The sequence below is a fragment of the Cricetulus griseus genome, chromosome 6, assembly GCF_003668045.3.
Source record: "Cricetulus griseus strain 17A/GY chromosome 6, alternate assembly CriGri-PICRH-1.0, whole genome shotgun sequence".
NCBI lineage: Eukaryota > Metazoa > Chordata > Mammalia > Rodentia > Cricetidae > Cricetulus > Cricetulus griseus.
The window spans coordinates 20,701,709-20,805,871 of NC_048599.1; the positions used below are offsets into that span (position 1 = coordinate 20,701,709).

Here is a 104,163-nt window from a genome sequence, read left to right on the forward strand (position 1 = left end):
ATTGTGTGTGTGTGTGTGTGTGTGTGTGTGTGTGTGTGTGTGTGTGTGTGTGTAGGGGAACATTTATGCAGTTGTGTACAGATGCACATATGTGTGGAAGCCAGAAAACCACTTTAACTGCTATCCCTTAGAAGCCATCCACTTTTTGTTGTTTTTTTTTTTTTTTTTTTTTTTTAGACAGACTCACTGAGATTTATCAAGTAGGCTAGGCTGGCTGGCCAGTAAGCCTCAGGACCCACCTGTCTCTGCCTCCCTGACACTGGGAATTCATGAGCCCACCATGACATTCTTGTGGGTTCTGGGGGTTGAAATCAGGTCTTAATGGTTGCAAAGCAGGCACTTTACCAAGCTGTAGCTTGTGTTTATATGGTGTATGTACATGTTCATGTGTGTACTGCTCATTATTTTGATTTTTTTTATATTTTTGGTTTGTGCACACATATGCCACAGCACCTGTGTAGAAATCAGACACATTGCAATTGTCAATTGTCTCCTCCCACCACAGGGGTCCCAGCGGTCAAACTTGGCAGCAAGTGCTTTGACCTGCTGAGCCTTCTTGACAGTTCCATTCACCTTATTTTAGACTAGAGCAGCCATTAAATCTGACTAGGGTTAGACCAGCTGGTTAGCAAGCCCCAGGCATCTTCCTCCTGATTCCACCTCCCCAGCACTGGGATTACAGGTGCATGCTGCCATGCCTGGCTTTTTTTACACAAGCCTTCATGCTTATACAGCACTTTACCACATAAGCCATCTCCAAGCCTAGAATGTCTTAGGTGAAGGTCTATTAATAGAACATGGACTTAAAAATTCAATGGAATTTAAATCCATGATCACGATCAGAGCTTTGTGCCTACGTTTCTTCATGTGGCTGTTTCTGCATTAACTCCCACTACACGAGCAACAGGCTCCAAGGCTTTATACTTCAGAGAAGAGTCACACAACGGAGGATCTGGAGGCCTGTCTTTAAGTTCTTATGTCATCCTATACCAGCTATATGATCTTGAGTAGGCTACTTAATTTCAGCCTGCTTTTACATCTGAAAATAGGATGCCAGCTGTCTAACCTTAGTCACTAGATACCATGAGGATTTAAGGAAGCATATAAAGTGATCTAAGTCTACAAAATGTAGACTCAAGGATTAGCCCAGAGGGTTCACAGCTAGGCATGCCCACTGTCCTAACATGCTTGACAGCCACAGACTACAGCACTAACCCAGCAGATAACCTTGTCACCAGAGTCCTGGAACACTCTTGAAAATCTGCAGCCATCAGCATTCTCCTTGAAAACAACACCCTACTTATTGTAGACTTCTGGGCTAGCAAGCTAGGAGGAAGCCACGGTTTAACTCTTTCCTTTTGTCTGTTTTTATGAATAAGACTGACAAAACCAGGATTCCACAGCCATACCAATCCTGATTAGCAGGATGTAGGAACCAGTTACATTGCCTGATACTGGACCAGGAATCTGGGATTGCTAAATCATTGACAATACACCCATCTGATGAAATTGGACCCATTGAGGCCACTAGAGTGAATGTGACCCCAGGAATGCATACCCAGGACTCCTTTGGCAGATAGCCAAGGTCCAAACTGAAGTAGCTTAGGCCTTTTCTTTGAAAATACGAAAACAGACACACAAAAGCTTGAATGCTGGCAAGATTCCTCAGGTGCACAGTAATGTCAGATGTCAGTTTTCACATGCCAAGGATGGTTTGACCCCAACACTAACTCAAAGTCTTTTAACTTTTTTGTTTTGTTTTCTGGAAAGGGTCTTCCTAAATAGACTTCAAACTCAGACCCTTCTATCTTGGCTTAAATGCTGGGATCAGAGACATGTGCCACCGCACTAAGATTTCTTCCCTCTCTTTTACCTCCCCCCCACCCACCCACAAGGTTTCTCTGTGTAGCCCTGGTTGTCCTAGAACTCTGTAGACTGGGCTGGCCTTGAACACAGAGCTCTACCTGCCTCTGCCTCCAGAGTGCTGGGATTAAAGGCATAAGCCACCACGGCCTGTCTTCTTCTAATTCTTCAGTGAATTTATTGACCCCTTTACTATCTGAATATTTACTTCTTTATACAAGACTGTTTAAAAAAAAAAAAAAAGAGGAGTTGGCGAGATGGCTCAGCAGTTGAGAGCACGTACTGCCCTTCCAAAGGACCCTTGTTCAATTCCCAGCACCACATGGCAGCTCACAACTGTCTATAACTCCAGTTCCAAGGAATCTGGCATCTTCACACAGACATACATGCAGGCAAAACCTCAATGTATATATATAAAAAGATAAATCTTAAAAAAAAATCACACAAATACTTTTATGGTGCATTTATTTATGATGTACTTTTAAAGATAAAAAAGTTGCCAGAAAGAAAAAAACAACCCCAGGCAAACAAGAAGTTGTCTATACTTATTTAATGCTAAGAACACAGATATTCAAGATAAAGTCAGTTAAGAAACAATGCTGTTTAACTTTTAAATATGATTCTGATCCTAAAAAGTGCTGATTGAAAGCACTAAGACAAGACACACACACACACATACACAGCAGTATTTTATCTCTCAAGCCAACCTTAAAACACCTATGTAGTCTTAAGATATATTAAAATAGTGCAAAAGGGGAAAAAAGTACCCATAGTGTTTAAACGAACAGGTGGTTTCTACAGAACAAAAATAAAAATATCAGACAATGTCTAGACTCAAATTCAAAGGTGACTCAGTGTCAGATGTAAGAGGGCGGCTGGGGACATGTGGTACTTGGTAGAGCAGGAGGCTCTGCTGGCCGCAAGGGGGTTGACTGGACACAGCAGTCACTGATAGGGAGGATAAAGTGCTATGTCCCTGACAGAAACCAGGTTCATAGAGGCTCTAGTGAAGCTTCCGGGACTGTAGCTGAGGTAGTGTTCTGAGAAGAGTGTTCTCCTTGACAGCACGGTCAGCATCTGGTTAAGCCGGGACCTGATGCCAGTGAAGTGGACCTGCCGCTCTTTACTCAAATTTCTGAATGAGTCCCTTAGGCACAGATCCAGGTGGGGGGTGCCCAGACCCAGATACTTGGGGTATCCGGGAGTGTGGAGGTCAGGGCCTGTTAGGGAAACATGGGAACTGACAGAGCTTGCCAGTGAGCCCTGGGAAGACATAGAAGAGGATGACCTCAGACTAGAAGATCTCGACACTGACATCTTGGATGCAGGTGACCCTTCTTTAGACTGGGCACCCTGAAGAAGGAAGCTCTCATCAGCCTCAGTCTGTGTGGCAGTGGACTTAGCCCACACTGTAGCCTGGGAGCTTGCTGCCCTTGTGACAACTGTTGTTTGGATCCCAACACATGCCACGCTGGAACTGGTTTGTGTTCCCACCTCACTCAGGCTTACTGCAGCCATCTCTTCTCCTGGCTCTGTTTGGGTAGAGGCATCCACTACCTTACTATCCTCTAGTTGGTCCTTGTGGCTATTAAAATAGTCTTCATCACTGATGGTAGAAGCCTCAGAGTCATGGCGCTTGGCTTTGGCTCTGTCTTCTGGTGGCACTTCTGGGCTCAGGTTGGTCTTCTTGGGAGTACTTGAGAGCCTGGCCAGCCGGATGCGTAGCAGATTGCCCAATGTGGGCTCCTTTGACTGCGGCTTTTGGTTAGCCAGATGGTCAAACTTGCCACTGATCTGGAAGTTGGACAGGAGTTCGGAGCTGATGGGCTTCGACTGGGCATACAGGATCCGGAACTCCAGATCAAAATGTTCAACCACTTGGCCAGACAGAATTACCAAGTTACTGCTATTTAATTTGCCATCCGTCCATGTAAAACTGAAGGATTAAAAACACACAAACTGGTTATAAAGGATCTCAGTTTACCTATTCTCAGTAACTGCCATGTTAGAGTGACAACTTTGATGTTAACATGCTGTCTATGAAATAACAAATACACATGTCAAAAACAAAGGAGGCTAATGCTTTAACTGACACACACACACACACACAATCCTCAGGCTGTTTTATACTAGCAGGAAGGTATATAATATTTAGGTCAGCAATCTTTGGCTGGAGATGCCAAAAGTGGGAAGCTAGTGACACTTATTCCAGTTTCTGCAGTGGAGATAGCTACTCCACCAAGATGCCAGTGCTCAGCACATTTTATACCTGATTAGCCCGGTGTTCTTGCCTGTCCAGCAACCCTTCCTCTTCCTCTGGAAACAGAACCTATACTTTTGTCTCTACCCACAAAACCTATCATGCACACATTCTCTCTAGTCTCAATGTGGTGGGCATATGGTCCGGGACAGCCAGTGTCAGGTCCCTGGGCTTCATCCAAAGTGCATCTGTGACCCCACAAGGGCCAGATGAGTTTTCAAAGATGTGTGTCCCTGCTTCAGGAGACAGCTTTGAGAAACAGCTGTGGAGGGTGGGTCAGTAAGCAAGGGCCTTTGCCTTCAAAGGAAGAGACTAAGAATAAAGAGCAAGGCAGAAGTAGGGGACAGTGTTGTAATAAACACCCCGCAAGGCCCAGGGGAGCTACAGTCAGCTGCACCTTCGCACTCTGTGAGCTGCTGCCTCACTTGCACTCTGAGTTAGCCTCCTTACACTGAGCTTAGGGCCAGAAGCAAGCAGCATTAATGGGAGACCCTGAAACTCAGTTTCAACTATTTCTTGCAACTAAGAACCGTGACTAATACATGTTGCTTGAAAACTGCTTCAGAGCCCAAGAGTCTTTGGAATATACACAATGGGGTAACAGAAACAAAGGAGCTACCTGACCCCAGAACTGTAGCGTGTCCTAACACACAGGAGTATCACTGTCATTGGTGTTAGGACAGTGCATTTGTAGAGGGTAGTTTTTATACTTATAGATTTTCAAACAGCCAAAAAACTATTCAAAACCAAGTTACATCAGTATAAATAAATCCACCCTGGGAGACAGTGTAAGTCCCCTTGGTATTTATGAGTCCTCATAGAAGGAAGTCTCAAGAGCAAGCTGTGCTCAGTCTACACAATGGTGCTACTATGAGAAAAGGAAGGTACCTAGAGCTACTTATCTCACTATCTCGCCTGGCACAAAACTGCTAAGGGACACACACTCTACAAAATTGAGGGTTTGTTTTTCCTTTTTCAAACTCTATACCTTGCATGTACCATTGGATAATGTAATAGAGAGCCAAGCACACAGCATGACACAGTGTGAGTAAGAATGGTACAATCTCCTGGGATTAGTGTTACCAGCTGTTACCACAACCCTTCATTCATCTTTCTGCTCTCCACCCAAAGATACTATTGGCAGAGTGGGACTTCCAAGGTGGGCCTGGAATATGCCCAGTGCTTTCTAGACTAAAGTACTCAATTACAAGGCATAACAACCTAACAGTTAAGTATAAGTGAGCAGCTTCAGTCTGCCTACAACATCTGCAAATGTCCTTACCTTCAAGTAAGCAGGGGAGGTGGGGTCCAAGTCCCCATGAAACCAGGATTTGAGACCAGTTTTTCCCCAAAGGCCTAGGCCAAGACTTGAATGCAGGACTTTAACTATGAACTCTCAAGTTAGTTTCAATTTTTACTTTAGTTTTGTGGACCACAGGGAAAAGAAAGTGACTCTTGTCCCATCTACATCCAACAAAAGATAGCTTTGATGAACCAACTCACGCACACACACAGGTGTGCAAATGGAGGGGGGGAACTCTGTCAAAAGGACTCTTATTAGCAGGAGCAAGTATTCACTCCTCTAAAGGGCTTGGACTAACTGGTGAGGCACCTGTTCAAAACATACCTGTAAGAGCCTGTGGCCACCCGAATGCCGTCAATCAGTGTGAACTTTTCATGAACCTTCCCAACAACCTTTGTTCCTGACCTTGCATAGTAGATGTTTCCTGTAATAGTCCGCACTGTCATCAGCTGTAGGGCAGGGAGTAGGAGGAAAAAAAAAGTCAATGACCAACTCAGTGACACTATCCAGTGGACTGAAATTAACTATTCCCAAATACACCTGTTTGCAGTGGCTTAGCGTAGGGCCACCATTTAGTGTCAGCACACATGATACACTAGTCAGACACTGCTCAAGCAATGTTACTTCTGCACCTAGTCCATCTTTTCATACATAGAGAAGAGGTGTGTCTTATTTTATCATCCACACTGGCCTTGGACATGCAATCCTTTACCCCAGCCTTCCAAGTACTGGGATCACAGGCTTGCACCACCACAACTGGCTTATATTTAGAGACCTTTAGCTCATGTGTGTATGTGCTATAAAGAACATTTGCTTTTTGGAAGAAACCAATAGAATCCAAGAAATGATTTTGAAACAAAGAATGGGAGATCCAATAATCAAAGAAAATATGTTAGCAATGAATAATATTTGGCAAGGGTTGAAAAACTACACTGGCATGTCTACTATTTGTTTCACGGCATCCATAAGGAAATCATAGCCCACTTCACTTACTTCCACATTGAAAGGGGTTTGAAGCTGTAATCAGAGGGCATGCCTCTAACATACCATATGCGGATTAATCGGTCAGTTCATATCTCCTACAGGTACATAATAACCAAAAAGGCACACTATACATGCACGGATGCACAATTACTCCCATAAAGATGACACACACAAATACACACATAATGGCTATAAAATATGAAGACAATCTAAAGCAGAATAGAAGCTACAAATCATTATAAATCTTAAAGCGCTTGCTATGTAACCCTAACAGGCTAAGTTCAATCCCTGGAACCCACATAAAGATAGAAGGGGAGACCTGATACACAAAGTTGTCCTCTGACCTCATGTGAATGCGCGCGTGCACACACACACACACACACACACACACATACACACACACACACACACACACACACCAACAACAACAATAATAAATTTTACATTTTAAGTAAACATTTAAGATCAATTGAATCTTATTGATTCTATAAAAACAGAGAGCCTCTCCCACACACCACACTAAACGGCAGAAGTACAAGGTGTTGCCCTCTTGTACTGAAAAAAGTAACTGACAGCTGAAATCCGAAGCAAGACACCACATGAAGCAGAGGAGGGAGACCCATGTCTGCAGAGTTTCAGCATGAACAGCAACTCTATTCCTAATAGTTAGAGCCTAGAAACTAGTTAGATTATGACATAACCATACCCTGTGACACTCAACAATAAAACAAACACATTAAAAAGGAACAAGCTTTTGAAACATGTAACTTACATGGTCCCCAAAAACAAAGTTGAGTGATAAAAGCCAATCTCAAAAGGACACATGCTGTAGGATGTGACAGAATAATGCAGACAGGAGTGACATGACTACTGAGATGAAATATGAGGGCAAATATGTGGTGACAGAAAAATTCCTTTCCTTCTCCTTCTTTCTTTCCTTCCTTCCTTCCTTCCTTCCTTCCTTCCTTCCTTCCCTTTCCTTCCTTCCTTCCTTTCTTTTCTTCCCGGGAAAAGGTCTCTCTATGTAGCCCTGGCTGTCCTCAAATTCACAGATCCACCTGTCCCTGCCTCCGAGTGCTGTGACTAAAGGTTCTATCTTCCTGTGTATAGGCAACAAAAGGGCACAAGTACACCAACATCTACTTCCAGGCTCTGGCTCTGGACTATCCTAGAGTGCAACAAACACAACTACTGGAAAGCCGGGCAAATGACACTCGGACCTCCCCTGTGCTGTCTGCAGCTCTGAGCTTCTGCCATTATTGCAAAATAAGACATTAAAATTAAAACCCAACATCTGGACACATGGCCATATCTTTGGTATTCTTATCAAAATGCACAGGAACTGCACCACAGAGAGTATCGGATAAATACAGGTTTAAAGAACAATGGTTAGTGTTCTCCAAAAGTGTCAGATGCCAAATCACATAGATGGAGGTCAAGAACCAGGGAGACTTCATTAGTGAGTGCAAGGTGCCCTGCTGGATTGGATTAGAGAAGGGGTGGTTATGAAACAAAGCTGAGATTTAGACAGTGAGAAACCAGTGGACTTAAGACAGGGTTTCTCTGTGTAGTCCTGGCCATCCTGGAACTCACTCTGTAGACCAGACTGGACTGAACTCACAGAAATCCACCTGCCTCTGCCTCCCCAAGGCTGGGATTAAAGGTGGCAGCCACTGCTGTCACCACCAACACCACCTGGCTCCAACTTGATTTTGTTATGTGTACTGAGGACAGTGAGATATTAACATTTGAAGAATTTGGACACAGAACATTCAGGAATTCATTATATTCCTGCCGCAACTTCTTTTTACATCTTTAAAAGTGATTTTTAAAATACTTTAAATTATGAGTATCTGTGTATGGGTATGTGCACATGAGTATGTCAGATACCCTGAAGCTAAAATTACACATGCTTATGAGACACACATATTGGGAACCAAATTCAGGTATCCATCTCTATAACCCTTCATAAATTTTAATTTAAAGGTGAGGTTTTTCGTTAAGAACCTGGAATATTTTACAATCAGCACACACAGTGAGCATAAAAACAGCCTACCTATAGGTATAGGGATGGCTGTCTTCCCTTTTAACACATCGATATATCATGGAAGCCTGTAACTGTGGACACAGCACTTCTGCGCGCCTGCCCCTGAATATGCAGTCAGATTCTTATAGACAGGGTAACTCACAATTCTGAACCAATCAGAGCCCAGAGCAGGGGGTGCCTCTGAAGGGCATAGACCCACAACACACACAAGCCTAGGAGGGAAGCTGGTGCCTAGCTAGGAAGGAGATAACCCACTCTAAAGACAAACTGTCTTTAAACTTCCTACAGAGGCTCTGGACCACCATGAAGGCAGCCGCCAACAAACTCAGCAATCACTCTGGATTTCTGCCTTGTCTACAGCAGAGTGAATGGCTTTGTCACAGCTGGGACAGTTCTGTCATTGTTCTGCTGCTGAGACTTGGCCTAATTACCTAAGAGCACCTTCAAATTATACCCTGGCCCCTTCCATACTTCTACAAGAGCATCTGTGGCCTAAATACCTGGCTAGATGGCAGTGCTCTTTACCATGCCCAACTGGCATTTTCCTTGAGTCCTCCTGGACTCATATTCAAGTTGACTGCTAGGGCACATGGCTGTCCCATTTCATGTGGCACAAATGACAAAGTACTGATCATATTCAGCCCAATCCTTGGCTTGCTCATTAGGAAAAGCAGCAGCAGGAACTCTGAAGGAACGCTAAAGAGGTGAAATTCTGTAAACCTACCTGCCTGTTTACAAGGCTCTAAGTCAGGGCCTCTCACAGAGGCCTGGAGGAGCAGAGGCTGACGTCTCTGCTGAATGCTGCGTTCCTCATGCCAACAAGTGCCCGGCAGTGGGATGATCAATTAGGTTCTGACCTTCACAAGTTGCTCCACTCTTTAAAACATGAATTCTGTAACAAATGTCTCTCTTACCTCACTCCCAAAGAGACTAAGCCAATGCTGTGGCCTTATATCGAGATACTGAATTATTTTCACGCCCAGAGAAAAGGACATAAAATCTGCTTCTGTCGTGAGAAGCAAGCAGCAGTGGCTGATAGCAACTGCACACGTGGGGGAGAGAGGGAAACTGAGTCAAAGCCTGAGCCATGTTACAGCTATGGACTCCTGGGCTCTTCAATTTCACCACTTCCTTAACTGAAGTATCAGGGTCACTAATCTGACATGAGAGTTAGCGAAGTCACATCTGTCAGAGCAGTGAGCAGTGCCAGGGACAGGGCAAGAGCTCCAAAATGGACACTGTGGCTAAAAGTGGAAACACCTGGAGCCACGGTGGCAGACGGCATCAGCCTCCAAGCACCGGCTTGGCTACTGCTGGGAAACCTGACAGCCATTTTGTCTTTTCTGTTCATTGGCTTAATGGAGGGGTAATTCATACACCACAAAATTCACCTGCTTGGTGTGGATATACAGAACATTTCCACAGTTGTAGAACTTTCTTATTACCAAAAACAAAAAACAAAACAAACAAAAAGCCTATACCTCTTTAGCTACAAACTTACCTTTATCACATGTCCCTGAATCCAATGCTAATCTACCTCCTGTCTCTACAGACGGACCCTGTTCTGGTTTTCATATACATGGGATCACATTGCTTATGATCATTTCTGTACGGCTTCCTACACTTATTATAATGCTTCCAGGTTCACCCATGTGGTAGCATGTGTCAGGACTTCAAACATTTTGAAGGGTGAATAATATTCTATTGTTCTGAAGAGGCAGCGTATTGTTTATCCACTTATTAGCTGATGAAACTTCCAGCAGCTATAAACAGACACGTTGTTGTGTGGACATGTCTTTCATTCCTCTTGGGTAGTTACCTAGGAATGGAACTGCAAGGTCACGGGTTATGTTCACTTTCTGTGAGATTTCAGCTTCCTCACTTGTCAGTGGGGAGCCTACCATCACTACCACCACCACACAGTACATCATGGGTAATTGCTGACAGAGGGGAAACTGGAAATGGTGTCCCACAAACCTTTTCCTGCTCAGGATGAACTTTCAGATCCATGCACATGTCCAAAAAGTGGGAGAGCAGAGCCTGGTCCAGAAGGATGTACACAGCCACCCCCCGTTTCCTACAGATCTCCTGTAGGTCTCGGAAGATGTCAATGTCAGAGAAAACGTCCATTACCACAGCAATCACCTATGAGATAAGGCAGAAGGAAAAGTAAGGAACTCTAAATACCATCCTCATAGACACTCCCTTCTTCAGCACTACAAATCTCCCCCTCACTATTGGCTCTTTTGCACCCTAAAGACATCCAGGCACCCACATCTTACATGTCTTAGCTTAGCCCAGCTAACTAGTGCTCCCCAATGTCCCTCAGCCAACCTATTCCACACTGGCAAACTTCTCATTTAGCTTCTGCACCATCACTAAACCCCACCTCCAGGTTCACTTTGGACTAGCAAGCTGTCTAGGCCAACACATTGGAATTCAAATCACACTGCTTTCCCAGTCAGACTTCAGTTTTCTATGTCTGTATGGCTGATAAATCTTGGGGCTGGCAAGATGGTTCAGCTAGCAAAGACACTGCTACCAAGCTAGATGACCTGTATTCAATTCCCAGAACTTACATGTGGAAGGAGAAAACCAACTCCTGCAACCTGTCCTCTGATCTCCATATGTACGCCATACCAGTAACATGTGTAACCACGCACAAGTAAGTGCAAAGAAAAAAAACACCTCAGATTCTCTATGAAGCTCTTTTTTGCTATTAGTATTCAAGTCAACAGTTTTTTGCCTATTGTCTGATTTTGGATCATAGTCTCTGAGCATTTTTAATCTTGTTTTAGAAAGATTGTATCCATTACCAATTCACTGTTCCCGATTCCACAAACCCCCATCAGTCAGGATAAGAACTGAAATACTTCCTGAAGATTCTGACCTTTGGTTCAGCTCTGCTCTTTCTTCTCCCCAGCCATGTGTACCCCTTGATAAGAACTGATTTTCCACACCCAGGCCAGACCACAGCTAAGAGCCAATGCTCACCCATGTGTCCATGGACAGAGTATCACTGTTTAGAATGTCTGCTAGGCTACAAAACAGGCCTGCTGTAAAACCCAAACTGCACAAGTGCAGGGTCCAAAAGACCCTTGGTGTCTGCTCAACCACCCATGTTACCAGTATGGGCTGCAGCTACCTGGGCAGCCCCTCACAAGGAAGATACAGGTGGCCCCTAGTCTCCCTTCCTCATTTACAGAGGCTGTTACAGCTAGCTACAGAGTCTCACATCACCTACTTCACCGGCCTGCAGAAACTGCTGGCAGAGAGGCAGGGCTGTAAAAACACCCAGGCTTAAACAAGTCCCTACAAAGCGAGTCAGGAAGCCAGCATTTGGGAGCTGTTTTGCAATTGGGAGTGGTCAGGGCTTCTCCATCTCTCAGCTTCAACAGTAAAAATCCCTGTCTCCGAATCGCATTAACCCCTTGGCTGAGCATTCCCATTACTTTTCAGCCTCACTATTCCTTCCTTGTACTGCAGCAGAGGCCTCAAATGGGATGCATTTATCTTCATGGTAGAAATCGCAGGACAGTAAGTAACTAGCCAGCTTTGCTCCTTAAGCATTTGTACGGTTAAAAAGAAACACAGAAGCCAGGAATGGGGGGTGCAAGCTTATAATCCCAGCACTCAGGATGCTGAGATCAGCCTGGATAGAGTGAAAGTCTATCTTAAGAAAAAAAAAAACTAAGAGAAAGAAATGAAGAGGCAAAGGGTCAATGTTGCCACCTTTCTAACTCTAGGGTTCCATCTGCTCAGATGAGTGGCCTTGAAATGCCAGCTCCCAGAAGCAAGAGCCACCTGGGATGATCAGTGTCTCTCTGGCTGGCCCTATACCACTCCCTGCCTGACCTTCATAAAACCTCCTCAACAATGAATAAAACAAAACAAGAAGCATTTTAGAATCAGTGGCATCTTCAGAAGCTTATTGGCTCTGATGGCTTTCACATGTTTTAGAGTGTGTTCACCCCGTCCACTTGGGATCTGTAACAGGGTTTAAGGCAAAAGCCAGGACACAGAGCTCAGCATGGCCCCTTGGCGCTTAATCTCTCTCAACCTTAGTTTCCTTCCCCTTGGAAAGGTTTGGATAACAGCACAGCGTGGCAGGACTGCAGTGATGGTTAAGGGAGGGAAGTGTGGAATGAACGGGCTTATCAGTTCCGAGTCTACCCGGTACAGAGATGGCTACAGAGCTGACAGAACGTGAGGTGAGGAAAGCAAAATGATGTCTACACATTCTGTAGGGAGCAGCATGTCAGCTTCCTTGTGAAGACAGGCACCTATAGACACACAGAAGAGGGAGGCTTCCTGGGAGAAGTGACATCGGAGCTGAACCACAGACAAGAATAAGGTTAGGATAAGCCTGACCTGGCTGCACAGATCTGTAATCTCAGCTCCTTGGGAAGTTGAAGCAGGAAGATCCCAAGTTCAAGGCCAGCTTGGGTTACACACTGAATTCAAGGCCCAACTGGGACAAGAGGCTACTGGAGAAATGAAGGGCTCTCTGCCAGGAAACCATGTGATGACAGAAGAGGCTAGGAAGGATGTGTGCATACCAGTGTGGCTGGAACGTACAGTATGCAGGAAAGGGAGCCACGGGATGTGACTAGCAAAGAGGGATGTATAAGGTAGTAGAAGGCTATGGAATCCATGTCAGTAGCCTGCATAGGAAGAGTATATAGAGCGATGAATCCAGATGCTGGGAAAGATGCTGCTGCAGATGAGAGACCTGAACCTACTTCCTCTAACTCAGGACCAGGAACCCAGTGAGGGATGGGGAATCTTTGGGGCTAACAAGTTTCTGCAGCTATTTGGAGGACTAAGGACTGAAAGAAGAAAAGTCCCAGCCAGAAGCTATGAGGCTACGGGGGACAGGAAGAAGCCATGGGAGAGCCCAGCAATGGGCACGGGGTCACAGAAATACATACAAGCTGAGAGAACTTCGAACCTGACTCAGAGATAGCAGCAAAACTTTCAGAATGTGCTTGAATCCAAGGTGCAAGAATTGGAACAGAACTCCTGGAGAAAACTATGAAGACCTGCTAGCCTCTCTGATGGTCAGTGGAGCCCCTGTGAGCTATATACAGCTAGGTGATGGATTAGTCCCCATGCTGAGAAACAGTCAAATGGGAAAAGAGAACCCAGATGATGCAGAGTGATGGTAATGAAAATGCCCTAGAGGCTACTGAAACAGGCACTAGGAACCCAGCCCAGTTGGCAGGGCTGGAGAGGGCCACCAGAGGCAGAATGGGAGCAGAGCCCAGAGCACAAAGGCCTGCCAAACAGTTCTGATTGCCCAATTAATAAAACAGGTGTATAAGCAACACTTTTGTTAGCTGATGAGTGGTTAATTTGCAGTTTGGTTCATCTCTGGTTTTAAAGCCTTAGCCTTTCCCACAGGCTAAATATGAAGGCCTATCTCACTCAGGGTATCTGAGGGCAAGGGGATGTTTTCCTTTCCTGACCCTTATGCTTAGCCACTCCAGCCCTGTCTTCAGACACCCAAGTCCTTCACAGCTGGAGCAAGCCGGCCACTCCAGCCCTGCCTTCAGACACCCAAGTCCTACACAGCTGGAGCAAGCCGGCAGCTCCGCACCGCTCAGAAGAGAGTCCTTTACAGACCTGGTTGACCTAGCTTCCGTTTCACCAGTCCAGTCTTGCTCTCCAGGTGGACACATCCACAGACCCCTACCACTGAACCCACTCTCCCTTTAGGGGGGTGCCTAGCCCACCCCTATAAAGTGCCCACATCCAGCCTAGGCACCATCTTCTCTAAGCCTGCATTGCATGGAGCCAGCCCCTTCTCTCAGGGTTAGAAGTGTGGTAATTTCCAAGAGTCATTACAGGGTCATGCCTATCAGCCAGACACCCATGAAGGAAGCACCCAGCTGGCCAGAAGCTGGGGAAGAGGGGTGTTGATACCACACTACCTGTGTTTCCTCAAGCCACATCTGGAGGGGTCACCCATGTGTCCAGTGCCCCGTCTTCAGCTTGAGTGAAAAACCACAAGTCTATCTGTCAGTTCCTTAGAAGAAACCCCTTTCATTTTCACCAATAGACCAACACCCACATGTCAGAAGAACTGAGATCACAGGTTTCTGTCTTCAGAAAAAGTGTAGAGCCCACTAACACTACTCATTAGGCAGACCTGGGATCTCTGCCTCTGCCACTTAGCCCAAAACCTCAAAAAGATCTCTAGAGACTTCAAAGCCCTATTCTCCATCATCCCCAGCTTACAAACTTGGAGAGGCTAGAAATGGGTTCAAGGGACAATTGGTTCAGCGCAAGGGCTGAAATGCCAACTGGGTCTGTGTGCCTCCAAAGCCCACCATGAGAAACCACTGTTGCTCCAGATAAGTCTAATGAGGAGGATCTCATATTACTAAGAACTTGCAGTAACCCTGAGGGGATCAGTAGAGTATCCCACAAAGCACATAGGCACAAGTCCCCCACAAAAGACAACTTATCACAACATGATGATTGTCAAGGAAGTTCGAAGCTCCCCAGCATGCCAAGCACCCTCTCTTCTGCAGTTCTGCTGAGAAGGCCAGAGCTAGACTGACTGGGGACCATGTGAAGCTCAGCTGCCATGTAAATATGCTGCAGAACCACTTGGGTCCAGGCTCCTCCACTCTGTAGAACCAGGCATGTTGTACATATTAGGTTGTACTGGCTTCTAGAATATTTGAATACCTTTGCATAAAATCTCCTACCTTTTGGAGATTCAGCCAATGAGAGAACCCACTACAGTTTCTGGCACACAGAAAACCTCAGTGGCAGCTACTCATAGTCTTGGTCCTGATTCTGCCACTATGCCTGGACAAGACATTTTACCTGGGGTTCAGGGTCCTTGAAACAAGGCCTATCTACTGTCATGCACCCTTGATACAGGATACTCAGGGCTCTGACCAGGCACATGCACAGCCTGAAGGGACCACGCATGGCCAGTCATTCCTGTTCCCATTCTAGCAGGAAGCACATGTCAATCACCCCCTTCCTGCGTGCCTCAATTTCCCTCCCTTCCCACCCAGAGTCATAAAGGCAGATCAGGTGTACAGAATGCTTGGAATTCAGCCAAAGCCTCGTATACATTCAGCAATGTGTCAGCCTGGAAGCCTGGCCACTGAATCCTTATGCTGAGCAAATCACCAACAATCACCTACAGACATTCTTGCTAAAAAAAACCAAACATATGGTTTCCCCCAGCATATTTCATGTTTTGTTTTGAGATAGGTCTTGGTATTAGCGCAGGCTAGTCACAAATTGAATTTACTTCTGCTTCAGCTAATTACAGGCAGGAGCCGCCACTTATTACATGTTTTAATGGGACTGAAACTGCTCATTGAGATTAAAAAAAAAAAAATTATTTTGAAGCATAGCAGTGGTGGAGCACACCTTTAATCCCAGCACTCGGGAGGCAGAGGCAGGCAGATGTCTGTGCATTAAAGGCCGGCCTAGTCTACAGGAGCTCCAGTACAGCCAGGCTAAATGGAAAAACCCTGTCTCAAGAAAAGAAAATGGAAAAACACACACACACACACACACACACACACACATATATTCTTTGAAACAACTGCTTTGATATAATCTTCTGGGTTTAAAAAACAAGAGAATGCCATTTCCACAGCAAAAGTTAAACTGATTAGTATGTACTGTTTTCCAAGGATTTATAGGCTGGTGTCAGATTGCCATGTGGAGGGTTCAGGTTTGCAGAGAATGGTAGTCGGGACACAGCTCCTATCTTGCCAGTCAGTGTGGCAGGAACCAATTTTTCGCTCAACTCCCATTGGCTGGACTTACTCACTATTGTTCCAGCACGAGAAACAGTGGGAAAATTTTTTCTTTCTTTTTCTCTCTTTGTCTGGGGGGGGGGGGTGAAGGGCTGGGGTGTGGTGGTGGGGTTGTTTCTGAGTTTTAAGTTTTTAACTATGTAAAGCATTTTCCTGTTCCAAAATGAAATCTATAAAACAAGGTATGTTCCCTCCTAGTTTTCCTCTCCTTTTCTCTCCATTAAGGTAATAATTCCAATGATTTGTTTTTGGGTTATTCTTCCATTTTTCATATAAACAAGTATATGTAAGAATATATAGCATTGTGTGTTCACATCCATCCACAGATTAAAAGCTGTACAAAGATACATGCTGCTCTGAACAGTATTGTCCATGAGAACATGAGATGACAAAGGAACCAAGTTTTTAATTTAGCTTCAATGTATACAAACTTAAATGACCACGTGTAGTTAATGGCACTCAAATTGGTAAAGGCAGCTCTGGGCACTTTGAATCAGAGTATAGAGCTTGCCCTCATTTGTCTTGAGAGCCACAGGGTCCTCCATGGTGCACATATACTAATTTCTTTCCCAGTGCTCTCTCTACTGTGATAGGCTGGGCCTTTGGTATGACCAGAGCTACAACAATCAGTATACCTGTACTCCTGTTTTAGCAAGTGCTTCTGTGGAACACAAATGTGGAACAATTAGGTCAATGGAAAATACAATAGAAACTGTCCCTCTAGAGGCTAATATAATTTAATTTACATCAGGACCTCTTTTGCTTGTTTTCTTCAAGACAAGATCCTACTGTATACTCAGGCTCACCTGCAATTCTGGATCCTCCTGTCTCAGCCCTCAAGATCTAGGAAAACATGCATGTACGATTATTCCCAGCACATCAAAGCTGTTTAAAGTCAGCATACCCACTACATTCTATTTGTATGGTCTGCTTTTTCTGAAAGAAATGAACCCACATATATAAATGACTCAGTAAATAACCCTGCAGCTTTCTTACTGACTGATGGATGCTTAGCAAAAAGAATAAAGAAAGCCAGGCATGGTGGCACTCAGGAGGCAGAGGCAAATGGATTTCTGTGAACCCAAGACCAGCCTGGTCTACATGACATCTAAGCCAGTCATGGCTACATAGGAAGACCCTGTCTCAAATACCCCTCCCCAAATTAGGATAAATAAACAAATGAAATGGCAGACAGAAAAATAGTGGGGGGATTATAAGATTACTATTTAAAGGTGCCACTCAACATTTTTTTTTTTCCAGCAGGGTGGAAATTCTGACTAGTAAGCCCTCACTCCCTGATGTCCCTTCTTCAGACAAGTTTTAAAGGTCATGACTGCTTGGAGGAGAGAGATGCTACTAGTAAGTGGGGACAGAGATGCTCAGTGAACAGGACAATGCCCCTGTGATAAAGAACCATCCGCTCCAAATGACAACAGCGGCAGGGTTGAGAAAGCCTTTCAGGTTGATCCGGGCATCTAGAACAGGTACTAATCCCACAGCACAGGTTCTATTGTAACACAGGAGAGAGTTGAGCAAGCTCAGGAGAGTTCAGTCCTTCAGGACATCCTCATACGTGCCGGGGGCCTCCAGCAGATTCCTCGGCTACTATTCCTCCTGGCTGGACAATGCAAAGAGTGCCACCATTAACGCTCTGGTCATCAAAGGGATTCCCAAAGGTGTGGTCACCAAAAAAGTGGCCTCTTTGGAACAAAAGCATATAAGGAAAGGCAGCTGGTAAGAACGACAAGTATGAGTGTGAAATTTGGGAGGATGAACTTGGCCTATGAACTCCCATCCAGAATCTGGAAGATCTGGGCACCAGAGTATTATTGCATGGGAGGCTGAAGCAAGAGGATCTCGAGTTCAAGGCCAGATTGGGCTACACATCAAAACCATCTAAAGAGGAGGGAATGGGGAGAGAAAAGGCAGAAGGTGGGAAGAAGAACAAGCTGGACAAGCACATCAGAACACCTGACTGGGAACACTTCCAGCCCATAGCCATAGCTCTGTCAAGCACTAGTTGGCAGAAAGAATTATCTAAACCACTTAGTTTACTTTCCTACCTCTCCATTCCCCCTCCCCTAAAAAGCACAAGGCTAAAAAAGATAAAAATTACTGAGCACCTACTATGTGTTAGATACCCAGGGTGTTTCTATGTGGTCAGAGAACTATCCTAGAGGCTGATCATAGAACCTAGTATCTAGTCTTCTAGACCCACCACAGAGAATGCAGGCTGGTGCTCAGATCTCCTCACTGAGGGCAAAAAATGCTGCAGAGAGCAAGCAAAGAGACTGTAACAGGAATAATTAAAGATCTAGTGACTGATATTGGAGTTTAGACTTCAAGCTGATTATCAGAAAAGCAAAGCAGCTGGCCACTATCTTCTTACCTCTACCTCAGGCTGAATGGGCTGATCCTGTCTCCATGAGCTCTCACCAATCCTCAGACTGTAGGCTCTCCTCAGCGTGGCTGGAGAATTAATGCCTCTTACTGAATCCTTGCTCCTATCTTTTATACCCCTCTAGTGCTGGAATTAAAGGTGTGGGCTCTAATTCTCTTTTAGACTGATTCAATCTTGTGTAGATCTGGGTGGCCTTAGACTAACAGAAATTCGTCTATATCTTAATCCTGAGTCCTAGGACTAAAGATGCATACCACCACCACCTCTTAGCTTCTGGCTGCAGGGATTAAAGGTGTATATCTGGCTTCTATGGCTTATGGCTGACTTTGCTTTCTGAATTCTCAGGCAGGCTCAAATAAATCATAAATAATATATCACTATAAGAAACCTGACCCCAGTCAGATACAGCGTGGTCCCCACCTCTCAGCTCACTACATGGGATCCTCCATGTGGAATTCAAACTCCTTCCTTCATTCACCCACCAGATTTCCATATTTGTTTCAGATACTAGAAATACTTGCTGGGGTCTACCCTGCCCAAGACAGGAAAAATGCATAGTAAATTATAAGATCTAAATACCAGGGATCTATAGTTTCTTGAGGTCATGAACCACCTTCCCCACTCGGTCTCTGCTACTTTGATTCTTCTTCCTCTTAAAAGAGGCCGCCCTAGTCTTCTTTTTTGCAATTAAAACAAACATTTGTTTGTTTGTTTGTTTATGTCACTGTTCACAGTTTCACTGCTCACAAGTGGATGTCAGGCTGTCTGGCCTGGAGATAAGCCCCTCTACCTGCTGAAGCGTCTCCTTGGCTATCTTCTAAAATAGGCAGCTCTTGTTACTGTCAGTTTTTTCCTGTTTGTAAGATATACAAAGTAAAATCTTTGATGGGAACTCAAAGTAAAATCTTCAGAAAACTATTTAAAACCTTCAGCCTGCTGGGAAGCAGGGAGGCTGTGGAGAGGTTGAATGTGGGTCCTGTATGTGGCATGGAGGCACACCCAAGCCCTCAAGAAGCTGAGGGAAGAGGATGATGAGTTTAATGCTAACTTCATCTTAACATGGACCCTGTCTCAAAAATGAAAAACCAACCAAGGGAGCACAGTGAGCCCTGGAGCCAGGCAGACTTGGCCCTGAACCCAGCTCTACCTCACAATGGTCTCCGACAAGCTACCTGACCTAGATGTGCCTGCACTGTACTTAAGTGTAACCTCCTCTGGCCACTGGGAGGAGTTGGAGGTAATCTGCTAAAGGACTCAATTAGAGCCTCAAATGTTTGCCATCATCACATGGCATACAGATCAAGCACCCAAAAACACCTGACATGCCCCATCACAGTCCTCCCTGTCACGGGTAATGCACTTCAAAGGACATGGCCAAAGTGACACAGCCACTCCTAGGTACCCATGCACGTCTTTACAGGTGGCAGTATTTATTGGACAGCTAGCAAATTAGCCCTCTAATCCCTCTCAGTACCCACAGTCTTCTTCTACCTGGGGACAAGACACCTTCTCCCCACAGGGCACAGTAGTTAGTAGGGGTTAGTTTGCCTTGGACAGAGTCTTGGCTTCATCATTCTCTACAGGTGACCTGGCCTCTCCATCTTCTATAAAGTGGACAGAATAATCACAACTATTTCAAGGTTACTAGAAATACTGTCTGGCAAAGAGGAAGCAATTTATTTTTTTTTTTTGGTTTATTTGTTTTTAGACAAAGCCTCAATATGTAGCTTTGGTTGGCCTGGAACTTGCAATGTAGGACCAAGCTGCCCCCAAACTCAGAGATCTCCCTGCCTCTGCATGCTGGGATTAAAGGGGTATACCACCACAGCAGGGGAGAAAACAATTTTTATTTATTGGGGGGAGGCAGGCAGTGTTTCCCTGTGTAACAGCCCTGGCTGTCCTGAAACTCCCTTTATAGACCATGCTGGCCTTAAACTCACAGAGATCTGCCTGCATCTGCCTCCTGCATCTGCCTGCATCTGCCTGCATCTGCCTGCTGGGATTAAAGGCATGCCCCCAACACCACCCAGCCAACTGATTTTTTTTTTAAGAGATGGTCTCCAAACTTCATATTCTTCATGCCTCGAATTAAACCTAACTCATATCCACAATGCTCCGTCTCCACCCCATTTTCCTTCCTGTATTCCAATGTAGTAGCATCACTGCCTGCCAAAACTAATAGAGGTCTCAGCCCCAGCAAGCTTGGTGGCACAATCTGTCAATCCCAGCAGGCTGATCTCTGAGGACTGGGAGGCAGAGGTATCAGCCTCCTCCACGTGTGTTTTTACCCTTTGCCCCCTCTGTGTGTACCCAGGACCTCAAGCAGAGCTGGGCTACACCTCCTGCCTCCATCCAGTCTTCCTCACTGTTCAGATACCTCCCTCTCTTGCCTTTCCATTCCAGTTCATCCTATCTGAACCCAGCTCTACCTCACAATGGTCTCCGACAAGTTTGTGTTTTCAAACACAAACAACTCTGCCTAAAACTCTCTTCCTGCCCACCCTGCCTTAATGCAGACTCTTCACTTGTTTTTTGATTGTTTGCTTGTTTTGTTTTTCGAGACAGGTTTCTCTGTATTGCTTTGGAGCCTGTCCTGGATCTCGCTCTGTAGACCAGGCTGGCTTCGAATTCACAGAGATCGGCCTGCCTCTGCCTCCCGAGTGCTGGGATTAAAGGGGTGCACCACCAACGCCCAGCGCAGACTCTTCTCTTACAAAGACATCTCTGGCCTCCTTGCAACCTCCGCCCTTGCCCTCTTAAACCTACAGTACTTTATGTCAGACTTACTGCTAGGGACACCAATCTGATCATCATTTTCCACTTTTGGTCTAGTCCCTATCTTCTCCATCGGCTAGTTCCACCCTTCCTTCTGGGGCCAACTAAGCCACCTCCATTCCAGATTTTCTTCTAGCCCCTTACTCATTACCTGTAGCAATCTCCCCATCCCCGGTAAACTAAGAACAAGTGACTGATCACACCTCTTCCCCTATGGCCTCAGCCCTGGCAGTGTAACAATCCTGAGGTTCTGTGTAAGCATGCAATTTGGCAGATATACTAAAAAATGCTCAGTGGATTTAAAGTAACATACCACCTTTCTCGGTAGCCCCGCCCAGCTTCCAAATACAGAATTTCGGAGAGGGTGTAAAGGAACTATGTACAGAGGAAAGCAGAAGGCCCTACCCAGGAACGTTTTCCAGATTGCATGAAAGATAGGGATGTCTCAGAGGCAGCCAGATCCCTTTTAAGGCAAGTTTCTCTTCTGACCTCTAACTCCAGTGCCCCTTCACCCAAGCTGAGCCTAAGGTTACAGCAACCCATTTCTCTGCCCTTCCTGGAGACCTGCTCTGTCCTTTCCCAGGTGTCCCAAGTGCTCAACTTCTCCTAGAGGAGAGCTTTGGGCATGCACACATAGTCCACAAATATGCCTCTTCCAAAAGCTTCATAAGCTTTGTACTGAACCCACAAGTAAAACCTTTTCAGCCTCAAACGGATCCTCGGCCCACCCAAAGCTCCACAAGCCCGACACTAATCTAGCCGGAGCCATACCGCTCCCCAAACTGCAAAGCACTAGGTCACCTACCCTCCCTCTATCACTGCAGCCCTGTCAGTCTGGAAAAAACAAACAAACAAAACATAAGTAGAACACTGACTTCGGCGCTAGTTAAGCGGAGGCAGGAGGATTGCCTGGAATTGAGGCCAGGTAAGCCTGGTCTAGAGACCTTGTCTTGAAAAGAATAAAACAACAGAACACAGGCTTGCTCCTAGACTTGGCAATTTCAACCTGATCTTCACGCTGACATACAGCGGTACCAGGCCTACCAAGTCTTCACATGGTCTGGGGCTTTGCCTGCTGTGTTCCTGGCACAGCCATAAAGGCCGTGAATTGAGCAGAGTTCACCAACATGCAAACTTGCAGCCACACCCTCCCAAGTGCCATCTTTTTCCTCCCTGATCCCATTGCTGTGGTTTTAGTATGGCAGGCCAGACTTTTACCCCCCACCTCTGCCACACCAGGCCACTCAGGCAGTCCGACACTAGCTAAGATAAAAACCCACTGTAAACAGAGGCTTATCTAATGCAGAAGTATTTGCATTTTGGGTTAAAGCAACCTGGAACAGCGTGTATCTCCCACTAGACTCACTCACAGAAGGGTCAGGAGTCAACGTCCTGGGCTCGAATGTGTATCCGCTTACAACCTTAAGACGCGTGGGAGTAAGTGGCAGTAACTGATTCCCAATATTCTCTGAGTACGATCTTTTGGATAAAGCGACTCCTTAGTAAGACACGTCTTAAGCTCCAGAAAGTGAAATCCAGAGTCCGCTAACGTCGCGGGAATTCTGCAATCCACTTTGGTCTGAACTAACAGTCGGAACTGGGCCTTGTTCCAGGGGTACCAATATCAAGACTTAGATCTAAAACACGACTCCAACTTCTGAAGGCCGAAGTTCCTACCCTACTCCCCTCAAGGGTGGCTGGGGGTCCGGTGTTGAGTTGCAAAGTAGGCGAGTGAGGGACCCCGGGGAAGGGGGGCGCTCACCTCTCGGGCGGAGCGCAGCTGCTGGCGCAGCGCGTCCTTGCAGCCGTACGGGCCGCCCGCGCCGGTGCCGCGGGGCTGGAAATGCGCCTCGACGCGCGTGGCACCGCGGTAAGCGCCCCGGTAGAAGGCGGGCCAGCCGAGCTCCAAGGCCGGCGGCTCCAGATCCGACTGCTCGGGAAAGTAGGTGCCCGAAGAGCAGTCGTGAGAGGAGCCAAACGAGTCCTCGGCCACGGCCGCGCCGTCCTCGACCGGCCGCTCAGCGGCGCCCAGAACCGCGCGCACCTCATCGGCGTTGAGGAAGCGGCCCAGCCGCTCCCGCCGTAGAAAGGAGGCCCAGGCGTCGGGACCACCGGCCAGCAGCTGCTCGAGAGCCAGGCGCCGCGCCTCGCTGAACAGCTCGGTGGGGTTGGGCGGCCCGCACGGCGACAGGCAGGCCGCGGGAAGCTCGTCCAACAGTTCACAATGAGCAGCCATAGCGGCGCTCAGCCAGGGTCCACTGAAGTGAGACGGTCGCCTGAGATTTTTATAGGCACCTTTGAATCAAACCAGCCCGCGCTATTGGCTCGCCGCCCATCCCCGGATCTCCCATTGGCTGTTTAGCTTCCAGGTACGCCCCCCAATTGTCATTGGTTGTTCTCCGTAGACTGACCCGCCCACTCACTGCTGGATGGCTGACGGAAATTTAAATCTGAGTTTACCTCGCCCTAGCGGCCCTGGAACAGTTCCAACAGGAGACAGAGCTCCGCACTGTCCCAGCGCGCCTCCTGCCGGCTGCCCCACAAAGTGCGCTCCGACACCTGGGACTAGAGGCTGGGACTTGCTCCTTCATGGACATGCTTCAGTGTGGTCAACTATATTGCCGTTCCACCCTGCATCTAATCATTCATTTATTCATTAAAAAAATGGTCCAGCAGTCAAGAGCACCTCCAGAGGAACTGGGTTTGGCTCTCACCTTTCTTGTGGCTCATAACCGCTTTTAATGGTTCCAGCAAATCCGATGCCCTTTCTATTATCCACAGATATTGTATGCATGCGTGGTGCACAAACATACTCGTTAAATAAATAAAAATAAGTAATTTTTTTCCAATGGTGCAAAGCCAGGAGTGGTGGCACACTTCTAGCACGTGGCAGGTTGGGGCAGGAGGACCTGGAGTTCAAAGCCATCTTGTGCTAATGCCATATTCAAGCTCATCCTAAGCTACATAAGACCTTGTGAACATACACATATATATCTATACATACACATACACGTCTATCTATATATTAATTCACTGTGCGACCCACTCCTTCACTGATGGACTCCCCCCACGCCCCACGTCATAGTATTTTGCCCAGCAACACCTCAATACTATTTAAATTCCACTTTCCACTTGCACCCGGACAACCATAGAGAGAAGGGGGGTAGGACCATGCTTGTTGACTGGTAATACTTCACATTCATGATCTGCAGTGTGTCTTTAAAATTAGCTGCTAATGTAGTCAGACTACAATACTATATATGTATAAAGAACGTCAAAATAAACCCATTATTTTATATGCTAACTAAAAATAACAAAAAAAGAAGAAATGCCTGTTGGCCTTCATTTCTGTCCTTCATGATACCTTTTCCTGTGTCTTTTCTCCCCTATGTCACTGAGAAAATACATTTACAGGACACAAACAGTCATAAAAGAACATCCACAGGTGATCGCCGCGTCTGTGTTCCGTTTGCATGGGTAGGTGGTACCAGTTCCTGACCAACCTTTCTGCCCAGGCAAAACTTTCAGCCCTTCTACACTGCCCTGTAGATCTCCACCAGGGATTCCTTCCCCCTCCCACGCCATCAGTCTTCCTGCTAAAATACTGCTTATTTTGAAACAAGGTCTCACTTTGTTGCCCAGGCAGACCTTGAATTCTTGATCTTCCTTCCTCAGCCTCTCAAGGACTGGGATTACAGAGGTGTCCCACCATGCTCTCCTCAACATTGTTCAACTTTTTAGAAAATATATTTGTAAGTATATATGGGGGGCAGGGAGGTATGCCCATGTGAGTACAGGTGCCCCTGGAGGTCAGGGGTGTCAAATCCCCCCAGAGCTGGAGTTTCAAGTGCTTGCAAGCCACACAACATGGATGCCGGTGGGAACGCAACTTGGATCCTCGGCAAAAGCAATTCATACTCTTAACCACTGAGCCATCTATCCAGTCCCTCATCTTAAAATAACCATTTCTTGGCTGTAGATTCTCTCACCTCTGCAGGCTAGAGCCTCAAGTAAGTGGCCTATCCTTGACATCTTCAGTTTTCTCTAGGTTTTTTTTTTTTCCCCCTCAACCCTAAGCAAGTTTGTGCCACAACTGCTGTACCAAAACCTCTGACTGGGGTCACCACGAGTTTCACTGTGCCAAATCCAGCAAACAACTTTGTGCAAGTAAGAAAGCATTAGCGCCACTACAAAGCACTGGAAAATGTGATCTTTGTCTTTTGAGACAAGGTTTCATGTAGCCTAGACTGGCCTCAAACTCGTCTTGTAGCCTTTGCAATCCACTCCCTTCACCTCAGTAAATTTAAAAGAGATGAACGCTGCTGTTAGGATACTTGTCTCCATCCTTTCCCAGCCCCAACCTACTCAGGGAAGTCATTTAAACCCAAGGGTGGGGCCTTCAGTGTATCCCCACTCTGGCATCCTGTATCCAGAAGGCTATAAGATAGCAACCTTCAAGACATCAGCTCTTGCATGTAATAAGGACAGGGGTCATGGCCTGGGGCCATAGAACCACACACTGTGTCTGTGCCTCTGTTTCCTGGCTTAAAAGTGAGAAGAAGCAGAGCTTTGTCTATGGTCCTGTTGAATGAGGTAGAGCATTATTCTTCACTATAATCTAAATGAGAAAGCCCAGGATGGAGCATGGGAAAGCCCTGGACAAGTCAGTGTGTGTCCCTTGTAGGGAGCAGAGGAGGGAGCACTCTGGTGTCACCAATCAAACTGTAAAGTACATGCTGCTGCAGGGCATCATGTCATTTCAAAGGGAATGTTTGACAAAATGAAGCCCAACACTAACCACCTGGAATTCATAAGTTTTCACCATCTACCAACCGAGAAACCCCTTCAGGTCCACCTGTGAATCCCCAAAGTTCTTCCTGTTCTGGGTACTTCCTGGGAAAGTCTTCTGTGTGCAGACAGGTCTGGGAGGTCCCTACCCCCTCCCCCACCCCCAGTCACTGTCTCTTGTAGAACTCTACGCAGGTGAGCGCACAGCAATAACCACAGTCAGACCAACAGGTGTTATTAAAAGGAATTTAATAGTCTTAATTAAAAATCCATAACAGCGAATTCTGTCACAGGCCTTGGCAGCTGGAAGTAACTCCAGGGCACAGGCCCCTTGGGGATATGGTCAGACCCCATCTTGGAGGCATGGAGCTACTTCAATACAATATCAAAGATCCATGAGAATTTTTTTTTAAAAAAGTTTTAAATATATTAGACTCTTTTGATTGCCATTTTTACACAAAGCTGCTGATACAGTATACAGAGTTTTAACTTTTTCACATAAAATACATTTTTTTTCCATAAGTGTTCTCTGTACATCAGTGGCTTCTGGTCTGGTGAGTTATTGCGGAGGGCTGGGGGTCTGCAGACTTTTCCTGGGTGTGCAGAGCCAGGCCCCCCACAGTGGCACTTCAAAGTGCCCACACAAGAAGCAGGCCCTTTGGCCACCAAGGGACTCCTGTGGAGGAGAAGCCTAAGGGCTTTCTAGGAATGTGGTGGGTCACTTTGGTGGAGTTGTCCCCTGGCCATGTGACCCTTGGCTTTTCTGTGCCCAGGGAAGAGGAAGCTATCACCAAGTACGAATAGTGAGCTTTTAGACAGTCCTGGTATCATGTAAGGATGGCCCCTCTGGAAAGCATCCTGGTACCCTGCTTTGGGAGAGCAGGTAGGAGAGAAAGCTCAGGACCAAAGAGTATCAGATACTAAGAACCAAGAGTCTCACCTGTTGCAAAGTTAAACTGTGGTAGGCCAACTGGAGGACCATATTTTATTTTTATTTATTTGGTTTTTTTGAGACAGGGTTTCTCTGTATAGCCCTGACTGGCCTGGAACTCACTGTACAGACCAGGCTGGCCTTGAACCCAGAAATACACTGCCTGCCTCTGCCTCCCTAGTGCTAGGATTAAAGGTGTGTGCCACTATGTCCATCTGGGTGCCACACTCTGGCAACCTTTCCAAGCATCTAAAAGTTCATCAAACAATGCAGAGAAGCTTCATTAATACTGAATATTTTAATTATATCCCCAAAGTCTTCAGTGGACCTGCACTTAAGATTCATTCTAATTCCCTGAGCTACTGGCCAGAAAGTCACAATCTGGTGATAGCTACCAATTTCTAATTGTTTACAGAGCAAAAGGTGGGTGCAAGGAGCACCGCTCACAGGGAATCACAGGGCACCTGGTTTGGAAATAGATATCTTCAGTTTGCCAAGAATGGCTACCAAGACACAGGTTCCTGGTAGAAGTGGGACATTTGGTCAACCTTCCCAAGCTTCCACTAGCCCCTGGATCCACACCTTCCAGGGAGAGAGGCTGACATACAAAGAAAGGTTTGCTATGAAGATGAGTAGTTGTTCTCACTTCCAATATCCATTGGCGGGGTAGGAGAGAAGACTGTATGATTCATGAGCAAAAATGAATGAGAGATGACTGTAAATGCTAGGGATGCATTTGACAGCAAATTGCAGACTTCTAATTCTTCCAGACACTGACCTCAGCCTGCTGTTATATTGTTCTCCAGGGATGCGGATGCTGACCTGAAGGCTACCTCTGAAGACTCTAGAAGAACTAGAAGAACTGGTGTGGGACCAGATCTAGCATCTGCACTTAGTGGCAAATGTTATCTCAGTGTGGTCATCAAGCTGCACCAGCTAAAAGGTTCGCACTAAGAACTGCAGGAGCTGCAAAGCACAGGGGCACTGTGGGATGCAGGAACTCTGATCAGAATAATGGATGAGTCTGGGGATGCCTACAGTCCTGAAGGGGTCAAAGTCCTTGTTACCTGGCTGGTCCATTATCTGCAGACACTACCACCATGTCTGGTGTGTCTCAGCACCTCAATAGGTTACATGAGTGAATGAGTAGGTGGCCATGGCTCATACACTGGAGCATATTCCTCAATGTGGCTCTCAATATTCCAAAGAATCTCAGGGAAAGTGCCCTGGGAACTTGGAGCCCAAACTGGGAACATTTGTTTATCCCTGGTGGAAAACATGAACAAAAGTCCACACTGTTTGAGGCTAGCTCCCATGGAAGAGGCAGCTAAGTTTCCCATCCCTCAGGTAGACAGGAATGGCCTAGGTGGCAGAAAGAAGTGCTGGGGGCGGAGGAGGATTGGCCTGAATGGCTCAGAGAGGGCAATAAATGCCTTCACTCTCTGGCCCCTGAGCAAAGACCTGGGAAACCCTGGGCAGCTGACTCCTAAGAGTATGTGACTGGCTGCCTGGGCACCTTGTGGCTAAAGTCAGCTCCAGAGGCATTTCAGTGTCCGTTAGAGCCAAATATTGGTTTAAGCCACAGGTGTGTGTTTTGCCCATCCCCTTTTTGGCCATGGACTGCAGAACCTATCTAAGGCCCCAGGGATTCAAGAAACTGACTTTGGTCTCCTGTGCTGCCCCACCATGCCAAATTGCATTTGTCCTGGAGTTGAGGAGGGGGTGAGCTAGTATTGTGCACCTTCTTCTGCATCCAGCAGCCTCCAGGGCACTCTCTGGTCCACACTCCTGTTCCTGACAAAGCAATGCCCCAGCCTAGTCAGGCCCTGATTAAAATCTAGTCTATTGAAGTCCCAAGGCCACAGGGGAGAAAGAGACCAACTAATGGCAAGCCTCACTACTAAGGTTGTGGCACAAGGGACCATCACAATATGGGTATCTGTCCCTTACATCCAAATCTAGACGTAGGGACCCTCTTGGGGCTCTAAGGAGGTAGTTTAAGGACAAATAAAAGGAGCACAGAGCAAGGAACAAACTTGCAGCTTGCTAGTTACACCAGAAGATTTTGGTGGAGCCAGTGTTTCAGACCCAAGGTATGTTGCACAATTTCAATGGGTTTGTGGGAGAGCGTGATGGTGAAGTGGTATGAGCTTCCTTCCCCGGTGTCAGGAAGACCAGGGCAGCAAAGTTGTACAGCTGGGATGAGAGCCAACTCAATCCATGCCACCCCTCTCCTGAATGCAGCACAGGACAGTGCTCATGGGCATCTCAGTCTGTAGCTTTGGGTGTTACCACTCCAATGAAAGCAGGCTGGGAGCTTTGAGACCTCCTGGCAGAAGCCAATAAGTGACCCTTGGCAAAAACGTCTTATATAGCTTTATAGAAAAGGGAAAGCTTGGAGGGGCGTGGGCGTGAGCATTCACTCTGCACACTCGACTGAGTAAGGTGGGTGGGTGGTGTGCAGGCCAGTTTCAACTGCTCGCTGTTGAAGGGCTGGCTGAGATGGGCTAGACCAAAACAGCCTGGAAACCACAAAAGCTAGGGTGTTGTGTTATATCAGTGTTAACTAGGGTGTCTTCAGCAAGCAATGCACTCACCCTTTCCCTGGGAGACCCCCACAGAAGCTCCTAGTGAAATTCATTTTTCAAACACCAGACAATAAATCCCAATCATGGTGCTATCTTGGGTGACAGAAAATTCAGTTACCTCCCACCTGGAATTTTACAGACTCAAAGAATGCTTTACCCAAATGCAGTTTGGAAAATAACAATGTGCTATGCACTCTACCCAACTCCTGTGCTCCCACAGAAGACCAACACAAGATTTGGATTCGTCTAAGAGTGGATGGCCTGGTTTTCAAGCTCAGTCCTTGAACAGTCACACAGCTGCCTGTTGACGTGTATGAGACTGGCTCTCAGCAAGGCAGTTGGGAACAGGTCTGGACTCACTGATCTGATCCATATTGATTCCTGGCTCCCATGAACACAGAGGACTTCCTGTCCCTGCTAGGTATGGATGGTGTCCCAGTCTGGTATGACTTTAAGCGAAATTGTGGGTCTCAGCTGAGCAGGTCTGTCCCCCATGGAAGCCAATTGGCATACCAAGACTGCCTTGGACTCATTCTTCCAGGAATAATCTATAGATTCTCAGTCCCACCAAGAACTCAGTTATAACATTCCCACACACTGAAGTGTGTGTGTGTGTGTGTGTGTGTGTGTAGGGGAGTGGGTGTTAGTCCTGGTCCCGAGAAGCCTTTACAAAGTACAGAACTGACATCCCCAAGCCCACCCTCCCTGAATCAGATTGCAGAGTGAGTTGGGGCTGCTATGCTTCAGATGCAGGCTTTGAGGCAAGAAAGCAGCACGAGGGGAGTAGGGATGCTATGGGCAGTTGGGCATGAGGTAAGTTTCAGCATTCCTCTGCAAAGCAGCTCCCACCTCTCCCTGGATGCCCTCTGACACCTCCCCAGCCAGGGCTGGCTTGGATTCCAGGGCCCCTATCCGAGGCAGCTCTCTCCTCCAGCTCACAGACACTAGGAGATCCGGCAGCAGCCATGGACTTTCTCCTCCATCTCCTCCATGGGGGCCTTGAACTTCAAGAGCGGGGGGTCTCCGCTGGTGACTGTGTAATACACCGAGGTCCCGTTGCTGCTGTAGGGGGAAGTTCTGCCTCCGATCAAGGGGGCCTTGCCTTCGCTGCTGCTCTCCCCTGACCTGGCCACGCTGCTGCCCAGGTGGGTGCTTAAGAAAGGATGGCTGAGCAGCTTGGCTGCAGCCCGCTGCCTCTTCAGCTCCAGGAGCGTTTGGGGGCTCTGCTCCTTGAAGCCGCTCCAGGGTGGGGGGACCTCAGCCACACTGGGGTTGCCATAGGCCATGCTGTAGTCAGGCATCTCGTGCATCTTCCATATGTCCCCATTGGCCAGTGCATACTGGTAGGTGCTGACAGGAGCCCGGAGGCCATTCTCCACAGGCCCATCCAGTTCTCCCCGAGAGATCTTGGTAGAGAATTCTGAGAGCAACACTGGCTTCTCCAGCCTGGGGTTCTGGAGTGAGGGAGAACAGCATCAGTACCACCCCCAGCTAGAGCATCTGCACCAACCAGTCACCTGCACCTCTGCTAAGGGACCCATCCTCCATCCATTTCTCCACCTTCATGTAGCTTTGGGGCATCTAGGCCTGTGTTCTGGTAGGGCAGACCAAAGCCCATCCCGACCCCAGGGCTGAAGCTAATGGACATATTTTATTGCCAATGTCCTAGAATGAGTTAATAGAAATGGAATCAGTGAAACTCAACTTTGAGACTTTTTCTAGAACAACCAGAAAGATGTTTCTGTAAGAACTGCCATTGGTAAAGATGCTGTAAGCTGGGGGCTGCAGAAGCACAGGGTCAAAGATCTTTTCTCTGCTTGTAAGAGAAGCTGACATCAAGGAACACTGATCACAGGGAGACTGACCTATGGTGTATTCTGAGCCCCTAGTTCCTGCTGGGCCAAGATCTTTCCAGCTAGGAGAGCCAATAAATTCCCGTTTTGTGTAAGTCAATTTTAGTTAGATCCCACCACCACCACCTTAGTCACTTGTAACACTTGCCCTTTATTTCCAGCAAATCTCCACTTCACATAATAGAGTCTCACTTGAGGATCCTATATACTTCGACAGTCCTCGGATAGTAAGAGCTTGGAAGATAGCTAATGTCCAGAAACTATAAAGAAACAGCTGATAACAGCAAAGATTCAACCCACTGTAAAGTCATCATAAACAAAGTCATGAGTCACATATTTAAAAAAAAACTGGAAAATCATTTGTGACATATATGACAAGAAAAAGAATAATTTCAAATTGAAAAGAATCAGTTGATTTATGGGGTTGGAGAGATAGCTCAGGCATGGTGGCACGGACCTGAAATCCCAGCACTTAGAAGGCTGAGGCAGGAGGATCATGGGATCAAGGCTTGTGCTACAGAGCAAAGCCCTGTCTTAACACACACAGACACACAGACACACACAGACACACAGACACACACAGACACACACAGACACACACAGACACACACACACACACACACACACACACACACACACACACACACACACACACACACACACCATGTGAGAGAGACATAATATTTCACATGCAAAACTGTCTCAATGAATAGACTTTTCTTCCTTCTCAGCCTTTATATGGCACCAGGTATTAGAAGTCCTCCGTTAGAAGCAATAGGAGGAGGTGCATAGATTATCCTATCTCATTTTACACAGTGATTGGAATATCTGCAGGTTTTGGCATCTGAGGGAAGCCAGGTGCTGAAACTAACACTGCCCCCCCACCCCATAAGCACCAATACAACTGCGGAGTATTCCCACTTTAAGACTATATATTAGACAAGTACAACTACACGACTGTGGTGGTTTGAAAGAAAAATGGCCCCTTTGGCTCAGCAGTTAAGAGCACTGGCTGCTCTTCTAGAGCTCCCTGGTTCAATTCCCAGCACCCACATGGCAGCTCACAATTGTCTGTAACTCCAGTTTCAGGGGATCCGACACCCATGCCAAAACATTAATGCCCATAAAATAAAAATTTAACAAAAAAAGGAGTTGCCGTGGTCATGGTGTCTCTTTGCTCTAACTAGGGACTGGGGTATTACTGTGATAGGCCTGACCATCCTGTGATAGGTTTGGAGGAATTTGGACTTTGATACTTTGGATTCAGAAAGCAGTGGAATGCTTTAAGCACTGTGTAATAGGCCATACTAGTAGGGGCATGGAAGACAGTGGTGCTGAGAATGATTTGAACTGTTGGGAGCTGGCTTCAGAGGACAAGAATTTGTCACTGCCCTTTGCCCTTGTCTGAAAAGTCTGCCTGAGGCTAAAGTGAAAAGTTTTGGATTAATTCTATTAGCAGAGGATTAATTCTATTAGCAGAGGCTAATATAGACTCTGGTGTGTGGCTAGTGGTAACTCTGATGAAGATTTATGATGAAAAGGAGTAAGATGAGCAAGGTAAACTACAAAACATAAAATGTGAGGAGAAAAGACACACTAGGAAGTGGAATGGAGCTAAATCCTGTGTTCAAACAGATACACAGATTAAGAAATAGAATAAAGGGAGTGGGAACCTCAGGGCTAGATCCCACCCAGCTAAGTTTCCAACTTGTAAAAGGGAATTAAAGAAAAGCTTAGATCCAGGTGTGGTGGTACACACCTTTAATCCCAGCATGGGGATGTCAGAGGCTGGCAGATCTCTGAGTTTGAAGCCAGACTGGTATACAGACCAAGTTCCAGAACAGTCAAACTTAGGCAGTGAAGGAATCCATCAAAAACAGAAAGTTGGTGAAGATGTAATTGAATGAGGGGGCCATGTTCCAGCCCCAGTAAGCAGCAGAACTTGGCAGCTTCAGCCATATGGTTTTGGAGTTAAGGATAGAAGAAAGGGGCTATCGAATTTGCCTCTGAAGCCAAGTGTATCAGGGGTGTTCCTGAAAAGAGACCTAGAGAGCCATTTCATGAAGCTGTGAAGGTGAAGCCTGGATTGCCTTGGAGACCCCAAAATGTTTGAGATGCCAGAGCAGATGCAGAGGAGAGCTGGTAATAGGAAGTGGAGCCAGCCCAAGAGAAAGAAGTGTGTTGTAGTCAACAGAGCTAAAGGAGTTGGAGATCTGAAAAGCATTTCAACCTTAGACACAGAGATGCAGAGTTTGCCCAGCAGGTTTTCAGTCTTTCTTTGGTCCAGTATTTTATCACTATGCTTCATTTCTTCCATTTGGAATGGTAATGTATATCCCGTGCCATTATATGCTGGAAATGTGTGATCTGTTTTTTGATTTTGACTTTGCAGGGGATTACAGTTCAGAGATTGCATGAATCTCAGAAGACACTTAGAACTTTAGACTTTTAAATAAGTCTGAGACTGTTGTAGACTATGGGGACTTTTGAAGCAGGACTGAATGTATTTTTTGCATTATGATACGGCCACAAGCCTTTGGAGGCCAGGGAATGGAATGTGGTGGTTTGAAAGAAAATGTCCCCCAAAGGGAGTGATGGGGAATGTACTGTGTATGTTTATCTTATTGATTGTTGAATAAAATACTGTTTGGCCAATGAGACAGCAAGTTAGACGGGACTGGAAGTCAGGGAGGATTCTGGGAAATGTAGTAGAGAAGTGATGATCTCGGCAGGAAGTGACATAGCAAGGAGACTCATATTTAAGCGAAGGAGAAACAGAATGGTGTCAGAAGTGGGATCACCCCCTGCCCCAAGGTTCCCAGACAAAGAGGTAAACCTGCCGCCACAGCCTGCCCTGTCAGGCCGCTAAGAGGCATCGGAGCAGCTTCCATATGCTCGAGCCGTTCAGGCGCTTCTAGAGTTTAAACTCTTTGGCGGAAAGATTCATCGTAACAGGGAGTGCCACTATTAGGAGGTGTGGCCTTCTTAGAGTGTGTGTGTCACTATGGAGGTGGCTTTGAGGTCTCATATATTCTCAATCCACACCCAGTGTCTTAGTTCACTTCCTGTTGCCTGTAAGATGTAGAACTCTCAGCTCCTTATCCAGCACTATGTCTGCCTGCACACTGCCATGTTCAGATAATAGACCTCTGAAACTGCAAGCCATCCAATTAAATGTTTTCCTTTGTAAGAGTTGCCATGGTCATGGTGTCTCTTCCCAGCACTATAAACCCTAAGTAAGACAATGACTTTCTGAAAAAGGCAAAATTCTGGAAATATAAGATCATTAACAACACCCACACATGTGCACATGCGCTCGCGCGCGCGCGCACACACACACACACACACACACACACACACACACACACACACACACACACACACAAAATTAAATAGGTAGAAAGTTGTCCTCAGGTTCAATTTCATTACCATTTTGTATTTGTGTGCTGTCACAATGTGCTCAGGTGGGACACTGGGGGGTCTTCTGAGACAGTGAAAGTATGTTGCATGATACTGTAATGGTGAAGACCACAGATGGTGTAACACAGAGTCACATCTGGTGTGATATGCTTCAGTATGGCCTCATCAGTGACAGCACACACAGTACACAAGTATAAAATGGTAATGAAATAGAACCTGAGGACAGTTTTCTACCTATTTAATTTCGTGTGTGTGTGTGTGTGTGTGTGTGTGTGTGTGTGTGTGTGTGTGTGTATGTGTTTGGTATGATTGAGATCAGAGGTCTCTTCCTGAACCTGGAGCTCACCAATTCAGCTAGATTGGCTGACCGGAAAGCCCCAAGGGTCTTCCTGTCTCCATCTCCCAGGCAACAGGATTATAGAGGTGTGTATATCCAGTCCAACATTTTTTTTTTTAAGACAGGGTCTCACCATGTAGCTCTGGCTATCCTGTAACTATATAAACCTATATAAACCATGCTAGCCTTGAACTCACAGAAATCTCTCTTTCTGCCCTGCCTCTGCTTCTGCCCCTGCCCTTGCCTTTGCCTCCTGAGTGCTGGGATCAAAGGCATGCACCACCATGCCTGGTCAGCTTTTTGTATTATGTGTGTGTGCTGCAGATCCTCACTCACGTCCTCGTGTTTGCATGGCAAACACTTTACTGGCCGAGCCATCTCCTCAACCACTCCACTCGTTTTTCTATAAACGTAAAACTGCTTCAAATCTCAAGGTCTATTATTGAGAGAGAGAAAAGGTACATATTCAACGTGTGAGTCCAGTGATTCTCTTTGTAACTACTGTTAAATTAAGATAAGGGCTCTTTCCCTGCTACGGCTGGGGAAGCAGATGCTTTTGAATTCAAGAGTCAGTTTCACCTCTAACCCCATCACCAGGGCCAGGGAAGATGTTCCTGGTTGGAAGTATAATAGATGTCAATACTTAGGATGCTCAAGACCGCTTTCATCCACATGGCTCAACCTGTAAAATTCAAGAAGTTGCCAAAGCCTTGGACAAGTGCCCAGTCTATCTTAGCATGCTTACACCCATCTGTGATGAACTTACATATGTAAGCACGGAGAAGTCCTAGTGCTGAGCACCAAATCAACTTAATTAGGGGTAGTGACAAGAAGAAAGTAGAAGAATGGGCAAGCCTGTACAAAACTGATCCAGATGGGAAGCCCTGTCATGTGGTTGGCTGTAGCTACATAGTTATGTTGTGGTTAGAGAGTATAGAATAGCATCAGAACAAAGAGGTCACCGAAGAGGGCTTCAAAGGCAAGCAATGAACAAATAAAATTATTTGGCTCAAAAATAACTATGAGATTATATTAGGTTTGGATGGGCCCTCATCTGATGACTAGGGCCCTTATAAGAAAACAGAGGGGCCAGGAAAATGGCTTGGTTGGCAAAGTGCCTGCCACATAAGTGGTAAGACCTGAGTATGGACTCCCAGCATCCACTCAAAAAGCTGAGTGTGGTCATTCATGTCTGCAACCCTAATACAGAGTCAGAAGAGACATGTGGACCTCTGGAGCTCACTGACCAGCCAGGCTAGCTAACTGGTGAGCATTGGGTTCAGTAAGAGAACCTCTCTCAAGAGAAATGGTGGCAAGTGACTGGTGAATATACCAGACATTGGCCTCTGGCCTGCACATGTAATGTGCATTCACATGTATGTGTCCATGTGTATACTATATACACAAAAATATGTTTTAAATAAAAAGAATCAGAGGTGTACACATACACAGGAAGGTGGCTTGTGAAAACAGAGGCAGAGATCAAAGTCATACTAAAGGTGAAGGGACACCCAAACCACCAGAAGCTGGGAGGAGGCCTTGGCACAGACCTTCAGAAGCACCAAGAGGAACCAACCCTGTCAACATATTCATCTTAGACTTCTGGACTTCAGACCCCTGAGTGTCCACCATTTTAAGCCCCCATTGTGACCTCTGACACCACAGCTGAGGAAGCCCACACACCATCTTCTGAGAGTGCCGAGAACCCGGAGCCTGCTGCAGGAGCCCTTCTCACAGCCTGTCCCAGAGCCCTAGCACATTTTTCAGAATACCCCCTTCAACCATGGCATCTTGAGAAATACCACTCAATCTGTGTCCCTATAAAAGAAGGTGTTGGCCCTTATCTCCTAGGGTGACTGTCATGCTGAGCCTCTCTTCTGGGGGATTCAGGACCAAATCTATTGGGGGAAAAGCAAACTTATGACATTCACTATGTCCCTGCCAATTAGGAGCCCCTTTCTGACGAATACACCCAAGGGTCACCTCCTTAACAGCAGTAACTACCACTGTCATACAGGAGCCAGCTGTTAAAGGGTGCCACTCAGCTATTTCCCTTCTGGTGGTTCTCAGATGAAGAGGTAGGTAGGACCAGGCTGGGCCTTATCCTCTTCACAAGGTAGTGGCCAACACTGAAGCAAGGCAGGAGGTCCCTCACCGGGTCCTTGTTCTCCTGGTCAGTCCTGGTCTCCCTGATGTCTCCGTTGTAGGTGGAGGTACGCTGGTCCTCTGCTGCACTCCGTTGTTGCCACAAGATGGCCTCTCCCTCATACTCTTTCCGGTACAGGTTCGTTCTGTCTGACAGGCTGGCTCGACGCACCACCTTCCTGAGAAGGACAGAGGGGGTGCTGGGAAGCTGTGCCCAGGAGCCACAGGCAGGCATGTGCAAGGGCCCCTGGTTGCCCTTACCACTCACCCACGGCTGCCTGCACTGGATGTCCTCCGGCTCAGGGATGACTTGTGCCTCAGCTGGGACTTCATGATCACGTCATGCTTGTGTTTAAGCTCTAACAGCAGGACCTTGAACTCCTCCTCCTCACACAAGTCTGAAGGAGTACAAGAGTCAGTTGCAGAAGGCAAAGTGTGAACACACTGGAAGCTCTAAGAACCTTTTGGGGCCCAGAGGGAGGGGAGAATCAACCCCTGCTTATTTCCTTAGAGGAATATGGGGATGGGAGACCTGAGTCTCTGAACTCCTGAAGTTCCTAGCTAAGACTGAGGAACTCATACCATGCTGGTAGGCTTTGTCGGCTTGACACAAACTTAGGCATGTCTGGGAAGAGAGAATCTCAATTGAGGGATTGCCTCCATCAGACTGTTCTGTGAGCAAGACTATGGGGCATTTTCTTGACTGATGATTAACCTAGGAGGGCTAGACCACTGTGGGTCATGCCACCCCTGGCCAGGTGAGCCTGGGTTGTATAACAAAGCAGGGGGAGCAAGCCACAGGAGCAAGCCAGTAAGCAGGATTCCTCCATGGCCTCTCCTCAGTTCCTGCTTTGAGTTTCCTCAATGATGGACTATGATGTAGAAGTGTAAGCCAAATTAAACCCAGTCCTTCCAACATTGCTTTTGGTCAGTGTTTTATCACAGCAACAGAAAAGCAGACTAGGACACATACCCTTGATAGTCTCTGGGAGAGTCATAAAGTCTCCCTGATGTGAGCATTGAGAGAAACAAGCAGATCCCCCAAGCAAGAAATGAGGCAGTGATGCTGAGAAATCCCTTTAACCTCACCAGCCAATCTGCTGAGTCTCTCTATCAACCTGTCCATCTACTGGATAACCTGGTCATCTTTCCATAGGTTCATCCTCAGCCCATTTATTTATCTATCCATCCATCATTACATCCAACATCACATTATCTGTTTACCCACTCATCCACCCACCTATTCATCCTTTATCCATCTATCTATCTATCCATCCATCCATCCATCCATCCATCTATCTATCTATCTATCTATCTCATCTACCTACCTTCAGTATGCAGCCATATATTCAACCATACATCTATTCACCATCAAAAAACCTGCTAAGTATGTACATACAAAGTATTAAGCTGTCTTACCTATTGGCATCTCATCCATGGATGTCCTGGCACTGAGACTAGCTCCATGGGACACTAACAGCTCTGCCATTGGCATCTGCAACACAGGAAGAAGTTCATGTTCCCTATACCCACGACGCAAGAAGCCTAGGAGCCGGGGAGAGTACCCAAGATCTCCTAGAATGTGACCCAGTAAACAGTGGAGGAAAGTTGATTCCCATGCTGAAGCCATGAGAGCGCCCTGTCAAATGTGATAGGCTTGCCCTGTCAAATGTGATAGGCTTAGCACCTCCTCCCAGCATGCCTAGGTAAGTAATTACAAGGAGAAGCAGGAGGAGGAGGAACCAGTTGTGACTCCAAGTTGTCGGGTGTCTATGGGTGGCTGCACAGGCTGCAATCACGTTTAGAAAAATACAATCTAGAGAACCCACACAATGCAGTAATCAAGGGAATTTTCTACAGGAGAAATTTGAGTTTCATCCTGCTAGGATATTTAGGCCAATGTGTTTTCGACCTCCCTGAGCCTTCCCATGTCACACACTCACTGTAGCCAGTGCCTTAGGTAGGTCTTGTTCTCTTGTACCAATTGCCAGCCCAAAGGACTTGGAATCATCAGTTTTACCTTGTGCCTGACTACCCTACGGGAGGTAGGAAGTACCTGTCCCCAGAAGGCTGCTGCATGCAGAGGCTCCCAGCCATCCCAGTCCTTCACATCCACACGCACTCCATGGTCCAGGAGGAGCTCAGCTGCCCGCAGGTATCCATTGGCTCCAGCTATGTGTAGCTGCAGGAGAGGAAAGAAGTGAGCATCCCTAAGGGAGGCAGGGTGACCTTTCTCACCCCAAACCTCAGAGCATCCTTGAGGTCAGGGAATGGAACAGATGAGGTGGCGATACCAGCCGGAAAGGTCGCAGGGGGTAACTAAGTGTGAAATAGGAAAATCCAACGGAGGGCAGGCAGAGAGATGAGCTCTTCACCTGAGCCCCGGGAAGGGGTCTCAGAGGTTCAGTATAGTAATCTGAAAAAATACCTGCCTATTCTTTGACATACCTTCTTTTAAAATGCAGAATCTGATTGCTCTGCCTTTGAATGGAGACCACATTGCGTGGTTCACGTCTAACCACGAGGATATTACAAAGTGGCAGTGTATGATTAATGAGGCTGGGGCATGAGAGGCATTGCTGCTTTTACCTCATGCTCTCTTGGATTCATCTGGAAGGAGGTAGCCAACTCATGGAGCCCTGAAGAGGAGTTGTAAGAAGGCAAGAGACTGAGGCCTTCTACTAACTGCCAACATGATCACGAGCCTTGTGGGGGAACCACATGAAGGAGACCAACTTCAGATGTGACTGTAGCCACTGTCAACCTCATGGGGAATGCCAAGTCAGAGTCTCCCAGCCAAGCAACTCCTAATTCCCTGCTGCATAGAAACATCGAGTTTACTATGTAGATGCTGCCTGTAGAGTCGATTGTTACACAGCAATGGTAATTGATACCCGTAATGGCAAGACTCACGCTGTGCATGCTGAGGTCCCAGCTAGTTTGTTTGTTTGTTTGTTTATCTAGTTAATGAGAAAAGGTCTCATTCTATAGCCCAAGATAGCCTCAACTTGTGTTTTTTTATTTTTTTATTTAAATTAGAAACAAGATTGTTTTACATGTCAATCCCCATTCACTCTCCCTCCCCTCCTCCCCTGTCCCCACTAACACCCTTCCTATCCCATACCCTTTCTGCTCCCCAGGGAGAGTGAAGCCTTCCATGGAGGGGGTCTTCAGAGTCTGTCATATCCTTTGGGATAGGGCCTAGGCCCTCCCCCGTGTGTCTAGGCTGAGGGAGTATCTCTCCATGTGAAATGGGCTCCCAAAGTCCATTCCTATGCTAGGGATAAGTACTCATCTGCTACAAGGGGCCCCATAGATTTCCTGCCTCAGCTTCACAAGTACTGGGATTATGGGCCTGAGCCACCACTGAGGCTGAGACCCTAACTCTTCTACTCAGCACCACTCAAGGCTGCCTCTCATGGCTGTCCCCAAGTAGACCTCAGTTGCTCCCCTTGTCCAGTCACCCAGAAAAGAAAGAGCTTAGCACTGGGTGGAGAGCATGATGGCAAGGTATGTGATGAGAACGAGTGAAGGGGAGAAGGAAGTGAGACGAGGAGAAACTGCTGTTCAGCCACAGAGGGGACAGAAGTGGCAGTGTCTAGAGCAGGCTGAAGACTGACTGGGAATGATGCTGAGGATAGAAAGGGTTTGGGATCTGTGATGGAAGTCACTGGGACAGAGAAGTCACGGTTCAGATTGGATGAGATTGCTCTGAGGCTCTGATAAGGGCAGGTTTTCTTTTCTCTTTTATTTTTTTCAGGATAAATCTAGGGTAAGATGTGATTAAGTAGCACATGCAGATCAGTATAATTATCTGATTTATAAATCTGGCGCTTGCTGGTTGTGGAGAATGAAACCTTGCTGGCCATCCAGACACCTCAAAGCACAGAGTCACAGTAGGTACTTTCCCAGGGAATAAAAAACATGATTCATATAGGGAGACTGCTAATGAGGAGGAGGGCTGTCAGAGCCAGCATGGTGGCACTTGCCTGGAGTCCCATCACTTAGGAGGTAGAGGCAAGAGGACCTTGGGCTCAGTGTCAGCTTGAGCTATATATATATAGCAAGAGCCTATCTCAAAAATAAATAAGGCCTGGGGATAGATCTCAGAAGCATGCATTTGACTAGCGTATATGAAGAGACAGGACTGTGCTCGACAGCTGCTGAGTATCATTCAGTTCTCCCAGCTGCCCTGGGAGAAGACACCATTACCTCTAGTTTACTAGAGAGACTCTGTACATGCCTGGCCCAGGTGGCCGGGGTTACCATAAAGCCATCAGCACTCAGTATCACTACCTGACCCCATTCTTCAGTGTTGAGCTGAGCAGGAGATCTGAGCAAGGACTTGTCTAACTGTAATGGACATGAAGCAGAGGTCAGAATTCAGAGCTCAAGAGTAAATGAAAGAAGCCCATCAACAAATCTGAGGCCCAAAGTCAGCTCTAAGAGCAATGAGGTGAGCCTAATAGTGCTGAGCCCTGTCTGCTGGACAGCCCCTGGGTCCCTGGATGCCCATGACCTGCAAGGAGCCTAAACCTAGTAGGTCAAGGTCAAGTGCCCAGACCTCGAAGTGGGGACTTCAATAGCCATGTTTCAGTTTTCAGCTTAGAAACTGCAGAAGCAGAATTTCCCCCTAGTACTGAGCTTCTACTATTGAGGGCCTAGAGGGGCCGAGGTGTCCTCTCAAGCTGCTGACAGTGGCAGCTGAGTTACAAGGATCAAGAAGGCTCTGTCATTTTCTCTCTCCAAGGACAAGTAGAGCATGTAGCACAGAGGTGACACTTGTAACTATGTGCTACCTGGATAGACGGATGGATGGATGGATGGATGGATGGATGGATGGATGGATGGATGGGGCAGAGAGATGGACAGATGGATGGATGACAGATGGATAGATTGATGGAGTGATAGATAAAATATGTTACAGTGACCCTCGGGGAAAGCTAAATGAGAAGGGCCGTGGTTTTCAAGGGCACAGTAAGCAAGGCTTGGATGACACAAAGCAAGATTGTGCAAATGACAGACCTTGAGGAGAATGTAGGTAGTGCCATGGAGACAAAGCAGAAGGACATCAGAGCCCAACCCTGGAACTCCTGACTCCCAGCCCAGCTGAGAATGGCCAGAGTCAGAAAGAGGCTGGACCCCAGCCTTAATTGTTTATATTCCAGGAGCAGCAGGGGCTCTAGAGAAGGCCCAAGGCCACAAGCGTATAGGTTTTCACCCTACCAGGAACCAGACCCAACTCATCCCTACTTGGTCTTGGTTCTGTACTTGCCCCTAATCCACACAGCCTGACCCAACTCCTCACCAGTGTGGCTCCTTGGGCATCTATCCAGTCAAGATCCTGGCCTGCTGCAATCATGCAGTGGATGTCCGATATCATCTTCTGCTCAGGGGCTGCCCGCATCTCATTGATTTTCTCCTGGGTGATGCCTGCAGGGAGGTGAGAGGTTACTCAATACTATCAGGTCTGGGTACCAAGCAGACAGGAAAGGCATGGATCCTCCTCCCAAAGTCTGCCAATCACCCAGTGCACAGATATGCCAAAGATCATTGTCCCCAGGCCTGCTGAACACAAACACCATGGGTTACCTCACAGGACAAGGGCCATTCCTTCCTGGCACATAGTAGGCTTCTTATGAACATCACTCACTTCCAGCACATTGTTCCACCTGCTAGGTTGGAGCACCTGCCCGCTCTCCTCCAGTTGCCCCAATTGCTACTCTGCCTCATTCTTTCAGTGCTGACCTAATCACATCCCCAGCTAGTGCCCACTGGCCCCTCTTGTTGGTTTCCTTTCTCTCATATGCCACTGTGTTTTCAGTACCATATGCAATAGTTTAGACATTTTTCGTTGTAAGAATGGATAAATCAGTGAATATATTATTTTCAAATGGACAGTTAAGCAAGAGATGGAAGGGCCCAGAAAGACTTTCGCTTTTTGTTTTCTGAGACAGGGTCTCACTCTAGTGCAGGCTGGCCTCAGATGAGTGACAATTCTCCTGCCTCAGCCTCCTATTTGCTAAGATGACAAGCACGAGCCATTCCAGTTCCAGAGAGATATAGCCCAAACCTCTGGCTAACAAAAGTGTGCCTGTCCCTGGTGGCTACTGACTTAAGGAGAGAAACAATGTCCCATTAAAAAAAACAAAAAACAAAAAACATGTGGTCAAGGTTCCTTGGGTAGAATTCAGAGCAATCTGGAAACCCAAAAGGAGAAAAAAAGGTTACATGCTTATTCTGACTAGTGTTCACATAAGTGTGTATTTCCTACCATCAGAAAAATTAGCAGTACCTGTGAGCCTATGGCAAACAGAAACTAGGGGTAATTTCATACCACAGCATCCAATCATTGAAAGAATTATGTAGCACATTTTAAAATATTGTGGTAGCTATGTTGAAAAATGATCCAGCTGGCTTCCTTCATACTCCAGCAGCTTCATAAGTCCACTGGGAGTCTGTAGTTTCACTGGGTTGGCACAAAAGTTATTTTAAAACTTTCTACAGGATTTAGTGGGGAAAATGCAGGTACCAGGGAGGACAGAAGCCAAATCAACAGCGGCCACAGAGATCTGGGGAGAGGTGAGGTGAGGGTCTGGCAAGACCTTGGGCCACAGCTACAGGTCTGGGTTTAAGACCATTTTTACTAGAGACTGCTTTGCAGGCATGCATTTGGGAGCTGGGACGGGCAGGTGTCTCCTGCTGTTACACGTGCTTGTCTCCGAAGCTCACTGCGAGCCGAGAACAGCACACATCTTGTTTATCTGGGCCCCTGGCAGCCAGTTTGGTGCCTGGCACCAAGCAGCACCCGCAAATGTTCTTGACTTTTTACCATGTTCCCAAACGGGGACACATCTTTATGGTGAGTGTTGACTGAACTGAATTGTCACAGCTGACAAATAGGAGGCCAGCTGAGGCCGCCTGTGTGTGTGGGTGACAGGGAGAACAATAGCTCCCTCTACATGGCACATGTTCCAAGGCCCTTTCATGTCCCTATCTTTTAATCATACAGATGACAATAATAACAAGGACCTGTCCCAGTTATTGGGAGCTAAGCACGAGGCTGGCAGGTACATAGCCAGCTAATGCTGTTCCCATCCATTGAAACCATGCTCACTGCAGTACCTCACTGTGCCCATGGTATAACATACAGCTCCCCCTTGCCTTGGTATGCCATGCAGGTCTCAATGACATCCAGGGTGGGCTCATCCTCGCAGAGGTCATATGGCATGTTCCCATCGGAGTTGACAGCAAGCAAGTCAGCCCCACTGCAGAGAAAGGGTCAGAGTGAGAGCAAAGCAGGTGTGTCTGGGTTGGCCTGGTGGTCTCCATCATCTAGCTTCCCACCCACAGACTCCCTGCACTTTCCAGCAGCCATGACCCCACCTAGGTGTCTCCCAGCTAAGTGATGTCCTTCCCTTCCCACCACATATCCTGGAATGCAGTGTTTCCGAATCTCAGGGTCCCAGCAGGAAGGGACCAAGGTCTCAGATGTGCTCCATCAGCAGATGGGCGCTTCCAGACAGAGGCCAAAGCCCTCTCAGATAACAACAATAATATGGTGTAAACAGGAGCAGGACCTGTCCCCTGCTACCTGCTTGGAACCAGACTAAAAGTAAGTCCTTTGCACATATTACCTTAAGGAGTCTCCCCCACTCCCCTGAGGGGTGCTGCTGTGGGCCTCACCTCACTCAAGAGGAGACAATGACTCAGAAAGGCACAATGATGTGTCTCAGGCCACACAGCTTGGATACGATAGGGTCAAGATCCAAACTCAGGTCTCTCACGGGTCAGCCCTTTTTACTCCATGGCTCACTATGCCAACCTTCACCAGTATGCGTGTGTGTCCTCTTTCAATCCCTCACCCAAAGAGCTGACCAGAGCGTGGGCACAACAGAGCCCTGGGGCCCCATGGAAGAACTCACCCTCTAGGTCAAAGCACCTGTGATGAGTAATTCTAATGGGACATGACTGAGAACTGCTTGGGAAGGATCTCAGTGAAGCCTTGGCTAGATCACATTGGTCCATAATCATGTCTATGAGGGACTCTCTTGACTGTTTTCATTATGTGGAAAGGCCCAGCCCAAAAGTGAGCAGCATCATTTCTGGGTTTGGGGCCCCAGACTGTGTAGGGGCAGAGAAAGCTAAGTGCTAAACAATCTGTACAGTCATTTCTCTCTGCCCTTGACTGCAGGATTAGCTGCTTCAAGTTATTCAAGTTCATTTCCCCACAATGAAGGACTGAAACCCAGAGCTGTAAGCCACTGAATAAATCCTTTCTCCCCTATGTTGTGTTCTGTTGGTATTTATCACAGCAGCAGAGACTAGAGCAGGATCCATGTGTGGCTGTGGGCACTATATGGCAAAAATACCTGGGGAACCACTGAAATGAAATGCAGCTCCATGGATTCTTTCCACTGCCCCCAAGGAACCCAGGAGGCCTGGGAACATGTATTTTGCTTCAGGTGATTCCAATACAGACAGCAGAAAAGAACTACTTCCCCTAACCTCTGGGCCCTCCTGGGAGGCACCTAATGGGTCTCTGATGCTCTGCCAAGACCTGTGTGAGTGGTCCCTTGCTCTCCATCTCCCCTCCTGACTCCCTGCACTAAGATGCTGTCAGTCTCTAGGACCCCACCCACTGGTCTTGCTTTCCTGCCCCATGTGTCCAGGGCCAGGCACAGGACACAGGTCAACATGTAAAATGGAAGGATAGCTGGAAAAGCAGCAGATAAATCCCTTTAAAATTAAAAATGGCTATCATATAACCCAGCAATTCCACATCTGGGTATATTTTCAAATCAATGGGAAGCCAGGTCCTGAAGAGAGATCTGTGCACACATGCTAGGGTGAAAGGGTAGCAGCGCCCAGCACCCATCAATGAACAAGAGGATAAACAGTCTTGTCTCTGAGCCCATTACAACATGGATGAACCTTGAGGACATTATGGCAAGTGAAATAACCCAGTCACGAAAAGATAAACATGTTTCCACTAAATGAGCAGCTGCAGCCGAGAGTCAGAGAGAGCGATAGTCACGGTAGGGGAGACGTAGATGGGGCTGGGAGGAGTCGTGGTCAAATAGCTGTGACCTGTGCAAGGTGAAGCAAGCTGGAGATGGGTGGTGGTGAGTAGCCGACAAGGTGGATGCATGAAACAGCATGGACTGTACACTTAAAAATGGCAAAATGTGTGAATTATATGAGATTGGCATTTTGACACAAAAACTATAAATCGAGTAAAAACTGTAAAAGAAAGAAACAGTAGAAAAGATGGAGAAATCAGGAGTGATGGCAAGAAAGAGACATGGCAAAAATACCTGGGGAACCACTGAAATGAAATGCAGCTCCATGGATTCTTTCCACTGCCCCCAAGGAACTGGGGGCAAGTAAACACACACACACAGAGAAAGGGAATTTAGGGAAGGAAGAGAGAGAGAAGGAAATTGATGGCGGGGATGGAGAAGGGGACTCGAAGAGCAGGAAGAACGGAAGACTAACTATTGCACATGGAAAAGGCCAACCACAGAGGGGAGGGCAGGCTGCCCTGGGGAGGGAGGGGCACGTACTACTGCACGAGGATCTTCACCAGGTTGATGTGGCCGCAGGTGGCTGCAGCGTGCAGGGGTGTCCACAGCTCATTGTCCTTGGCGTTCACGTTTGCACCATGGGAAAGCAACAGTTTCACGATTTCTTCAAAGTTGTCAATGCAGCACTGGGAGGGACACAGAGGTGGCAGAGTGAGGCCAGGCATGGCCCAGCACCCTGGTAGGGACACACTACACTCACAACAAGGACGGTGGAGACAGCCCGAGTTCGAATCCAGCTCTGTAACTTTGGGCAAGGCATCTTACTCTTAGAGTCAGTCTCCTTATTGTGTAAAACAGACGTTGATAACGAGCAAGATAAAAATAGCCTCAGCAAACAGCCCCAGTCAGCTATATTATAAAGTGTTAGTGGAGCTGCATTCAATTTGAATGGGCTTTAAAAATCCCAGACGGCTTTCTGCAGCAGGCAACATCCTAAGAGGAAGTCTTAAATCACCTCCAACTCAAGCAAGATTGCTCAGGTGTGTTTGGGGTCCCGGCCCACACCCTCCTTTGGGGTATTGACCTCTAAAGTATCACCCTGCACTGCTGTTTGAAACTTTTAAGAGTTTCTGATCTGGCAATGCAAATATTGCAGAGGTTCCCAAGTGACTAAGATTCCTCTCAGCAGGTTCTGGGGACCCTGGCACAGTCGCTTGAAGGAGATAGCCTGTCTGTGCTTGAGTGAGCACAAGCAAGGGGGAAGGCCCGATTCTGCAGCTCCCCCAAGAGAACACAGGTCCCAGGGACAGGGAGTGAAAGACTCCCCAAGGAACACAGCCTCACCCAGGGACAATAGAGGTGGGGGCAGAAGATGACATCAGTGGTCACTCTGCGGTGATTCAGGGGACATAAGATAACCCTTCCTGTCCAAATAAGCCAGATTTGGTCTTCAGAGCAACAGGAGATGGGGAACTGTCCTTATATAAGTAGCACAACCTGACTTGTTTATTAAAAACAAAAACAAAGAACATTTCACTCTGCTAGTTCCATGTGAAGAACAGTGTGTGTGTGTGTGTGTGTGTGTGTGTGTGTGTGTGTGTGTGTGTCTGTCTGTCTGTCTGTGTGTCTGTGTGTGTGTGTGTCTGTCTGTGTTTCCATGACTATGTGCGCGCGCGCGCACACACACACACAGACAGACAGACAGACACACGCACGCGGACAGAGAGAAGCTATGTTGAAGTCACCTAGTTTGGAGATGGTGGTGGCCTGACCAATGTAAGTAACTACACATATATAGGAAGGCGAACATGGAAGCCTGCAGAAGGATTGGAGGCACCTATGTGAGCCCATGACACCAGATGGTTGTGGTGTGGGACACCACCACAGCTCCCAGCATATCTCCAGCCAGCCAGGACCAGAAGAACACGCAGGAAAGGAGCAGCCATGTGCACAGATGGTGCCAGAGAGCCAGTTCTTTCTGCCAGCTGGTCCAGTATGGCTGGGTCTCAAGGTACCGTTCTGGACAGACACAGAAAGAAAGATACAGCCCATTGGGAAGGCCGGAGAACCATGCAGTGTCTTAAGACAGCCAGTAGAGGGAGACACAGGCACTGAAGCCAGGCATAGGTAGACAGCAAGAAAGACATGTGGGGGCAGCGTCCAGTTGTAAGGAGACAGGAGTACCAGGGGACTGACTGCACACCCAGAGCTGTGGAGTTTTATGAGAGTGGTCCCAGGACTGCAAAAGGGATGCACATGCCGTGTGGTGTGGGGGGGGGAGGGGGAGCAAGCCCTGTAATCACTGTGGAACCTCGGAGAGAAATGGCCCCTGCAGCAGGCTGACTCCTCCTGCCTCTTCTCTTCTAATACAGAGCCAGCTGAGTGCTTGTCTCTCAAGTGTCTGTCTCCATCCCTGCTGCCCAGGGGGCACTGCATCAGCTCTACCTCCAGATGCTCTCTGCTGTACTGTGACATCTGCAAACCTCAGAAGGTTCCTCATGACCCAGAGAAGCAGACCTGCACTCCTTGGTGAGCCTCGGGAGGCGCTGCAGGTGCCCCAGTCTCCCATGTTGTATGCAACAATACCCAGCTGGGCGATCCCAGCATGTCACTTCATTATCAGTAGTAATAGCTGTTGCTTCCGGAAGACCTACAAGGCCTGTCACTAGAATTCGCTTTAGCCTCTCACTGTAGCATTTAACCCTCAAAATGGAGCAGTGGTTCTCTCCTTCCTTCTGGAACAGAGAAGCACAAAGCCACACACATAATAAGAAATAGATTCACTCAAGGTTACAACCCAGCAGCATCCAACTACCTCAGTACTAGGGAGGTAAGGCAGAAGGATCATTAGTTCAAGACTAGCCTCGGCTGCATAGTAAGAGCCTACAAAAATTAAACAAAACATAAGGTACCCACACAATGGCACAATCAATATCGACAGTGTTGGATTAAAAGTGAAACAGTCCATCTCCAAAGGTCCTGTTCTCAAGCTGGCCCCTCCTGCCTCCCACTCTGCCTTCTAAGTACTCCTTCCAGCTCACACTCGAAAGGCTGGGTTACTTCCTCATGCCTCTGGAGCTGTTCCCTCTGCTCTAATGCTGTTCCTTTTCTTTCTGGAAAACTCTTTCTCACACTCACACAAACACTTTCTTCAAGTCCCAGCGCAGGTGTCCTTCCTCTTCGGAGCCTGTCTCAGTTCTCCTTTGAGGCAAGTCACCAGCTCCCAGCTGCGAGCTGTCCAGAGACCTCTGCTCCCACACCACCTCAGCTCAGCTGCTTATTTCTATGCCTGTGGTCACATCACACCACACAGTCTGGGAAGAACAGACACTTCCTAACTCCCTGTCCCTAGCAGAGCATCTGACACAAGAGCAGGTGAGCAAAAAGGGATTGAGAATGAGAGTCTGTGGGCCAGTGGGGGCAGATGCCTCCTAAGGACCATCCCAAGATAGAGCCCAAGGCAGGTGTGGGGCTGGTAGTAGAGTCAGGGGTGAGTTCTACACAGTTAGGCTCAGACCCTGCAGAGTTTTTCCCTCCTTATGCTTCAGAGGCCCAGTGCCCCAAAGGAGAAACTAGACCTGAGGAAGTCATGTGATCAACAGGAAGACAAGGAGGTGGAGTGGTGAGAAATGGAAGGAACCCTAGCCCAGGAGAGAGTCCCCACAAAAGAAGTTCACAAAGGCAAGAATAGCACCCTAGAGAGAGCTCCTGGGACTCTGCTAAACACTGTACCCAGACAGTCGAGGCTACTGATGTTAACTCTAGCTCAGCCATGGTTCACCGTTTGACTTAGATCCCAGAGATTTCACATCTAACATAGTCAATCTGTATTTCAACTCACTAAAATTAAATAAGAGTTAGAATCCAGTTCTTGTCTCACCAGCCACACAACTCTATGGCTACTTTATTGGTCCACATAGACACATAGAACAGTTATTCCCACCTTTGTGGACAATTCTACAGAATAGAGCTGCCCTGAGGTTCTGTTTCTTGAGATGTAAAATGGGAATAACAACGTTTTAGAGGGTCACTATGAGGATCAAAATGAGATATACCACTGAAGTGCTTTTGAAGTAGTCACATGATAAACTGTAATCAAAACTCAAATCTTTTAGATTATTTGAAATCTTTCATTACGTGTATACGTGTATATGTAGGTATGTGCATGTGTGCATGCATGTGCTCATGAAAACCAGCAGAGGGCATCAGAGCCCCTGGAGCTGTTGCTCAGTCTGACACAGGAGCTAGGAACTGAACACTGGTCCTCTCTGCAAGAGCAGTATGTGCTCTTAGCCACAGAGCCTTCTCTCTGATGTAAATGGAGATTTTCCTGTCTAGTTTGCATCCCACTGGACCTGCCACCTATGAGGTCCCACAGCTGCTTAATGAAATAACCACTCAGAGACTTAATATATATTTATAATTGTTTAGCCAATGGCTTAGACTTCTTACTGGCTAGCTGTCTCTTAATTATTAACCCATAGCTATTAATCTGTGTATCTCCACCGGGCCTTATCTTACCTGAGAATGCACCCTACCCTCCTGTGGCTACATGGCATCTGTCCTTTGTCTTTCTTTTCCTTGCCCTTTGTTTGGAATTCCCATCTAGTTAAATCCCGCCTGTCCATTGGCCAAAACAGCTTTATTCATCAACCACTAAAAGCAACACATATTTGCAGCATACAGAAGGACCTCCCACATCACTCCAGCCTGATTACTGCATATTCTGTGGTGAGCATTGCTCGAAAAGCTTTTCACAGGTGGTCATTTAATCATCTCTACAACCCAAGGAGATGAACACTGTTTCCCTTTCACAGGTGAGGAAACTAAGGCACAGAGAGCTTAAGGAATTTGTTCAAGGCCACATGCACGTGAGTGACGGTTCCAGGACTCAATCTGACTCTATCCTGATGGCCATTCTGTCACTGTTCCCCTGGTTAATACTGCCTATCCTCAGAGGTTGCCTTCTAGGTCCCAAATCCATACTGGACAGGGGATCTTGCCTCAGGAGCATCCTCAGAACTCCAGAGTGAATGGAGCTGGAGTTTGGGTGATTTCCCAAGAGCAAGATCCATGAGATTACTGAGATGGTGGCCAAAGTGTGGGTGCCTGAAGCCCTGGAGTAAGGGTGAAGAGTACATGCAGACAGCCCTCAGGCTCAAAGCTGAAGGCTGTGGACAAGGCCTTGTCCCAGCATCTATGGGCAGAGAATGTGTGGCTTGTCTCCGTCCATGGGGTTTTAGTTGCCTTGTTTCTCCCCATCAGGCTGCACTCAAGCCCATCCACTAAATACTCCAGTGATGGCACAGAGAAGCTTCAGTGAGGCCACTCACCAATGCAACGTGCACATGCTGAATACCTACCATATGTAACATGGGGAAAGATGCTACAATGGAATGGATAGATGGAACACAATGGATAAGAAGACAGGCTGGGCTGTGGTGAGGCTCAGGGTCTGAGATAAGGCAACCTCAGAGTGGCACCCTAGTGCTAAATGATTAGAGAGGAGGGGTCACTTGTTATAGCCCAGATCTCAAGCTCTTCCTGGGGACAGGAGGTGAGAACACAGGGCAATGTAAAACAAGCAGTGGGGAAGAGACCACTGTGCAGGACCTGAAAGGCAGTGACCTAGCCTGGGAACTGGGGGAGGGACAGAGACTGGGCAGGACAGACCTTAAGGGTCTTGTGCAGAATAGCCAAGGTTTGTCCTCTACCCTCAGCATTAGGAAGAAGATACTAGAGAGTTCTGAACTTGAGTAAACTTTCAGGTTTGAGAGAAAAGAATTAACAGCAAGACTCAACTGAACATGAAGGCCATGGAAGGTAAAGCTTCCATGTGGGTGGCGACAGCCAAGGCTGTCCCCAGACAGGGAGGGCTGTCACCACACTCCCTTTGTTGGACAGCACGTGCTTCATGACCATAGTTCTTGGCTATGTGACCTTAGACAACCAAGTCAAGCAACTTTGTCCTCAGGGTGAGTGGATGGCCTGGTGGCTGTGACTGCACTCTGTCAATTCTCAACCTCTATACCAATTTTCTCACAGGCTGTGAGCACACAGTGAACAAAGGACCCCTGTCCTCAGAGCCTGTCACTGTGTATGTGTGTTTGTGCACCAGGGGCTCTAAGAACTTGTTTGTGACAGACACACACATCTCCAAAGGACAAAAGCCTTTCAGCTGGACTCTCTGTGCCCTTCTCTCATCATCTCCACTTCTCTGAGGATTTGGGGTATCTGTTATCAAGGAACAGGGAGGCCAGGGGAGCCCAGAGAGGCCTGCTTACCTGGTGCAAGGCTGTGAGTCCATCCTCATTACACAAATCAGGGCTGACCTTGTTCTTCAGGAAGTAGCGTACTGCAAGAGGAAGGGACAGGAGTGAGGTTACTGTCACACACTTGTAGGAACCCAAGAAGACACCCTCCCCCATGCCCCAACACAAATGGTCTTGCTTACTCCCAGCAGAAGGATAATGGGATGCTAACACCATCCCCATTTCACAGATGAGGAAAATGAGGCACAGAACCTAGGTCTTTGGTCTAGGATTTCCAAGCAGTACCTGTCTTATCCTGGGTCACATATACAAGGGCTGACAACTGTCCTGCCTTCCTCTGGGCCAGTCACTGATCTGAGCAGTTGGGGGGGGGGTTGTTCTTGGCAGTGCTGGGGATGAGGCCTTGTGCATGCTAACCAAGTACTCTACCACTGAGCTAGGTGTACCACTGGCCTTTTTTGTTTTGAGAGAAAGCCTTGCTTAGTAGTCCCGGCTAGTCTGAAACTTGCTATGTAACTCAAGGAGGTCTCAAATTTCAATTCTCCTGCCTCAGCTTCCCTCCTCTCTGGACCCAGCTTCCCTAAGCAGAGCAGTGAGTAGGCAAGTGGAATTCTGGGCCAGAGGACTAGTCAAGGGGCAGCTGCCTGAGGACATGCAGATGAAGGGGAAGTTTAGGCCTCACCCCAGCAAGAAAATGTCTCCATCAGCCTTGCTCAAGATGCACGGCACAGGTGGGCTCTCCAGCTGCACTGTCCCCTATGGAGCCACAGGCCACATCAAGCTATTGTGGTCATTTACACTGGGATTAATATTCATGTAAAACACAGTGTCCACCTCTCTGCTCAGCAGAGTGGTACAAAGTGGAAAGAATAGAAATCAAGGGTGCCAATCTTCATAGAAAGTTCTAGGGGACACTGCTGCTTTCAGGCATTGCAAATGGAAATCAGCTTCATATGTTCTAACCATTCTCTGCCCCGCCCCACTGCTCTGAGAATAGCATCTTCTACCCCTGCCTTGGATGTAAAGTCTTGCACGTTGACACGATCCCCGCTTCAGGTCACTGCCTTGCCCGATTCCATGGGGCACCGTTCATATTGTGGTTTGGAGACTAACTCCCTCTGAAGCTGTGCAGTGAAAGGCTTGTGAGTTAATCCTGTCCACCTGCCCCTCCACCTTCATTTCTTGAACTCCTAACATTTTCTGCAACAGTAGTTTGTGTCGGCTAAATAATCACACATCCTCTGACCTCTGAGCTTTATGCATAGCCTATTCTGGTTGCCTGGAAGACTCAATTATCTCTCCATCCATGCATATATCCACAAATCCAGGCACCCTCTCTAACATGCATCTGAGCATGTGTGCAATGTTATACATACACACATGCATATGTACACATATCTGCCTCATTCCTCATCCTTTAGGTCTCAGTCAAACTCTCTGGTCCCTCCCTGCTATATATCTTCACGGACAACCATATTACAGCCACACTGTATGACTGAGTAATTACAGGTTTTGTATCTGCCTGCCTGCTGAGCACTAGGCCCAAGAAAGCAGAATGTAGCCTGGTGTTCACGACTCTGTTCCTAAGGCCTGACACACAATGAATCCTCAGAAACTCCTCCGGGACCTTGACATCCTTGGCAGTTCCCTAGCCCATCTCAAAGACACAGGCTCAGGGCTGGAGAGATGACTCAGTGATAAAAAGCATTGGTAGCTCTTGCAGAGAGAGTATTCAGGTTCAGTTCCTTGCACCCACTTGGCAGCTTATAACCATCTGCAATTCCAGTTCCAGGGGATCCAATACCCTCTTCTAACATTCTGTCACCAGACATGCATGTGGTACAGATGCTCACATAATGTATAAATAAATAAATAAATATTAAGAAAATACATACAGGCTCTCCACCTTAGACTACCACAGACCATCTTGAGGGCTAACTTCAAGGGACAGACAACTGCTATAACAGGAAGTTCTGCCCACATGCAGGTGCTTCCTACAGAGCTTGGTAGAACCACTCAGTAGGTGGCTCTAGCCCAGGGCTACTTGAGGAGATGATGGCAAAGCCACCAAGACAGCTATCTCCATTGTTGACTGGAGTTGGAATCACCATGTCTTTGAGGATTTTTCCAGAGATGTTCACCTGAAGTGAGAAGTCCCATTCTGAACGTGGACAGCACTATCTCATAGGCCATCCTGGACTGAATAAAACAAAAAGAGCTGAGGACCAAGGTTCATTACTCTCTGCTTCCTGGCTGTGGGTACAAAGTGACCAGTCACCTTTCTCTCCTTCCACCATGCCTTCCCTTCCACGAGGGACTGTACCCTGGGACTGTAAGCCAAACCCTCCCTCCCCTAAGTGGCTTTGTCAGATGTTTTTGTCACAGTGATAAGAAATGACTAACACAGGCACTGACCACCCCAGGCCCAGCTTGTATCTGGGCTGCCAATGGTGCCCTGCACCTAACAGGTGGTTCTAGGGGAGAGAAGTGGACATTAGGACCCTGTCAGGGAACTGTTTCTAGAAGGTTCTTCTCACATGAGCAGATTCTAGTTGTCTAGATGGATGATGGCTCAGGCTTCCTTTCCAGAAGACTCTGAGGCAGGAAATAGCATCAGCCGCCAACAGCAGCATTTGCACAGTAATTATCGGGGGGCTCTCTGCACTGTGTGGGAGCCCAAGCCATGTAATTACCCTGAAGTCGGGCAGTTATTTTCATCCCAAGAAGTGGGACAAATCATCTCCAGCTCGAAGAAACCCTTAATACCCACAAGCCAAGGCTGCCTCAGCAGCTCTCACTAGGAGGCCAGAGCCTGGCTCTGAGCCCGGCTCCCTGGAGCAAAGCCCCACTACCCAGCACACAGCCAGCTCCCTTTCTCTGTGTTCAGCAAGAAGGCGGACTCTGTGCTTGTCTGCTCAGTGGTTTTTCTGTTGTTTTGTTTTGTTTTTAGAGGTACTGGGATTAGAAGCCGAGGATCTACTACTCAGTTCCATAAACCAAGCTGAGGGGGGCTGTAGACAGGAGGGGATGCTTCTGAGACCAGCTGAACAGCAGATGACCTTCGCCCCTGCTCCCCACCACAGACAGAAGGGCTCCCACAAGCAGGACAGAAGAAACTCAGCCTGGTGATGGGTCACTTGCACTGTGTTCATCCCAGAGAGGCAGAGCTGAGTGTCAAGATAGACCGCAGCACCCATTGCCATGGTAGATCCTGTGTGGTAAGGTCTGCAGAGGCTTGGTTTTCAAGGACCTACAGAGTGTGGCCCCACCTAGGGCTCCCATCTCAACCAACTCAGAGGCCAGATTATTGTCATCAGTCTGTGTGAATGGCACACTTGGAAGTTGCACTTGGCCTGCACATGGCTATGCTGAGATCTTCCATTTACCCTTCTGGATTCATGACTTACTCCATGAGCATCCTGAACAATGTAGGGAGGCAGACTGGGGTCTAAGGATTGACAGGGGCTCAGGAAGCACAAAGCCAAAAGGGTCACACTTTCTTCTCTAGCCAGGAGTGCCAGCTTCTCTCCTGGTTGCTGCTCTTGGGGCTGCTTCCTGCCCACCAGACCCCAGCTTCCAGGCTTGGTCATCAGTTTATCAGAGTGAACCATCTGTTCTCCAGTATGTGTTTAGCTGTGGCTTCAGCCTTCAGGTCCTTAGCTATAAAGTGGGGATCAAATGAGGACTTCTTTTTTAAGGTGCTGTGAGGATTTAGTAAGAGAAGGTCTAAGTGCTACTATTATCAGCTGAGAGAATAAACACTGAAACTAACTGGTGAGCTACACCTAGGTCCTACCTGGGTTGGGCACTGGGTACTGGGTACTGGGGATGTTCCCATGGGCATTGAAAATCACCCACAAGCTTTCAAGCCAGGCCTCACAGACGGAAGCAGTCTCTCTTCATGGAACTTTAACAAATGCAAGTAAGACCAGAAAGAGGCCTTGGAGGACATCCCTGTTCCCCAGTGGACAGAACACCCCGTGGGCCTGCCCCAGAACAAAAACACCTCTTGATGGCAAGCGGTGGCTCCTGGTCCCCTCCCCCACATATCCCGGTGCCCCCCTGCACTCCACCCACACCTCCCAGGCAATCTGGCTGGAATCTGGGCCAGCAAGGCCATCTGCTCTTTTGCTCTCCAGCTGCAGCGCAGGGCTGCATGGGGTCTTCCCTGGAGGAAGCTGGTGGCAGCTGCCTTCACAGGCAAAAGTCACCACTGACAAGACTGTGCTTTCCTTTGCCATCTGACCCACCTTGTCCCCTAGAGCTCACCGCTTGACCATGAGCTGGTGAGTGACTTGCGAGCTCAGGGATGGGCCCTGCTCCTGCACCTGAGGACTGATGCAAGATGACAGCAGGGTCTTCCTACAGCAGATGGACCTTGAGCAAGATGCAGCTCCCCAGGGTGCCCCAGGCCCACCTGCTGCCATCTAACCAGATGACTTGAGAGGCATGCTCATGATCACCATCTTTTCTTCCCAGTCACGTCTTTTCTACTGCATCAAGTTCCTGCATGAACCAGTCCCCACTTCTCCCTCCAAATCCTCCCTGCTCCCTCCCTGACTGCCGATTCTGCTGCACTGGCTTCTGTCATTTTCCAAACCAACCAAAGCTGGACTCCTGGGCCCCAGCCTCGACATCACAGAACCTGCATCTGAAGTCTTCTTTCTTTCCACCCTGGGCCAGCAAACAAATTCTTCTTTGTCCTTCAGATTGCAGTCAACCTCTCTGTGGTGCCCTGCCCTTCCTTACTGCAGGAGCCTTTTCTTCACGCCTCATGCAGGCGCTTGCCCCTGAGCCCTGAGGGTTATTCCTCATGTTGTCTTGCAGACACAAGACTCCTCAGGGAGGGACTCAATGACCCAAAGAGCAACAATTAGGGGTTAACAGAAGGCAGGGACAAGTGCCCCTCCACTAGCACCCTTTATCCAAGTGAGGGGATCTGGAGGATAGCCCTACTTATCAGCCCGACTTCACATGATCTCTACTCCGGACTGGAAACAGGTCACATCATTTCTCCTCCCTGACACAATACTCCTTTCTCTCTCTCATCCCAGGCCCTATGCACTCACTCCATCTGTAACCCAGTATTGTAATGGTTATCCAAATTGTTCTATTATTAATTTAAAAGAATGCAGGAGTCAGATAGTAGGGTATGAACCTGGTAGATCCAAAAAGTGAAGAAGAAAGCCCAGATGACCCTCCCCTCTGCTTCTCCAAGATCCAAAAGGACCTTCAAAACTCCTAAGCCTCTTCTCCTCCCTCCCTGTGTCTGTCTGTCTGTCTCTCTCTCTCTCTCTCTCTCTCTCTCTCTCTCTCTCTCTCTCTCTCTGAGTCTGCCAAAAAAACTCTTATAATTCATTCTGGTCACCTGAGCGTGGATTCCATCCTCTGAATCAAGGTTCAGTTTACTGACAGTTTCAGGGGGACAGAGCAAAGAAATCTCTCTCAACACAATGCTAAATGTGAAGAGCCTTGTGCTCACAGAGCTTTCCAGGCATCACATGAACCAGTCCTCACAATCCAGTCGGGAGGACATGTGACCCATGGCAACTGTACCTTTTATAGATGGGAAACTAAGACTAGGATTTGGGCATGTGAGATGATTTGCCCAAGTACAGTAAGGAGAAGTGGAAGGCTTGATGCTGAAAAGATTTTTCTTTATTGAAAAGATCATTTTCTTCATTGTTATTATTAGTGGTGTGTGTGTGTGTGTGTGTGTGTGTGTGTGTGTGTGTGTGTGTGTGTGTGTGTGTGATAGATAGGAGGGGGCATGAATGCACTACAGTATGCACCTGGAGGTCAAAGGACAACTCTATGAGTTGGTTCTCTCCTTCTGCCTTTACACGGGTCCCAGGGGTCAGACTCAGGCTGGCAGGCTTGTATAGCAAGCACCTCTACCCCCTGAGCAATCTTGCCATCCCAAGGCTTGGGATTTGAACCAAGGCTTGTTTGGATCCAAAGCCTGCATACCGAACCACTCTGCCAAAACACTGCCAAATTAAAACCACAGAATAGATGGCAAAAAGTGCAAGGAAAGGTCAAAGCTGCTGCCAACAGAGCTTAGTGTTCTAGAACATCACGTGGGAAAGAAGACAGTGATGATGACAGCAGTCACTGCCATAGCCTTGTTATTACCGTTTGCAAATGAGGTCCCCAGGTACAGAGGCTGACATTTAGCCTGAGGTCACGTGGCAAAGGAGAGGCAGCTTTGCAATGATTTCCAACACACAGTGCATCTTCCTGCTGCCTCTCCATCCTGGGCAGACCCCATGCCACCCCTAATTCCAAGCACCTTGGTGTTCTTCCTCCTCCTGTCACATGCTACCCATGGGGACTACACCTCCTCTGTGGAAAAAACTACCCACAGTGATCCTGTTTCCCTTCCTCAAGATGCTGACAGGATTGCCTGGGTCCAACCCTCAGTTCCGGACACTCAGAAAGCACAGTATCCTAGTCTTCATTTCCCTGCACTTCCAAAATCACTCCACTGAGCAATGTCAACTTTCCACCCACCATTGCTCATCCCTGGAGCAGAAATAGCCAGAAATAGTTGCTTCCAGGGAAGCATGGCTTCCTCGGGCTGGGGGGCAGAGGCTCAGTCAAGTGTAATGGTTGTTTCTCAGTAACAGATTCAGTACAGCCTCTTCCGGAAGTTTCCCAGGGTCCTGGGTGGTGGATGAGTCAGCCACGGTGAAGAGTAGCCCAGTGTCTTAGTAAGGGTTCCAATTGCTGTGAAGAGACACCATGACCACAGCAATTCTTATAAAGGAAAACATTTAATTGGGTAGCTTACAATTCAGAGGTTCAGTTCATTATCATCATGGTGGGACATGGTGGCGTGCAGGCAGACATGGTGCTGGAGAAGCTGAGAATTCTATATCTTGATCCAAGGGAACAGGAAGTAGTCTGAGACACTGGGTGCGGCTTAAGCATATATGAGACCTCAAAGCCCACCCCCACAGTGACAGACTTCCTCCAACAAGGCCATACTTATTCCAACAAAGCCATATCTCCTAATAGTGCTACTCCCTATAGCTTATGGGGAGCAATTATATTCAAACTACCATACTCCGGAAGATGCCAGTTTCCCTCAGAGTCACATCCTGAGGGCCCTCTTCTCCCTCAGACACTGACCAGAAATAAAAGAGCAAGTATCAGTCATCATATGGGATGACTACAACTCTCTCCCACTGCTGGTGGGATTGAAAGGGCGTGGCTTCTTTGGAATAAATATCAAATGACCATGTGACCACATGACCCAAAGACTCCACTTAGTGGGCTGAGCCTATGTGTCCACAAAGGATTCAGGAGGATCATGCTTTCCAGGCCAGCCAGGACTACACACTAAAACCCTATCTCAAATATTCCAAACAAAACAAACTTACACATCTTTACAGCAACACTGTTCATGGCAATCTCAAAGTATGAATAACCTGTGTGTCCATCAACTGATGAATGGATACATGGAATCCCAGGCAATGGAATATTATTCTGCACCAAAAGAATTCTGAAAGCATCATGGTAGGTCACAAAAGCTAGATAAAAAAGACCTCTTGTTGCAATATGACCCTATATATCTGTCAGGTGTCTGAAGCAGACAGGTGCACAGGGGTGTGGTAAGACAGGGCGGGGGGGGGTAAGGCAGGCAGAATGAAGTAACTGCTGTGGGTCAGAGTCTCCTCCCTTGGAGATGATGCACGTGTAGCAGAATTAGACAGTAATGGCAGCTGTGGAGGGCCTTGTTCCAAAAACCACAGGAGCACACACTTCAAAAAGTCTGCATCCAATGGTATATGAGCCATGCATCAGCTTGAAGAGAAGAGGAGGGGGCTCCAAATCAGGCCTAGGAATTCCATGAGATCTCAGTAGCATCTGTTCCCCTCATTACTGTACCCAGACAGCCAAGACAAGCCCAGTACACAATGTACTTGGTCCCCATGAGCCTCCACCATCTGGCTTCTACCTGCATCTCCAGCATCATCCCTCCAACCACCATGGGCCCCTTTCAGGACCATCCAGGCCCCACCATCTTTGTGTACCTCTGGGCCTTCTCAGGTCCTATTCCTTCAACCTGCCTTTCTTAACTTCCCTTAACTTTGTTAGTTATTGCTTAGCCTCCAGGTCCCATCTTAAATGTCACTCTGTGAGGACTCAGATACTCCCGCTTCCCACCCCCTGGCTCCTGGGCTAGTGGGTACCTTTACAATGCACTGTCTGTCTAGTCGTAAAAGCACAATGTTAGAATGTGCTGTGTATGGGTCCTTGTCTTTGCTAGGCTGTCTACTCCGGATGTGGGCAGAGTGGAGCAGCTCTGAAGGCAGGCAGGGTAAGAGAGTCACCTTTTGTTACTGTAATGCAGTTCAGGCTCCCAGTCCATAACTGAGCTTGTAAGAAAAAAGGCCCACATGGCCCCTGCCCAACTGACCGGAATCTGTCTTTGGGCTACTCTGTCTTCCTCATGGACAAAAGTGCCCCCAGACAAGGACCCAGACTCATCCATCTCAGAGAGAATCTTCATCACCTGACTTGTCCCAAGAGGCCTGTTTCTCTCTTAGCATCTCTGATACCCTCAATATAATCAAGACAAGACAGCCAGGGCCACCCCGGGCATGTATGTAGCTACAATCTGCTTTCCAGAGCTGGCATGTCCAGGTTATGTGGCTATGTTGGACAAAGGGGGTTGGCAGACATTAATACTGGCTACCAGATGCCTCTGCCCATGTGGAACTTACACCTAGTGTCAAGGGTGTGCAAGAAAGCCCCTTTAAGGAGTAATCTTGTCTATCTTGAGTGATTGATTAAAACAGATTCTTACACTGTATCCCAGACTGGTTTTGAACTCATTTTGTAGCCCAAGTTGGCTTTGAACTACTCCTCTTCCTCCTCCCAAGTGCTCAGATAACATGTGTGCACAATGCTTGCTGCCTAGCTTTCTTGTCTGGAGAACCAGCTTGTGGGGCTAAGGGCTCAGAAACACTTGTTGAGTTGAGCAAATAAACAAAATTCCATTTCTCTCTCTTGTAATAAAAGCACAGGTGAAGATATACAGTGAGTGGGAGTGCAAAGTTTACAGTTCATTTTTGGGGGGCATATACATTCTCTCTGAAACACAGGGCAGGGCAGAAGGGAATTGCTAATGCGTGAGAGCCTGCACCAGATCTCCTTAAGTGGGAGAACCGCATCCAGAAGAGTCATGGAGAACAGAGCTTCAAAGATGGCCTATGGTCCCCTCCTCTCCCTTCCCTCCCTCTCCCGGACCTTCTATCCATCAACTCCCCCTTAGGTATTTTGATCCCTACAGCACTTAATCTCCAAGACTCTGGCGAGGGAACCATGTGTCTTCCAACACAAGTCTGAAGCTTTCCCCAGTTCCTTTGGGAACACAGCCAACCTCAGCATCACCAGCTCCAATTCCTCACGGATTCCAGCACGCCCAGCAGCTGCTCAGAAATCTTTCTGCCCTAAGCCTGGACTGCAGAACCTCTAGCCAGCAGCCAGGGAACACTCCAAGGTTCTGCACTTGCTCAGCTCCCCTCTCTCCCCAGATGCCACATGGTCAATCCTCTTTCCTTGCGCCCTTTACCCTCCCAGTCCCATCTCTCTTAGCACATGTCCCTTTCCATCTCTCCTGGATTTTTTAAATGGTCCGATTATCTCATATCTCCAGGCAAGGACTAGATAAAAATATTCCCACCCTTCCAGGTATGAGATACACACATATAGACTCCACTATGACTTCATGGCCATCATAACAACATCTAACACAGGTCGATTACTTTCCAAGCATAAGACACCATGCTAAGATGCTATGGTCCCAGTCATTCTCCCAAAACACCCATGACATGGGCACTGCAATCAGCCCATTCAACAGAGAACGGACATGATGTGCCCCTGCTTGTTTTGCTAGGAAGTGCTGAGACTCGTTTTTTTTTTAATCTGGCTGATTCTATTGGAACTGGTGCCAATCTCCAAAACCCCAGTGGAAAAGCCAGCCACTGGGGCTGTAGAGATGGTTCAGCGATTCAGAGCACTTGGTATTCTTCTCCCTGATCCTGTCAGTGTTTCAGTACAGGAAGCCACTGGCTTCTGAAGGGAGCAGATTCTCCAGCTCCTACTTGTCCACATGGAGTCTTGGCTCTGGCCCCATCCCACTGTCCTCTCGACAGCTAGCCAGGCCTTCTTTGCCTATCTTTCTGGATGTCAACTGTGTTTACTTCCAAAGGAACTATGCCTTGCATCTCTGCAACAGCACGGTGTTACACAAGCCACAAGCAGATCCCGCCCAGGCTTCCACCTGTCTGGCTGAGGAAATTAAATATGATTTCTAAAGCATTTAAAGGTAACCACATGGAGAATTGCAATCAAGAGTTGTATCTTCCTTGTTACATACAGAAAAGGTGAAAGCATCCAGTTAAGTGACCCTGCTCAGAAACATCTGATGCCAGGGGCCTGCTCACCGGATCTGAACTCGGCAGCGGGATCCAGCACACCCAGACACTGCCAAGGCCCCGGTAATAGTGCCACCTCCATCCACGACAAGAGACAGACATCAGAGTATTGGAACTGTTTGCATCTACCCGAAGGGAACCTTGGTCCCATACCCACCAGGAGAGGAAGAGACTCCTGCTACACCCACCAGAAGAAAGGATGAGAAGAGGACAATGTAAAAGCACATTCAACAACAGAAAACCCAATATGACACCACCAGAGATTAGGAACCATACACCAGCAAGACCTGAACATCACAATGAAGATGAAGCAGAAGAGAATGACCTTAAAAACATCTTCATGAAAATGATAGAGGACCTCAAAGAGGACATGAGAAAATCCCTTAAAGAAATGGAAGAAAAAATAAACCAAAAAATACAAGATATCCACAAATCTCTCAAGGAAACAGTTCAAGACCTAAAAACTGAAATAGAGACAATAAAGAAAGCACAATCTGAATGAATGCTGGAAATAGAAAAGCTGGGTAAATGATCAGGAACTACAGATGCAAGCATAACCAACAGAATACAGGAGATGGAAGGGAGAATTTCAGGAGTTGAAGATACACTAGGAGAAATAGACTTATCAACCAAAGAAAATCTTAAGTCCAACAAATCTTTAACACAAAATATCCAGGAAATATAGGATATCATGAAAAGACCAAACCTAAGAATAATAGGTATAGAAGAAGGTGAAGAAAACCAACTCAAAGGTGCAGAAAATATATTTAACAAAATCACAGAAGAAAACTTTCCCAACCTAAAGAAAGACATGCCAATGAAAATACAAGAAGTCTACAGAACACCAAATAGACTGAACCAAAAAAAAGGACTCCTTGCCACAATAATCAAAACACCAAACATACAGAATAAAGAGAAAATATTAAGAGCAGCAAAGGAAAAAGGTCAAGTAACATATAAAGGCAAACCTATCAGAATTACCCCTGACTTTTCCATGGAAACTCTGAAAGCCAGAAGGTCCTGGATAGACAGAGATCTGCCTGCCTCTGCCTCCTGAGTGCTGGGATTAAAGACGTGCGCCACCAACACCGGGCCTGGATAGATATTCTATCTACAGATAGAATGCCTATCTAGATGCCAGTCCAGACTACTATACCCAGCAAAGCTTTCAATCAATATAGATGGAGAAAACAAGATATTCCATGACAAAAACAGATTCAAACAATACATATCCACCAAATCCAGCCCTATAGAAAGTTCTGGAAGGAAAACTGCAACCCAAAGAAGTTAACTAGAACCAGAAAAATATAGGCAATAGATAATCCCACAGCCAAAAGGAAAAAGGGATAGAATCCCACATATAATTTCACCACCATCACCAAATCAAAAACAAAAAAGAATGAACAATCAATTGTCATTAATATACCTCAACATTAATGGTCTTAATTCGACTGTAAGAAGACAGATTAGCAGAATGGATAAGAAGACAGAATCCATCCTTCTGCTACATACAAGAAACACACCTCAACTTCAAAGACAGACAGTACCTAAGAATTAAAGGTTGGGAAAAGATTTTCCAATCAAATAAACCCAAGGAACAAGAGGGGGTAGCAATCCTAATATCCAACAAATTGGACTTTAAACTAAAATCAATCAAAAGAGATGAAGGAGGTCACTTCCTATTCATCACAGGAGAAATCCATCAGGATGAAGTCTCAATTATGAATATTTGTGTCCCAAATATAAAGGCATCCACGTTTGTAAAAGAAACATTACTAAAACTCAAATCACATATAAAACCACACACACTTATAGTGGGGGACTTCAACACCCCACTCTCACCACTGGACAGGAACACCAAACAGAAACTTAACAAAGAAACAAAGGAACTAATAGAAGTTATGGCGCAATTGGACTTAACAGATATCTATAGAACATTCCATCCAAATACAAAACAATTTACCTTCTTCTCAGCACCACATGTAACTTTCTCTAAAAGTACTTGGCATACTTGGCAACATAGCAAACCTCAACAGGTACAAAAAAATTGAAATAACCCCCTGTATCTTATCAGACCACCATGCTTTAAAATTAGAATTCAACAACAACACGAATTACAGAAAATCTATAAACTCATGGAAATTAAGTAAGACCCAATTGCACAATTCATGGGTTGAGGAAGAAATAAAAAAAGAAATTAAAGATTTCCTAGAATTCAATGAGAATGCAGACACAACATACCCAAACCTATGGGACACTTTGAAAGCAGTGCTAAGAGGAAAGTTCATAGCGCTAAATGCCCACATGAAAAAAAGGAGAATAATCATACTAGAGAATTAACAGCACAACTGAAAGCTTTAGAACACAAAGAAGCCAATACATCCCAGAGGAGCAGATGCCAGGAAATAATCAAATTGAGGGCTGAAATCAATAAAATAGAAACTAGGAGAACAATACAAAGAATCAATCTAACAAAGAGTTGGTTCTTTGAGAAAATCAACAAGACAGACAAACTTTTATCCAAACTTACCAAACAGCAGAGAGTGAAAATGCAAAATAATAAAATCAGGAATGAAAAGGGGGACATAACAACAGACACAGAGGAAATCCAGAGAATCATCAGGTCATACTTAGAAAACCTATATTCCTCAAAATTCGAAAATCTAAAGGAAATGGACAATTTTCTGGACAGATTTCACTTACCAAAATTAAATCAAGAACAGATAAGCAACTTAAATAGACCTATTACCCCTAATGAAATTGAAGCAGTCATCAGAAGTCTTCCAACCAAAAAAGCCCAGGACCAGATAGCTTAAGTGAAGAATTCTACCAGAAATTCAAGGAACAGCTAATACCAATTCTCCTCAAAGTATTCCACACAATAGAAGCAAAAGGGTCATTGCCAAACTCTTTTTATGAGGCTTCAATAACCTTGATAACCAAGCCACACAAAGACACAACTACGAAAGAGAACTACAGACCAATATCTCTCATGAACATTGATGCAAAAATTCTCAATAAAATACTGGCAAATCAAATCCAAGAACACATCAGAGAAATCATCCACCATGATCAAGTAGGCTTCATCCCAGGGATGCAAGGATGGTTCAACATATGAAAATCCATCAATGTAATCCACCATATAAACAGACTGAGGGAAAAAAAAAAACCACATGATCACCTCAGTAGATGCCAAAAAAGCCTTTGACAACATCCAACACCCCTTCATGATAAAGGTCTTGGAGAAATCAGGGATAACAGGAACATACCTCAAGATAATAAAAGCAATATACAGCAAGCCGACAGCCAACATCAAATTAAACAGAGAAAAACTCAATGCAATTCCTCTAAAATCGGGGACAAGACAAGGCTGTCCACTCTCTCCATACCTCTCCAATATTGTCCTTGAAGTTCTAGCTAGAGCAATAAGACAACAAAAGGAGATCAAGGAAATACAAATCAGAAAGAAAGAAGTCAAACTCTCACTATTTGCAGATGATATGATAGTCTACATAAGTGACCCGAAAAACTCTACCAGGGAATTCCTACAGCTGATAAACACCTTCAGCAAAGTGGCAGAATACAAGATTGACTCAAAAAAATCCCTAGCCCTACTATATACCGATGACACATTGGTGGAGAAAGAAATCAGAGAAATATCACCCTTTACAATTGCCACAAACAACATAAAATACCTTGGGGTAACACTAACCAAAAAAGTGAAAGACCTGTATACCTTAAGAATTTTGAGTCTGTAAAGAAATAAATTAAAGAAAATACCAGAAAATGGAAAGATCTCCCATGCTCTTGGATAGGTCGGATCAGCATAGTAAAAATGGCGATCTTGCCAAAAGCAATCTACAGAGTCAATGAAATCCCCATCAAAACCCAACACAATTCTTCACAGACCTTGAAATAATAATTCTCAACTTTAATGGAGAAACAAAAGACCCAGGATAGCCAAAACAACCCTTACAATAAAGGAACTTCTGGAGGCATCACCATCCCTGATTTCAAGCTCTATTACAGAGCTATAGTCCTGAAAATAGCTTGGTATTGGCACAAAAATAGACAGGTAGACCAATGGAATAAAGTTGAAAACCCTGATATTAACCCACATACCTATGAGCACCTGATTTTTGACAAACAATCCAAATCTATACGATGGAACAAAGAGAACATCTTCAACAAATGGTGCTGGCATAACTGGATGTGGACATGTAGAAGACTGCAGATAGGCCCAAGCCTATCACCATGCACAAAACTTAAGTCATAATGGATCAAAGACCATAATGGATCAAAAACATAAATCCAGCCACACTGAACCTATTAGAAGATAAAGTGGGAAATACCCTTGAATTACTTGGTCTAGGAGAACGCTTCCTGAACATAACACCAGTAGCACAGACACTGAGATCAACAATTGATAAATGGGACCTCCTGAAACTGAGAAGCTTATGTAAGGCAAAGGACACAGTTAGTCACCAAGACAAATGGCAGCCCACAGACTGGGAAAAGATATTCACCAAACCCACCTCTGACAGAGAGCTGATCTCCAAAATATACAAAGAACTCAAGAAGCTAGTCTCCAAAACACCAAACAATCCTATTAAAAAGTGGGGTACAGAACTAAATATACAGTTCTCAATAGAGGAATCTAAAATGGCTGAAAGACACATAAGAAAGTGTTCAACATCCTTAGCCATCAGGGAAATGCAAATCAAAACAACTCTGAGATACCATTTTACTCCTGTCAGAATGGCCAAAATCAAAAACAACAATGACAGTTTATGCTGGAGAGGATGTGGAGAAAGGGGAACACTCCTCCACTGCTGGTGGGAGTGCCAACTTGTACAGCCACTTTGGAAATCAGTATGGTGACTCCTCAAGAAAATGGGAATCAGTCTACCACAAGATCCAGCAATTCCACTCTTAGCATATACCCAAAAGAAGCACATTCATACAACAAGGACATCTGTTCAACAATGTTCATAGCAGCACTATTTGTAATAGCCAGAAACTGGAATCAGCCTAGATGCCCCTCAAACAAAGAATGGATAGAGAAAATGTGGTAATTTACACAATGGAGTACTACTCAGCAGAAAAAAAAAAAAAGAAAAAAAACCAATGGAATCCTGAAATTTGCAAGAAAATGGATGGAACTAGAAGAAACCATTCTGAGTGAGGTAACCCAATCACAAAAAGACAAACATGGTATGTACTCACTCATATGTGGATTTTAGACATAGAGTAAAGGATTACCAGCCTACAATCCATACTGCCAGAGAAGTTAGTAAACAAGGAGGACCCTAAGAGGGACACAGATGGTCCCCTGGAGAAGAGGAGTCAAGATCCCCTGAGCAAATTGTGAGCATGGGAAGAGGGGGGAGGGAGCTAGGAGAATGAGAAGGGGAGAAGAGGAGGGATGCAGAGGACATGAGGGAGCAGAAAGGTTGAGTCAGGCGAAGAATATAAGATAACATAATAGAGGGAGACATTTTAGGTTTACAGAGAAATCAGGCACTAGGGAAATGTCTGGAGATCTACAAAGATGACACCAGCTAACAATCTAAGCAACAGAGGAGAGGCTACCTTAAATGCCCTCCCCTAATAATGAGATTGATGACTGACACCCAATAGCCCTCATCCAGCAGCTGGTGGACGTAGAAGCAGACACCCACAAATAATCACTGAACTGAACTGGAATCCAGATGCAGAGAAGGACGAGTGAAGAGCAAAGGGGTCCAGACCAGGCTGGTGAAACCCACAGAAACAGCTGACCTGAACATCGGGGAACTCTTGCTCCCCAGACTGATAGCTGGGATACCAGCATGGGACTGATCCAGACCCCAGGAACATGGGTTTCAGTGAGGAAACCTCGGAAATCTATGGGACCTCTAGTAGTTCAGTACTTATCCCTAGCATAGGTGTGGACTTTGGGAGCCCATTCCAAATAGAGGAATACTCCCTGAGCCAAGACACACAGGGGTGGGCCTAGGCCCTATCGCAAAGGATACGATAGACTCTGATGACACCCTATGGAAGACACCCAGGGGGAGCAGAAAGGATATGTGATAGGTAGGGTTTTAGTTGGGGGGGGTGGTAGGGGAGGATGGGAGGGAGAAGGGAACTGGGATTGTCATGTTAAACAATCTTGTTTCTAATTCAAATAAAAAATTCTGCAAAGACAAAAAAAAAAAAAAAAGAAAAGAAAAGGTGAAAGCAAAGAGCACAAAATATAGTGAAAGAGGTGTCTCAGCCAGAGGGTACAGGCATGAGGACCTGAGTTCATTCTCTAAAACTAAGTACAAAAGCCAGGCATTGGGGCTGCAGGGATGCTCCAGCAATCAAAAGTACTTGCTACTCTTCTAGGGAGCTCAAGTTTTGTTCCCTGTACCCATGTAGGGCAGCTCACAACTACAACTACCCGTAACTCTAGCTCTAGGGTACCTGAAGCCCTCTTTTGGCTTTTGAAGGAACAAACATATGGCACATGCGGATGTGAGTGCGAGGAGGGATTTTAATTTTTGAAAATCCAAGCACAGTGGCATACACTTGTAATCTCAAAACTGGAGAACAAACAAGTAGATCTCTGGTACATACTAGCCAGTCAGCCCAGTCAAATTGGTGAGCCCCAAATCAATGAGGGACCTTGTCTCAAAAACAAGGTGTATGGGGCTGGATAGATGGCTCAGCAGTTAAGGGCACTCATTCTTTTAGAGGAATGGGTTCAATTCCCAGGACCACATGGTCACAGTGGTCATGAATCTGACATCTTCTAGTTTCTGTGGGCACCAGACATGCACATGGTACTCCTATATACATGTAGGCAAAACATTGGTACACATAATATATAAATATAAAACAAATAAGCAAAAACCATGGTGGCCAACTCCCGAAGAACAAAGCCTGAGGACACACACACACACACACACACACACACACACACACACATACTCACACACGTGCATGCACACACACACATACACACAAACACACACACTTCACTGAAGTCACAAAAAGAAACCACTAACGATGAAACCCAAACACATCTAAGCATGGAACATAATGACTCTAAGTCAAATGTTCACATTAGCATAAATGCAACAATCTTCCCTCCCCTCTGTTCTAAAGACAGTAAAGATTCGCTTGCTAAGAAGGAAAAATGTTCAGTGTGTGCTGGGAACAAAGAGCCACGGCATAAACACAACAACAGAGAGGCTAAAAATATAGTAATGTTCCAGTATAAAACAGGCGGACACAAACACAGAGGAAGAGGGGGTGGCAATATTACTATGATGCAGAATGGAATTCTGGGAAAGTAAGGAGACAATGAACTTGAGGTTGATCAAAACAGTCGCCACAGATGACAGTCTCCCCTTGTGCTCCATGGAGGCAAAGTTAAGTACGAACTAGAAAGCAGATCAATGGCTGCCTGAGGCCATGGGTGAGGAGAGTTAGTCCTATCAGGAGATTCTGTGACCTGCACAGTCAGTTCAACAAAACACGGGAAGACAAAAACTGCTAGTAGCCAAAAGCATGGTTATATTGACACACACCCTGAAGACAAGATTAGAAAATGGGACTAGAGAGATGGCCTGGCCCATAAATGCAGAGGACCCAAGTTCAGTTTCAAGCAGGCTCATCAGATAGCTCCCAGGCACCTATAATTCCACCTCTAGAGGATCTGATGCCCTCTTCTGGGCTCTGCAAGCATCTGCACATGTACACATACCTATACACCAACACATACAAATACACATAATTAAAAATAAAAATAAGATCTTTAAAATAACTAAGTAACAAGGTAAGAGAACAGCTGGATATGGGTTAGTAAGATGACTCAGTGGATAAGCGAGCTTGCCACCAAGCCTGGTGACATGCTTGATCCTGAGATCCACACGGTGGAAGAAGAAAACTGATTCAAGAATGTTGTGCTCTACAAGGGGGTGGGCCTAGGTCCTATCCCAAAGGATATGACAGACTCTGAAGATCCCCTATGGAAGGCCTCACTCTCCCTGGGGAGCAGAAAGGGTATGGGATAGATAGATAGGGTATTAGTTGGGGGAGGGGAGCAAGGGTGAAGGGGAGGCAGAGGGAACTGGGATTGACATGTAAAATAATCTTGTTCCTAATTTAAATAAAAAATGGAGAGAAAAATAACAGTAACAAAAATCTTTACAGACAAATGTTGTGTTGGGAGTTGAAAAAAAAAATGTTATGCTCTGACCTTCACATGCCCATGGCATATTTACACACACACCACACATAATAAATAAATACATAAATGTAATATATATAGGGAGAATATGTATAAAGATTTATATATTATTTCATACACACACACACACACACACACATATATATAGAAAGAAAGAAAGAAAGAAAGAAAGAAAGAAAGAAAGAAAGAAAGAAGAGATGGACAGACACAGCTACTCACAGCAGTGCTGTTTGCCCACATTGTTTATGATCAAGGCATCTTGGGAGCAACATACATATCTAAACAATTGGACACTGATGCCACAGTGTTTGGAATATCATGCATTGGGATAGTCTGAGCTGGTATCTGAGAGGTTTTTAATGGCCTAGGAAAATGTGGACACATAACAGAATGGGAAAACGGGGATCCAAACCACACACACACAGCACGGTCTCAGCTAGAGAAGCAGAGTGTGGTTCACATATCCACATACCCGTCGCTGGAAAAAATGAAGACACAAAATCATCCATGACGTGTATGCTACGGTTGCCAGTGTTTTCTGAGCATTTTGAGATCTGTCTGGATTGCCCTTTAGAGTCAGAAATTTTCATTTTCAATAAATGATGAAAACCCTCCACAGGATAGGCAAGAGCTAAGGACTATTGCTGTTACACATCGCTAGAGTAGAAATGACATTTCATGCTGACTGATCCCTCAAAGGAGGAGACAGAGCTGAGACTTCTGTAATGGGCAGGAAACTCAACAGCAGTGATAACAACAACAACAACAAAACCCTAATATGTTTGTACAGTGCAGGGGTCAACAAACTGCTATTGCAAACTCAAATCAGGTCTGTGAACTTATGCTTGTACCAAGAATGAAGACCCCAGAGGTTTAGTAGACTACCCTAGAAACTAGGGAAGCAGATTAGGAGTTGGAGGCCAACCTGGGCTATGCAGTGACTTCAAGACCAATGAACCTACACAGGAAACCCTGTCTGAAATAAAACAGGAAGAACGAAGGATGATTTCCATTTGTGCTGTGTTTTGTCTGTGCATATATGCTAGTCAGAGGACAACCTCAACTGTCACTCCTCGGGAGTCATCCCTTTTGTTTTACTGAAAAGGGTCTCTTACTGGCCTGGGACTCTCCCGTTAAGCTAAGCTGTCTGTCCAGAGAGTACCAGGGATCTGTCTGTGTCTGTCAATTCCAAGCTTATGAGTGCGTGCATTTTTTAAGGGGGGGGTGCTCTGGTGATAAAATTCAGATCTTCCTGTTGGCAAGGCAAATTCTTTACTGACTGTGCTAGCTCTCCTGTTTCAAGTTGCTACTTTTGAAGTGGTTGACAACATCAGACAGAGTGCTGTGTGATGTATGAATAGTCTGTGGAAGTCACAGTGGTGAGTTAGCCTAGGTTCTCACTGCCTTCTGTGGCTTTTCTGCTCCAGCAGCAGGCCTCAGGTGTAGAGACTGCATGGTATATACAGCCTAAAAGATTTCTTATCTGGTCCATTAGAAGAACTTTGTTCATTCCAAGGGTAATGCTTTGCCATGTTCTAAGCTCTCAAAGGCAACAATGGTCATCTCTAGGATGCAAATAGCGGGAGAGAAATTGGTTATCTGTCCCAGATGAACCCAAGATGGAGGCCAGGCAGGCACAGATGGACCAGCCTTGTTTCTTCACCTGCTAAAGAGTACCAGGTTCAAGGGCCCCTGCTATCATTTGCCATTGTCAACCACCTCTCTACCACAGGCCCCTCAGTCATCTCTCCTGTCTGCAGCAGCCCCATTTCCTGTCAAGAACAGGGTTCTCTGAAAGCTAAATGGCTCAGCTGCAGCTGCCGAGGATGGTATTTTTATCCGGCCTCTGCTTCCTGTTTGCCGGCTGGGGGGTTTGTTTGCTGGGGTTAGGTTTTGCCATTTCTGATAAAGACTGGGCTTTCTTGTCTCGTCAGAACGGAGAAGTCGGCCTCCTAATAGAATCTGCTGCCAGCTCTCCAGGTCCCTGGCCCACGCATCTCCCCTCCTGCCACACAACCTCCTGTGGCTCCAAGACAGCCATCTCAGCCTGTACAGGAGTAGAAACCAGGGCAGCTGGTGGGCAGAGGGGAAACCGGGGCATCTCTGCTGCAGGAAGTGGAAAAATCCACTCCTATCAGACAGGAACAGCTAAAGAGACACAGCAGCCTGGGGGAGCTGCTGCAGCCTGGGGGTGCAGCCTGTGGTTTCCTGAGCTTCTGAATCCCACTGTCCTCAGTCTACTCTGGCTTAGAGACAACAGGGACCAAAATGCAGGAACAGTCAAGCACAGATCTTGGATGGGGTCTGAGAATGCCCTGAGCTCTGGGACCTAGAGGATCATTTGGATGCTCCTAACAACAGACAAAGATGGCAGAGTCCTTAGCCTTCATGCCCTCACAGCACAGGAAACAGAGATATCCTTGACTAACAAGAACCCACATTTATTGAGCACTTGCTGCATGTCCAGCCCCATGGCCAGCACATGTAGAAATGGTCTCATGCAGTCCCTTCATCAGCCTCAGGCAGGAGTGAGGCAGGCTTAAGATGCATCCTTATTTCTAAGCAGGGAAACTGAGGCACTGGGAATTTAATTCACTTATTCTGATTTACTATCCAGCAGCAAACTCCAGCACCTCCCACAGGGCTTAGAGCCACAGACACCCCAGTCCCGGACTTTCTCCTTGTCCACAGTTGCCCAACAGGCCCCTGGCTGGGGAAATCTCTGACAGCTCCAGCTGACTCAGGGTTTGATTCTACCCACAAGTCTGAGATGTCCATACGTGTCACTTTGCACCTGCGCCTTTCTGGTTCCAGCAGGACGGCTCAGGTTTTCCTGCCATCTAAGGATAGAACCCTCCTGAGCTTGGGGTCACTCCGGCCTAGCAGGAAAGAAGCTGTCAGCAGCTTGTATGAATTTCTGAAATCGCTAACCTGGCACATTTCTATCCTGTCCAAACCCCTCCCATAGTGTATGTGGAGTGAGATGTGTTGGGGTAACGGCACTTGACGCCAAGCCTGACACCCTGGGTTGGGCCCCCAGAATCCACATGGTGGAAGAAGAGAACTGACTTCTAAAAGTTGTCCGGACCCCCCTCACGCCATAGTATATGTATGTATGCATATGTATGCAGGCACACACACACACACTCACACTAATAAATACTAAAGAAAAAAAGCCCTCAGCTGCCTTTCCCTGTCCTGGGATAGCTTTGGTCTTTGATGTGTGTGTGTGTGGGGGGGGGGTTGCCTGCATATATGTATACTACATGTGTGCCTGGTGCCTGAGGAGGCCAGAACATGGTGCTGGATCTCTAGAACTGGGGTTACAGACAGCCCTAATGTGGGTGCTAGGAATTGAACCTGGGTCCTCTGCAAGGGCAGTAAGTGCTCTTAATGGCTGAGCCATCTCTCCAAGCCCTAGTCTGTTGGTTCTTAAAATACAGTCATTGAGCCGGGCGTTGGTGGCGCACACCTTTAATCCCAGCACTGGGGAGGCAGAGGCAGGTGGATCTCTGTGAGTTCGAGGCCAGCTTGGTCTCCAGAGCGAGTGCCAGGATAGGCTCCAAAGCTACACAGAGAAACCCTGTCTCAAAAAACCAAAAAATAAATAAATATACAGTCATTGAACCAATAGCAGCAGCAGCAACAACAACAACAATAGCAACACCTAGAAATTTGCTAGAAATGCAAAAACTATGATCCCACCCCAAATCATGAGCCAGGAGCTCTTGGGATGGAGCTACACTCAAGGTGAAACCCTCAATGATCTCATGACGTCAAGTTTCAGGACGATGGCCCTGCCTCTGTACTGACCAATCTACCCTGAGGGCCCCTCCTTCTCTTCACCCAGCAAGACCCTTCCCCATTCCTATGGCGGGGCAGCTGCCATTCAACCACATCTGCTAAACATTAGACAAGCGAATGAGTAAATGAAGGTACTCACGCACACGTCACGCAATAAATCTTCCTTAATCCTGACCTAGCACCCTCAGCAGGCAGTGTCTGGCTCAGCCAGCACCTGTCACCCTCTACAACATCCCAAAGACCCTGTGGGGCCAGTGTACTAGCTAAACATGATCCCCACAGAGATGGACTGGGGGATTAAGCCTATATAGGACTTTGAAGATTTGCTACAAAAATAAATCAGTATACCATGTGTCATTTATAATTGTTCTCTGGCTTTGGGCTGGAGATTATTAAGTTAATGTATTCCAGATCTCTCACCAGCTCTCTTTCCTCAACAGCCTGGCTAAGGCGAGCTTTAAAGTTCCATTTGAGGCTGATGTTGCTTTTCTATTGACCAGAGCCAAGCTAGATGGTCACATGACTTTGGGCACACCTACAAGCAGGATGAGGCCTCTCTAGCCTTCCTCTGTCCCTCTTTCTTCCATCCCTCCAGTCCTTCCTATTTCCCTAACTTCTTCCTTTCTTCTTTCCCCTCTTCCTTTCCCCTTTCCTTCCTGAATTTACTGGACATTCACTCATGAACCCATCAGCAGGTTAGACCCAGAGTAGCGGCCAGCAGTGTTTGCTGAATGAGTCAACCAATGCCCAGAATGCAGACTGACCCAGCAGTGACCCAAAGGTACCACCCTCCTCTCCAGTTCCACCTGCCTGCCTGTTTGGGTGTCCTTTTCCCATTTTAGCTCAAAAGGAGCCAAGTTCCAAAGACACCTTATGTAACTCAGGAGTGGGGTCAGTTTTCTTCCTGTGCCCCAGGCCAGGTGCACTCATGTCCTGGGGCCAGGGCTCTGCGGTAGAACACCTTGTTCTCTGAGAGCCAAGAGGCTGGCCAGGACACTAATGTGGACTCCATGCCTTGAGGGTAAGATCTGCAGTGAGGAGGTAACACCAGGCCAAGCCTGGGAAGAAGAGGCTCCAAAGATAAAGAGGCTTCAGAGAGTACCATAAGGTAGATAAGAGAGACAACAGAGTCCTGGGCTCTCTGAGGCAACCAGCCCTGACCCACTCCCTAACCCCAGCTGTCAAGTCTGAGATGTGGCAAGACCCTGAGAGAAGCCACCCTGGCCTGGCCTGGCTGTCCCTCAGAGCTCTAGAGGCAACAAGAAAGTTGGTCTGGCATCCACACATCCTGGGTTCCCCTTGCAGCTCCCTGCCCACTGGAGTCATGCCTCCCAGACTAGCAGCAAATCACCAGGGACTGTCTCTGCCCCAGATTCTAACTTGGGCCATTTATCTTTATGTCTAGACCCTTCTCTTTTTGTAGAGATTCACATCATTTATATGTCACTTCCTCAGAGAAATCTGCTCTAACATGTGTTGGTCTCTTTGTCGTTTTTGTTTTTTTCTTTAATGTCATGCTGGGGATCAAACTCAGAGCCTCCTGAATGCTGGGCGGGTGCTCTCCCACGGAGCCTGCCCCAGTCCCCAGTCACCTTTCAGTTAGTTACAGGCTATCAGTTATCCTACAGGTGAACAGCAAAAATGACTCCGACTGTACACCCACAAAGATGGTTGTAGTAATCATTTTAAGGCAACAAGCCAAGCATGCTACCATATGCATATAATCCCAACACTAAGGAGGTAGAGGCAGGAGGATCAGCACTTCAAGATCATTAGTATCTGGTAGGTTTGAGGCCAGCCTGGGTTACACAAGACCCTGAAGAGAGGGGGCGGGGATGAATCACAAGTGCTGGTGAAGATGTGGGGAAATTGAAACTTTGGGTGTCTGGGTAAGTACAAACAGTGCAGTGTTCCCCATGTTAACAGGAAAGCTGTCCCAGTAATGAGAAACAGTGGCTCAGGCAAACACCTGTGTACCCAACCACAGCCCTACATAGCCACCAAGGATAGAGACAACTTGAGTCCCACAGTGACCGTGGGCCCGAGTGAGATTGGTACACAGTATGACAGACACAGGCCCAATTTTGGATGGAAATGCCAACTGACAACAGAAGATGACATGATTCAGAAGCTGTCTCTCTGTCAAAAATTACTCTAGTGCAGGGCCTCACTGAGTCTTGGCAAACCCCTTTACAAAACAGGGAAACTGAGGCACAGAATGATCTTTGTGAGGTCACCAGGTGGAGCTGGGATTGGAGCCCAAATGGTCTCGGTCCAGAGCCCAGGGTCTGAACCATGTACCTTGGTGATTCCTGGCTGGACCCACAGGAAGCTGGTCCTCAGTACAGGGGTAGATCTTTAACTAACCCATCCCCCAGGGCCACACCCCTCAGTCTCGTCAGCCATCTATCTACACATTAATGGCTGAGGAAGGCAGAGAAGCCAAGTACACAGCCCTTTAGAAACATCACTTTGAATTGGACAGACATTTCTCAAAAAAGAATTACAGAGCCAGGAGATGGTGGTACATGCCTTTTATCCCAGCAGTCAGGAAGCAGAGGCAGGTGGATGTTTGTGAGTTCCAGGCCAGCCTGGTCTACAAGCTAGCCAGTTCTAAATAGTGAAACCCTGTTTCAAAAAACAAAAACACAAAACCAAAAAGTAAATGCTCCATCTCTGAGAGGACCAGAGACACTGCACTTTGGGCCCAGGAGGCCCCTCCTTACACTCCCACCCCACCCGGCTTCCATAGTGAGAAAAAGCTAGTAGACTTGTAGCAGCCACTCACCCACTAAGGCCAAGACACCTTCTGTAGCATCCCATCCAGCCCTCCCCAGAATGTTCAGGAACATGCTCCCAGGACCCCAGTTCTAAGGGCTCAGCAAGCAAGTGGTAGGGCCCACACATACACACTAGCTGAAAGGGCAGCACATTCAGATTTGAGGGGCTGCTCTGAACCACGGGGGCCCATAGCCTGTAATCACCTTCCTTCTAAAACCAGGAGCAAGAATCGAACCTTACAGGCCTCTGAAAAATAGTCAAGGCATGGTGCCCTCACAAGAGGCAAGTGAAGATTGTGCCAGAAGCCAGGAGCCCCAAAGGTCGAAAGCCTGCTCTGTCACTTGTGGTCTGGGAGCTGTCAATAAGTGGCAACCATAGCTGTGATGCTGCAGTAGGCATACAAGGTGACACACGGACAGGGCGTGGGTTTGGTCAGCGCCAGGCTCTGGGCTGAGGCCAGGCACACTTCGGCGGAGCCTTCTCTCACAGCCCAGGGCCATCCCTGGATGTCTTGGGCTGGGAAGTGGGTAAAGTTGGCCTTCCGCTCAGCAGCAGAAACTCAATCCATTCTGAATAGCAGCCTGCTAAGGGGACAGAGCCCAAGAGGCAGACAGTCCCTGGGGGCAGGAGCTGAGGCCACTGGCATGATTGCCGGGAGACCTAGCCCATTTAACAGTGCATTCCTAGCCGGAAGCAGGCCATACTAATTAAGTGGAAACTATCTTTCTGCAAATCGATTTCTGCAGCCTGACAGGAACCCTCAAACTGGGTCAGAGATGCCATCAGGACACGCCCACTTCTGATCTACAGCTCAAAACCCAGCTCTCTGTGAGTTCACCTTCCCCATCCCAGGCCAGCCAGGAAGACCCTGAGAGGAGGGGGACTAACTGCCTTTCTGGACTGACGAGGTCTCATGGTCCCCTTGGTCATGCCCAAAGTACAACTTGTAGTTCTTGCAGCGGGGTGACTCACTGCCTGTTAAACACTGTGTGACTTGGGACGTGGTGCTGCCCCTCCGTGTGCTTGTTTTCTGCAAACTGTATAACTAATCACTCCTCATTCCCTTCCTTTCCCTGCTCCCTAAGGAACTGCTAATTTATTTTCTGTCTTGCATATTCTTGAAATACATATATTAAAATATAATCATATAATAAGTGACCTTCCGTGTCTGGCTTCTGTCACTAAGGCAGGCTCAAACTCACTGTAGCGTGTCAATACTCCATTATTTACATGGTAGAATAATATTCCATTGTTTGGATTTACCACATTCACCAGTTGAGGACCATTTGGATTAGAGTTATCATGAAAATGCAGATGAGTTTATATATGGATATAAGTTACAGAAATAGCAGACAGTAGGACTATTGGTTCTTTAGGCATTCATTTAATAGTGGATCCTCATCCCATCTCTCTGAGACTTGCCCTTGCTGTAGGGTTAGTCACTGTTCAAGCAGGCTTACATAAGTCATGGTTTCATCCAAATGGCTATAATTGATACCATCACTGTCCCCACAAAAAAGCTGAGGTCCAGGAAGGCAAGGCTGACATGAGAGGTGCTAGGGCACAAGCCAGCAAAGATCCTTGTTCTTTCTGTCGAGTCAATGGGGTAGGAGTGTAGGGGTGTAGCCAGGGATAAGGGAGGGAACAGGATTATGGAAAACCATAGTCCTCCTTCACTCTAGTGGCATGGACTCATCTCTGCTCACAGTCACAGGGGAGTTTAGGCTATGACAGGAGCATCGGAAGGAGACAGAGCGAACCTGCCAAGTTCATGCTTTACAGACAGGAGGGGAAGTCAAAGGTGCTGGGTCTCTGTGGTCAGACAAGGTGACCTAACCACCCCTCCCACACAAGCCACTGCTGGAAATGCCCCACTTGCACACCTTTGCCTTTCTGAGGTGTAAGTGCAGAGATGCAGCTAGCATCAGGGAACAAGCTGATTGCTGGCCAGTGTGCCTCTGAGGGTCCATGTCCTCAGCTGGCAGAGCACAGCAAGGCTCTCTGCTCCAAGCCCCAGGGTACCAGTGAAAGCTCTTAGATGTGTCCACACTGAAGCTCACTCCTCTCAGAGGCCAGAAGGCTCGCTTGTCCTCTGTACCTTGAGCATCAGCATGTCTGCAGCCGTAGGGATGGAAGGCAGGGCCTGGGTGAATGGCAGTGGGACTGCCTCTTAGGCTGCCTGGGATGGCAGTGAAGAGAAACAAACCCTGCAGGCTCCACTCTGAAGACAGACACACACCTGGCCTGGCCCCACTCACTCAGCCCCTCCCAGTCCCTCCTTATCAGACTGGTCATTTCTGAGGTTTGTTTAATCTTGCCTGGACCCAGAAGACACTTCCACGGCATCCAAGGATTGTCAGGGTCATCCATGGTGCTAGAATTTTCTGCACAAAGGGTCAGTCTGTGTTTCATACCCTAGCCTTGTGCCTCCCAGCACCAGGTCTGTTCACTGTGCCAGCTGTCAGTGTGTCCCTCCATTCTCTGCAGGGTGCTGGACTGCACTGCAGCGATGAGCACAGACTTGGTACTCTTTGGACTTTAGACCCAAATCTACCCTGAGTGAGAAGACCCAGGTAGGTCTTTGAGTCTCTCTGTGTCCACTTTCTCCTGCAGTGTCCCAGTGTTGCTATCTGCATCCTCTTTCTCACTGTGTCCTACCCAGGTCCACGTCCAACCCACTAATGCTGTTCTTATCTCCCATTCATCTGTTTAGGGGCTGGCTGAGGGTTAGTGGTCACCTGACATCCAGTTTTCACTCCTCATATAACTCTTCTTGGTGCTCTCAGGCTGTCAGCCCAGCCCATGTGGTCCTGATGGGGCCAGGGGAGGGAGGCAGCAAAGGTGGGGCTCTGCTCAAGCACGGACTGGGTTTGGTTATTCCTGAAGGAACCCTGGGCTTAGTAGAGCTGGTGTTGGCCTCCCAGGGTCCAGCAGAAGGCCTGGAGGGATAGGGGGCAGGTGTGGGCAGAAGGAGCTCAGAGGCCACTGCGTTGGTTGTTAGGTGGGCAATGACTAGTGGGAATGGGGAGTCAAGCACAGAGTATGGGTCCTCATCAGGGCCAAGCTGGGCTTCTTCTAGGTGAACTCCCAAGACAGGCAGTTAGCCATGGCTGTGAATGGGGCCATTGCACTGGAGACACTCAGGTATGGGCCTGTCCCCACCCTCATCAATGGGCATGGTCCAGTCTTCTTCTAGTCTCTACCTACCCAGGTAAGGACTATCTCAAATAGCAATGGATTTTAGCCTGCAGCTGGGCAGAATTGACACAGGCATGGGCCATCATCTTCCAATAGCTCTAGTTATCCCTACAAAGAGGAGGCCAGGGTCCAGAGAGGTCAAGTGATTTGTACTGTCACACAATAAGCAATTAGTAGACCTTAGACTTGAATGTGAATCCAATGCTCTTAACTATGGGCTCTCCACTCCAACCCCTGCCATAAGAGAAGGGAGTAGCAACAGAGAGACAATGAACTGCAGAAGGGTGAGAGAAGGGTGGATTGTTAGAGCAGATGGCTTTGTGGGAGGAGCAAGAATGTTCATCCACACAGGACCACCTGGTGTCATCCCCTGCCTTAAAGAGTCTTTTCTAGCCTAGACAACATTGTAGGGAACTCCAGCCAGGGGGCATCAAAGAAGCCAGTGTTTGGCCCAACAGCATACCTGCTGAGACTTAACTGTCTCCCCCACGATGAGGGTATTCAGAGATGGGATTGTTATCCCTGTAGGAAGAGATGCCAGAGCGCTCTCTCTCTCTCTCTCTCTCTCTCTCTCTCTCTCTCTCTCTCTCTCTCTCTCTCTTCCCCCACCACCACATAAACAAACCACAAGTGATAAGACTATAAGAGAGTCCTCCCCAGAAACCAAATACTTGAGACCCTGACCATAAAGTTTTAGCCTACACAACTGCTATGCCCTGAGACCCTGGCTGTGAAGTTCTAGCCTCCCCAGAAACCAAGTGCCCTGAGACCCTGGTCGTGAATTTCTAGCCTCCAGAACTGTCAGAAAGACAATGCCTGTGAGTGGACTCAGTCTACTGCAGTCCCAGCTGACACAGACATCAGTCTACTGCAGTCCCAGCTGACACAGACAGTGTCCTGGTGCCTTAGCAGGTACCTTAACCAAATCCACCCAAAGGTGGATAGATTCAAACCCCCTGGGGATGCTGGCCCCTGTTGGCTATGCCCTGAGGACACCCAGGTCAAGGCCATGATCAGCCACCCAGTGCCATGACTCAGAAGCTACAGACTAGCTGAAGCACACCAAGACCAGAATATACTTGCCAAAAATGGAACTTTAAGGCATCTACAGAGTTGTGTGGGTTTTAAGGATGTATTTTCAGCTGCAAGGCAAGGAGGGTGCATTCAACTCGTCCCCAAAACTACCTACTTGCTCTGTTTACATCCAGTCCAACTCCCTTCCACTAATCAGTGCTTAACCTTAAGACTGCCTTAGTAAAAAAGAGTTTTGCCAGTCACCAGCTTCCTGGAGTGGATGGCTTAGCTGGTGAAATAAGGAGTGACTGGACTCTTTGGGACCCACCAGCAAATTCGTTCTGAATTAACATGTTTTTCTAAGGCCTGGAATTATGCTTATACAATGATTCCAAGAACCTGGTGTCATAAGATAATATTTTGCTTTGTTTGAGACAGGGTCTCCTGTAACTCAGGCTAGCTATGTAGCCAAGGATAACTTCTGGTCCTTCTACCTCAGCCTGCCCAGTGTTGAGATTACAGGTCTGAACCATCACACCAGGTTTATGTAGCCCTGGTGATAAAACAGGGCTTCAATCATTCTGGGCAAGTGCTCTACCAACTGAGCTACATCCCTGGCAGGAGATGAAGGGTTTTACAGCCCAGGCTGGCCTCCGACTTGTGATCCCTTTGCCATAGACTCCCCAGGGCTGGGATTACAGTTGTGTGCCACAAAGCCTGGTAGATGATGCTTTTGAAAACATTGGCTGAGCATGACCTTTGATGTGGCACTTGTCTTGAGATGCTCAGGACAGTGTCACACAGAAGGGAGACCACCGTCTCTCCGATGCCTGTGATGGAAAGTCACCGAAGACTATAGACATCTCCATGCAAAATGAGGTACAGGGAAAGCCTGGCCAGAAGCTGTGAGTTCATGAGACAGGCCTCTTTGGGGATGGGTCTGCGTCAGTGGGGCCAAACCAGTGGGGCCAGGTGACTGCACCCCTGGGCAGATAGGGACCAGGAGCACTGGGCTTATTCCTCGGACTCCTTGCTTAGACAGAAGGCTCATGCTGAGCCCTCGCTAGCCTAGACCTTGCCAAGTGCAGTGACCTAGAGAGGAGAGACACTGGGCTTTAGAGAGAGAGAGAGAGAGAGAGAGAGAGAGAGATGTCCCATGCGTGTGTGTGACCAGGACTGCAGCACCAGGCTTAGCACACAGATCCCCAAAGCAGACTTCTCCCCGTCTCAGTCTGTCCATGTGGAAAGTGGAACCATTAGTGGGGCTTAGAGAGTTGCTAAGAGAGAGCATCAACAGGTTGCTATGGAGTGAAATACCTGATCCTGGAGCACCCAGTAGATGTTGGCAGAGGGGTCTGGGAAGTAGCTCAGGGGTAGAGTGCTTGCCTGGCATGATGAAGCCCAGGCTTCTATCACTAACACACACAATCCAGATGCAGTGGTGCACACCCATAAATCCCCGGTGCAGGCAAGAGGATCATCCTCAACTACATAGAGAGTTCAAGGCCAGTCTGTGGTAGAACCTTATCAAAATAAATAAATAAATAAATAAATAAATAAATAAATAAAATGAATGGGGCCAGAGGTGGTGGTGCACACCTTTAATCCCAGCATTCAGGAGGCAGAGGAAGGAGGATCTCTGTGAGTTGGAGGCAGCCTGGTCTATTGAGAGAGTTCCAGGACAGGCTCCAAAGCTACAGAGAAACTCTGTCTCAAAAATTAAATAAATAAATAACTAAGGGAGAAGGGAGGGAGAAGAGGATGCTGATGAAAGGAAGGTGAGATTGAGTTGCTGCTGAGATGTGGGTGGCACCAGCTCTTCAGAGCACCTTCCCCAAGGTGAGAACCTCGCCCAGTCACAACACATCCACTTGCCACAGTCACAATGCAGCCTGGGTCAAGAGAACTGTACACCACAGGTAGGCAGCAGACTGGGTCCCGGGCACCAACTTTGACCCAGCAGCCAGCCCTACAAAATGAAGCCAATACACGAGGCAGAGTAGCCTCTCCCATCTGGGCTGTCTTCAGCCACCTCAGTTCACACTTAGCCACTCTTGAGCTACTCCCTCACCCCAGCTACTCCCTCTCCCCAGCTCTTCTCCTTACCCTGTCTGCTCCTTCAGTGGCCAATGCTATCACACACCCCTACGGTCACTCATCAGCTACTTTGTCACCTCCAACTTCTTCTCTTATCTGGGGCAGATACCTTCTAGTTGAATGACACTTTGGAACAACCAAGTAGATCCTGGCTTTAGTGGGGACAAACATGTCCTATTCGCTCCCTATGGGGCAAACATTGGCTCCTCCAGCCTGAGCAGCTGGTGTGGAGGGACATCCTTCCTGCATGCTGTCTTAAGGCCTTCAAGCTAGGTTACCCCCAAGACAATGGACCCCGTGCAGCAAGGACCACAAAACACCTGCAGGCCATCAGGGTCTGACTCATGGCAGGAAGATGCCCATGGCTGCCTGGCATGGTTCCAGCTGTGATACTCCAGCAGGAGGCTCCTCCTCTTTGCCAGGCTCCTCCCCCTTGCCAGGTCCCACCCCTAGGCAGCCCTTTGGCTCTAGAGGATTCCTCCAGAGAGCTGGAAGAGCTTCACTATGGCTCTGATTAAATCAGAAGGAATCTCATTTCAGGCTTGCCAGAAAACAAGTTATTTTCAGTAGCGTGGGCAGCAAATGGAGAAGGAAGCCATGAGCCGGAAAGAGTGACTGCAGACACAGAGCCCATCCAGGCAAGGGTGGCCGCCATGTCTCCTTGACAAAACACTAGGTGCCAAGTGACTTGGGAGAAACTTTTATAGGATGGTTCAGGGTTAAGGGTTCTTTTAATAATAAGAGAGCAGATGGCATTGGCTCCAAAAGGTTAGAGAGAGCAATTTACAGATGCTAATTAGGGGCCAACCAAAGAAATGTAATTAAGATAGGTTTTAAACATCCACACTGCTGGCCAAGCCAACCCAAACACACAGCCCTAACCAGCTCCATAGACCAGAAAAGGTCTTTGGTATCAGCCAGAAGTAAATTAAGGGGTGGGTCTTTTCACTTTGGAGACTCTGAAAGGACTCTGAGGCAAACACATTTTGAGTGACACATTCTGGGGAGTTGTGAGGGGTGGGTCAAATCTTTTCATTTCTTCATGTTTACAATGCAAACTACTACAAAACAAAACAAAATGCTGCCTCTTTCACGCTAACATGAAAGTGACTACAATAAGAGTACTCTCATCATGAATGACTGACAGGTTAGTAAAGTGTAGATACAGTGGGAGGGTGAACAGTAAAAGGAGGAGGAAGAGATGTTAACTTGGCTTCCGGCCTTTTGCAACAGAGGCCAGCAGCAAACAACAGCAATATCTACCTTGACCATGCTCGATACCCAGATTTTAACTTGGAACGTTTACAGCTTCCCAACATCTCTCTCTGGTGAACAGAGGAATCTTGAGTCCAAAGGGGGTGAGGTAAATTTTCCCAAGGCTACAAAATAGAGATTAAAACTTAGATCTGTACCATTCCATGGTCTTGGCTTTCTAGGCCTACCGCAGCATTACCTGCCCTCACGACAGGCCTTTTTGTATTCACTTTCTGTCATCTGTTCCTTGAAAGCTGTTTTTATCACCACAAGAACAGCATCTGTGAACTAATAACCCTTTCCATCTGGCTGTGGATTATTGCTTGGTCCTGTCTGTTTCATGCTGACCCAGCCTTTGACCCCAGATATTGCCTATTCAGCATAATATTATGAGATCACACAAATCATTGGCCTGCTCTGCAGCTAATAAGAAAATCAAATAAGCATATGCCCATGCTCAGTGCCAAGTCCTGACTGCTGCATGGCTTTAGAGGATGTGCCAATCAGACCCTCGGCACTCCCAACTCGGGGTCATGGTGTTAGGATCACCCAGAACATCCTGCACCTTCAGAGGCATCCACAGCAAATCATACTGTTTGGCCAACTTGACCACCAGGATAATTCCAGTCTGAAGAAAAAGCCACCAGCCCAGTTAGACTCAGTCTAGCTGTCCATCAAGGGAACTGACAGAGAAAGGATGTCAGAAACACACAATGGAGATTCCTCGGCCATGAGATAAATGAAGGTGGCTGGAGAGATGGCTGGGCAGCTAAGAACACTCGCTGCTCTTTTGGGGGACCTGAGGTCAGTTCCCAGCACCCACATGGTGGCTGACAACCATCTCTAACTCCAGCTTCAGAACATCCAGCACCTTCCTCTGGCCTCCATGGGCACCCACACACATGTACCTGCACACACTGACACTTACATACACACAAACAGTAGATGCGTAAATAAAATTTTAAAATAACTTAAACATTGAAAACAGAAGAAAGTTACAACATTTTCAGGAAAACAAGCTGAATTAGAGATCATGTCAAGCAAAACAAATCAGACCCAGAAAGACTATTAGTGCATGTTTTCTCTCACTTGTGAAACCTGTGTCCACATACACACACACACACACACACACACACACACACACACACACACACACATATACATTTACATATACACATGTATACACATGTTTATGACATGAAAATATAAGGGCAACTATTTGGGAAGAGGGTGGAAGGGGACAGAGCAAGAATATGGTCAGAGCACATGATACATTTGAGCAAAAATGTCATTATGAAGCCCATCACTTTGAACAACAAATATGCACTAGTAACATCTTTTTAAGTCTAAAATGAATGGTGGGTTGTAACAACAGTGGCCACCAGTGAATGATGGCTTTCAGCACATGTGAAATATGTAGACTCCTCCCATATTGGTGCTGAGCTTGGCCATGTGACCTATTCTGTCCAATGGTGTCAGCAGGCATGATATAGACAAAGGCTGGGTAGACACTTGTGCACTGGGGTTTGCCCTCTTAGAACCCTAAGAGTACCATGCTAGATGAAAACCACATGGAAGATGAGGCCAAGTCATCCTATCTGAGCCCAGAACACAATGGCCCTGAAGCGAACTACAGTCAAACAGACAGGACCAAGAAATAATCCAAGCTAACTACAGTCAAGTGAATCAGCATTCCATTGCTATGAAAAGAAATACCAGAGAAAAAAACTTAAAGAGGCAAGGGGCTAGCAAGATGGCTGAGTGTGTAAAGGGTACCTTTTGCCAAGCCTGATGACATGAGTTCAATCTCTGGGACTCACATGATAGAGAGAGAAAATTAACTCCTTTAAGTTGTCCTATGACCTCAATCTCTCTCTCTCTCTCTCTCTCTCTCTCTCTCTCTCTCTCTCTCTCCCCTCTGTGTGTGTGTGTGTGTGTGTGTGTGTGCACACTTGTGAAAATTAGGATAATTGTGCTGATGAAGGATAATCTTAGAAGACTCTAGAATATTCTTCTGCTTTCCAAACCCCAGCCATTCTCCATGGGGTTGTTTGATGATGGGCAGTTGAAAGAAAGCCTTAAGATTTGCTCATTTTAAAAGCCTATTAGGGGCTTGGTGGCGAGTGGAGTCAGCAGCCTTCTCTATTGGTCACTCCCAGCATAAGGCACTGGGCCAACATAGGCCCAAAGCAACAGGGCCAACTGACCATGGATGGAAATCTCTGAATCCAGGGGCCAAAATGAATGTTTTTTCCTTTCAACCTGATTGTCTAAGGTGTTTTATCATGGCAATGGGAAGTCAACATGGGACCTATTATGACTCTGTGGACATGTGACAAGCCTTACATGTGTGTCCTCACTAATACCTTGGAACAGGTGCTGGTTGGGGGTCACAGTGATTTGAGTCTGAGACAGTTCCACGGAGGCTCCATTGGCTCAGTCCCCCAAGGACCAGAGACATTACCTTGGTAATTGGCCACAGTTTTCCAGGTCACTGAAAGTGACTTATTTCCCCAAGAATAGTCTCCTACTACCAGAGATGAGAGGCTACACCAAAGCACAAGGCCGGCATTGCAGAAGGATGGAAACGGCCTTGGTGCAGGAACTCATCTAAGCATGATCAACCCACTCTGTGTGGGCAGACCTGGCCAGAGAAACAAACCATAATCAGAAGGTTGCAGGGAGGTCCACAAGCACCTTTGTGGAAGTGGCACAGAGCCAAGAAAGGCAGAAGTCTCCTTTCTCCAGTGAGATTGTGCCTAGCAACGGGATGGACATCTTTCAAAGGTGCTGGTCACAGTGCCCTCTTCTCTGGACAGCATGCAGATGCCACTGCTCATGCGGGCACGGCTAGCTTCCTTTTCCTGGGTGTCTGTTCTTGACAAGGTTCTCTGTAACACCTCCATCCACAGGAAAGCGTGTGGGTGCTGCATTCTGTTCAAGGTGACTCTGTTGGATGCTTAGCTCCAAAGGCTGGCATAGCTCACCACTCAAACTCACCACCAAAGCAGCAGGGCCAGTTTGGTGACAGCCACAGAGTTCTCTGCCTGTACTATTCTGATGCTGTCAGTTTGTTGAACCCCCAGAGAGAACACGCCTGAGCTTTTGCAGGGAAGGAAGGCTCTTTTCAAAGTAGAATCGCTTGCTATTATCTCCATATACCAACTGCCAGTTGCCTGCCATACATTGCCACTGCCACAGACTGACTGAGCCGTTCTGGTCACCTGGCCGTCCCCACCAACATGAACTGTGAGTCACACTAAGCCCCCATTCCCTTAAGGTTCAGCTGTCAGACACTCTGATAAAGCAATGAGAAAAGTGACTATTATAACACACAGTTGTGGCCTGGTTGGCATCCATGTTCTTTCCTTGCTTCCAGACATAGCATCTCGTTTTCTTGGCTTAGACATACCAGAGTTCTGATATTAGTCCAGTACAGGAAGAATGGATGTCAGGACTGGGCATCTGGCTTAGACAGGGACAATCACAGCATTGACTAACCACATTGCCAGGATAAAATACTTCAGACAATCAGGTTGAAAGGAAGAGAAAACATTCATTTGGGCCCCTGGTTTCAGATATTTCCATCCATGGACCTATGGTGGCCCAGTGTCTTATGCTGGGAGTGACCTTGTAAAGGAGGCTGCTGACTCTACCCACCACCAAACCCCTTACAGACTTTTGATCTAACCACTGTGACTGACCCAAAGATAGTACAAAGACCACCTTTGCCAATGAGATTCGAGTCCGGGATTTGCTGAGCCCGGGACAGTGTGATTGCTGTATGGACAGGATCTACACTTTGCAGGCTGCTGGGCTCATCTACACAGACAGTGTTTGGTAATCCCCTGTCTCCATGTGACCTAGAACTGTGATCTTCATGCACTTTTCAGTGACGTGAGCCCATTCTGCTTCAGTTGTCACTGGTGACACGAAAGTCTTAATTTGTCATTCAAGAATCTGAAATTATCTGAGCAGGTGGATAATGGGCTCAGAACTCAACAAGATAAATTTAGAGCCTTGACTTCGATGTCAGAAATCAGGTGCATCCAGGAAGGTCTCAGGGTGCTGGTGACATTCAGCTTTTGCTGGGAGTGAGAGCTGGTGTCATGGTACTTAGCATATGAAAGCACAACCAGTCCATGCTTGCTTCCTGCACAAAGAGGAGCGCTCACAGCTGGTTCTTAGAAAATCAGGATGGGAGGGTGCTGAACTAACGGGACACTAACTTGGAGGCTTATTCTCTTATAATCTGTAAGTCAACATTAGCCACAAAAGAAGTAAGGAGTGGGGAGGGAAGGGAAAGGAGAGGAGGAAGGGAGAGAGAGGGACTTATGTAGGCCAGTCCTGGTGACTCAACCCATGTAGTCTCAACTACTAAAAAGGCTGAGGAAGGGGGACTGCAAGTTCAAGGTCAGCCTGGGCATCAGTGAGTTCAAGGCCAAATGGAGCAATTAAGTGAGACCATGTCTCAAAAAAGTAAAGAGGGCTAGATACAAAAAGTGCTTGCCTAGCATATATGAGCTGCATCACACACACACACACACACACACACACACACACACACACACACACACACACAGGGTAAAGAGGGGGATAGAGAAATATACCCCACACTAAGAGACAACACACACACCACACACACACACACACACACAACACACACAGAAACATGCACACACACATACAAATGTACACACACACACACACACACACACATACACACACACACACACACACACACACGACTAGGTGTAAGAAGGGGGGAGGGATAAATACCCCATACTAAGAGACAAAGTCAACCAGAAAGAGAAAGGTAACTATCACTCACTCCAAGGACAGCCAGATTAGATTCTGGAGCAGACACAGTCAGTAGAGGATGTTCACAAGTCTCAATGCCACATGTCCCTAAATATATGTGAATGTCCTTAGTAACTCAAATATATGAATGTCAATATATTTACCATATACAAAAGCAGGAGGAACAGAAGTCTGAAGAGAGAGCCAAGGAATATGGGCTAGGCTGGATCCCTCCTGATCAAACAGGGTGACCAAACCTTACTAGTTAAGAATGTTCTTTTCTACATAGAAAACCCTGGTCAAATCTGTTGAAAAACTAAGATGGAGACGAGCTGGCTTGATATGACATTAATGTACTAAGCCCAAAAGCGCTCCTTTCAGGAAGAAAAATGATACTTGTACAGGAAAAAAAAATTGAAAGAGAAGACCCATTCCCTGCATTCCTAATGAACACAAAGTGTCTTGCTTTCTTTCCCTTCCCCACAAGACCTACTCAGAAAAACCTCACCATGGCAAAGATGGGAGTTTGGTCCAAATTAAATGTATTGGTTATTATAGCACCAATTGATACCTCCACATCTTTGAAGTTTGGAGAGAAACTTCACCAAAGAGTCCTAATGATTATATGAATGCCCAACAAGAACCAAGAATGTTTTGAAAGAGTAGACAAGGAGAAGGACTAACATGGCCATTAAGCAAGTTCTCAGAGCCCTGTTTAAAGAGACTAAAAGGAAAGGATAATATAAAGAGGGATCAAGACAAGCATTCAAAGGTTTGTTACATAAAAATTAAGGCTTCAAAGCATTAAGAAAAACTCCACCATGACCGTGGCTTGGTGTGTGGCTTAGTGGTAGAGCCCCTGCCTCGCATACCCAAAGCCCTGAATTCGAGTTCCAGCACTGCAAGAATTGAACTGTACTATTAACACAGTTTTAAAAGCACACAAATCAAGCATCACACCACAGTGTAGAGCCTCAGGGCTTGAATAATGAGCTTGGCAAGTTCCCATGTTTGCAGAGGAGGCCCTGGGGCACAAGAGCAATGTCACAGTTCTGAGGGAAAGCAAGGGATGCTGGGAAATTGACAACTCTTGGAGAAGAAAATATAGAGACAAGATTTTCATTTACTACTTTATACTAAAATGAACTCCAGTGGGATTACATATTTGATTCATTTAAAGAAGGTCACAGAGACCTAGAGAAAATGCAAGTTAATAGGTATTTCGAGACAAGGAAATGCTTGTACTTGATTGGCATTTTCGGTGAAGGTCGAGCGAATGAGTAAATATTCTCATCTTTGTCAGCCATAAGGTTTCAGCTACAAACTCAACTGTGTGACGGTAGCCATGAATGATATGCAAGTGAGCAGCTGTAGCTGTGCTCCAAGAAAACTTTGTTACAAAAACAGTAGGTGGGGAGAGTTGGCCTTCAAATCAAATGTCTTGAACCTGCTTCCCTTTAAAGATTGGTCCATTTTATGTTTTACGTGCATGAGTATTTTGCCTACATGTGTATACATGTACCATATATGCCTATTGCTCAGGAGGAGCTGAAGAGAGTGCTGGAGTCCTTGGAACTGGAGTTACAGATGGTTGTGAGCCACCATGTGGATGCTGGGAACCAAAGTAAGAACCTCTGGAAGAGCAACAAGTACTCATAACCATTGAGGCAACTCTCTTGCCCCAAACCCCTGTTTTAAGTATGGTATAAAAGCAAAGAATAAAATAATAAGAGAATGAGGCAAGCAGTCATAGGTTTTATTACATAAAATTAAGAACTTCAAGGCATAAACAAAATCTTTACCATAAACACAGCTTGGGGGTGTGGCTCAGCAGTAGAGCCCTTGCCTTGCATGTACAAATCCCTGACTTCAAGCTCCAGCACTGTGAAAAATAAGCAGTCCTATTAACACAGTTTTAAAGTGAGCACACAAATATACATAACTGCAGAAAACACATACTGTTATATCCATCTTTCCCTTTTCAAACATGGACAGCCATTGAAGCCAATGAAAGAAAAAAAACATGTCAGTAGAAAATATGGACCAAAAAAAAATTGGTAACTCAGAGAAATATAGTCATAGGATATCAGCAAGATTAGGAATAGTTTCTTAACCTTAAATAGGTTTTACAGAAGGAAAAGCAAATTCCTGCAGGCGAAGGACTTAGTTACTTTTCTATTGCTGTGAAGAGACACCATGGCCAAGGAAACTTATAGAAAGCAGTTTACTGGGGATACAGTTTCAGAGGGTTAGAGTCCATGACCATCATGGCAGGGAGCAGGGCAGCCTGCAGGCATGGCACTGGAGAGGTATCTAAAAGCTCACATCTTGATCCATAAGCACCAGGCAGAGAGAACTAACTGGAAAATATCCTGGGCTTTTGAAACTTCAAAGCCTACTCCTCATTACACACTGCCACCAACAAAGCCACGCCTTCTAATCACTCCCAAACAGTTCCACCAAATGGGGTAGGGATTCAGATATATGAGCCTCTGGGGGCCATGTGATTTGCAAGACAAAGGGCAAGGCAGGTCTGGCAGAGCATGGTAGGTAAGACCTCACCAGAGACTCCTGGAAACTTCACAGGATTTTATATCTTCACATTCAATAAATTTCTAAAAATCCACCCAAATTAATAACCCAAGCTGTGGCCAAATACTTCCATACATTGATAGTATGTATGGTTTACATTAGGAAAGTAACCTGAGGGATAGCTCAGGGTGTGGTAATAAGGAAGACTACACTGAAGATGGTACACTCAGACTCCCAAACAGAGGCCGGTATTAAAAATCTGTTTGCTGAAGGATGTGATCACAATATATTATGTGCATTTAAGAAGAAAACCCCAAAGAGGTAACTGAGGAAACCCGGGCAGGGCTTGGCCTACAAATCTCATTATGCTGAATACTAGAAAAAAAAATGTCAATCTATTAAAATTCTGTTTTCAAAGACTATAGAGACAAGACACAGTATCTGAATCAAGACAGTATCATCAAGAACATTTGACTTAGATAATGGCCTCCACCCCAGCTTCTAGGACACTGGTTTTGTCCTCATCTCCATAGCAGGTGATTCTTAGTCTGCCTTCAGCTCTTTCTTAGTTGGGGCCTTATTGCTGTGAAGAGACACCATGACTACTGGAACTCTTACAAAGGAACACATTTAATTGGGGCTGGCTTACAGTTTCAGAGGTTTAGTCCACTATTATCATCGTGAGAAGCATGGCAGTGTGCAGGCAGACGTGGTGCTGGAGAAGGGGCTGAGAGTTTTACATCTGGATCTGAAGGCAGTAAAGGAGAGACTGCCACACTAGGCCTAGCTTGAGCATATAAGACCTCCACAGTGACACACTTCCTTCAACAAGGCCACACCTACTTCCTAATAGTGCCACTTCCTATGGGCCTATGGGGGTCATTTTCTTTCAAACCACCACAGATCTCCTCTTCTGGGCTTAGGATGTACCTACTGAGGTGGCCTCAGCTTCCTCCCAGGCCAGGCCAGTCCGTTGCTGTCTCCTCAAGAACCCATTTCAGACAGTCCTCTAGAAGCCGTGACTCTCTCCAAATCCCACCTTCCCCTCTACACCAGCCAGCTTCCCCTCCACTCCAGTCAGCCTCCCCTCTCCTCCAGTCAGTCTTCTCTGTTTCAGAACAGGGCACTACCAGCGTGCAGCACATCTGTAATCACAACACTCAGGAGGCTGAGGCAGGAGGATTGTGAGTTTGAAGCCAGCTTGGACTATACAGCACAAACCTAAATCCAGAATAAACAAACTAAACAAGACCACCATCCACTTAGACGCCACAGACACAGGAATCACTGAGTTGCTTAAGTTGAGGCCATGTGGCTGGGGGCTTCTTCTCACCACAGCAGGCTCTACTACTGATTCTAGCTTGCCTGAGTGACTGTGACAGTTTCCTGTGAGACCCCATTGCCCTAACGTAGACCCCCTTGAACTCAGAGTTTTGTTGGTGAGTTATATCCTCAACCACAATTTCTAGTTTCAGAATTTGCATGGCCACACTGAGTCTGAAGTTTCTTAGGATCTGAACTTTCTGAAATGATTCATGCTGAAGACCTCAAATGTCTATAATAGAGTGAGATACATTAACATTAGCAGTCTGAAGACCAGTACTTTGTAACAGATCAAGATGTGACGTTTAAAAAGTACACTTGGGTGTACTTTTTAAAGAGCCATTCAAAATGCAGGGCAAACCAAAAGATTTAAAATGGAAAAAAAAAAAAAAAAAAAAACGAATGGCTTCCAATTTCACCTACAACAGACCATGAAGAAGCCACCACGGATGAGTGTGGATGCCACAGGGCTTCAGAAGAGCAGTTCACAGAGTTGATCTGTTTTCCACCCAGGGTAAGGAGGCTACATAAGATGCATCTTCAAGAGGATCTTCCAGCCCTGTGTGAACCTCCAAATGACCACATCCCAAGGGAGATCCCAGCCAGCACAACCCAGCTAAACTGGCTGGCTATGAAAGGCACAGACACTTGTTTTATGCAGGTAGTTGATGGGATGCTACTGTGCAGGAAAAAAACAACAGGTTACAGCTGTGACTTCATGACCAAAGAAAGTTGACCCTAGATTTTCATTTCTTCATTTGTCTCAGATTTATTTTTTAATTATGTGTATGTCTCTGTGTGAGTATGTACCCATGAATGCAGATGTTCAAGGAGTCCCAGAAGAGGGTGCTGGGTCCCCTGGAACTGGAGTTAACCTGACATGGGTACTAAGAACTGAACTCAGGTCCTCTTCAAGAGCAGTTGGAACTCTTAACCGCTGAGCCATCTCTCCTGCCCATTTGTTTGTTTGTTTTTTGAGACAGGGTCTCATTATATAGCCCAGGCCTCAAACTCAGAACCCTTCAGTTCCAGACTCCCTGTGTGCCAAGATTACAGGTGTGTGCCTGATCTATAACACAGCAGATATTCATAACAGACCCCCAGCTAAACAAATGCTTTTGGGGGTCTCAGCTTTTAAGAAAACAAAGAAACTCTGAGGTAAGAAAGGGGAAGCCCTTCATGTGCTGCACCCCTTACTTAAACTTTCCTCCAGTCACCCCATGGACAAATGCCGTGTAGTTCCTGGACAAAAGACCAAAATATTATCTGAGGCTGTCCATGTTCATTGTATGTCTGAGTTTTATCTACCTAGTGTCTCCTTTTCCTATAGTTCTGGAATATTCTACAAGGACACATTATTTTTAGAATGAGAGGAAAAGAAAATTTCCTGTTCAAAAATTACCAAAAACGAAAGTCAGCCATTTCCTTCAGATAAAGCCGGGGCCTGTGTGATGCCTTACAGAGGCACCTAGGCCAGGAGATGCTAGTGCGGCTGAGCAGATGAAGGTCCTGCACCTCCAGCTAACCTACACAAGACAGCCTTTTGATTATCATTGTTACAATCTGCATGCATGCGTGCATGTGTGTGTGTGTGTGTGTGTGTGTTGTATCATGGCACACACAGGGAGGTCAACTTGTGGAAGCTGGTTCCTTCCTCCACAATGTGGGTTCTGGAGATCAAACCTAGGCCATCAGGCTTAGTAGCAAGTGCCTTCACCCTCTGAGCCATTTTGCTGGCCCTAGAGCAGATCTTGTAACTATTTTACATATTTCATTTCTGCATAATGCTTGATCTAATTATGTTTCCATTGCCTTGGTGAGTGGAAAGCAATTGAGCTGTGTCCATACAGTGAGGCACTGCAAGGCTGAAGAAGCAAGCATTCACATAAGCTACAACCCAATGGTTTTCTAAAGCAGTGGTTGCATTGTTATCTTCTCCAGCCCATTTACAGGGCAGATTTAGAAGCACCAAGAGGCTAAGCCACATGCAAGGCTTCATGGGACTTACATGACAGACCCAGGACTCGACTCAGTCTCCAAAATCCTCAACTTTAGCTACCATACTGACCTGTACCTCTTGCTTTGGGTTTTTCCTGTAAAACAGAATGGCTCATCTGTGGTTGTGATCTATGCTCCTTTGGGATGTATGGACCCTGATGTTTCTGCTGTCCTTAGGGTCTTGGCTTTTGTGGTCCCTAGATAGATCTCTTATCCCCAGCCATGGTGACCCTGACTGGTCTGAAACCCTTAGAAAACCATCAATCTATTTCTTAAGAAGCTACACAGAAATATACCATGTGACCCAACAACTCCATTTCCAGGAGGCTGCACAAATACGATGGATAAATGTCTATATAAAGACTTGCATCCTTGGTGATTACAAAACCACTATAGTACATCCATACTGGGAGCACTGTAGGGCTGGAACAAGGGAGCAAGAGCTCACATGAGATACAACCTGGCCAAGCTCAAACTTCTCTACTGAATGAAAGAAGATGACCAGGAGAGATCATACACTGCATGACTTCAGAAGAAGGAAACATCCAGAAAAGTTAGAAGTAGACTCATGGTACCCAAGGACTGGGAGTGGACCTGGGTATGATTTCGCAGTAGCAAGGGGCGATGAACTAGTTCTAAAACTAGACTGTGAAGATGGGCACACAGCTCTGAGGGTTTGTGGAAGCCCCTGAACAGTTAAAAAAAATGGTCAGATCTTATGATATGCAAATGAAACCCCAAGTTACTTTTCCAAAATAGGATTTCACTATCCCAGCTTCAGAGAGTGGCTGGAAGGATTAGGCAAGATGGCGTACGCAAAGCAGCTGCCTGGTACATGGTACCTGATAAATAGTCATGAAGGTGAGAGTCAGAATATATAATAAGGAGAGCTTACGCAAATGGGGAATAATAGATACTGCAGAAATAACAGCTTCTGCCACTTCCCCACTTCTTACCACACCTCTTCGGCATTTACCAACTCAAGTCAGCCCCTCGACATTACGTGGTAGGTGTATTAACATGCTCAAGTGAGGAAATTGAGGTCTAGGAAAGTTATGTGAGTGTCCCCAAAATGCACAGGAAGTCAACAGTAGAGCTGAGATCTCAGGAGGATGAACTGCAGTCCCCTGGCTCTCTGCTGCCTCACAGGAAACAGTGAGGTTTCCGTGCTCGTGATGGCGAGGGTGGCCAGAGGCTTGAAGTTAGCCCTCCTTGAGAACCTGAAGAGTTAGAGAGGTTCATCCAAGAAAGTATGCCAGCTGAGGAAAACATGCACCCACAGGTGCCAAGAAGGCAAAAGAACTTAGAGGACATGAGGAGACCCTGGTGGGGCAATCAAAGGATACTGAGGAGTGGGGGTCAGGGGGCTAGAGCAGGTCCTACCTAGGTCAAGGACATTAGCCAGAGAAAGACTGCCTTTCTCTGGGGAACAACTCTCACACACCCCCACTGCAGGTGGGGAGGTTGACTCAGGATGCTATGAGCTCAAGGGAGTGGGGAGCTGCCACCCCATGCTCCCACGCCACTGTGAGCTAACACCCCAGCAGCCTCCCAAACACCAGCTCAGCCAGCAAGCAGAAGCCATTCTCAGCCAGCCAGGCACAGAGAGCTCTGTCAGGCTGCCAGGAAGCTGAGCAGAGCTCAGCAAGTTCAAGGGCTGACTGATGGCAGCCTCAAACATGGGTACCTGTGGACCCCCGGGCTCCCTTCACAAGACCCCTACAGCTTTTTACACCACAATGACACCAATCCAAAGGCCTTTTCTTTTTTCTTTCTTTCTCTCCATTTTTTAATTCAAATTAGAACCAAGATTATTTTACATGTCAATCCCAGGTGCCTCTGCCTCCCCTCCTCCCCTGCCCCCCCCCAACTAACACCCTACCTATCCCATACCCTTTCTGCTCCCCAGGGAGGGTGAAGCCTTCCATGGGGGGTCTTCAGAGTCTGTCATGTCCAAAGGCCTTTTCTTACTCAAATTTAATAACTTCCATCCAACTCTCAAACATGTTTCCACAGTTGTCCAAGATAAATACTTAGACACATGCCCAAAAGTTTACTGTGCACAAACAAAAACTACTGGGAAATTGTGTAGATTCTGGTGACACCGACTACAAAACATCACACAGTGACCCATCCGAGTCTGCTGCACTGCATGTGATCTGGCACGCATAACTCCAAGACTTCATGCCGGCGTGTGGGGAGTGAAAACTAAAGTCACGCGTCTGGGATTCCACGATGACTTTACTTATATTAAAGCTTAGGGAAATATGAAGGTCTATGTGCCTCCCGGACCACAGAGAAAGAAGCATTACTAGAAGGAAACACATCAAACCAGCCAGCAGGGATTAGAGGGGAAAGGGAAGAGAGGAAGAGAAGAGGGGACTTGTTGGTCTGTACAACTCTATGTTGTTTGATTTTAGTAAGAATTCATTTGTATGAATTGGATATTTTTAAGCATTAAAATCTTTTTTATCTGAAAAACTATTTAAATCACTGCTGTTCTGACACGGGGTTCAGGGTAACTTTCAAAGGTCTAGGATGTTTTGCTGTTCTGTAGTGACTGGGTCTCACGTACTCCAGGCTGGGGCCTTGAACTCAGTTTGTAGCTGTGGATGATGGAGAATATCTGACCTTCCTGCCTCTGGTACTGGAATCACAGGTATGGGACACTATGCCCACTTTACATAGTATTGTGGACCAAACACAGGGCCTCACACATGCTAGGCAAGCCCTCTACCAGCTGGACTACATAAATCTAGAACTGTTTCTAGTTCCCGCCACACTCTGTTGAAGACAAGTCCTCGGTGCTCCATGACAGATTTGAAAATTGAAAACGGAAAGGAAAAACAAATTGTTCAAGGTCATAGACTAGGGATGGTGTGGAGGAGCGTTCTTAAACTCCAAGCTATGTTTCTTCTAAGCAGCACACTTGACAGTTAAAAAGGCAGGATTATTTGGGTAGTGGGCTAGTTAGGTGCCATCTCCCTGGTGGCTGTTCTGAAACACACAGCCAACTCTCAAAGCCAGCAGAGTCCCTTGGGAGGGGAAATGGGGGTTTCCAGAGAAGAAGAGCGTAATTGGCAAGTGGGGAGAGAGGAGTTAGTGAACTACCACCCCCATCAAAAATTAGACCTCATCATGAGCCTGCCAGCCACCCCCTGAGTGGGATGGGACCGCCACGTCACCCAGAACACCAAACCACACGTGGGAAGGCACCTCGGGGCCACATCCCCAGCCTGAGCCATCATGCCTCTCAGGGGCTCACCCAGCTCTCACCTAAGCCGTTTGAAGCTCATGTCCTAGAGCCCGGTATTACCAGGATCATTGGTATGGGGCTTTCAAGGCATTCTAGAAGCTGAAGGGTAAGGTGAGCACAGCTTTGTATCTCTTATCTGAAAGGTTTGTGATGAAGAGAGTTAGATTTGCTCTGAAATACTCACAATGATATCTCAAGGACAGGACCCAAGTCAACGTAAGTTCACTTCTCTTTCCTGCACACTTGCTGCAAGCAGCTTGGGGGTCATTTCTAGCCCACCTGTAGTTTACAGCCTATCCCATGAGGTCATGTGTGTTAGCTGCTATGTGGGACATCTACGAGGTGCCCCAAAAGCTTCAGATTTCCATGGTTAGGAATGCTCAGCCTACAAAAGTCCACACTTTCTTATGTTCTCCATGCCGCCCTCAGCTCTTCCACTGACTGTTTTAGTGCCTAATGACAGGAGAGGGTACAGAGGAGTCCAGGGGACATGCTGGGCCTCTCCAGGGGTAATGCAGATGCTACTGAGTGGTGAAAGGGCAAGCTCACAAACTTCAGCTATAATGAACAGACTCGAGCATATGCTCAAAGACCCTGAGTCCTCCAGCCATTCTAGCTGTAGAAAGCAAACTTGAAAAGCCATGGAGTAGTGTCCAAGGGTTTCTGGTCCTGTTATCCTGCATGGGTCAAGGTTCTGAATCTCTCTGAGCCTAATATCCCTATCCGTAAAACAGGTGTTGTTAAACATAACCAGTACAGGGTAACCGTGCAACCTGGAAACTGTGTGAACATGCATTCATGTATTTACACAGTTCAGAGAGTAAAACCATCCTGGACAAAGTGGTGTGTACCCGTCTCTGCTTCCAGTTTTATAGACCTCCATTAGAATATAAACTATACATTTAAAGAAATAAAAGGTAACAATATAATAAAACATACTGATACATCAGCTGTGGCGGCTCATACCTGCCATCCTAGAATTTGGGAAGTGGAGGCAGAAGGATCAAGAATTCATGGTCATCTTCAACTACACAGAGACTAGCCTGGTCTACCTGAGAGCCTGTCTCAAACTCAAAATGCAAACTTTTTAAAACTTCAACCACATACTTAACATGAGGGGCCCTATCCAAAGATACTTCATGGGTATTACTCAACTGAATGCTCACAAGGCCTTCATGAGGATGCTACGATCTCCCCCATTTCAGACAAGTAGAGTCTAAGGGCAGAAAACAGAAGAAAATCTCTGTGCCAGGGTCACATAGGGACATGCACAGCCAATTTCAGACCCAGGTTGTCCACCTCCAGAGTCCAGATACATTTTTAAAATGTTACCATTTTTATTTTATGTGTAGTGGTGTTTTGCCTGCATGTATGCCTGTGCACCACATATGTCTGGTACCTGGGGAGGCCAGCAGAGTATGTCAGGTCCCCTGGAACTGGAGTTACAGCTGATCGTGAGCTGCCATGTGGGTGCTGGGAATCAAGCCCAGGTCCTCTGGAAGGGCAGTCAGTGCTCTTAACCTCTGATCTATCTCACCAGCCCCCTCTACCACAGACACGGCAGTGGAAAGTGAACTGAGAACAGAGTTGGGGGTGTGGTTCTCTGATAAAATGCTGACTCCTTCTATTAGACCCTGTGTTCCCTTCCAGCACGTAAAAGGAGACACCAGAACAGCATGCCACAGGCTGAGTGAGGACCATAGAGGATTTCAGAAATGCAACAACATCCTAGAGTATCTAGCTGTTGGGGTGGAGGGAGGAGGATCATTATTCCGTACAGAGTGCCAGTGCTGCAGGAAGCAGGCTGTCAGTAAATATTTGTGGGAGGGAAGGGAAATTGTTATTGTATTCATTAGCCAAAAGCTGGACTCATTGTCTCCAACAATGAAAACAGCAGGCTAAGATAAAGCCAAGGTTGGGGGTGGGAAGAACTGTGTGGTCCTCACAGGCCAACAGTCCCAGCTCCTGCGAGACGGAGGTAGGAGGATCAGAAGTTAAAGGTTGTACTCGGTTGCATTACAAGCGGAGGCCACCCTGGGCTACATGAGACTGTCTCAGGAGTAGGGGCCATCTTCTTCCTAATGTGGACTGATGGGGTGGCCTGCTCCTGCACAGGAGCAGGGGGCTTACCTTCTTCGGCGTCGTTCCTCAGTGAGGCCTCGAGCAGGGCCACACTGGCCTCAAAGGACACCTTCTTGCGACGGCCACCGGTGCTGCGCTTTCGCTCATGCTTGCGCTTCCGATGAAGCAGGTCCTGTTCATACTGCGCCCACTTCTTCAGCTGCTGTGCCCGGCGCTTCTGGGCTGCGCGCAGGCGCTCCAGCGTAGGTACCTTCTCCAGCAGCTGCAGCTCCGTGAGCAGGTCCACGTGGCTGGCCATGGCCCTGCACCTACCCTTGCCCTGCCTGGGGCTAGCACGGTGCACCCGGGGCCAGGGGAGCGCAGGGGCTCCCGAGGGGCTGGAGCCTCATGGTGGGGCCTAGAGAGGGGAGACAGATACACAGATGAGCTGGCCAGTCCGGAGAATACACATTACATGGTATAGAAAATCACCCGACTACCTTGACCAGAGTTCAAAGCTCCCTTGAGGTTTTCTTTCCATTTGTGCCAAAAGCAAAAGTGCAGATTCTCTTTTGTTGTTGTTGTCATTTTGTTTTGTTTTGTTTTTTTGTTTGTTTGTTTGTTTTGTTTTTTTGATACAGCATTCTCTGTATAATAGTCCTGGATGTCCTGGAACTCACTCTGTAGACCAGGCTGGCCTCGAACTCACTGAGATCCACCTGCCTCTGCCTCCCAAGTGCTTGGATTAAAGATGTACACCACCACCACCACCACCAGGCTAAAAGTACAGATTCTTAGGAGCGGTGTGCCTGCCTGTACTGTGAGCTGAGGTGGTGGTGGTGGTCATGTATATTTGAATTAATTAAAGTAAAACTGTACCGTTTTACAGTCACATCTAAGTGCACACTTCCTAGTGGTTCCCATGGTGGATATCTAGATAGAGATCTTTCCATTATTCTAGAAAGTTCTGCTGCAGAACTTTCAAGCCACAGTTGGCTAACAAGAGCCTGATCTTTGCAGCTTCTTTGTACAAAGGCATCGTACTTCAAGGAATAAGCTATATGACACTGGAACCAGAGGACATCTTGGGGCTCAGGACAGCATGGGGATGACCAAACCCAGGAAACCCAAGGCTGTGCAGCATTCAAACAGAAGCCCTGGGGGCTAGAAATAGGGTTCAGCTGGCTCCTTCCTTGCCTGGCAGAAACCAAGTCTGGGTTTGATCCACAGCACCATATAAACCTGTGATCTATGCCCTGAGCAAGTACAGGCAGGAGGATCAAAAGTTTGAGGTCACCCTTGGCTACATAGTGAGTTTGAGGCTAGCCTGAGCTACATGAGAGACCCACTCTCAAAACAACAAACAAACAAATAAATAAGCAACAAATAGAAGCCAAGTCCTCAGACGCACGAATGCCAGGCACCGGAGCCTCCCTTATTTTGCTCTTTATGGCATGCATGCTGTAATGAGGATGGGCAAACAGGACCAGAAGGAAACAAGAGGATGTCAGTAAATCTGCAGTGGCCCTCAAAGCAGGCCCAGGCACGCTGTGGAGGAACACCCTGAGGCCCTTTCAAGGCTTCCACAAAGCAAAACTATTTGCATAAATGGAGGACTACACTGCTAACCTTTTCTGCTCTTGCTCTGTCACTAGTATGTGAAGGTCCTAATACTTTACACAATAGGTGGCTTATGACACTCAGGGAAAAGCTCAACAGTGAGAAACGGCAACTCTCTTTCTCACTACTTTTGTTTGTTTGTTGGTTTTCATCAAAATGTCCGGCATGGTTATAACACATGATGGGTTTATGGTTTTTTGTTTTGTTTTTCTTTTTTACAGTTTACTTCTGTGTTGTGGCACACAGCACCACAGTGATGCCCATGAGGAGGTCAAAGGATAACCTACAGGAGTCGGTTCTCTTTCCATCAAGTTCTGGGTTCTGGGAATCAAACCCAGGTCATCAGGCTTGCTGGCAAGCACATTTACCAACCTGAGGCCAGCCTGGACTTTATAGTCATAAACATTAAAAAAAACAATTTTCATAAACAAAACATCTTTAGGAGCCTGAATTTCAAGGGTTAAAGTACTCCCCAGACTCCAAAGTTTACGAACTGCTGAACTGTGAGACCTGGAAACTTTTGGCTAAAGTCTCCCCCACATACACACCTTGGAGAGCCTTCAAAGGAAAAGGACCTGCATTCACTCTCAAGAGATTGAAGCTTCACATAGCCACAGACCCTGGGTTCCCTGAGGCAAAGGAAAGTGGTCTTTCTTTTTTTTTAGGTACAAATGCTGCTTGGCTAATATCTAGGATTCTCATCTGTTAGCTCAGTCTTAATTATCATAAATCTATATATTTTATAAGACGCCTTCCATTGGCATCTTCCCTTGCCGACAGATCACATCGCGCCGCTGGAGGAAGAGCAGAGGGGAAAAGGGGCCCACTTCCTGTTTGTCCTTCCTTAAATATGAGTCTCCCTGTTATGTCACTTCCTGCCTGGATCACCACTTGGAAAGGGGTCTTTCAACAATCACTGGAACCTCTCAAAGATTGCATTCCCATCTGCAAAAAAAAAAAAAAAAAAAAA

The 104,163-nt window shown here is 46.9% G+C and overlaps 2 protein-coding genes across 3 annotated transcripts; both read right to left on the reverse strand.

Annotated features, from left to right (window-relative positions):
• Nucleotides 1-2,311: 2,311 nt before the first annotated feature.
• Fam83d (family with sequence similarity 83 member D) lies at nt 2,312-23,690 on the reverse strand. Its single transcript, XM_027421236.2, has 4 exons — nt 23,189-23,690; nt 10,435-10,602; nt 5,751-5,875; nt 2,312-3,799 (listed from the first exon to the last, which is right to left on the reverse strand). The coding sequence occupies exons 1-4, from the start codon at nt 23,660-23,662 to the stop codon at nt 2,809-2,811; spliced, it is 1,758 nt and encodes a 585-aa protein (XP_027277037.1). The 5' UTR covers nt 23,663-23,690; the 3' UTR covers nt 2,312-2,808.
• Nucleotides 23,691-30,677: 6,987 nt separating this feature from the next.
• Nucleotides 30,678-101,892, reverse strand: Ppp1r16b (protein phosphatase 1 regulatory subunit 16B). 2 transcript variants are annotated; one of them, XM_035447117.1, is made up of 10 exons: nt 101,643-101,892; nt 52,799-52,869; nt 47,055-47,200; nt 44,653-44,756; nt 42,797-42,921; nt 39,545-39,670; nt 38,908-38,983; nt 37,757-37,886; nt 37,499-37,667; nt 30,678-31,187 (listed from the first exon to the last, which is right to left on the reverse strand). In XM_035447117.1, exons 1-10 carry the CDS (start codon nt 101,890-101,892, stop codon nt 30,678-30,680), a joined length of 1,707 nt encoding a protein of 568 aa, XP_035303008.1. The 2 variants fall into 2 exon arrangements, with proteins under 2 accessions (XP_035303008.1, XP_035303009.1); XM_035447118.1 differs by lacking the exon at nt 39,545-39,670.
• Between the last annotated feature and the right edge of the window lie 2,271 nt (nt 101,893-104,163).

Bases quoted from the DNA above. Each gene is read 5' to 3' on its own strand.
- Fam83d (XM_027421236.2), bottom strand. From the start codon at position 23,662: ATGGCTGCTCATTGTGAACTGTTGGACGAGCTTCCCGCGGCCTGCCTG. The intron at 5,876-10,434 runs GTTTGTGGGACA...CCTGCCCTACAG, and splicing joins TTCATCCTGAGCAGGAAAAG to CTGATGACAGTGCGGACTAT. The intron at 3,800-5,750 runs GTATGTTTTGAA...TTAATCCTTCAG, and splicing joins GTGGCCACAGGCTCTTACAG to TTTTACATGGACGGATGGCA.
- Ppp1r16b (XM_035447117.1), bottom strand. From the start codon at position 101,892: ATGGCCAGCCACGTGGACCTGCTCACGGAGCTGCAGCTGCTGGAGAAG. The intron at 44,757-47,054 runs GTACGTGCCCCT...CTTTCTCTGCAG, and splicing joins GTGAAGATCCTCGTGCAGTA to TGGGGCTGACTTGCTTGCTG. The intron at 31,188-37,498 runs GTGAGGGACCTC...CCCTCACTCCAG, and splicing joins ACCAGGAGAACAAGGACCCG to AACCCCAGGCTGGAGAAGCC.